The sequence below is a fragment of the Nesoenas mayeri genome (genome assembly GCF_963082525.1).
Source record: "Nesoenas mayeri genome assembly, chromosome: 8".
NCBI classification, from domain to species: Eukaryota; Metazoa; Chordata; class Aves; order Columbiformes; family Columbidae; genus Nesoenas; species Nesoenas mayeri.
In genome coordinates this window covers 8,873,227-8,987,936 of record NC_137554.1, presented here as the reverse complement: position 1 = coordinate 8,987,936, position 114,710 = coordinate 8,873,227, and the positions used below count along the sequence as shown (strand labels likewise).

The 114,710-nt window shown below is 39.0% G+C and overlaps 1 protein-coding gene across 4 annotated transcripts; it reads right to left on the bottom strand.

Moving 5' to 3' along the window:
• Window positions 1–5,799: 5,799 nt before the first annotated feature.
• PRKACB (protein kinase cAMP-activated catalytic subunit beta) lies at window positions 5,800–76,207 on the bottom strand (the record flags this gene model as incomplete). Of its 4 annotated transcripts, XM_080348463.1 has the most annotated exons (12): window positions 5,800–8,730; window positions 12,374–12,538; window positions 14,607–14,729; window positions 16,152–16,247; window positions 16,917–17,043; window positions 17,567–17,649; window positions 18,113–18,211; window positions 21,481–21,609; window positions 22,560–22,621; window positions 73,000–73,065; window positions 73,502–73,633; window positions 75,955–76,020. In XM_080348463.1, the coding sequence occupies 11 exons, from the start codon at window positions 73,554–73,556 to the stop codon at window positions 8,605–8,607; spliced, it is 1,131 nt and encodes a 376-aa protein (XP_080204589.1). In that variant the 3' UTR covers window positions 5,800–8,604. The 4 variants fall into 4 exon arrangements, 3 of the variants coding, with proteins under 3 accessions (XP_080204589.1, XP_080204590.1, XP_080204588.1); XR_013922409.1 differs by lacking the exons at window positions 73,000–73,065; window positions 73,502–73,633; window positions 75,955–76,020 and adding an exon at window positions 40,329–40,515 and having other exon boundaries at window positions 5,800–7,338; window positions 7,754–8,730; XM_080348464.1 differs by lacking the exons at window positions 73,000–73,065; window positions 73,502–73,633 and having other exon boundaries at window positions 75,955–76,207.
• Between the last annotated feature and the right edge of the window lie 38,503 nt (window positions 76,208–114,710).

The window sequence follows — 114,710 nt, the reverse complement described above, 5'->3', positions numbered from 1 at the left end:
ATCTTTTCCACAGTCTCTGGGAATTACTCTATACCCAGAAAGAGGTAAAATCCCTGTTACTGGGCCCAAGTTGCACCTTTCCAACACTTTGTTCTAAGAAAATTCTCTTTCCTCAGTTGATGTCTTTTCCACTCCAGTCCATTTTCTTTATAGTTTACTTGAATAGAATTTTGCCACTTACCTTGCTTACCTTAATACCCGTTGTCCTGCTTTCCCTTCGCTACTCAGGCATCACATAAGGGGATGAGGGACGGTTCCCAGCAAGGTGCTCCAGTCTGCCTGCAGAGCCCAGCAACAAAGCTCCTCTCTTCAACTCCTGCCTTGGCCAGGAAGGTCATCCCAAAAGCTGTTCTGTGTCTTCTTCACAGCCCGCTCCCGACCCGCTGGGGTTTTCTGCATGGCTGAGCATTGCAGAAAGCCTAAACAAAAGGCCAAAGATAGCATTGGTGTAAAGCAAGTGTGGAGGGAAAGCAGGCAAAAAACCTGACCCAAGAATACAGCAGAGAAGCTTGTACCAACCTGGCATTCATTCCTAAGGCAATTAAGTTGAGGTGTGTGTTTAAGTAATAGGGTCAGAGCACAAGACCCAGTCACCCTCTATTTATACTCCATGCGGTTTCCTGGGCACACTCTTCTAAGGTAAAAAACCCAGGGTCCAGAGATGTGCAAAAAGTTTTGTAAAAGCCCTGGGTTTCAGGATCGAGACAGGGGTTAAGAGCTCTGCAGGTGCACGGTGCCGAATCAGCAACACAGCTCCCTTGATGCACGCCCGGAGGGGAGGAGTGCTGCTCGGATCTACTGACAAGGCAAGAACTAACAGGATGGCAAAGACCTTCTGCTTTGTCCTGATAACCAGCCCCTTACATCTTTGCTTTAAGTATGCTAAGGTCCTTTTTACACAATCAGCATTATCCAGCCTTTCTTCTGTAATCATATGAATCTCCAAGAAGACGATGGGAGCTGCACCCTCTGCACACCAGGCTAAAAATGAGTGTGTACAGCAGCTGACTGCCGTGCAAGGCCAGCGGTACCTTTCTGCTTTTCCGTCCTCCGTTTTCCAAGACTGAATTGCTTAAATAAATCTTCCTGCACCTGAATTACATCCACTTCACTGAGGATTTCCTGCCCTACTTATTTTATTGTGCTCCTTCTTATTCTAGTAGTTGCTCATGTTTAATAAAGCTACTGTCCAGACTTAAACCCTTGTTATCTTAAAGCTTATACTTTATATAGAAAAATCGTTGTATAAAACACAACTCATTCTGCCCATACAAACAGTAGTACCAGCCACATATTTACCTAGCTTGTGATAATGTAGCAAGAAGCTTATAAAAAGTATTCATATGAAATACCAACACTGTAAAACAGAATCCAGCCTAATAAAAATATTTTATATCAATGTGGCTCACATCTCAGTGAAACAGCTGTTAAATCTATGGGAAACCTGAAAGGTAGTGCTTTGGTCACAGAGAGTGAGGCAAATGAAAAAGCACAACATGTTGATGCACACAAGAATGGAAAAATACAGTTATAGACAGAAAAATACCAATAAAACACAAGCAGAAATCTCAACTACTTTTCAAACACTAGATTAAGAAATCAGTGCTAGCTTTTTTTCCCACTTTGCTGGGAAGCTTTTCTCCAAGAGTGAAGAACCTGTCTGTAACTGAAAAAGCATCAAAAGCTTGATTTGGATACCTTGGTGGCCCAGTGACCCACTTGGTGACAGTGCAATTCACAGCTGCTTTTACTGCAGGAGAGGCAGGAACCCGGCCACACCAGACAGCTTTGCCCTGTGGTGCTCTTGGGGTGTGCTGCGTATGCTTCTGCTCCTCCTCCTTGTTCTTCAGGCAATATTTATAGGAGTGAGGCTGCCATCTTCTTAATAAATGGACAGTTATAGAATCCTGGACTAGTTTGAGTTGATGTTAAAGATCGTGTGGTTGCACCCCCCTGCCATGGGCAGGGACACCTTCCACTAGACCAGGTTGCTCACAGCCCTTTCCAGCCTGGCCTTGGACACTGCCAGGGATGGGGCATCCACAGCTTCTCTGGGCAGCCTGTTGCAGCACCTCACCACCCTCATGGGGAAGAATTTATTCCCTTATATCTAATCTAAAATATATATTCTACTAATACATAAACAAACACTCATGGTTGGTATTACATATATTATCTGACATATTATGTGACTGGTATAGTCCAAATTTCTCATTCCCTACTGCTCTTCAACATTTTCCAAGTCTCTTGTTATTACTATATTCTGCAGCTACCGTCTCTTCCACACACTGTTTCGTGCCATACAGATGTGCCATCTACTGGCAAATTAATGTAACAGGAGTATTTCGTTACAGAAAAGCCACATGAAGGTGGAATCATGATTCATTTTGGTTTACAGGCTTCTGTAGGAATCTGGAACATAAAAAGAGTTCAAGAAAAGTCGAAGTTGAATTCGGTTAGTCAGGTAGTTGCAGAATTAATACAAGTTTAATACTAGAAATGCCCTAAAGCATAGCTTTGGCTTGTATAAATCCTGAGTGAAAAAGCATTTCTGTTGACATTTCAGGTTTCCTTGTGTAGCTTTAAAGAGGCCAACTAATTTTTGAGACTAGGGGGGCATATTTCCCCCCCAGCATTCACTGCAACGCTTCTCTTGGCAGGAAACGTACCTTGCAGCCGGCCCAGCCCCGTTCAGAAAGTCTCTTCCAGAATGAATGAGCTCTGGGTACCCTGGCTGTGGAGGGCGGCTCTCTGGTGTGGATGTCCTCATGGAGCCACCTCCCTGGGCTACGTCCCAGACCACAGAGTGGTGACTTCTACAGGAGAAACACACTCCTGACGTGAACTCGCATCCTAACATTAAAAAACGATATCACTACTTTATACAGGTTATATCATGTAGGCCTTGGAATGATTTTGCCACCACGGTCTTGTTTCTGGAGCAACATAATGTCTTTACCAAGGCTACCTGCTCAGCTCCTCTCCTAGTTTTGCCCACCGGTAAGCAAGCTTGCCAGATGCAAACTTCCCCCCATATGCATGGTAAGGGAATAAAGGGAAATAAATGTAATGTATTTACTGGGGGCATATTGTTTTGTTTTGTTTTTAAGGTGGAAGTTTAAAGATAGATTATTTTATAAACTCTGAGCATTTATGAAATAACTAAGTATTGTTTAAAGTCAATAAACACACCTGTGAGACAAACGAATTAAGTTGTTTCACTCATCCAATGTGTTGCCTACTATTAATGGAGTCCTAGCACCTAGATCCCCACTTTTTCAAACATCAAGTGGAAAGATGACAGTAAAGATGGAAAAAAATGAATGGACATCCCAATCAAGCATTCATTTTGATGAACTATTACTTAGATAACTATATATACACATTCAAAGCAGCAATAAACATACACAGTAAAGAACAAAGCTTCCAGTAGAAAACAGTTGTTGTGATATAGCTGTGTAGACCAAAGCATTGATATGTCACTAAATGTAAATGAGGTGTGATGCTTTTTTTTTATTTAATCAAATTATCCTGATGGTGGAATAATCTCAAAAACTTAAGCAAGCCTCTCCAGCAGTCCAGTTTTCTTTTTCTTGCACAAATCACCACTATTTATTCCTGTAACCAACTGGACACATTGAAAACATTTTGCGCTACATGCCAGGCTGCTGAGACCTTGCTCCATTTGAGCCAACACACCCACACTGTGTCCTGTCCAATCCTGCACAGCATCTTGGAAGCAAAGGCAGAATTCTCTGCTCTCTACCTCCCGTCAAAGGAAAACATCTCTTACTGTGGTTGCGATGTACGGCAACAGATCACTGACCTCTGTCCTCAAAGTTCTTCCAACTGGAACAACCTCTTCATCCTAAAGAGCCTTTGTGCTGCAACCACGTCCATGTGCCGGGCAAGGTGTTTTCACGGCCTTGTCCTTAGCAAAGGTGCCTCATCCTCAGACAAGCTGCTTTTTAACAGCAACAGCAGAATTTGCAATGAGATACTAGATTGCTACTGCGCAATCAAAGTCTAAATCTTGTACTCTGGCCACTAATAAGGAATGTGCCAGTTTGTCACTGGGTCTTCTACATGCTTCACTTACCATAAATAAGTGAATACAAATGAACACCACAAATAGGTTGCTTTTAAAATTTAAAGCAAAGAGCCACATAAATACAATTTTTATAAATACATTTTTGCAATGACATTTGTATTTTGCCCTCAGAGGGAGGGAACAGGACAAGGCTGTAAGGATTCTAAAGGAATATTTACTGGCTTTGAAACAGACTATTGGGAACTCCTCCCAGTGATTTTGTGGAAACCTCAAGCTGCTGCAATCCCACTGAGCTAAGAACTTCTCACAGCAGTGAATTATAAGAATAAACTACATTTTCAATACACGCAGCCTTCAGGTGGGCATCACTTTCTGTAGTACACAACGGGAAAAAAATATAAGGCAACAACAAAAGGTCAAAATGTGACTAGACCTCAGATTTAATTCAAACTTCTACTCACATCACCAAATTCAGAAGTCAAAGGGAAGCTGAGATCCTGTGTTGCCCCGAGATATCAGTCTTATCCTTCTAAAAACCCCAACACTTCACACAATTCCTGTGCAAGATGGCAAGTATTTTCTATGTAGAGACTTTCACACATCCTTGTGGAGCTTGAACTGTTTTACTAGAAGTGATCACTGCCCAGCCTGACATTAGACAACTCGTATTTACCTCTTCTGTCTGAGATCTCAAATCAAGCTGTTAGTTAAGAGATAATTTTAAACATGTGCAAGACCCACTCTTGTAAACCTATGGTGGTCGTACAACTTTTTGGTTTTTTATGGTCAAACACACCCAGATCAGCTATATACACCCCAGCTGGAGAATGGATCACGGTTTACCAGCTTCTTATGGAACAGTTCTCAAATTCTTATCTGGGGTAAGTCTTCCTTACGTGTGGCAAATTAGAACAACAGATTAGAATGACACCTTAGAATCTGCTGCTCGACATGCTGTTTGCATGGGAGCTCTCGTAAAAACAGAAGACAATATTTCTGCAGTTTCTTAGCTTGGCTCTAGAAAAAGTACAAAGGTCTTTAAAATGTAATGTGGCATTTGTATTACAAAAGCAAGAAGAACACAAGAGCACAGGCAGCAGGCATACAGCAGAGGCACAGAGCCCGCAGCTCTGCTCAGACAGCAGGAAAGGGAGCAGTGCGGTGCCAGAGCCTCTCCAAACATGCTGCCACAAAAAGCCTCAGGGCAGACGAGGCCGAGCCCAGGAACAGTCTTTACTTCTATCAGTTGTTTCACAGCCACAACGAGACACAGCACCAGTTTGTACAGTGAGATCTGCAGACAATTTAGGAACAGGCAATTATCTTTAATAAAAAGCCTCCAGTCTGAACGTGAAAATATGAAGACAAATGCCATTTCAGGTCATGATCGCCTCGCTCGCCTTTGATTGTCCAAGAAGTGCAGCTCACCGAGTTCTCACGGTGCCCTTCACGTTCTCCACACACCCTGGGGTTAGTGTAAAGCCTAACAGGTCCCAACTAACGTGTCCAGTATCTTTCATAACCTTTTCCTCTCACTTTCAATCCCCCTTTGCAGTGTGTGGGGAGACGCAATGGCTCTCATCACACAATGTTCTGATTCACAAAGAAGCAGCACAGGTGTTGTACATAATTTAATTTGCACTTCTGTATATAAATGTTTACTATATTGCACACTATTGCAGCACTTAAAAACATCTAATTATTTGCAAAAATTAGTAAAATACTTTAAAGGATTTAAAAATAAGGGTTTTAATGCAACTGACAAGATAATAAAAAAGCAATTTACTTAATGAGATACAATCCTTTATGTTGGAAATGAAAGTTACATACAACTAGAGTACAATTAAAATATACCATGTAATTCAACACTTAATTCCTCAAATGTGTAAAATTAACAAGCTTCTACTGTCATAGATATACAATTTTTCCATATTGTGAAAAGAACTTTTCAAATTAAATACAGGTAACATAATATTCTGTAGTTATATTTTATGACTGTGTTTAAATGAGAGGGCTGTATAATACTCACATTGTCAAATGTACTCACTAATGCCTTGGAAATTGCACACTTCCCCTCCTTTTCCAAAATAGAATCTCATTTCCATACTGAAGTCTATTATGCCATATTGGAAAAGTATTTTACTTTCTAACAGGATTTTCATAAAATTAAAAAATAGCATAATATCATGGCATCAAGATGACTTTTCCACTTATGCCCACGTAGAATTTAATCTGGTTATCAGACAGACACGTCAGAACCAATTTCCTAGACTTTCGTCTTATTGTACACGCAAGATGAATGATTACAGTATTTTACAAAACAAAAATCTCTGAGCCTTGCTAGAACTGTAGATCTAATGATTAAAAATTAAAATCATAACAGAATCAAATTGTGATCTCCAACATTTATTAAAATCTTTTAAAGTTCATAAACGACAACAAAGTTACTGTAGAATTTATCGCATACAGCTAGCATACAGCAGCATGTCCTTGGTCTAAATGAAATACAAAAGATTTTAACATTTTCATACAAAGGATTTCTTTAAATTTATTAATGTGACGATATATCTTTGTTACATAAAATTTGCTACAGCAAAGTATCTTATACTTTTCTTGCACATATGTAAATATGGGTGGACAAAGACTGCATTCAGTGTCAGCCTCCTAATGACGTTGTGCAAAAATGCTCAACAACCTAAACATACAGAATGTTGGATGGTACGTTTCATACTCTTTTGTAAAATGTCTACAAAGGCTTTTCTTAAAGGAGTCCAAACAGGTTAAAAGGAAGGAACGCCAGTGGTTTATTTGCACTGACATTCAAACACATACAATGGCTATGTATCAATATAGCTCTGTTTGTTTTTTTTTTTTTTAAAACAATTCATCCTTGTATGCATGTAATTTTATCGTAAAATGTGAGTCTAGTTTAAACTGTTTAGATGTGCTGTTTTAAGACAGGTCACCGAGACAGCCAGAATCAAGTGTACAAATAAAACTACTATGAATAAGTTTAAAAGCAACCCCCAAAAAAGTGCTGAGCCACTTATTATTAACATTGAAATAAATGTGTAGAAGTGCCCAAAGCTAGCACATGGTAGCAGTATCCTTTAAGTCAGTTGGTGAGAGTATACAAAATATAATTAAGCCCAAATACTTATATCTGTGTGACCATACATTCTGTTTGATTGAAAGAAAGTAGGTTAAAAATGAAGACACAACGCAACTAAAGTAAACCCAGCTGTTGCAGTTTTTAAACTTTGTCTCTTTTCTTCATGAATGAAGTGCTGTAATTAAAAAGAACATGATTGTAGCAGTACTCCATCCTCAGTTTACGAATATAGTATACCAGAATAAAAACTTGGCAATAACCTCTTATTCTTAACAGCTAACAAAAAAGAACCGTGTTCACCCAGCGATGCATCTAGAAAATGATTTTGCATTTGCTAAACCATTTGTTTTTCGTAGCTAATGACAGAGCGCATTTTGCTTTTTGTGGTATGCCGGTTTTTATTTTAACGGATGCCTTTTTAAGCAAAAAAAGCTCAAAACAAGGAATACGTTGGGAGCCCAAACACTGGCTTTTTTTTTTTTTTTTAAGAAAAAAAAGAGTGAATCAAAATGAATCATATTCTCTACAATACTGACCAAAACTTCCTTTAAGAGTTTAGGGTTCGTGTTCTTAAAAAAGCCATTTCATACCTGCCAACTGAAATGCTGGTAAGTTGACTTGATTAAATATGGTCCAAAATCCAGACCAGGTGGATTTACTCCCTCTCACAAGACTGTAAGCTTTCCATGGTACAGTCTGGTTATGGCAATTGACCTGCTGCCAAGGTGGGAAAGACAAAGGAAGGAGGCAGTGATGAAAACTGCAGGGATGTAGAAAACCAAGGCACGGGGTCTAGCTACTGTCCCCTACTTAAGCCATCCAATTGACTCTACTGAATTTTGGTCAGTCTCCAGGAAGAAATGTTTTTAAGTTAATTTAGCAGACATTTATATGGCGATAAATACTACCTTCAAAAATGCTAAAAATGTTGGCTAGGTTCAGTCTGAGCTACTAAAAAATTATTATAAATTGTAGCATCAGACACAAGACAGACAATTATTGGCTGGCACAGACTAGAAGCAACATTTATCTTTCACTTCAGTCTAAATCACACTAGCCGCAACACCTTCCATTTCACTCACACAAATAATACATTATTCAAAATAAAATGGAGCATTCTTGGGTAAAAAACTACTTCATTTTAAAGGGGGAAAATGAACAATACACAGAAACAAAGAACGACAGAAACCAAAGTTAAGCAGGAAAGTGGTCTATTATTCTGTGTTACTGCACAAACAGTGCTTGCTTAATTGTGCCTAGTTAGAAGGGTTGGTGCAAACTGCACACATGGAAGATGGCAATAAAGACCTCAGTCAGCTTTGTGGAATGAAGTAACTAGGTAACTGTTTTGACATATGATGGTCTCAGCTCCACCTCATCTGTTAACAGAGTGCAAAGATCCCAATGTGAGCCCTGATGTCATCTTGTCCTCTTACTCCTACTAAAAATCAGCAAATTCTTTTGCACATTTTTCTGTTAGAGACGCACGAATATCTTCTTCTTCATAGTCATCAAAGTTGCTGGTATCTCCAGGGCCTCTGCACTTTGGTATGAAAGGAGCTTCTACCTGTTTTTTGGGGAACAAAAAAAAAAACCACATTAAGTATTACTGGCCTTTGATTTAACATTGTAATAATGAGCACAACAATATTACCAGGACTCCTCAAATCCTGCCGAGAAACGAGATATCACAGCTTAAAGTCATGGCACAAAACCAAACACAGCCTAAGAAGGTGAAAACCTAGATGGATGAATGTAAGTTGAGAAAGACTAATATGTCACTGACAAACATCAACTAAAAATTACTTCTACTTCAAAACAAAGTTTACTTCTCGCTCCCAACGTGGCAAGGGCTGCATGTCACCGTCGCATAGTCATGATGGAAGCGGAGTCGATTAATCACCATCAACACTGCTCAAAGATCTTAGGACCGTTTGGAACCCGTGTCCTCCTTTTTACCAACAGTCCTCTATTTTCAAATAATACCGACCTAATACAAGTTTAAAACCATTTGTTCTCTATCTCCTACCAAGCTCCTCCCAGGAACTGTGAGAAGTGAGAGACTTCTTGAAAGCAGGCCACAACTGGGAGACCAGCAATGCCTTGAAGGGGTCACTAAAAGCCTGCACAAAAAAGCCAGTGCAGTGCTAAGAAAGCCTTTGATACTGTGGGTCACAGTATTCTCCTGGACAAGATGTCCAGCACACAGCTGGGTAACCACACAGTGCAGTGGGTGAGCAATTGGCTGACAGGCTGGGCTCAAAAGGCTCTAGTAAACGGGGTAATGTTGGGTTGGTGACCAGTCACTAGTGGGGTTCTGCAGGGATTCATCTTATGAAGACATTGAGGTGCACTGGCCCTAAGTGACTTAGACTCAGGATTTGAGGGATTGCTTAGTAAGTTTGCTGATGACACAAGATGGGGGAGAGCTGTTGACACTCTTGAGAGCAAAGAGGCCCTGCAGAGGGATCGGGACAAATTGGAGAACTGACCATGAAGTTCAACATGAGCAAGTGCCAGATTTTTCACCTGGGACATGGCAACCCTGGCTGTACATACAGACTGGGAAATGAGATGCTGGAGAGCAGCTCTGCTGAGAGGCACCTGGATGTTCTGATCGATGGCAAGTTGAAGAGGGGCCAACAGTTGTGCCCTGGCAGCCAAGAGGGCCACCCGTGTCCTGGGTGCGTCAAGCACAGCATGGCCAGCCGGGCAGGGAGGTGACTGTCCCGCTCTGCTCTGCACTGGTGCCTGATTTATCCACCTTTACAGTAAGTAAAATTATAGCAAAATTATTGGGGCAGGGTGTGTGTGTGTGAATCAGTAAATTAAAGAGATGACTTTGTGTAGTAACACTATACACATGCAAGAAACACCAACTTTCCGCATTTATAGACTGTGCTACAATTGTCACATGTGTATCCTTTTGTTCCTAAAACAATATATGTATTTAGGTTATCTATCCAGAGACAATATACACTCCATGTACATGCCTAGTCTACAGAGCCACACATTTGCCATTATCTGAATTGTGTCTCTGTGTCTTCTCAAACTGATTTTCAATTACTCTCTTACAGCAAAGCTCAGAGCACAAGAAATATCTTATTTACTGCTGGAATTTTAGAACATGTTCAAATGAGATGCCTCAGACTTTTTTGCTATTATCTTCACCAAGGAAATTGTTGAAAAGAGATTGCAGCAGATAACACCGGTTTATAGAAGAAATACCTGTTTAGCCCTAAGTGCAATCATATTATCAGGCAGTACTTTAATAAACAGCACAAAGAAAACAAGACTCGATATTATCTGAAATATTAAGTAATTCACCGGTTCACTTATGACTGTAGCACAACAAATTATTCACATTATATTAGCTGCCAAGGAACGCTATATTTAATCAGGAAAATACATGCTGTGGTAACAGCAACTGTAGAAAGCTGGTAGAAACCCCAAGTTTATTGCTGTATTTCTGTGACTGCTTAAAAGGTATTACAATCTATGCTGTTGTTTCAGAGCCTTAGTATCACATTATTTATTCCTTTCAATTAGAAGCTTCAAACTTACTCAGCGTCAGCTTTCACAGTCCTTTAGGATCAGTAATAGTTATTCTGACTGTACTGTTAAGTTCACATTTTAAAATATTTCCTGTTTCTGTGAAAGTAATTCTCTACAGCAGTGCACTAGCAATGCTAAGAATATTTAGTACAGTATTAAACCAGCCAATTTAATACTATGGGGCCTGCGTGTCCCCAAACAAGATACTGTCAAATGAAACTCAGTGCATATAAATCTGCCTTACAAACAGGCATTAAGAAAGCAAAGAAAGATAATTACAATTCTGCAATGGGGAATCTGTCCTTAAAAGCATCTATACTTAATACCAAGAAAACAGAATGTGTTAATTGTACCCTGTCTTCTCGTAATTAATACATGAGTGAATACTAAAACAACTGTACTGTCAGTTTGTGTAGCCAAACAACCAGTTTCTTTTTATAAACTATTGTTAGTATTTAGGTTTGGCCTTTAAAACACTGCTGTGACAGCAGCAAGTTCATGCCTCTATAGTCAAGACTGTTAGCATCTCAACAATGTAAACCAGTTCCTTCAAACATTATTATTTAACCTTTTTACCAATATCTAGACGCAAAATTATTTCTCCACCTGAGTCTCCTGGGACAACACCAATGAAGTTATTTTAGGCTTTTATTGTGTCTATTGAAAAAAGAAGAATTCAGAGGCTGCATTTAAGAGAACAATTTCTTAGGAGTCTGTTTCTAGAAACCCATTCATCTACAGGTATTTGACTCTGCCTTCAAGGGGAGAGGGAGCTTCGGAGCTACTCAAAGACAGACCTAGACTGAACTGTCACCATCCTCATCCCCCTGCCCAGCTCCGCTTCGTTCATCCCAGCAGCCACTAACGTGCTCCCTCCTGGCCAGTATGTTACTGGCTGCTCACACTCTGAAAATATTCCCAGTTTCTCTATTGCCTTCCTTCTTATGCAGTCTGAAGTTCATAGCGCAGACTGGGCAGGGAGTTTCTAAAAACCACATTACAAGCCATGTTGGTCAGGCAGGTCTAGAAAACCACCCTAAAAATGGCAGAAAAAAAGCCTTTAGCAGCTCATGGAACTGCAGTCCACTAAAGCGTAGCGTAGGAAGACAAACTCCTCAGCAGACACTGAGGGCTGAGTAGATGCTCTCTACATCTGACCTGGTCCCAGTCACAGATAAAGTGAGAGCAAAGAGGAGGGACCGTACCTCTTCGGCAGCAAAATGAAAACTGGAGCTTTGACTAGAGCTCTTCTGCACTAAAGCAAAGTCTGACTGCTAGGAACTAGCTGGAAAGGAAAACAGATTCCTCTCTGCTGTGGAGGAGTATTTATAGATGCCACTATAGCAGGGGTTAAATAAAAAGTGAGAGAGACAGGAGATGGCTCATCCTGAGCTACTCCAGAAATAGACTAAAGCATAACATGTGTTAAGGGAACATGAATGTTACACAGAGGTCCAGGATAAAATACTAACGAGAAAAAAACCACAATTTAACCAATATATACTATTCAGAATCTTAAAGATTAAACTACTTTCACCTTTTCTCAGTTTAATTAAAACTTACAGATTTAAGGATGCAAAAAATGAAGAAAACAATTAGAAATTTTACTTCAACCCCTGAAAGACTTATAGTAGTTTTGAACAGGAAGGTCTTACCTTTCTCTGATAAATGGCAATCCAATCTGTAGTTGCAAACCACTTGTGATTCTTTATGTCATTTACACCATTCTTGAGATTTCCATATCGTTTGGTCAAATCTACCTGGAGTAAATTTCTTAGAAGATCCTTAAGGTCTGAACTGAAGTGTGACGGGAACCTTACCTAAAATTATACATCCACAACATTACGAAATAATATACACAATCTGATTCTTCCCAAAGGCAAAACAATGTTCATGCAAAAGGAAATATTTGGACCATTTTCTTCCTCTACAAGCAAATCAAGTAGGAATGCATGAAGGGAGAGATTATTATTGTTGCACATCTTTCTGTTTCACAGAGTCTTTATCAGTACCTTGTCCATTTCCCATTTTTTGAACTGAAAGTTTCTACATCTGAGTTAGGGGAAAACGTTAATTTAATATAATAATGACACAAAAGCTAAATTTAACTTGGTATCTCAACAACACAACATCAGCTCATGGCTTTCTCTATTTTCTAGGAACAAATTTTTAGATTATATTATATACACACACAAGATACGGTATAGTATAGCATAACATGTAAATATACAGATATGCTGTTAAATAACTGAAAATCCAATCTGGAACTTTATGCTGTACTATAATCTGTTTCTGATAACTGAACACATCAATATCAAAAGCCTTCAATAAATAAAAGAGCACTGCTTGAAGATAACACGAGTGACTTGCCAATACAATTCATTCAAACCTGGCTAAGAAATATTGAAAGATGATTCATGGGATATAATTACAAAAGGTTTACTAGCAAAAGATCTATAAACATCATTTGAGATGGAAGAGAGAAGGGGGAAAAAAAGATACACAGAAAATTGCATTTGTCATGCCCATAGTCTCAGCATTTGACACTGACAACATTCAACTGATCAATTATGATGTAAATGCAGAAGATGGAATTATTTAACATAAAAACATGTTGAAAAATCAAGAGGCCTGACAACGAAGGACATTGCTTCAGTTTACCTGTCAATATGGCCCTATTGTAGCACATGAGAAATTCACAGGTTTTAATGAATATAATACTTAGACAGCTGAGAAGTAAGGAAATACTAACTCAATTTTTCAAGTAGAGAACTAAGTGCTTGAGGTAAGATTAAAACAAGACTTAAGGTTATAAAAGAAACATACTGCTAGCTGAGAACTGAATGTTAGAGTTTCCAGAGTTCAAGTCCAGTGCTGTTTCTGCACCCATCCACCTATGGACTCAGTAAAAAAGGTAGATGATCAACTGTACAAATGTTGAGCATATTAGATACTACTGCAAAAAATGCCCCAAGTTTTTTTGTTTAGAAGATAAACATTTCTTTAAAAATTTATCTTCGTAACGTAATTCCTATCTATTCAAGGAGATGGTTGAGAGGTCACAGTATTAGTCTTTCAAAGAGCAACCACCTTCTTGATTTAAATAAGGTCCTAGACAGGAATCGTCTCGCTGCAGTGCACACAGGGCCTGCTGAGGCACCTCCCTTCGCTAGAATTACAGGAGTACAGGAGGTGCAGCACGGAGCGTGTTTGTGCAGGGACAAGGAAGAACAACCATAACAAATCGAGTGAGCACCACAAAACATGAAGATACAACATTGGCTGGCAGGAGAAACAACAGAATGATCACATTTGCACCCTGCCACGCTAAAAGATATTAATGAAAAATAAAAGTAAGAAGTTGGGAACACTTATTTAAAATTGTATATAACAAGGAAAGCTGAACAGAACATTGAACATGCCTTGAACTACAGGACTGCAGGAGTAAAAAGCCTACTATGAATTACAGAAACCAAGAGTAAAAAAGCCTACTATGAATTATAGAAACTCTTAGAAGCTTCTCAAAAGTTGCAAAAACATTCTAGAAGAGAATATTGCTGGGCAAATTAAGCATACAGCTAAATAGTTGTTAATAGTTGCTGGACCATTTTTATGCAAGCATATAATGATATAATACTACAAGGTCTATAAACTTAAATAACTTGCAGTTTAAATTTGAAGGCAGGAACAGATTTTTAGAAGTTTAGTTTTTAGTATTACTGTAGCAATGTCTGTACTTAACAAGTATACATTACAAACTTCTTCCATAACCTTTCCAAATGGCTCACTGTCTAGTAGCCAGCAAATTCTGCATCTACTCCACACAAAACCCAGGTTCTGCAAAGACAAACAACTGCACCTGCAAAACCAGACAGTGGATTCGCTCACCTTGCCAGACACAATCTTCTCATAAATTTGAATGGGCTGATCTGCAAAGAATGGGGGATATCCAGCTGCCATTTCATAGATTAACACTCCTAATGCCCACCAATCCACTGCCTTGTTGTAACCCTGGATAAAACAAGAAATACCACTGTTAGCACATTTCTGATATACTTCAGCATTTTCAACATGTATCTCTGAAATTCCAAGAAAGCAAACACATTGTTGCTTGTTTAATACAGAACGTACAATCTTGTTGAAACCAAACTGAGGCTCACAGATACCTAAAATCTAATACAGTGATGACAATGAAACAGAGATGAAAGTGAAACACTTTTCACATATTCCTGTGCTGAGTTTCAGTGATGCCTTTATGCTGATGTGACAGGAATCTCTGAGCAACAGAAATGGGCACAATTTATTAAAAACAAAATAATCTTGTCACAGAATGACTGAAACTTCTTTCAAAGCTTAGGGAAATTTCATGGAATACAACAAGACATCCTATATTGTATACTACCATCTTTTTGCTTGATTATCTGCGCTTCAGAATATTCGTTTTGATATTTAGTAAACTAGACTTAAGAGCCTAAAATTTTAGTTAATTAGCTGTTATAGACTAATTTATGATCTGGTCTTTAAAGTCTAAACATAAAATCATTAGTAAATCCCATTTAATATTTAAAAACACAGAAAACCCCAGGAACCACATCAGTTTTATGTGTTCACTGAGATATTTTACAGAGATCAGGGCTAAGACTCAGTTTTTCCTGAAAAATCTGCTACAGAGAGTTTGTAGTAGGCACCTTCCAATTTCTACTGCTGCTTTAACTGCATAAGGACAAAAAAGCTGCAAATAACAAACATTTTCTCCCCACAGAACAGTATTTTTAGTTTAATTAAACCACATATTAAATCGATAATTTCACATCATGCATTATGATTGTTTATATCATAAGCAGTTCCATAAACTATAAGGATATTTTTCCTTTGCAAAACAAGAAGGGCTACAGTTGAACAGCTTTATGATAAATAGTATTTCTTCTATGTTCAAAGACTCAGTACAAGACACAAACTGATCAACAGCAACCCCAGACTGCAGGTACTTTATGCGTAAAACCAGTGGTTTGTCACGTTTGATTTCATGTAAAGTGCCTTAAACCTGAAACACCCTGCAACTAGTTATTATACGTGGTTCTCTGGAGCTCCTATTCTAGTCTGCTAAACACTTTAGAATGTGGTCACTCGGATCTGTGGTTTGGATAAGGATGCTAATTAAACAACCCAGTTACGGATTCTTTAAATCCCTTTTTCCCCCACAAGTTATTATACACAGCAAGTATATGTAGAAAGTTCTGTACAATAATGTTTTGGAGTAAGTTTTAGTATACTAGAAAAATGCAACAATCACATTTTGTGTTATTCATAAACAGCTGACAAGTCAAGATTCGATTTTTGCAAGTATCAGCAATTATCTCAGAGTTTAATATAATAATTGGGTCATAAGCTATAACTGCATCAAATGCATGGCTGAAAAACAAGACAAAGTACCTTGCTGAGAATTATTTCAGGTGCCAGGTATTCTGGAGTTCCGCATAACGTCCAAGTTCTTCCTTTTACTCTTTTTGCAAAGCCAAAATCCGTGACCTGTCATCAGAAGAAACAAATTAACTGCAAGTGCATTTTTATGAATAAATTTAAAATTAAGTACTTCTGAAATATTTTGGAAAGCTATTTTGGAAAAATTTGTCTCTCAAATCACACAGTATCCTATGATTCTATGATATAGTGAGAGGTACTTTCAGTAGCCAGTCCTTCTGACATTTCAAATACAGAGAGATAGCAGGTTTCTAGTGATAAACTGAATAAATAACATATTAAGTGTGGGATTTATCTGATACTACATACTATAGCACTTGCTGACATCTAAGCTGGTTATCCTTAACTACTCATACAGACAATGCAGAGAACCAGACATTCTAGGGTACCTTTCATCTTGTTCTAGGGCAGATGTATAAAATAGGTCAGAGGAACAGAGCCACGTAATCACCTCCCTCTCACCACAGACCCCAAGAGAAACCTTGACAACTCGCTCAACTGCAGACAGCTCCATTGTGCATGCTTCATTTTAGTCAGAGGAAGAACAATCCCATGGTTTTAACCATTACTAAGCAGAGGACATTTCAGTGCTCCCTGAAAACACGTTTTCATGCCAACCAGCTTCAGACCATTTATTCTGAGCGTATTTTCCGGAATTACTTAACTCTACATGGTAAAACAAGACTCCACTTCCTAAACATATGAAGAATATCATACCTGGATGTATCCTTGCTGATCAATTAAAAGATTTTCAGGCTTTAGATCTCTGTAGATGAGGTCTAATGAATGGAGGTACTCAAATGTTAGCACTATCTGAGCTGCATAAAACCGTGCATGTGGTTCACTGTGAAGAATTAAAAGAATATTAAGTACCCCAACACTATGCTAAGATACTGAAAGAACCATGTAACTGCCAGGGATAGATAAATTAAATATCTTTTAACTGGCTCTCTTACTGTGTAACAAGGGAAAAAAAAAAAGCATACAGCAAAACATTTAGAACCGATACACTCATTTCCTAAATTTAAGTCTTGCCATTAAAATACACATGCAAATCAAGATTAACATATCCCACAATACGGAGTTTAGACTTAAAATTTTACTTTCAGAAGCTATAAATTTCGGGGACAACATGCACAGGAATTCCAAGATTCTATCATGCATAGATCACAAATGCCTGCATCAACTAACTGAAAAATAAGGCATAACTATAAGTTTTGCATTGCCTGACTAGTTTAATTCCACTAAAAAAGAAGTAAATTAAATGTGCTTACCCCTTCAGAATTGTTTTTCGATGCTAACAAATTTGATAAAACCATCTTCCCAAATTAGCCTTTTTAAAGGAATACGGTCACTAATACTCTTACCTGAACCTTCCGATTCTTCTTAGATGTGAAAACATTTCACCACCAGGAACATACTCCATTACCATGTATAAATTAGAATTGTCCTAAGGAAGCAAGTTAACACACACAAATACATAAGACTGTCATTGAGAACAGTCTCGGGTATAAACCTCAAGCAAAAAAATCTGCAGAACAACTACAAATTTACCATTCTATACATTGGTACAGAAATACATCCTTTGATTTCTCTCAAAGACAGAATGATGCCTAAAAGCTCCCTGCTGTACAAAAGTCAGTTTCCCTCCAAAACAAGGCAATTATCTAGAAGTTTAATTTCATTTTTATTTATTTATTTGGAGATATCTTTTCAATCACCACCTGGTGAACTGGGGTGTGTACAAGTGTGCACACAAGGGCAGGAACTCCTGTTCAACAGTGCCATGTGAAGCACCTTTGCAAACAAAAATACTACAACTAGTGTACTGCATGAGTTCAATGTTTTACTATCTAAATTTTGAAGACCTATTTCTCTGAAACCCAAACAACTACTTTCAAAATAGTGATTACCTTAAAAGAATACTCCAGTTTTACAAGGAAAGGAAAGTTCACTGCTTGTAATATTCTCTTCTCATTCAGTGTGTGTTCTATTTGCTTCAGTTTGACAACCTAGGAGAGAAAAAACAATCTTCAGTTTGACATTTTATAGTCGTTGATAAATTTTTCAGTGTAAAACAATTAGCCAAAAACAAGCTCGTAGCTTTACAGATAATGAAAAACCTTATGGATTACTAGATTAAAAAGTCTAACGACATTTTAAAGAGTAATAGTCATGCAATATGGTTTCCTGATAACTCCAGAAATAGTGCTTCTTTCTACATGCCAAGTATAGGAACCAGTAAGGAAAACATCTCTGCATTTTCTTAAGAATCACTTGTATTTGTAATGGAGATCCTTCTGCAGCCAATATGACAGTTCAATAAAATCCGTTTGATTTGCGGGCCCTTTGCTAAGAAAGGCAGGAAATTGTGTCAGACACATTTAATTACGAATTTTCTTATGTGTGAACAGGAGTAAACTGACTTAATTTACATAGCTCACACATTACTAAGGAGAAATCTAAGCAGAATACAAATTCAAAATTTCCATTCTTATAAACAAGAGTTACTTCTGCCAGACCTTTCAATGGGTTTTGCTTCTCTGCTCAGCAAACATATTAAAACAATTAAATGCTACCTTCTTGGAATCCATTATAATATGAAGCTGCTAACAAGGCAGCAAGTGGCAGATTTCTGCTAAGTTCTCTTTCACAGTAACTAATAATTGGTTTCCTTGTGTTAAACCCCAACATTGCATAATTGATTCTCTCCATTTTACTTAATCCCTATTACACAATTTATCTATATCTCATTTCGAGAACGGCATGATTTCCAAGTAAGGTTATGTTTTGTTTTTCATAGGAAACAAGGAAAAAATGTACAAGCGTGATAAAAACAAGTCTGATTTTGCATGCTCAGAAATCAAATCTAACTGCTGTAAGTACGAGATAAGCAAGATATTCCAACCCTGACTGGAACGGGTTAAATTTAGCTTTTAGATGCAAAAAGTAGCTCCTATGAAAAAAACACCCCAAACACTACTGTTTTGAAATAAATGTCATTCAAATTAAATAGTGAGTTTAAAATATTAGATCTCTTTTGAATAGCAGATCTCTAGAGACAAAATAAAAATTTTACTCAAATCACCTCCTTTGTGGGAAGCGTATATATATCCCTAAAAGGCCTCGGTACTGGAATTACCTTGACAATCAAAGCAAGCGAGGGTTCTGCTGTGACATTGTGACGCGTTCAGCAGCAGGGCTGGACGAGCCTTTACCATCCATCTCACCCTGTGCCATTAGGTACTGGGGAGCGGCGGCAGCAGCACCACCAGTTGAAGCTGCTCGGTGACACTGGATCAGACCAGGGCCTCTGAGAGCCCGGCTTTGCTCACACTGAAGCTCAAGCTCAGGGCAAGTCAGTCACGGCTTCTTGTACATCAAATGGTATCTGGTCATGGTAAATTCTTCAACAGCTTGTTTGTGTCTGAGCTTTTATTAACAATACTTTTTTTCCAAACACAATTACTTAAGAAAACTAGCCAAACAATGTTGTGTTAAAGCCTGCTGAAATTAAGGCAGATCAATGAAGAAATAACAATGCTACACAAAAAACTACTGCTATATCAACATCTATTAAACTTCTTTTTTCTCTCCTCATATCCTGATGAACCAAGACTGGATAACAAAGGGACACACGATATGGTCTTATTTCCAAGTCAAATGAAAATGAAAAATTATAGGCAGCCTGCATATTGTTTGATTTCAGACATCTGTATGCTTTCTATAGTGTACAAAGTGATAGAAATGTGTTCTCTCTCAACCATCTCCTATGTTATGATCAAATAATAGAAGTTACCAATATAACACTACAATATTTCTAATAGAATACATAAATATATAACTATATGCTAAGTTGTGTAGAAAAAAATGTGTATTTCATAAAGGAACTTCAGATTTCTGATTATAGACAAAATCATCTACTTCTCAATAGAAGACTGACACCTGGACACAGACATCTTTAATCCTGTGAATCTTTTACTGCAAGTCCACTACAATCATTAAAAATGAAAGCTATAGCTTTCCAATTTTAACTGAGAGGTAGCAATGAGTTTTGGTGTTTGTTTTTGTTTGTTTGTTGGCATTTGCTGGTGGGCTCTGGTGCAGCGGTGTGATGCTCATCACACCTCGTGTTCCACCAATGCTCCCTGCAGATGCCACCAGCCACCCTGGGGTAACGGCGAGGTAAAGCTCCACACAGGTGGGAATGGTCTGGGCTCTCTTCCAGTCGTGCTATGTTGGAATGTCTTTTTAATTTAATTGGGTATTTTTTTTTAAATAAAAGCTAGAAACTACTGTTACAGGAGAATGCTGAAGTTGCAAAAAAATTGAGCTTTTCCAAGTAAAAAAATAATGTCAGAATGGACACTGAAAGCTAAGTTTTAGTTTCTTCTTGTCTGACCATTATAAAGCAGTATTTAGCTAAATGACACATTATTCAAGGTCCAGGACCTCAAATCACATGTAAAGTAACTGCAACTCAGGGAAAACGGTCACTGTCACAGTTCCATTATATAAAATTACTCAGGAATGTAATAATGCTTAAGTGCAAGAACCCACACTGAGGCAACACTGACTTTCATTTTGTCAGTTGCTGATTATTAAAGTTCTCATTACCAGATTAATATTTTCTTAGTATTATTTTTATTATAGAGTAGCAATACGTAGTGCCTTACAAAGTCGGAAGAGCTCTCCTGTTGACCACCTTAAAATCTACTGAACTAATTAATGTACTTCTGAAGAACTTGTCAAAACCACTAAAATCTGACTGTATTGATAGATTTCTTAAAAATACTTATTCTGGAATTCTATTTAAAATTTAAACTTTATCAAATGACATTGCTTACTTAATCCAAGAGTAATAAACTGTTAAAATCAGGCTGGAGTAACAATACAGATTCAGACTACTGCACGTAAGTTTTCAACATAGAAAGTGTCTGTTGTGTGACAGCTGTTCTGAGAGAGATGACTGTTCTTCCTATGCAGCCACTATAGATGCAACAGGATTATTACACTATTACGCACACAAAATGTAATATTCAGATGCCACTTAGAGCCTCTTTAGCCTGCTATTAATGTCAGTGGCCACTGTACGAATTTTACACAATGCCAACAACTAAATCTGCTGGCTAAAAAAGAAAGCCAACTCTTTAAAGTATCACCAGTATTCAAGTATGATTAGTAAAAGCACATAAGTGCAGCAAAGTTTAGCCAGTTACCAGATCTTTGTCTACATAAAAATATTTAGTAAACAAAAAAAAACATTGCAAGCTACACCAACCTTCTGTTTGTCCAGTATCTTCATAGCATAATACTGTTCTGTGGCTTTATGTTTCACCATCATAACTCTCCCAAATGATCCTGTTCCAAGGGTTTTTTGCCTCTCAAAATCATCTAGGCCAGCAGTATTCTACAAGTACAAGGATATGACATTATTTACAATTTAATACTCAAAGTCAATTTTAACTGTATGGATTGAATTAATTTATGAAAGAAAATTGAGTAAAATTACATTTATCAAAGACAACTACAGCCAATTATAGTGTTGTTATAATTTCATGCCTGTCAATTTTTAATAAGAGATTTTACATTTCACTCATTAAAGCAGAAAAAGACTTAACTGAATTGTATCAACACTTCTATAATTTGTCCATACTGATAAGACATGCTTAGTAAGAAACATTTAGCAGTAAACAGATCACAAATTTAACATGCAGGTAAATAACCCCCATATGCTTCACAAACAAAAATATTAGAACACACAAAAAATCCAAGCTCTAGAGACAGTTCTACATGAGAGTTGTCCGGAGAGCCTACCACTGAGTACATTTTCCTCAGATCTTAATTACCATAGCATTTCAAATGTTGCTTTAAAAACAAAAAAGACTTTTCCCAAATAACCCAAACCCCCAGGTTCACTTTTTGAGATGTTTCCCTCTAACAAGCTCCTTAGCCTGCCCCCAAGCCCCATGCAGTAGGACTTAATACTATCAATTCCCCTTAATACCACTGGAAAATTATTAACAGGGTAAATTACAGATGTGCCGATACTTAAAGTTATAAAAAGCCAGATAAAATATGCCAATAGATTTTGACTCTTGTCATATTGATGGTGAACAACATCATCAGCGAGAGAAAGCTCTTGTTCAGTATGAGTATTTCATCAGCTCAGAGCTCGACAAGACCCAAGAGACTTTGCTGATGACCTTCAATGACAAAACTGACATTAGAAATGGAAACTTCTTTAAAAATTGCCTTAAATTGTTTTCTGCACTGCTCATAACACACTGACGACATTATAAAAAAAACAATAACAAAAAAGCAACAGAGAAAATTATTGAATGTTTAAACAACTGATACCTGAGGGGGACTTTCCCATTTTCTTAAAAAGTCTTCTTTGGCTTTGGCTAAGAACTCTTTCACTGAAAGCACAAAAAAGTACATTTTCATTAACGTAATTCATCATGGATGCAATGGAGAAGCTTTGTTAACAAAATATGTAAACTTCATTATCAACTTCTTTCTTCAACTCATAATATGCTGTTTTCACCAGGTATGAAAGCAAGTACCAATGCCTCTAGAGCTGCTACAATATCTCCAGGTGACCTCTAAGCTTTCTGGAGTAACTACATCATTCTACACAAATTACTTAAACTACATCAGCTCTAATAACTCACAATACTGTATACGCAAGCAGGCTTTAAGGTGATGCAAGACATTCTTAATTCAACTGGGAAAAAACCCCTGACATTTATAAATAGCCATTCCACATCTGTTTTTGTTAAATAAAAGTTACATCTTTCAGCTGATTGAGTGTAATGTCAATTGTATTGCTTTTTTCCCTCATCACCTTTATTTAAAGGCTGTTTGCAAGCTCATGTACCAAATGGACAGCATTACTGCAAGCACAGACAAAGCACATGGCTACAACGACACTGCACATCAGGCATGCCCACAGTCAGAGAATAGATATTTTAAATATTCATTTTCTATTGAAATTGAAGGAATGTGTAATATCAAAATTCTGGATGACTGTTTAAAATGTGCACCAACATATTTTGTTCAGATCATCTATCAGCTGTTCTATTTTTTGAATATCAATTAGCAGCCAGATCAATGGAGATTACTTAACGCAGAGTCATAAACGGGAGGTGTTTCAGACATTGCTGCGGTTCCAAAAGAGTCACAGAATCAAGAAGAAAATATCATACTGTTTTTGTGTTCTCTGAATCATTTCACATAATATAATGTTAATAACAGTGGATTTTCTGTACTGCGATGTTCTGACACAAGCAATTTCTAAAAATACTCAGTGTGCGCCAAGATTATTCTGGTCAGTATCTAGGAACGTACATTTTAACAACTGTATTCTACCTTCTGATGGTCATTAAAATATCATGTTTATAAGGGGTTGTAAACAATCACCTGATGAAACAGAACTCTTTTTGTACTTTTCAGAGAATACTAGTGTCTGCACAGAGAACTTTTCAAAATTCTCTTATCGCTCTTCTGTTACTGCTACAGATACAGCAACAGTAACAACAAAGGCAGCCCAGGGAAAGACTGGTCATGAATTTTCTTGTTTTCCTTTTTGCCCCTTCTCAAGTGCATTATGGGACTCAACTATCACAAAACTCAAGGGAGGTCTATGGGTCCCACTGTCACTGGCTCTGCTGGAGCAGCATTCTGGCAGACCTCAAGGTCTTAAAGTTGTTTAAAGCGTGATATCCACTCAGTAATTTCAAGAGAAATAAGCAATACCAAAGAGGAGGAACATACTTATTACCCTAAACTTATGGTTAAGTACAGTAAGAACAACATAGTTCACATCAAATAAACTATTTTATATTGACATTAAAACTCACTGCGAGTTAAAAATATTTTAGTGGGTAATCAGTAAAATGTTTGACATATTTTCACCACACTGGATTAATATTTCCATTGTTTTTAAATTGTTTGGGTTACTCATGTAATAACTTTAAATTATTATAATTTGAAAAAGAGAACAGGATTTCCTGTGGCATGAAATAATTTTTCAATACAAAAAAGGGAAGCTAACGATGTCCAAATTTATACCTGATGATCCTTATTCCATGAGGAGAACAGAGATGACCTGATGAAATGATAACTACTAATAAAAGCTTTTAAAATGTCAATTTATGTCAAAGCAGTACTAACATTATTTTCTCTCAATGACAAAAAAACCCCTAGGATGATCATTAAGAGTACCAAGAAGCTGAGTCTTCAAACTGAACCAGCTATAGCTTAAAACGAACATTAACTTTAGCAGTATGTACCACAACCAAAACATGAAATAATTGGTCTCATTTTTTCATGTCATTTCAGTACATATGTCTTAAAATATTAATTTTTAAGAACAATGGAGATAACATGAGAGATATTTAAGTGTTTCCATATTTTGCACTGAAATACAATTATTCAGTACTTATAAAAATATACAATGATATTTACATGTGGTCATCTTTGTTTCTCTTCTACTCATGAAATAAATGCTGTTTACGGAAAAAAATGTGATTCAGTTGGAAATATTCAAATTGCGGAAGAATGCAAAAAAAAAAATCTCTAATTTCAATAAGCCACAATCTCTCTTTCAATGAAACTTACTCTACTTTGCCTTTGCTCTCTTTTATTGGAAAGCAGCATTGAACATGTATTTGCAAAATAAAGCTACCTAATGGCACTCATTTATGTTAAAATCACTATCTTTTAAAAGCTATTTCATATTCTGTAGTGTGTTTTACTAGACTTGCATTTTTTCCTAATGGGAAAGTGGGTCAAATTGTGCCTGGTTCTCATTTTCAGAGGTCACCTGGGCTCCTGCACTACAACACAATTCAGCAGGTGATTTCAAACAGAATTTAGGCAAATTCAGTGCATACACTTCAGTCACTTCTGAAAAGAGAACTCTCAATTTGAAACAGGATTAAGTACTTCTGAAAATTACATCTCGATCACAAAACGTTAGGTCTTGCTACAGGAGAACACATTTCATTCCTACTTTTTCAAGCGCAGTATCAAAATTTACACCAACTGGATAGTAGTGGCCATTGCAATTGTTGTGATGATGCAAACAAATAGGTTGACTAGATGATGACTTGGAAGGTTTCCTCAGGTGCACATTTTTAGCCACTTTACATTATTGCGATGTGACTCTTGTTTGCTTTTTTAGTTTTTAAACTGTTCCTAGCATCTGTGACTTTGGGCACTAATGAAGGAATGAGCATACCAAAAGTCTCTATAGGTTCCCCAAGGGTTGCAGGAACATTCACCCACACAGATGAGATGATGAAGAGAGGAAAGAAAGAGAAGAAAAAAGTTTTATGCATTTCCACAACACATAGAAAACACAAATACATTCCACCCTTTCCCCTCCCCACTGAAGAAGAGCCCCTGTAATAAACCAGCCCTTTCCCACACAGACAGAATGACTCATGCTAAATCACAGAATGCTTGAGCAAAGAAAAGACAAAAAACCCAAAGGCAGCTAAATTCAGTACGAAAAAAAGATGATGCATCACAGAAATAAGCACAGCTTACAAAACTTCAGGAGATCAAGTTGGCATCTTTAACAATTAATTTATTCCAAGACACACACATCCAAGGAACTGTTGCTAACAAGTGTATCTATCTTCATTGCAGCATGCTGGATCACAATAAAACCTGTAATCGGGTGATCTTCTCACTACTTGGCACTTTGTTCCAAAAGACAGCAAGTGTGAATTGCATGGCATGTGGTGGATAGCATAGAAATGGCAAGCAGTCTCCAAAAAAAAATTCACAATCAAATTTCAGTCTCGTTACCCAACAACAGCAACAAAACTCTTTGTAAAGTCTCAACTTCAGAGCTGAAGTTGCTGTATCCAACTGGAATGCACACGGGAATCCTGTATGGTGGCCATACAAGTATGATTTAATTTGATAAGACTGTTGAAAAACAGAGCCCAGGAAAGAGACATTGATATACAGTTTCCCATAAGCACTGAAGAGCAAGGATAGCTCATATATGGCTGAGCAAAGGGAAGATGAGTATGCAGGGATGTATGCAAAGACCAGCAGACAGCCCCTGTTCGGACTGGTGTCACTGGTACAGCAGAAGTTGGAGCAAAGGAGGCTGAAACAAAAGGAAGAAAAGCTGCTGCACAAGAGAAAGGTGCTGGAAGGAGAGGATGAATCCCAAGTGATGGCACTGGCACAATGAGGGACATAGCAACAGCCAAAATAACTGGAAGCATCAGAAAGGACACCAGCTGGAACTGGGGAGGATGCACAAGTAGTCCAGTGATTAGGTTAAGCACAAACACACAGCATAAGCCTCACTCTTCGTGACCAGCAAGAGCAACAGCTGGCAGGAGAAGCAAGTTTTATGCAATGCAAACACCCAAAGCATTTAGTCAGAAATCTGGGGAGATTCAGAAATAGCAGTAAGAAATGGGGTAACAGCCAAGGAGTTAAAACTGAAAGAAATGAAGCAGTTTTGTAACTTGTGCCTGCTTCAGCTCAAACCCTGCTCAGAAGCAACGCTCCAGTGCACACACAGCTGACAGGGGAAGAGTGATCCCCTGTGTATCAGCGCCAGCAGGAGGCCAGGCCCACGGAGAGCTGTGCCCACAGCCAGGGCAAGCGGGCTGCTGGAGAGACTGTTGTGGGAAGCAGGACTCAAGAGCAAGGGGTTCCCAGGCAATACTGGCTTACAAAGAGGTATTAATGAAAAACAAACCAAGAAATGCCCAACCAGCCAACAAAACTCACAAAAAAATCCAGCCAAACAAAAGCATCCATAGACAGGTCCCCGTTCCCCTTAAAAAGAAAACACCACAAACCAACCAAAAAACACACAGCCATCAACAATATCAAATGAATAAACCCTACCACGCAGAAAACCAAAAAGCCCCTGAGCCCACCCCAAACCAGCAGATTTATCATCTAACCGTATATTCACGCTACGCACAATACGTTTATTGATTAACTTTTGTACAAAGAGTTAAACATAAACCAAATTATTAACAAATGGAATACCACTACTATAAACTGTACACTGGCCTAAAACACAGTTGAAGAGTGAGTGAATCAGAGGAAAGCTCCAGAAAGAACCTCCAAGAGTTTCAGGACATCTCTGCAGGGCACAGTGACAGCAGAGAGAAAGGCTCCATCTGTGGATGGTGCAGTCCTGAGGAGCTCCCGGCAGGTACTTTCTGCCTTTCTCCCACCTCCCACATGACTGTATTTGTTATTCTCAAGCACATCTCCCATAAGAGCCAGCAATCCAGAATTTTTCTGCGAGGGGAAGAAAAACACCCCTCCCTCCCCCCCCCAAAAGACACATACACAAAAAGAAAGCATTTGGATGGGATTCATGGCAAGAAAGCAAGAACTAAACTGATTAAGACTAAACATTGGGCATCACTACAAACCCCCATCTGCTGTGCTAAATGCCAATCTCTGCTTGGTATTTAAAGTGCCCTTTATCAAAATACAATTCAATTTCTGTTCCAAAACTGTAATATAATCACTTGAAGTCTGGAATTAAATGAGTTATTTAATTAAATCTTGTATTTCATTTAATAAAAAAAAAAAATGTATGAAGATATTCTGGTAAATTTATCTGTATATTTCATTTTTATAAAAACAATATTTATAGCCTTAAATGTTATTGAGATGTATATAGATGCGTCTGTGAATCCAGTGGTTATGGTAACCACATTTCAGAAACAAGTGAGAAGCCAACGATTCAAGTTCTCAGTCCCACTCTCACACCATTAACCTCTTGCCTTAAATATCTTTACATTTCTCTTTCGATTAGCAGGAAAAACATCACAAGACTTTCAGCAAGATTCTTCTACCCTGGCAAGCCTTTGAAAAAAAACACAACTAAGTGTTAATACACTCAAAGGAAGTAGCATGAGCACCAGTTGACGTTTTAATAGCTGGGAAACCCTTCAAAACAGAAACTAAAATAGTATCATTGAAACAGACCACCAACAAGAACAAAACGCTCTGTTTTGCACTATGTGAAAACAGTGGTGAAAGATGTCCAGTGTGATAGAGGTCTGGTCGAGGATACATCACCATTGTGGTGAGACACTTGCTGGCTCTCGTGAAAAACTGACCAGCGAGAATTGTGTCTTTTTTCTGCTCTAAGAGATGCAAAGCCAGAAAAATTAGATTAATAAACTGCATCAGTTTAATATCTTATTTATATATATATATATTTTTTACTTTGAGAGCAAAGTTTTGATCTTCCATTTCTGTTTAAACATTAATTATGTTCAAAACCGCTGCCGCAGAGCAAGCTCACTTACACAGCTACAATGGCTAAGAACCTTCAGTTACAAAACAAAACACCACCAAAAAAAAAAACCAACCTCAAACAAACAACATCCCAATAAACCAAAACACAGGGAGCAGTTCCGAAAGAGCTCATTTGCTGGAACGCAAAACCCGAATGTTCTTAGGAAATGAAGGATCACATAAGAATTATTAACTGCATAGATGTTTGCTATTAAAATGGAAGTGCCATCAATTAATCTAACCGCACACTGTAAACACTTCAGAGGAATACTGGCAGGGATGGGAAGAAGTAGGGAAGAGCATGGAAAAACCATTGAGAAAAAGGGAGAGAAGTGGGATAAGCAGTAAATGAAGAGCCATTACAGTTGCCATGCCTGAGACTAGAAGACAGAACTAGAATTTGATTTTTGGGGGAGCACATTCAGGAATTAATTTACAAGGTGCAGGAATTTTAAAATACACACCGTTCTCATCCACTACAATGCAAAATTCAGAATGCTGGCAAAATCTTATTTTAATCCTGTCCGTGATTTTGAAGTCTTGAGCCAGACAATTTCTTGTCACTCTTATAAATACAAATTTGCAACAGTTAAGAGCTCTATAAAAAGCCCAACATTTCTTCCTTTTTTTGTTTTTAATTTTCAGTGCTACAGGCTATAACTTTAAGCTGTAAATTAAACAAAGCTGAAGTCTTACTTAATTTTCATGCTCTTTCCTTGGCTGGCTAGACAGCAACAGCCTGCATAAGAGATGTGACAGATTTAGACAAACCAACAGGAGCTGGGTTTTCAGCTATCAGGGATAATGCCTTTCTCTGTTGAATTTTGAGCAGCAGATACTCACTTACTGCATACAACTGCCACAGTCAGACTGACTTTCTTCTTCCTTCTATTTTTGAGACAACAATTCCCCTACCGCGCCCCTCTCCTTCAATTTTCAGCCTTTCCTCCTTGTTCTTTTTCTTAAATGAGAAAGTACTGGTCCAAACAGAGGCAGTGAACTCTGCTAATGCCAGAAGTACAACATAACTGAGACCACTCTTGGGAGACAGGACCAAACCCAACTAACACCAGGCCACTTAAAATGCGAATCCCTGATATGTTGTTTAAAACACCTCAAGTTTATAACATAAATTAGGAAATGTATTCAGTCACAAACACAAGCAGGTCTTGTAGTAGCTCTGCTTAGAGTTGTACATGCATATATGTCCCAATTCAATAATTTCCCACAAAAAAATGTTTTAAAACTCTGGTTGCTTAATCTTGCTTAATCTTGTTTAATTCTTGCTTAAAAGAGAACCCAGACCCAGTGCTCGTAAAAAATTTAAAAATTAATATACTTCATTAAACAAAGTGACTTGTCTCTTAAGACACAGATGCTATGTTTTCAAGTTACACCAAAAGACTCTTCCTCTCTTCAAAATACCCTGAAACAGCCAACCAAAACCTATGAACCAAACTAGGATTTCTTATTCAAACCCAAAATCATTGATTACATGCAAGACTTCCTCAATGCAGACAAGCAGAATAGCTCCATCTGAACACTAAAGCATGGGACACGACCTGAACTGTCTTGCAGATTCCTGGTGGGCAAGAGCTGTTGTGTCCCTTCTGGTTTCTTGGCCCTCCAGGGTGGCACCTCCCTCTCTTGCCCAAACTTTCCTTTCAAATTAAAGCATTGTTAGCAACGTTTTTCCTATTGGAGTTGATTTTTTTTTGTCCCAGTTCTCTAAAATGACCAGTTAGAACTGGCATCCAGTTAGTTCTTGAATACGTTAAAACTAAGCTTTGGCCTAAGGAAAGGAGTCTCTCTCACACCTTCTTCCTGCCCTTTAAGCGCTCGTTGAAGGGAATAATTCCAAACTGCCGGAGACAACACATTTGTAAATCTGTGTCCTCTCTTGCAACAATCCACGTGCTTTAAGGCTTAGAAGTCCAAGAAATAGCAGCTTGGTTTGTTAGGCTGCAATCCAGTGTTCAGTATGGGCTGGTATAAATACAAAACACCCCAGTCCTGTCCTTCCACAGTCACTGCTGCTCTATCGTGACCTTCCTTGAAAGAGTAAAAGCATCTTTGTGGCTGACTGCCCAGCCAGGTCAGGGAATCAGGCCAGATTAAAAAGTAACGGAGAGAAGGCAGGCAAGGACAAGGGAAGCTAATTTTAATCCAAAACAGCTCCCAGTTCTTTTCATCACATAAATGTTTCTCCTGGGGAAGGGACAGGTGGGGTGGAAATGGGCAGATATGTGGGGTAGATAGAACTGCTCCTTTGCTAGAAGGAAACCCAGTTTGTGCTAGTGTAACAGGACCATGAAAGTATTGGTACTGAAAAGGCTTCTGAGCAATAATTCTAATTTTAAGTTATTAATCTTCAATTATTCTATTAGATAAGTTAATTCTATTTACTTAAAATTTTAATTTAGTAGTTATAAGTTGAATACAATTACTTTCAAAGGCAGTACTTAACACTCCCTACATATAAAATTAGTTCATACATAAAAGGTTATATGAAGTGTTAACACGTACAGTCCTCAATTATCATACACTGATGTGCTTTGTGAGCAATTAGGAATTAAGCTTCATCTGTCCAGTACCACTCTCCATAATTGTAGCTGAGCTTTATCCAGCAAGTAATCTAAAATGTTGCAACTACCACAGGATCTACAGTGGCAAAGAGCACTTTACAGTGTCAAATAGGTATTACTTTAGAAAGAAAATGGAAAATTCTGCTAAAATTGTGAAGACTCTAACACTTCTGTTTCTGCAATGCATCTACTTCCATGGTTACCATGTGGGAAAAAGAAAACGAAATACCAAACAAACAAAGCAAAATGAAAAGGAAAACAAAAAAACCCCACCCCAAAACCAAAACCAACACCCTCCTCTCTTCACAGTATCACAGTATCACAGTATGTTCTGGATTGGAAGGGACCTCAAAAGATCATCTAGTCCAATCCCCCTGCTGGAGCAGGAACGCCTAAGTGAGGTTGCACAGGAACATGTCCAGGTGGGTCTTGAATGTCTCCAGAGAAGGAGACTCCACACCCACCCTGGGCAGCCTGTTCCAGTGCTCTGTCACCCTTACTGAGAAGAAGTGTTTTCTCAAATTTAAGTGGAACCTCTTGTGTTCCAGCTTGACCCCATTGCCCCTTGTCCTATCATTGTTTGCCAATGAGAAGAGCCTGGCTCCATCCTCATGGCACTCACCTTTTATATATTTATAAACATTAATAAGGTCACCCCTCAGTCTCCTCTTCTCCAAACTAAAGAGACCCAGCTCCCTCAGCCTTTCCTCATAAGGGAGGTGCTCCACTCCCTTAATCATCTTGGTTGCCCTACGCTGGACCCTCTCCAGCAGTTCCTTGTCCTTCTGGAACTGAGGGGCCCAGAACTGGACACAATATTCCAGATGGGGTCTCACCAGGGCAGACTAGAGGGGAAGGAGGACCTCTCTTGATCTACTAACCACCCCCCTTCTAATACATCCCAGGATGCCATTGGCCTTCCTGGCCACAAGGGCACAGTGCTGGCTCATGGTCATCCTGTTGTCCACCAGGATCCCCAGGTCCCTTTCCCCTACACTGCTCTCTAATATGTAATTTCCCAATCGATACTGGAACCTGGGGTTGTTCCTGCCCAGATGCAGGACTCTACACTTTTCCTTGTTAAATTTCATTAGGTTATTCCCCGCCCAACTCTCCAGCCTGTCTAGGTCTCGCACAATAAAAAACAACCAAACATCTTAAGAATGAGTTCCAAGACCAAATTTTCTATAGGGCATTACTACAAAGTGTCATGTAAATGTATCACATTCATGAGGAAAGTTTGTTAGCAAATTCTAATAATTAAATGCAAATATACATAATAATCAGATTTTCCTCTTACAGTCAAAGCCACACACCAATGTTTACAGCACTTGCTGCAGTTTTCCTGTAGTTAAGCCACTCAGCCCTCTGCACTGGAACATACTGGGTACCAACTTGCCTCTCCATATTACTACCTCGCCTTCCCTCTTTGTGAAAGTCCAGCGACCAAAGAGGATAACATCTCACTGAGCAGCTATCACGGAGAGCACGTTTCATGGTTAGATTATTAGGAACAGTTAAGCATAAATCTGCAGGTAGTTGATCTGATATGCACATTGCCTATTAAGTTCCCTGCAAGCAGGCAATGCCTCTCCTAATATAAGATACACTCATGCACAAATACCCTCTTCTCTAGGAGTAACCCAAGTTTTGCTAAATTAATTTCTTCTTCATACTGAAAGCTAAAGAACTGCAGGGGCTGTTCATTGTACGGGTGCCCTTTACAAGTTACTGGAAAAGAGCAACTCTTGTGTTTGTTGGGTTTTTTTTCAAATATTTCATACAAGGTATCAAAATAATAGTAGATACACCAATCTTGGTTTAACTGCACTCATGTTTAAGGCCGCTTCTCACAAAGCTACTTGCATTAGCAAAACCACTCCAATTCTCATAAATGTGCTGAAATCAGTAAGACACATCTTCACAGCTGTCAGGGTAAATCAGCAAAACAGCTCTTCATCTCTTCGCGAGATGTGAGCTTCTGACACATCGCTACACTGACATATCTCCTGCAGAACACGCTTTCAATATTTACAGGAAAGGGCTGTCTGCGGTAACCAGCCAAGCAGGAGAAGTTCATTTATAACCTTAAATAGCAGCGAGGTTGACTTCCTGAATAAGGAAGTCTTATGTAAATAAACACATTTCACAATTCAATGCATTGATTGAACAACAAGTTTTTGTTTGCCTCAGGATTGGGGTAAGCAAAAAGTAGGTAAGAGTGTTTACTATATTCTGATAAAGAATGGGACTAGAGAGAAACTAGTTACAGTCAGTGCTTATTTGGATAAAAGGCAGGCATAAAACTTGCACAGAATTGAGTTGCAAATCCTGAAAAAAAAAATTAAATAAAAAAACTAAACCACATTAATTCTTAATGGGCCGAACTATCTGTCAGCAACTGGAATGAATAAAGGAAAACACCAAAAACATTGTTTAATTTACAAAATTGCCCCTAACAACCTCAATAATTAAAGCTGGGAACCTCCTGTTGTGAATTTTAGCCTGCAACAGCAGTACCAGCAGCAACTCTAAGAGGCACCAGGAACAAATAATTATATAAACAATTTGAGATGTAAACTAAAAACCACAGAAAGTCTTACTGGTAACAAAATACATGTAAGAAATGTAACAACAAGGACTACAGTAAGTCACAGTTCAAGATATGCAAGATTACAACATACCAAATACCCTTTCCTTTGGAAGAAAGCCCAATTCTATTAAACTCATTTTTTGCTTATACTCCAAACCAAGCACCCTGGGGGACTGTTCACTGTATGGACGCATTTTGAGAACTACGTCAATGCAGCAATGCCTGTGTTGCCTTTTCTTTTTTCAAATATTTCATACAAGAATCAGAACAAAATACGAACTGAGGCCAACACCTAAGAAATTACCCTAGTCTGCTACCAGAGGGTAACAGGTAATATTGTGGAATTTCTGAAAGAAAGGAACCATTAGTCCCACGAGACGCGTATAGGAAGACGCATACTTCTGGCACCTGGAAATTCCATGGCATCCTTCATTTTCTATAGTCTTTTCAGGTTGCTACTTATTGTCCCTTGCCCTTAAGAGATGCATGTACAATTCCCAGTGCATATAACTAAGATTTTGACCCAACCTCCCTTCCCTCTTGCTCCTTTTCTCCAGTGCACACCAAGCTGGACAGGAATTCAGCAGTCTACCAGCATTGCTCTCATTCTTCCCTCATACTGCTCTGTCCCACACATCTTTGGTAACTGCTATCTTATGAATGTAAATTTCTGTATCAGCAATTCCCTCTATTTGCAGTATTTGAAAGTACTAGCCCAGTTTTGTACTTGGTGATACTTGTGAGTATTAAGCCTGTTCCTAGTGAGACAGGAGATCTAGCAGAGCAGCACCTTTCAGAACCAAGAGTTGGGGCTGTTAGTTACCTGGTCTCCCAGTTTTGATCTGTTCAAGAATGTTCTGTTGTTCAAAACAAAAACCCTAAACCAAAGAAATCTAAAATCAGTTTCTCCTTCAAGTCTTTCCAGGAAAAAAAAAAAAAACAACAAACAAACAAACCTCCTGTAAAAAAAAAAAGCCAATTGTACTTACAATTGAAGAAGATATATCACTTTTTCATCGAGGCTTCACTTGCATCTTGGCAATCTTTCACAAGGAGAGCAACTGATTTTATCCACTGACAGGGTGTAATGTAACACCGCTGCAGCAAAGAGAGCCACAAAGGGGCACTGAAAAGCAGAAGTGGCTTAACTGGGGAGATGTTTCCAAAGACTTAATCTAATTCTCTCTTGATAGAGCAGAAGGTAGTCAACTTTCCCTTGTCAAAATTAGACTTCTCATTTATAGATCTTTTTGATGGGGAACTGACAGTTGGTAAAAGTTGCAGCTCTTTATTTCTATTTTTAATGGAACCAGGAGCCCGGATGTCAAGACGAATTAAATCTACAGATGCAAATTGTGGAACAAAGCCCCAGGGTAAGGAAAACAAAACCAAGCCACCACCACCCCCTAAAAAAACCTAAACAATAACAACCAACAAAACAAAACACCTGTAACCTCTTCTTTACCTATTTTGTAGGAAATTGATTACCTTAAAATGACTCAATCATAACAGAACACCAAAACCAAACCACACCAAAATAGCCACTCAAGCAACAAAATTCAAAATTCATAAAGCTGACTTCCACAAACCTTAATTCTCACGGAAGCTACAACCTAAGCGTGAAGGTGACGGAAAACCCAGCCTGGCAACGTGATGAGCGGAGACCCTCGGACCCAACGAGAGACCTCCCTCTCCATGGCAGACGAAGGCGCAGCCAGGCTGTGGTTTCACCAACCCCCATCTCCAGGGGGGCTGAGCAGGGACAGATGTCCGTGAGGAGGCTGGTGGGAGCCCGGCCGAGCCCAGGCTGGCCATCGTCAGCTCGGGAGGCCACCTGCGTCCTGCACAGCTGCGGGGGCACACACAGGCAGCCAGGCCACGTTTGTCAGGGACAGCCTGCACCGAGGGGCACTTGAGCAGCCCTGAGGCTGTAACGTAAATCTTCACAATGTACATACAAAGTTCTGAGACCTTATCTTATAACTGTACTGGCTTTGACATTTGTCTACTGCACCTTGTACACAAGGGAACAACAGCCACGCTGTTCATGCCGGGGGAGATGACCTCCACACATTTGTCTGAGATAAGTGCACAGAAGCTGGTATCAGCAGTGATATGACTCCTCCCACTCTTTATCTCATGACATGCACAAAAGTGAAACCTTCGTAAAAACAGCCCTTTAAATTTGTAGGATAATGCAAAACCACACAGACACAAACCCCAAATACATGATTATCTGCTTTTTCTTTCCAAGCAATCTCTAATCGTCTCAAATAATTTTCCAAAGCTCCAGACCATCTGCCTGAAACAAAAGGGCATTGTTTCATAAACTAACATATTTGGGCTTTTTGCAAACATTTTTCAAAGGATATCTCTTTCTAAGGAAATAAAGGCACAGAATTCATACATTTAGGTACAATTTTCAATAATATTCCAAGTAAGAATCTAGTACTTCATAATTCCATTAAACTCAAAGTACCTTTTAATAAGTAGTCACAATGATTTTTCGGAAAGCAAATACTAAAATAGATCTAGTAAACTTAGGAGGCAGGTATCTATTTTCAAATAAGACTCCCATCCCTGCTTCCATGAATGACCTCAACTATTCTGCTACCCCATCATTTAGAAAGAATAAAAGCCATAGATGAATAAGCTGGTTCAGAGGAAAAACAACAAAAGACAATTTAGAATTTTTAGGTGATGATTACGATGATCTCAGAAGGCCTCTCTGATTTTATCAATTCACGCAAAATAATTTATTACAAGCGGCACAGAAAATTAAGTGAACCGACATCTATATAATTGAATTATGAAATTTTCCAAATCGGATTCTGTGCCTTAATGATCTGTAACAGTTATTTCCAAATGAAAGCTTTAAAATAAAATTTCTAATGCTAAATACCAGTTATGCAAAGCAAAATTTTTAATAAAACCAGCAAATCTTTCAGACAAGTAGATTTTAATAGAAACCCACAGCGAGTTGAAAACAAAAACAAAGAAATCAGTAGTCGATGCAGCTCTGCAGACAAGAAAGGGAAACCTGGTAGATTTTTCCTGATTGTGAAGACGAAACAAAAAAATAGTGCCCAAGGTAATAGAAAAGACTTACCATCCATGCTGAAAAGCTAGTTTTCAGAAACATATTGCTCCTAATATTAATCCAACAGTTGATGAAGTATGCTCATCTCTACCGAATCTCTGCTTCAATCTTTAAACACACACACACACACACTAAATGGAAAGAGAGAGCACACAGAATCCAGAGAGCTGCTCTTCCTTACGAGCTCTTTGTGATGCAACAAACTATGAAGCACAAAATACCAGCAGTGAAACAAAAATCAATATTCAGGACACAGGTATTTGGTTTTGCTCATTAACTACTTCTGTTCTGACCAATGCTACCTATTCATGTCTAAAGCAACTCAAAATGGCAGGGGAAAAAAGCATGCAAACACCAGGAGGTTTTAAGATGTTCTCAATTATATCAAGCACTGGTTGTTTCCATGGCAACCTTAGACCAGAATTATCTGTTGACTTGCACCCAACTCGTAGTTATTCTAAAGCTTTAATCAGTTCACACAATGTACTCTGTACATTATTTCGTACCTCACATGTATATTTCTCTCCACACACGTATATAGACATTATTCAGATAAATATAAGTCATTCCATGGTATTTGAAAGCACACTGATGTTATTTTGAATCAGAGACCAAATAATATTCCTCTGACTATTCATCACCCTTTCATTTCCAATTCAGAGACTACGAAGATGACCAAGATGCACTAGTGACTCTCCTGATCATTTTAATTATCTAAGTTGTTAATGTGTTCTCTTATTATGCACAGATCTGGAAAACATTTTTATCAGTTCGAGAATAAAATATTCACACTGATCTTACTGGCTTCATGTTCAAAACACAGCAGTCTCTTTCTCCTTTCCTTTCCCATTTCAATCTTACAAAGACCAATAAGCAACTACGAAAATGAAACAAAAATCAAGACATGTTCCATATAAGCTCAAGTGGTCACAGTCAAGACATGTAAACGGAGAATGAAACGGAGCGTTGTGGTGCCTGCCATCGCAGCCCTGTCAGCCTCCGGCTGTGCCGCACAACTGCCCTGGTTACCAGTTCAGGCTGTACCATCACACGTGTGCTCAGTCAGCTTTTTCAAACCAATTCCAAGGCCCACGGTGCCCTGAGCCACCTCTGCCCTACCGGGTTCTGAGGATTTCACAAAACACATCCATTCGTTTCATGCAGCAACCAAGAATCCAAGGCACATTAGAAAAACTGCATGGTTTACATATGAAAAAGACAAAGCAAAGATGGTAAATTTCAAAACCAACCACTGAAAAACCTCTATGGACCACATGGCAAATCACTCAAACCTACGACACTAGATGAGCGACAAAACAAAGTCAGCAGCTCCTTTCTCTTCAAACCCGGAGCTTCACAGTAACTGCTTGTAAAGAGTCATACACAGGACCAGATCTGCTACAGTATTTCATTGCAGCAGCTATAAATACATAAACTTTCTTTCTACCTCAAACCTAAACCAACAAGATTTTGAGAAATCACTTCCCAAATTTTTTGAGTAATTAAAAAGAGTGCTTTTGTCTCAAACATCAGTAGTAATTCATGCTGTCTGCTGTGTAGCTTCACCCAAACCTTACACCAACGTTCCATAAGCTGCAATGATACAGGCAGAATAGTTGAGAATATTCTAATATCCTTACAAGACAAAGACCAGTATGTTTTAGAAACACTGCTTAGTCATTAAACTTTCTGTGAAATTAATCGACAACCTGAATTCAGTGATCCTACACAATTCTATGACATTGAATTCTCAGGTGAAAATCAAACAAGCAACACAGAGCACCAGCAGAAGTTTCATTTTTTACAAATAATTTTCACAGATGATGTATTTTTGTAAAGATAAAGTTAGGAGGCAGTAGTAGACAGAAATAGTCCCTCCACTGTACTCCTTATCTCCTCTATTACACATTTGGCTACAGTGGCAGTGAAATGAGAAACCTGAAATGTAGACTCAGTCCATGTGTACCTACAGTATTCTTATTTACTATTAAAAAAAAATAATATATCTACAAATTGAGAGTAAAGGTTCAGGATAAAGATGCAGAATTTCAACCCAAACCCAAAGATACATAATAAACCACCATTCAGCAACCAGCTCAGTAACTTTGGCTGAGAAAAAAATGCGTGCAACCACTGCGCTGAATTGTGACTTAAAATAGCATTCGCAGAACAGCCATTTTCACCATGTTTATCATCAAGAGACATGACAGTCCATTTCCTCATGGAGCATGTCACATGAGGAAGCCAGCCTTAAATAGAGGGCGACAAAAAATTGTAGAGACTTGTACACAAACGGGTCACAATTTGTAAGTGTCAGTAGGTCAATAGCATTTTTTTCTTCATGTTATATAAACAAAAATGCTTCAGTGTTATTTTTTTCAAATGGCTATTTACATAAAAAAGAGCTTCTACATAAACAGAAGCATGCATCTATTTTTACCAAGCTGAAAACATTTTTGAGAAGCGGAAGCTCAGAATTTATGCACTTTCATCATTTATCTTCCCAACAAAACTAGTCGATCCTTTCTCATCTCATCTGGGAGACCTAGATTGAATCTATTTTAGGTCAATGCATTAACACCTTTTTGTTCCCATGTTTAGTGCTTATCCTCTGAAAACAGATTCACTCCCTACTAATATAATATTTTAAATTGCAAGCAGGGAGCTGTATAAACACTGATTTTCTTCATGGTAACACTGATGTTAAGCACTTCCAGTAAGGCCTATTTTCAACTAATTGTGCTATCTCAAATCCATCCGTGAATCTGAAATCTGGAACGAAATAATCATCAATTATCATATTGTAACTTTAAAACAAGTATTTAACCACAGAGACAATAATTGCTTTGCAAAATAATTCACAGCTTTAAAAGAAAAAAATGAAAATCAAATGTCAATTTACTTAGATTGGGATATTCTCTTAAATCTCTCACTTTTGCTACAATCATGAAAAGTTTTCATCCCTACAATTAATATTGTAAACTGTTCACTAATGAAGAAAAGATAGTCAGCATTCCCACACTAAATTAATATGTAATAGTTAAACCAAACACAATTTTATATTGTTTACCACTGTACAGAGCATTCTGATGTATACATCCATTAAAATAAAACAATGAATGATAAAAAGTTAAATCTGTGCAGTGATGTCTGCCTATTCCAAAATTTAAATATTACAATCTTTAATGAGTTCTCTATTTCTGCTGAACTAGCTGATATAATTTGAAAATAAAGGAAGTAATTGAGAAGTAAAAATTGGGGTGGGAGTTGCCAAAACAAATCAACTGTGCTTTAAGAGAAAAGAAGGGACGAGGGATTAATTCTCCCCCCATCCACAGGTCCATGAACCAGACCCCCACTTCCCCTTGCCCGATGCCATATGCTGTTCTCCAAATTAATACCTTTAGGTAATGAATCGTAAAATTGCTGCGAAAATGTATCACAGATCAGTGCCAATTTTGATTACAAACACGCAAGTTCTTCACTTACTCTGCAAACTCAAGAATGAATCTCTTTAAAACAAGCAAAACCCCCCTACTTACTCGATTTGTCCCACAGGACAGCGAGCTCAGAGCAGCGCTGGCTCTCATGTTCCAGAGCCGCTTTCTGGTCATGGGGACCGCTCTTGGAGTGCCTATGGAAAAGCCGGTTAGCAAACCCTTCCAGTCTTTGCCGTGCCGTGGCTGTCCCTGTGCACTGGTGACAAGGAACCTCCCTCTGAGCTGCCATCTAACACACGGCAACTTTTGCAAAAGCAAGATAGAAAATATCTAAAGGGAGATGAGGAAGCCAGAGGCACGAAGAGCCGTGCATGTGTCAGGCTTCCTGTGGGCAGGGTTTGCTCAACCACCGCTCGCTTCTGCTTCCTTTTCTCAAAAGCTCCATCATGTCCTGGTTTACACTGCTAAAACTCTCTTCTAATGTCAATCGAAACGTTTGCTTTTTAAAAATATGCAATAATTGCTCCAGAAGGTCTTTTCACATTTTTTGAATGCATCACATCATACACATATACACACACATTAAAATATTATCATATATCATTAAAATATTATATCATTAAAATATTATCATATATCAACTTGTTCAGAAGATCAGAAGGTAGATAATATTTTAAATTTACCACAACCGTGTGTGAAAAAATAAGTGACTATTCTGCAGCTCTTCTCCACCATAAAGATGGAGTACTACATAGCAAACATAACCAGCTGTAATGTAATCATCAGTAATCTCATGTTTTCAATGAAGCAACTTTCTAAGCAAGGAGGTTACTTGCAAAACCTACTGAATAAACTAGTATTTTATTATTGAGGAGAAAAAAAAAAGTAATACTTTTCTCCTTCAAGAATTATCAGACTGAAGAAGTTCAATTCTAATGTACATATAAACACAACTGCATTATACTTATCAAAATTCAGTTCTCCTTACTTCAAGAAGGAAGCAAATTCATTTAACTTTTTCAGGAATAAAGTACCAGAACAACCAGTGCTGGTTGTTCAGATCCTTATCCAGCAGCACGCTAGCCCTCCCTGCCCCAAAGGCAGATGGAAGGAGAGTCACAAAGTCATGGTCACTCACCAGCTCCTGACATTGCTCATGCAAAAGCTTTGCATGCAAGTCTCCTGGAATTGCGTAAGAAAGCTTTTTAATTCACAATAAATTGAGTATTTGCAGCTTTAGAGTAAGTCTAGAAAGCATTTTTCATGGTGCATAACATAGGGAAAATAAATTGAAAGCTGCATTTAACATTAAATTATATTAATTTGCAAATTGTGTTATTTTGCATGGTTACAATGGGTAATACTAGATAGCTATTCTTGTGAAAATGGAAACACATGCATTAGGCAGGTTTCCCAGTATATCTTCTGCACATATAAGATGTGGCTTCTTAAAAATTTAGGATATTCTTAAGAAAGATTGAAATAACTTCTCCACAATCTGCCTCCTGTCTTACAGTGAACATGTGTTAAAGACATACCTCTCATTTTTCATCACCATACTTCTCACTGAATAGTTTTCAAATGTCAGCAGATATCCAGCCTTGGACATTACATAACTATTTCATAACAGCTCTGTGCTTCAGAAAAAAAATAAATTACAAACTGCCTATGATAATGATAAAACAATAAAAATGCTGAGGGACAGACTTTACAGATTTGGTTACATTCCTCCTAACGGGCACTTCTAGACTTCTTGTAATCAGCCTCAGTCAACACAGGAGTTTAAATTTCTAGACTCTATGCAAAGCACAGAAACACCCTTTGCTTTCAAGATCTGGATATACTCTGGTAATGTAAATTTTTTCTCCAGTGGCTGTTCAAAATTTGGAACCATCTAAACACTTATAATTTTATACACCAGTTTGCATATCTGGATGAGAACCTGGTAACTTGTTGGTGACAAGACTGCTCTCCCTTGTCAGAGTCCAGCGCTGCAACCTTCCCAGATGCCAACACAGGTCCTTTGCCACATTACACCTTCCACCCTTTCACCTGCTTTGTCACAAGATCGATGCTGACGTCTATGACATCCCATTGGTTCCAGGTTCTACTGGCAGAAACAAGAGCTAGTGACTACCATGGGGATCTGTTTGCATTATCAGAGGTTACAAATACGCAGAGGGGATATATTATGCACCATGTATAACCAAATACTTTGAGAGTAATGCTATGCCATCTTTCATAAAGCAGTGCAAGAAATACTTCACAACAAGATACTTATTTCCCTGCCTGGTGGACTTTCAGGAGCTGGAAGAGCCCCTCTGGAATTGTACAGCTGTGATCCCCTGCAGTTCACCGCAAGTCTCTGGGCACCCAGGGAATTCTTCCAAGAGACTATTTTTTTCTCTGACCTTGGCTATTTTCTCCAGTAGACAAAGCCACCTGGTATGATGGTACGCTCGTCTTGTCTCTCGCCTCTCTCATGCTTCTGAGCCTTTATGTTGCTGTCTTATCTTTCCTAATGTCTTCAGTGAAATCATTTTGTTTCCCTGATCTGCAAGAGAGTAATTTACAAAATTCACATCACATATGTTAGAGTCTGCTAACCTCTAGTGTCAATGGAGATGCAGGCACTGCCAGAGAGCAGCTCTGCCTACCAAAATTCAGAGCTCTAAATGCACCCAAGTGACTAACCTGGACACTTGAATTAAGTGTCAAAAATAAGAAGCAGAAATATGCATCCTCTAGGATCACAGAAGTGAACTGGTTTAAGTGAGAACAGGTTATCAAAAAGGGACTGTTAGAAGATATCCTAAGAGAAAACCTGGATTTACCAGAATTCTACAAACTACTGCCAGCAAACTCTGTTCTAGAGGTTCCTCACCACATGCAAAACTTAAAGAGAAAGTACTGGTCATATTTATACACAGATAGTAATACTCTTTCCTAATCTTAGAAATTTTTTGCATTGATTGGCACTGCCCAATGATAATACAAAACACTACCACACTGACTTTCTGTGAACCTCACATCCCATGTGGACATGGATGTCCTCAAATAAGTCCATGACTTTTCAAGGTAGAATCTCCTACTCCCTTTTACCTAATCTTTCATCTTACTGACATACTAATCTATCAAATCAACTCAACATTAAGTACACCAAGTATTTTATGTGCTATATATGAAGCACAGAATCCACAAGCTCTATCTTACTTCCCAAAAGCTCAATAATCAGCAATGGATAGTGTTTTATCAAAGGCAAAACTCTGTGGCTCTGCTTGTCTTTGGACTTCCACTTGCTAGCCAGTACTGCCAGTTTGCAAATCTTTAAATACCATTAAATGCTTATACAGACGTGCAAACAGACCTGAAGTCATCTTTCTTACGTTCTGAGCTGGAAGAAGAACCTGAGCCAGCTCTAAAGCTGTGCAGATGTTGTACGCCCTCCCAAAAGAGCAGAAGCTGGCTGTGCTCCAGGCAGACCATGAACATCCAGATGTTCTACCCACCCAATGCAAGTCATACCAGGTGTGTGTCAGACTCTGGGCACAGGTACAGCCTATATAATATCAAGCCTGATTAGGTTAATTTAACTTTCACTGTATAACTTTTACTCTACAGAGTCTGTGACCTAGGAAACCTTTCTGCTAGGAAAGATTTGCTTACTTCAGGTCAGTTGTTTACAACAATTATGTTTGAAGACCTGAAGACTAGTCAGTTGCCATCCAGGTCTCATATTAGTTTCTACAGCCAGGCAGCACTGACAATCGCCTCTTTGTCCACATTTACAGTGAAATTAACCCAAACTTCCCAGGCTACAGAGCATACACACTACCTGGTGTGTGCTCGGCAGCTCCCAGCACCGTTGGCCCAGGGCTCAGCGCTGGCGCGGGGGCCACCATGCCCGCAGAGCTCCATCTCCTCAAAGCGCTCCCAAACATGCTCAGTTCACAGCAGCTACGTGTATAATTCAAGGAAAGTGTTAGTTACACAGAAAGATGTAAAGCTGGTTTCTAAAATTTCTGTTCTAAAAGAGATAATGAAGCTCCAACTTCTCCTTGCAGCCAAAGTCAACACTGAAACATGAAGAATTTCCTTTCGGCAGAAATTCTATCTTCACTAGATTCTAGCCATGAAATCTTGGCGATATTTTAAAATACGTTAAAACACCAAGAGAGGTGGGTAACAGATTCATCTATGAATGCAAACAATATATGTGTAAGTTACAGTACTTTGATAAATAATATTTCAGTCGAAATTTTTAAGGTATTCTCCCACAAATTTATAAAAAACAACACAATTACACTAGCCATAGAAAATGGTGAACACTGCGGCCCTCTAATGTGACAAAGGCAACAGAGTTATTTATACTTTTCCTAATGACCAACCCATAGCCTTGTGTGCGTTCCCCAGCACTTAAAGCCTGGTGTCTCTCAGCCACAGATGACAACACCCAGCGCTGGAACCGGCCACTGACTCTTTCAGCTTCTGGCTGAAAAAGAATCAGGAAGCAGTGTAGCTACACAGACAACTTCTTTTTAATAATCTCTGCTAAAATATCATTTCACAGATTCTAAGAAGCAATTCTACCCTATCAGTCAAGCCTTAAAATTAAGGACTAAGAAACAGAGCACCCTCCTTTCCTTGAAGGACCTAGATGGTTGAGTAATGGCATGATTTGTATACTCCAGCTTTAACTGAACAAGGAAAAATACTTACATTATGATTTTAAAACATTTAAGATATTCCTCAAGTAAAGTTACCATTAATTCTTGAATTTTAAAGAAGTACAAACCAAAAAAACATTAAAAACTACAGCAGATCTATATATCTTTGAAATGTATTTAATTTACTCCTAGGATCTACTGCTGTACTACTTAGTTTCATACAGAGAACTGGAATTGCCTCACCCTATGTCAAAACTGGAAGCATCTTCTCTAGTGTTGAATGAAGGGTAACAATTAATATCTTGCAATCAAAAGCATGCAGGAGTTTTTGAGAATTAACTGTATTCCTTGAAAGGACATTAAAAAAAACAGATCCATAATGCAAAATAAATTTCATATCACCTGCAGCTAACTAAAATTCAGGTCTTAATTCCAAATCTTGAAACCTAGTATTTTCCTGGTTACCTACAAAGCTGAGTCTTAATCTCCCTGTTTATGCACATTCCACCTCTCTTTAAGGGCTAAATAAAAAGATTCTTTTCTACCATATTTTAAATACTTAAAATTAGCATTTCTTTTTTCTGCACTGGCCTTCATCCACAAGTCAAAAAGAGATACTGTGACTTTTTCTGCATATTTATTTTGTTTGTAATCTATTGAAAAAAATAACTTATAAATGAATAATAAAGAAGATTTTTTCTAAAGGTTAAAGAAAGTTTATTTGCTTTAAAAATTGATGGCTTGATAGAGCACATCTTTTCCTTTATGCATCAGTTATTTCAAGAATCAAAGTTCAACTTTACTATTCATTATTTATAACAAAAGGAGTGAGCAATTATTTGATACAAAGTGTTAGTGAGGGTTCCTCCATTTTTAAGAGCTGGAGGATGTTGCTGAATTTAGCAGGTCTCTTATTGACAAATAAAATATTTATAAATTGAGAGATGCAGCCAACTCATTTAAGAAAAATAAAATCATTTAATTGTCAAATTTTTAATTAGAAAATCCAAAATTCATATGCATTTAGTAAACTGAAAAATTGTGAAATAATATATACTAAGAACCAGAGTGTTCTGTGCTATAAGCCTGAGAAAATACGTAGGTATTTTTCTATGTGTAACATAAAGCTTGAGAGAAAAGAACATAAAGTATACAAATAGGCATTTCATTACTAAAAAATAAAAGAACATTTTCATAAGAAATTATGTAATTAAACAGAATCCATTTCGAGTCTTGCCAGCCATGCATATTTCAGGAAGAATTATGGGTAGAAACAGGCAGAAAAAGGCTTCTTGAAAAAGCAGATGTATTTTGCTTTTCACTATACGTCCAGCTCTATGCTACCAGCTTGCATTTCTTTTTAAATACACAGAAGAGCAGAATTTGCTAATATCCTGCAGATTTAATGGCTTTCCATTGAAAAAAATCAAAATGTAAATAATCAAAATAAACACAACCAATAACTTCACTGTTTAATAAACCACAAGAAAGTAACCGCATGCAGTCACTGTGTCTTTTTGTGTACATTTTTTGTAGAAAGGTGAACCCTTACTCGAGAGCCCCCCTGAGAGCTGCACTGGGGCTGGGACTGCAGCAGTTCTATAAATAGGACTTGCCAAGAGGAAGTTGTTGCTATGGAAATGCTGGTCGTATTTCTATTTTGACTCAGTAGACCTCTGCTGGCATCTACTGTACACAAGCTTAATTGCAGCAGACATTTAATACCTTCATCTCTCATCAGGAAGCATAAATTAAGGCTCATGTGGTCCAACAGCATCATTTATTCTTAATCCATGATGATATAAAAGGAATAAAGAAATAACTAAGAACAAAAAGAGTCAAATTTAGCATCTGATTTTTCATATGCACGCTAAAAGCATCACTCTTATCAGTCTTCTTGTCAAAATTTGACAAATTCGTTATTGAAGACTATGTGATTTTCCACGCACGCACCATGGCAGCAGATCAAGTTTCCTCATTTCTATCAACATATAAAATGGTTATTTTGAAGTAAAATAGCTTGTAGTCATAGTCCCAAATCTAGTCATAGTCCCAAATCTAGTGGTGAGAAGAACCGGGCAGAGGAGTGTTTCCGTTAGAAGCACAAAACTATCTAACATGCCAAAGAGAACAGGACTCCTCTCCTTTCTTGCTTTTGAGTTATTTGAATTAAAATCCAAGGTTAAATTTTGAAAAAATTTAGCATATGAACTCAGCAACTCTGTCTCTGAAAAAAAACAACAGTAGATACAGACAAAGGTTTTGGTCCACTTAATCTACAGCAAAATATACTGTTGATTAATAATGAGCATTAAAGTGCTACTCATCAAAACAAGTCCCACGAAGTTCTTGAATTAGAAGAAAGATGCTAAAATTTGTACGTTTTGCTCAATATCTGAGTGTGTTGAAGGAGCAGCTGCCTGCTTGAATTCTGGCCAACCTCCCATCAGAACAAGGATGCTGAAGATCTGTCTCCCTCACAGAATCAGTCCAGGCTCCTGCAGGTAAAGCAGCTGCTGCAGAGGGGACTTTGGCTACAAAAAGCTTCAGGCTGATGACCTCCACTTTTTCTAGAATCTGCAGGTTTGGTCTATCCTCCCTCAGTTTAGCTGCTTAGTTATACTAAGGAATTGCATCATAAGAAGCACATTTACGTTTGAAAACAGCTCTCAAGGGAAACTAAGCATTATGTGTCCTGAGTCAAGAGTGCCCCACTTAACAAATGATAATTAAACCTGAGAGATCTGGGCTCATGCTTAGTGCTAATTCCTGATACGGGATAATGGGAGGAAGTGAGGGGCAGGACAGCAGTAAAATGCTCATTCAAAACTAAAGTCTTGTAGATAGAAATTCTTTACTACAGTAGTAGCTGCTATCAGATTCTGTATTGTACAGTAAAAGACCAGAATGACAAACAGTACATTAACTAGAATAACTTCAGTACCTCTTTCAGGAAGCTGGTCTGCAACTGAAATCACCAGCACATTCCCTAGAGGGAAAAGCCCAAACCAAAACAAAAACAACTGACTCCACTTTGAGCTAAATATTTTAAATTAATACTGTTGTTTTCATCCAAAAGAGTGTTCCCCAATTATATGACAGTTTCAATTAGAAATAAGAAAGAAAGCAAAACCAAAGTTACTTCATTGGAAGGGATGGTGCTTCTTCAGAGAATGAAAGAGAGCACAAATCAGAACAGAGCACTGGCTTTCATATAGTATGTTCTAAAGTACAAAGCATTTGCTCATAGGGCGTGGAGATGTGCACACCTCTGCTTGTACTGGGAACAGATCCCGTACTCCTGCACCTCACCGCTGGACCACAGACTGCCCTGGGTGTCCTGGGCCCTCCACTCCTACCAGCCAGCTCAGCTTCAGATATTCTACAAAACAGGGAAACATCTGAATTAGCAGAGATCTAGCACTATCCCTCACAGCAGATGGAGCAGAAAACTAGCATTAAGTCCCTGAAAAGCAGAAAGGATGCTGCTGGCCCCAAGACAAGAGGCTGCAGGGTGTGTAAGAGGATATTTGAAAGTTTGTTAAATGCTCCTAACACACATTGTGCTAAGCAAGCAGTAACCCAGTTACAAGAACTTGCACTAATATGGAGGCATCTGCAGTACAGCTCAGACAACAGGACTTCTCTATATAACAAAGTTAATTACAGTGGGTTTACAGAATCTGCTAGTCCGCACTTAAATGGAGCAACAAATATGATCTGCTGGTTTAAGAACAAACAAAACGTGAGGTACAAAAACTGTAATACCGAACAGTAAGTTTTAAAAGTACTTGGTCGTTCATCTGTAATCTGCTGTATAAACACAATGAAATATCTCAGATTTTTTAGAGGGGAAATAATTCCCAGACCAACTTTCTAATTACTGGCTATTTTTCTCAGTGAGATATAAGCAAAGTGAACAGATCTTATTCTTTTCCCTACCCATGTGAGGTTTTATTATTATATCCAGTTTGTTTCACATAAGGTTTATTTATTAGCAGTCTGGATATGTTATTAAATAGTATTTGCATTTTGACACAACAGAAGTAATTTACCAAGTTTAAAAAAATAAAAAAAATCAATCTAAAATGAAACATTTCCCTTTTGCTGTTCATGGAATGTGTTTTCCAGCTAGCATTAAGCAAAGAGGCACTTTTCTTCTCAGTCCATAGTATCCTTTGGCATTGCCAAGCATTACTTGCAATAAAGGCCAAAACAACAAAAGCTCAGATATGTATCTTGAAATTGAAAAAAGTGTAGATTGGAAGATGCAATTCCTAGTAGGCAGAATTTGCCAAGCTGCTGTTTCACTTGTTATTTATTAATACGAGACAATTTAAAAAATAATAATTAGAATTTTGCTTTATGAATTCTCAAAGGTTGCTATGTAAATGTCTTTATTCACAACACAGAACTCTTGAGAAAAGCTTTAAAGAAAGTATGGATAAAGTACACCATTATTTGTAATTCTCTCAACAAAATAAAACAATTCACATGACATGAGAGCTCAGCATGCAGTATGAATGACAGCAAAGATACAATTCCTTAACACTGTGTCCTCAAGCAGTCACAACCTTGCAATTGCATTTTCACTCTCAAAGCAAAATGATCAAAGATGTATTTTTTTTTAAGATCAAAAGAAACTAGCGATGTCCTTCACCAGCTTACAGGGAATAAGTTACAAGCTGTGCTGAACATACAAAGCTTGCTTATTTTTAGTGCTAAAATCAGTGTTTGATAATACGTAACATCTTTATTCCAAGAAGTCTGACAATTCTGCATTTTGTTTAGAAGCCAAAGACTTTCTTTCTAACAAGCAGGTTCCCCATTATGCTGGCCAATTCTACTATAGCTCACTCTATTAGACTGCACAAAGAAAAACCTTTCCCGCAGTTCAACAGTACTGATTTTAAAATATTTTCTTAAATGTAATATAAACTTTCAACTGACATATAAACTAACAGCAAATATTCTTGAAGTTGTTTTTTAATTAGATACAAGAGCGTCCATTACTTGTATTTATCTTTAATTTGCTTTAGAGATAAATAGGAGCAAACAATAATTAAAAATGCATCGCTGTGTTTCATGCTGTGAAACGTCACTAAGAGCAGCTTCTCACAGTATGTCACCCCAAAGCACCAACACTCAACCCATATTCTTCCCAACAAGGATACCACAAGGCTCTTCTATACCACTCTTATCCAAAGAATTCCCCAAACTCATATTCAAGCAAAATCTGTCCCCACAGTGAACTTTCCCTCTGTCTGCTGAGCTAATGAACACTCCAACAGGTAAAGAAATTTTTGCAGCATAGATACAACGCTTTTGATACCGAACAATATTAACTATCAAAGTTCACTCTCTAATTTTCTTTCTATTTCTGATATTTACAGAAATGAACTGTCGATGACAATGTAAGTCATCTCAACATATATGCACCTTTAACTCCACTCTCACCTTAAGTCTCAAAAGCCAAGAGACCTACTTGGTAAGAACCGGCTGTCACAGAGGCGGGAGCGAACAGTTCCCAGGCAAAGAGCTGTGAGAGCCTTGCTGATCTTCCACAGATTAATTATAAATTGCTTAGGCTTACTACTTGATTACTGTACTTATGAAAGCAAGCCAAGAAAAACAAGTAACTGTTCAAAGACAGGGGGTTTTTAATTTGTTTTTGAGAGATGCCACTGGTATTTCTTTTGATTTGTCCTCATCAGCAGAATTCTTGCAAAGAAAACCCACCCCAAACCACACACAGGAAACCTACGCAGGTCAGAATTTGAGAATTGTGACAAATGACAAATGTCCAAATATTTTCATCCTTAAATGAGAGATCTCTGCCAAAAAGTCTGGAGTCGCAAAAATGTGCATGTCTGAAATAGCTGACAGCTTCCCTGCACACCTCCACTGCAGACACCAGCGAAAACAGAGAACGTGCCTACACAGGCTTCGCCCTTTGGGGGGATTCCTGCTAATAACTGGGAGTGTTATCCTTAATCTTGCAGTGATAGGGGCATCCGATTCATGATTACTACTAAACAAATAAGTTTTGAATAACCCTGTTTTGAATAGGTAACGCCTGCCTTATGGTAGCATCGCGTGGCCCTTGCTGATTTCTGGGAGGTGAAAAGAAACCCTCTAATTTGGCAGAGCTGGAAGACACCTTCTCTCTTGAATTTATTACCTTAATTTACCTGAACCACTTTGAGAAAAATGTCTAAAATTTTGTACCTAGCCAGGGGCTTCTTTTTTTCCTCCTGGAAGAACAAACATGTTTGTTTCACTTAGATCTGCTCTCAGATGCTCGTAACTTTTCCCAACAAGCTCAATACAGAGTTGTTATTTCTGGGAGTCAGATTGCATGTAGGATGATTCTGGTTTTCTTCCAATTCCTCTCAAGTTAAACTCTACCAAAGAAAACTGTTAAAATGAGGTACCAGTTGCAATGCATTGGGCAAATTTTTAAACTTATTACCACTATAAAGATCCACCTTCTTCCACTCTTGTAGGGGGAAGAAACACATAGCATCCCATTTATGTGAGATATCATAATAATGAACTTAGTAATTGCAATTACTGAGCCTTCTCCTCACCTTTCTTACATGATAGAAACACAACACTTAAATTACCCAGAAATGAAAGCCTAAATGAATCCTTACCTGAAGTGAAAAGGACTGTTCGTGTATTATTAGGTAACCTACTCACATTTCCATTTCTTTGCCTCTCTAAACACAACACTTTTAGAAAAGTGATTTATTAGCCAAATAAGGCAAATGATGCATCATTGTAAATTTTGAAAACACTGCTGGTGTTTTTTCTGAAAAATTGTGAAAGGTTAACAACACTAATATGCTGTCTAACGCCACTCTGCGTGGTTCCCAGGGGGTTTGCTGGGCGTTCAGGATGCCAAACATCGCCAAGTCCTGAAGATTAATGGCTTCTGAGACTCCATGTTGAAAGCAATTTTAAGTTCTACTCAGTTTGAGAGCTCTATTTGAATTACCTTTTCAGGTACACCCAAACTCTATGCAATCCCTACTATATCTGCTGAAGTAAAATACCACTTTGGCACACTGAACTAAACTTTTCAGAGGGTAGAATGGACATGTAGGTCATGGAAAACCTGTTAAAATGGAAACATATCATGTTAACCCTCAATGATTGAATTTTGAGCCTAACAATGTGCTAAGGATGTTGTGGGGCTAAAATGCACATACGGGAAGATGGGTAGAAAGAGAAAGGAGGAACTGGGTAGGAGGCGATCGAGAAGAAAACTATTTGAACTAACTCAAATTGTGCTGATCTTTCCTTAACTAAAACAAAAACAGCACTAGAAAATGCATTATTCATCTGGATTTAAGTTTATAACCTGCTCGCTTTTTGTTCTCTCTGGAGATTCACTTGTCACAATTACTACATTAACTATATCTCTGTACTCTCCTTATTATCTTCAGGTATTTGTTCATTAATACCTCTGTCCATGAGCTAATTAAGAGCAGATTAAATACAACAGTAGTACATACTGGACTAATGATGAATGCTTCAGTAACTCTAAGTTACATCCACCAGGAACTGGACTAGTCTGTGTGCAGCACCAGCCCCCATGGACAACAGCATTCCAATCCCAGTACAAATATACCATATGTTCAGCTCTGGAGGTATCTTATCTCCTCATTTTGTGTAGGGCAACCTGACTCATGAATTCTAGGAACAAAGCAGGACACCCTACTCTCGTAACGGAAAAGCTACACCACTAGTTCAGATCGAAGAACAGTTTTTACTAAAAGTGCCTTATTAATGTCCATTGCCGTCCTTCACCAATACTGTGGCATTTAAAATTGTGTATAGTTTATCAATCTGTTATTTCACAGAAATTGTTTCCACCTTCTCTTATGTTTGCTTTCCACTCATTCACTTGGATGTAGCTTATTGAGTCCCTTTCTAGCAGTCCACCCAACCTAAACAGAAATAATTTACAAATCTAACCTAAAATCCCTTTCTCTTACTCCTTAATTACAACTCCAGCTAAAAGATCAAAGCTTTATACTTTGCTGGAGAATTTGCAGCCTCGTAGCCTTTCATGTTGAAACAAAGTTTCTCTTCCTTCCTCACTCTAAGGAAAAATGGGTATGTAGATACCCACCCTAGGAAAAGAAAAGCTGATATCCTGGGTACAAATTTTGTTCTACTTAAAGCAACCAGCTCAAGGAACACAGATAAGAAAAACATACTTTCTGTAGAACTCCAAACAAAACCATAACTAACAACCCTGTCAACAAAATGCTGCCAGTCACCTAGAATAGGTATGAAATGGGGGGCAACAAACTCAGCATGAACCTTTAAGTCTTTTCCTTGTCTACAAAGACAAGTTCTTCTCAATACTAAAAAATAATGGTAAATATTTTAATTCTGAACATCATATAGGAACATAATTATATGAATATATATATATACACATATATCTGTCACGTGGCATTTTTGAAAACCAAAATCTCTCCCTCCCTCTCCTTTGGACAGTTTTACTGAAATTGTTTTACACCCTGAGAGGGGGGAATTTGCATCTAGAGCTACAAGTACAACACCCGACAGGACACAGCCACTTGGACAAGAGGCAGCCCCATGCCCACAATGTGCAGTGGGGTGGAGCTCAGATGTTCTCTCCACCTTTCTTCAAAGCATCCTTTTGCACCCTTGGTTTTGCAATCAAGTAGCTCTTTGATATAATTTTGTCCTACATAGCATGCGTTCAAATATTTTCCAGATCGGCCTGACTGCTCAACATGCCAAAATTTCTAATCATACATTCCATTTGTTTTCATTAATTTGTAAGTATAGTCTAAAAATAATTGGTAGCCAGAAATTTAATATAAAAGTAAGGCTTAAATATGGAAACAATTGCAACTAAAATTAATTGGTTTTTGTTTAAATTAAAAATAAGCCTTATTTAAGCATTTCATATGCAGTTCAAACATTGTTATTAAACTTTTTTTTGCATCAGCCAAGAACATGGATTAACATCAGACTTCTGACAATAAAAAAAATTAAGTTGGCTGAGATATTATAGATTAAGAGAATAAGAAGTATACAGAAACAAAAGCCACATTTAACACGGTCTGATTTTTGCTACAAGTAAATAAAGCCCAAATTAGAGGCTCCTAAGAAAATATATTGATTCAAAAGACTGAAATAGATCTTTTAAAGATATGACAGTAATATTTATACGAGCAACCTTGAGATGAATTATTGATGCAACAGGCTGAAATATGAAAGATAAAGGAAACCACACCATCATCTTTGCTTAGAAATAATTAGTGAGCTATTAAAATGAAGAGCAGAGCTTAAAATGAAATATTTTTCTATTCTCTGCCATTAAGTGTCCACTTCAGGATTAACTATGATGCAAACACAGGGAACATATGATACTGGAATTTACCAGAATGTCTCTGATACTCAGTAAAAAATAAACATTTCGCAACAGAACTGGAAAAGGGGGGCAGGGAGGGTGGGAAACAAAATAAAAAAGGAAATAATTAAAAAGCAGAGGAAGGGCTAACAGGCAAGGAATGGAGTCCTGATGCAAGACTGTATTAGGGAGCCGACGCAGGACAGAGGGAAACCTGAACCAAGGAGTGAAGGAAGGACGAGGGCTCTGCATTTCCAACAGCTGCTGGGATTGGAGGCGAAACCCGAGTGTGAGTGTAAGCTATAGAGCACGAAAAGGCATCTTCACCAGTGTTTTCCCAAACAATTACAATAGTTTTATTCTCTCACATTAAGGAAAAAAAAAAAGTGCCTACAATGTTCTCATTAAGAAACAGAATCAGACAAAAAAGAACGAGAGATGTTGTACAATGCAAGTGCCCAAGAGCATAGGCAAAGTTTGTCTAGATGAAAAAAGGTCTGCATATCACTGTTGAGGGAGAAGAAAAAAGCCTGCCCCCTCACTGCCCTAATTCTTCAGCCATTTCAACTTGAAAGGACAAAACTCCATGTCTGTATATAAAATTCCACATGTAATTCTGTTTTAGCCACTACTTTTCAGAAGGTCAAAGGCCAAACACTGATTCAACACAATCTATTTATCTCAACTCTTTTCATTTAACTTCTGAAACTGAAAACTGAATTTAGTTACTGACTGCCAACTGTGCATAAATGAAAGACAAAACACCCACTTTAATATTCTTCAATATCTTAGCAACTTCTGACTTAGCAATAGCTGGCTCAGGATATGAATACCAAACTACAGATATACTTTGGGCACACTGAGAAAAGAGAATGCCTCAAACGCTAGTGTTTGTTAAGTTAGTTTGCTGTCCTCCTTAATTTGTATTTGATGTTGCTACAGATACAGATTGAGATGTCTAAATTATAAAACTTAGCTGCTGCAGCATCGCTAACATGTTGATGTCTTTATAAGAAATTAAAGAAAAACTGACCTCAGGGTGCTACCTCTTCAGTGAGAGATGAGACTGCAGCATGAAGAGTGACTTCAGAACAGCCGCACTCCACTTCTGCTGCTTGGCTCACAAGCTGAGTAAAGAAACCATCCGCAGTCTATTGTGCGTTGTGCTTGTCAATGTTTGTCACCTAAGGGTACTCCCTTGGATCCCAAATTATGATGCAGTTCAGACTGCAAAGATAATTAATGTTCCTTTATCATGTTTTGCTAAATACTGACATCATCTCTGTGGTGCTGCTTGTTGTCGGTATTTGTGTCTTTGTAACTCTCAGACTGAATTACTACAAATGGCAATTACACAGATTTATGCTCACAAGCCAAACTACAATTAGCATATAACACAACGGCACTCAGATGCAACCACGGAACTAACCAGTTCAGTAACATTTCATCTGCTCTCCTTAGATTTGGCTTATTTTACAGCTGCCTTCAACCTAGAAAATAGTAAAATTCTTCACTGTCTTGGAGATTCTCTCTTTATTCATTTCCATGACTATGATATTTTGGTGAGGTGAGATCCTGCTAGAAAAGTCCTAACATTTAACTTGGACCACATGTGTTAGAAATAAACGGATCACAATTAACCACTACAGAAGAAATATTATCTTATAGATAACTTTTGAGCCACAACTCCACGATTACAGAGTAAGAAAGGTGAAGACTGTTTGCTTTCCATTAATCAATCTAGTTTCAATGACACACTTAATCTGTTTTGAAAAGCTTATAACATACACGCAGGGATAAAGTAATTATTTCTGATCTTGAATATAAGTTCACCGAGAAAACATTTACAAAACAAAATACCACAATACAATTCTGAACTTGAGACTCATACATCTTATTTTCCTTTGCAATATCAGAACATATTCAGGACTGAATTGAAAAAGACTGAGTCTCCACAGCTTGCTCATTTTGTAAAAGGATTTACACAATTTACCTGAGTTTTATTTCATTTGTTTGATTAATAAATATAAAAGCCTTGAAACATGGCCAGAAAAGATCAATGGATAATACATTAGAAGGCCCTTTACCCAGAAATACATAGGAAACCAGCTCTGCAATAGAAGCCAAAAGTTTGCAAAGTACTTTCCCAGAGTCCATTTAGATTTAAAAATAGATAAGTAGTATTATGATACAGCAGTCACATGTGGTACATTTGATCTATTTCGAGCTAAAATTAATAAGCACTTTGAGAACGTGAAGTAAATTGATATACTAATTGCCATAAAATAAGGTATAGTTTTCTCTGTGTAACAGACTTGCCAATTTAAATGCATGACTAGAGAAAAATGAAGATACACATTATTTTAGGTTACTAGAAGTGTTACTATAAGACTACGGTAATCACAAGAAGTCACTTCATTGTATTGCTGTATGCCTAATTCTTCTAAAAATTCAAATGTTTAAATATTTGCAGCAAGGTGTCAGTTTTCAGTTGTGCTTAATAGCAACAACTACTTTTAAAAAGCTATTAGTTTTCCTAAAAGCTATACATTCCCTACAAGAAACTTAGAAAGGGTTAAAAGCAATAGGACTGCTAAGCCTGATTGCACTAGTTCTGCCTTGTTTTTCTGGAACATCGCGACTGAAAAGTAAGGATTTAGACAGTCATATGACTCCCAAGTTTAACAGCCCAGATTTTCAGTGCATCAAGCCCAAGTCGGAAGGTCAACAAATACTGTGATTTGACCTCAGCTATGAGCCAAATCTTATCTACAAACAATTTTCATGCTGTGATACCACAGCCTGACACATTTCTGTTACTCTTACAGAACACAGATAGGTGGGCTTTTAATGGGGTTTTCAAGAGTACTTCTGAGCTCAGCAAAAGAACTCCCTAATGTTTCCAGTGAGCAAAGGCTTATCGCCAGTAACTATTCCTTCCACGTGATCCAAAGTTTTCTTTTCTAACTTGAGGTAATATCCATAGAAATCAATGTCTTAAAATTTTTTAAATAAATTCTTCCAACTTGAGCACAAAAACATACAAGCTACAAACTTTGTCACTGAAAAAGCTATTGTATTATCCCTTAACTTTATTGTATGTTCAATCAATAAGAAATTCAACTGACATTTGATAAAGTGAACTAATTTGCTATCAACCTATTGTCATACTAATTATGAATATTTATGAATAAAGACAATACTGACTAGTACAAGTTACTGCCTTTTTATAGGAAGCCATTTACAAATCAAACTGCGTAAGTAAGTACTTGTCTATGTGACTTATTTCAAACAGAAAACTATGTTTGAAAAACATTCAGATTTCCTATTTTGGTAATCAAAAGCATAAAAAAAGGGTCAGAATTAGCATCATTTTAGTAACCTCAGCATGGCCTTTTATATGTGCTTTGTAACAGTGTCATGTACTCATTTTTCCACAGACTGACACCTCCTGCAGCACAGCACACCGAGCTGCCCCGTCCATCATTCAGGATGAGGTGGTGAAGGAAATGTATCTATAGGGCTCCTTTGTGTAGGGTGGAAAGGTCTACACAGCGCTGGGAAGCAGCGGGACACGCTGCTGCTGAAGGCTACTGAATGTCATCCTTGGGGAGTGGACAATGTCCCTGCTCTGTGACAAGTTCCTCACCCCATGCTATTTCCAGCTGGATGTGCTGCTGCTTTCCTGTCCCCCATCTGAACAGAGTGTATTTGGGTGCCCATTTCACAAAGAAGGAACAACTGTAACTGCCACAGGAATCTATATAAACAGCACCTGAATACTTCAGGGAATTTCATGTGTTATGCGCCCCAGGAAATAAAGCCTTTATCACACCAGATGGGGCTCCCTAAATAAAGGGAAACATTTTGCCCTCACCTTTGTGTCTTAGTTCCCTGTTTGTAAGATGGGAATAAAAAAAAACCCTAATTGAGCAGGATGTTGTAAAGGTAAATTCAATGCTTGCAAACAGTCATGTACCAAGATAATGATTTCTGTAAAAAGCTCCCAAGGAAAAGAATAATGTGCAGTAAATAAGGCAGACATGCACTGAAAATAATAAAGATAATAAAAATAAAACTTTCGTTATGAGTGCTGTTCAATGTCCTGTGCACGGAAAGCAGCAAGATCTTTTAGGGGTGATGGAAACCATGCAAACGTCTCTCTTACAACACAGGTGCAAAGGAGCTAAAACACAGTCACCCAGGTAATATTAATTCTGCACTTCCTGACAATTAAAATTTGATTCTGCAATGTTACTGTTTTTTCTTTCTCATTTTGATTACAGAAACTTAAGAGTTTTTTAAAAAAGGAAACCTAGAAGCCAAGTCTCACCTTGTGGCATTACCTGGATTAAGAGGTGGTTCATCAGCTGACCCCCCCATAAACCTCTGCCACATCAGCTATGAAAGCCTCTCTCAGAAAAGTTTTCGAAAAATTGAAAATTTTGAAAATACTGGGTTCCTTTCTTATTTCTGATAACAGTTCTATTGATCTCCTTGCCTTGTTTTCAGATTCCTTCCTAATTCTCACATTTACTTTACCTGCACTATGGTTCAGCTGCAGTCACAGATACAGAATCTTACAATTCCCTAACTTATAACAAACACAGGAATAAAACAAAGTTGTAGCATAACAGCTTAAGAACTTTGTAATGTCAACATCGCTAATATTTCAAGGCTACTTGAACATTTCACTTCATAATGCAATGGAGAAAGTTGGTTCAATACTTCATTGAAGATTATTTTTTGTTCTACAAAGTGATTAGAACAGGAAGAACATAAGCGTGGAGGAAATTATGGTTTCATTTTATTCTCTATCCATTGTTTTGCTAAAGTTTTGGTAACATTAAATCAAATAACTTTCACATAAAACTTCAACAGAAAACAGTTTGAAGTGATGTGTGTGTTACTGTATAAATTCCAATCATAATGGAAATACAAAACTAATCTGGTCACAACAGACCTAGACAGAGAGCTTGAAAACAAAAGTGCAACAAAAAAAGAGGGGAGGACATGTATGCTAACTACACCTAAAAGAAGTTCAAGAATCATAGGAATAATACACAGGAATAAAGAATCAAGTTTGATGCCTTAATAAAAACCTTCCCCCCTGGCCCCATGACAATGATTTTAATTTGCCCAAGCAAGGAATCCTCCAACTGTTATCACTGCTCCATGACCATAAAAGTTCATTTTTAAGCTCTTTACTCACAAAGGTCTGACATAAATGGAAAAGTTGCAGTAGAATTTTTTTTATAGCTTATATATTTATATCAGAATTGCAGACTTTCTTGGTAGCAAGGAATCATCAGTTTCGTAAAATGAACTGACACACTGTATCTGGTGGCATGTGGCCACAGACTCCAAGAAGCAGTTTCTATAGAGAAAGTGTATATCAGTATTTAACCGTCCAGAAGGGGAAAAGGATGCATCAGTTGAAAATTCATGCTTAAGTTTGTTGATTTAAACAATAAACCATAAATCAAAAGCAAAGAAATAGTAGGTGTAACAGCAAAATAATCTTCAGGACAGTATATATAATTACAGCTGTCAGTCAGTCAAGAAAGAAAAATAACCCCTGCTGCTTTCACAAATGCACATTGCTGCCTGCGTGACCTGAGCTGCCTGCCTCTTCCCATCGGCCGCTCACCACTTGAACAAAAACAGGTGAGATGCCACTCTCTGAAGATTATCTTGAACTCAGTTTTGGGTATTTACAAAGACTATCTAAAAGCTTACCTCTAGAAAGAAGAAAAGAACCTAAGAAGACCATAATAAGGCTTCTTCAGCCATGTTCAGACAAAAATACACAAGCCACGTTCCAGTGTTTGCCCAAACTGTACCTGGGACTGACTTTCTGTGTCTTTGATTCCCCGGTGAGGAACACACGTACACACACCTGCACCAAATGACAGCCAGGTACACTCCTCAAGTGCTACAGTTCTCCCTCCTGAAATATTTCACCAGCTTGCTGCATGGGGGGTTTGGTTTGGTTGGTTTGTGGGTTTTGGTTTGTTTTATTTGAAAACACTAACTTGATTGGTTTGAGTTCTGGGGGATTTTTTTGTTTCTTATTTATCAAGAACAAAAAAGCCACATTTCCATCCTTCACTGTCACTAAAAGTTTATCCATCCCATAATATCACAAATGTGACAGCAAGAAGGAGCAGCAAAAGAAATGTAACTCCAAAGGGTTTGAATAATCCTATCAGGCAAAGAAAGATACTGAAAACCACACTGAAATAATGTAATCTTTAAGCAAAGAATATTGTAAATAATATATAGTAGCTAAACATACTAAAATGCAAAGTTTCCAACCTGAAACAGACATCAGTGCTTACTATTTTAAAAATTCCTATTATCCTGAAATAAGAGATAAAAATACTTTATTGAAATACGAAGAATTGAATTACAAAATACCCTATGACACATTGTTTCAACACAATGTAGATGTCGTCTTTTATAAAAGTGAAATATCTTCCTGATGACTGGAGTAGTGCAGGATTTGAGGGGTTAAGTTCAGTAAGTGTGACAGTCTTGGCAGCCTGCAGTAATTTCTATACTAGATTTTAGAAGACAAAAGACACTAAAGAAATAGACAGACACACAGTGTATGAACACCTGTTGGCAGGAAAGATACATCCCAAATTCAACCTATTTTATTTAGTGAGAACACTAATAATGTTTGTGATTAAAACCACTTAAAAGAAAGAACTTAACAGAAAATACTCTTCAATAAAGAAGATATTTGCATTTTTAATGTTGCCACGTGTACTAAAATAGAAACACTGAATTAAGACAAACTATCTCGATGCTCATTAAATAACTTGCTCCTAAACTAGACTCTCTGTTAATAAATTTCCAAGTAATACTGCATCATACAGCTTAAATTAATGAAATTAATGTCATCTAACAAAACACTAGAATATATGTTTCATTGTAAAAATCTTTTCAGTTTCTTAATTAAAACAACTTATTAAAAATGCTTTTGTTACGAGGCTAAAAAAATTGAGGTAAGAAAAAATGAATTGTACCATACTAGTATGAGCAAGTGCCAATAGAAGAAAAGCAGATCCCTCACTTATTAATAATTTTTAAAATTTAACTTTGAAAATAAATGTGCATTTTTTCCTACCCTGAACCAGACGCAAATTGTAAAACAGAACCACCTCATCACCACTAGACTGCCAGTGATTTATGGTCTATTTACAGGGAACTTAAGTACATAGCATTATCTTCTGATCACAATTACTGCTGTTTGGAATAGCAGTACCATCTATGCATTCTGAGGTTAACATTAAAAAAATCTGCAGGAGAAAAGAAACCTAAAATATTTTACTTCCTTTTATACAAATGAATAAAACAAATACATCTAATTAAAAAAAAAAATAACATCCTTTGAAACAGGCTTATTATTTTGGTTGCTTTGGCAAAAACAACTTTCAGATGTGAATGGAACAACAACTACCCATCACCTCCACTTTCATGCATTTACCTGAAAAAAGGTAAACTGATCTCCAATTTCCTTAGTATCTCACATAACCCTACAGAATATTAATGCATATTACAGAATTTTAAGTTACTAATACATTAATGCTTCAAGCTGTAACTGTTGATATATTAAACACCATTTCTTCTATTTTTCTAACTTCAACTCAAATGTATCACTCACCAGTATCTTATTTGTCAAAATACAATAAAATGTTTACAAACAGAGATCTTACCTAGAGCATAAATATTTGTTGTAATAAAACTGTTACCCTTCTGCTCACTCTCTCTAACCTGAAAAATCACAAAGGGGCTTGGGAAATTCCTTCTTCCCCTTGTTCAGAGATTTTTCACTAAGTGAATTCCATTTACACATACGGTATATGCATACTTCAGTATAAAGAAACCATAAATATTAGCCTACTGTCGTGACTACATTTGTTGCTTTCTTAAATTGTAACAACTTGGAAGGACCATATTTATATCTGCTTGTAGGTCATCTTTCAAAACTATCCTGATTTTGCTGTCCTTTCTTCAATACTGTCACCACTGAGGAAGTACTTGAGAAGAACCATCAGCTGGAGTACTTTTTAAACAGCAACAGTGTATAATTCTAAGCACAGTATTTTGGTACTTCACAGAGCGGTCCTCTAAGTTTACTTTGAAATTATCCAATGCTGTGACAATTAAGCTGTGTTTAGACCACAAAACCACACCGCTAAGAGTAGATATCTATAAAAATGAAGTATTGTTTTTATTTGTAGTTTCAGATTGTCTCCTATCAAAGGATACTGCAAAGTTGCTGCTGCTCCAGCAGGCAAGTAATTATGATTCAGATCATCCTCCTCCAAATACACAAAGAAACAGGAACCTCCCAAAGAGTAACAGATGTCAGCAGCATCTGCAATTTAATCTTTCATGAGAGAACACGCTCTGCCATATGATGAAACACCAGAAAAAAATTCAATACTACCTTTTATTCAATAGTTCTTGATGTAAGCATAAAGAGGGAGATTTACTGTTTTATCACATTTTTTGGAGCGCAAGTAAAAGGCTGATGGCCTCTTGTCAGTGAGGGAGCAACAGTCCCAAAGAAGAGTAACATTAAGAGATGCATGACCAGACCTTTTTTCTACCACATCAAGAAGTTAATGCTTCTTATTAACAATGAAAAACCTGGGCTTTTACATGTGCCAGCAGTTTTTAAAATGTATTTATTTCATGTAACACTAGTGTACTTCTGTATTTTGGAAAAGGAAAAATATTCTTAATGCTGTAATGTTACTGTTGCTACCTATACATTAGTAAATACTTAACAGGGACTAAAAATACTATTTCTTTACTCTCTTGCATCTTCCTTCTTCAGTATTTACTACTATGACTCTCAAGAAACTGCCAATATTATGTCTTATGACCTTAACACTGAATATATTCAGTCTTTGCAACTGCAGCATACATGTTTCTCAAACTCACTGTTTCTTTTTCTTTCACAATTAAATGTACATTCAACAAGAAGTCGAAACTGCTTCTCATATAACTCTTGCTCTCTTCATGCTACCCAACCACCACGCCACCTGAGAGAAACCCAAATTCTCACCACCGCCCTGGTTCTCATACATGTACCCAATCTCTGTGTTCTCCTCCCCAGCTTGCAGTCACTTCCTATACACCCCTCTCAAGTGCTGCATGAGTAACAACAATCTCCAGCTCTGAACAGAACTGCTTTGCTCCTCAGCTTCTCTGTAACACATCCAAAGGGACCACGTGTGAAAGGCCAGTTTTTATGGCTTTCCATACTGAACATCTACGATTCCGTTTCCCCAGCCACTGTGTTTTGGGCCAGTTCTCTTAACGACAAGGCTGGCAGCGGAACAAGTAAGTTTGTATGTATTAGTGGAAATGAATGAGTCAATTTAGTCGGTGGAGAAAATTACAATGTTCTGAATAGAGCTGTGGAAAACCAGCCAGCTACTGTTTTCTATTTGGGATTATTTTCACACAAAGAAAGGCAGAACTACAAGTTATCTTTTGAAAGAAAGGCCAATAAGGCTACAAACTTTATTTTCACTTTAAATGAAAAATATATCCTGCTGAAAAATCAGTATTTTCAACATTAAGTGAAAAATTCAATTCAGCTGTAGGAAAGGTAAATGCAAGAGATGCCTTCATTCTTCTTGTCAATACTAAATTTTCAGTGCTCATATCTCTAGCCTTAATGTATCATCCAGGCTTCTTTCCTGGTTCTTTCACATCTCTTACTGTGCTACTGCACAGATCTGCACATCTCTCTTCCTCCTCCTGTTACTCCCTACTCACACACTGTATCTAAAATGTGTATGTATGTATTAGTCATCTTCCACTTTTATTTGTCCTAACAAGTACATTCTGGAGTAATTAAAAATATAAAGCAGAAGGCTGGTGATCCCTTTGCTAACTTTGTCAAAATAAATTTTGCTCCGATGACCATGAGGGCAATCACTTTTAACAGAACTAAAACATTACAAATACTATTTTAGTCTTAGTAGTAAGCAAAAATGGAGTAACTTTTGCCAACAGTATTTGAGAATGGCAGGTTGATGCACATCGTTACAATAGTCAATCAACAGCATCTCTGGTAGAAGGGAAAGCTCCAAGGAGTCTCTCAAATTAATAATCATCTCAGGTTAACCTGTCTAAAAGCTTAGATCAACACCATGCAACATCACACTTTTTCTCTTTTCCTTCAATGAAGACCTTTTCTTCAGAGGCAAAATCCACTTAAACAACATTTCACTCTTTCTTCTCCTTTGTATCTGTTCAACACAAGGTGGGGCCATGTTTAAAGTGAGGTCCATGAAACTAATGGGTTAAAACAGGGCTGGGTGTGAGCAAGGATTTTAACCATTTCGGTGACACTTCAGAGGAGACCTCAAACAGCTGTATCAGCATAGGAGGAGCAGCAAATTGCAACTTCAACAGGGTAGCAGGTGTGATCAGGGCAGGAATTTTTCAAGTCAACTCTACTGCCAAAAAAAAACTGGTCATGTAACTACTCCATAAGCAGCAAGTTGAAGAAAGTTTCATAATTATAGTCTCCAGCTTGAGGTTTGAGGCAATACAACCATGTTTTGTTTGTTTTCAAAACCCTTCATACCAGCGAAAATCAGGTTTCACTCTGCAAACACAGCCCTTGCCAGCAGAAACTATAAAGTTGCTCCTAAAAGGGGTTCTGAAAAAACACTCCAAGTAATACCAACAAGTAATTGTAGCTATAATTGATTTAGAAATTCAACCAAATCATCATACAACACTGTCTTATGGTTGAAAACCAGAATAGTTATTTGGCCAAATTATGTTCTATATTCCTGATGTCACTTACTTAGCAAATGCTTTTCTTTAATAAATGGCATCGTTTCAAGCATCTGTTTAGAACAAACAAACACACACTAAACAAAACACAAAAGCCATCATGATAAAAAAAAAAAATCCAACTCTTCTGAAGGGAACAACTTTGTAATATCAGTTTAGCTCCTGAAAATAGAAAGCTTCTAAAGGACACTATCCATTTAAAAAAATCCTGTTTAAAAGTATTTTTATCCTGATAATTGTATATCAGATTCAGTACAGAAAACCACTCAGTACAGAAAACAACGTACTTCTTCAGTGCAATGTAAAACTGTCAGAATAGAGTAAAACATGGGCGAGGACCGCTAAGAATGCAGTTAAGTGCACAAAGAACATTAGGACTGTAGGTAAATAAGGGACTAACCATAATAGGTATCAAAGGACAATGCTAACAATGGCTGATACAACACACCAAGAATACCTGGCACCTGTGGCAGAACCAAAATTCAGAACACGGCTTTGAATATCTGGCATGAAGCCAGTCACTGAGGTTGTAACACCTCTCCAGAAACAGCGTGGCTTGTTTCAAGATTAAAGGAACTGTAACATCAGCAGAAGATTGTAGTCCCTGGGATACACATGTTTCCCCACACACTGCAGACTTCATGACACCCAGTTCATCTTCACACATCTTGGAAAATTCCACTGTGCACTCATAATGCATGTTCTCACCTTATGCCCTGCCCAAACAGCAGGAGACAGGCTCTCTTACCATCAGAAGAAGCAAGACGCCTGGGGGATCGGCTTGTAATCTGGACTAAACCAACAGGAAAAATAGTTTAAAGAGGTGGTACATCCATACTGGGTCCTGAGAGTTTGGGTCCCTTTGGGATAAGGTGGAACACACAGGTGTGCCAAGGTCCAAGTGGGACAAGCGGCAACCCCTCCTCCAGCTTCGCCAAAACCTCTAATTAAGATGCTCTTTGCTCACCTTTATATTTATACACTTTCCCTCTAAGGCTCTATGTGATGCAGGATCTCTTAATCAACTCCACTGGCTCTGGCCAAGCTGCAACTAAGAGGAAGGAGCTTCACAGAATGACCCTGACACCTGTGGCATCTACTTCTACCTCCTCAGGAAGAACATCTCCAGCCAGCGTTCAGCAGCTCCATCTTCTGGGACGAGAGAATGTGGACAAGACTCGGACCAAATTCTGCTGAGTGGTCCCTACTTTTACATTTCTTGACCCACACTCCTCCTCCTCTTATCAGCTGTTGCCTGGTTTCTCTTCATTCTCCTTTTCTGTAGTTTGTCATGCTCAAGGCCTCTAATGTTTTATTAGGAATAAATTGTTACCTGTCCCTAAGGAAAAAGCCAACAGAAACAATGACTTAAAGTGACAGCTTAAAGAAGAGCAAGAATAGGACACTTCTCCCTTTTCCAGAGTGTTCACCTTAGACACCAGATGTTTGACCTGTTTGTTGCCTACAAATGTTACTCAGCAATGAAAACAGGATTAAAAAAAAAAAAAGTGGACACATTCTTTTAAAGTTCAAGAATGTTCTACCTTGGAGTGCAATATACAAAAAATAAGTTAATATGCAAATGAAATAAATCTGCCTTTCAATATTAAACAAGCATTTGGATAATGACATTGGTGGATTCAGAAGAAAAATCTTTTGACAGAAAGCGTGCCATGATAACAGACAAAATGTGGACAGAAATTGAACTGTTCTTAGGTATTAAAGCAATTTGTGTGAAAAACTGAAGCTAATTTTGCTTTTGAGTTAGTTTTGCATCTGATCATCAGTCCTCAAGAAATTCAACAACCTGCTGATTTGCAAAAGAACTAGCAGACACCATAAGAACCATTACAAAGCAGCACACACCCTGAACCTCACAGGCAATTCCACCTCCCATTAAGCTGCTTCAGGCTCATGTTAATTGCAAAACCTATTTGTTTTGCAAGTTGATATTTATATAGGCCATTAAATTAAGCTAAATGTTTTAGCACCTTATTTCACTCTGAAGTTCAGTTAACATGAACAAGTACCACTAAAATGTAGATTTTTAAGCCAACAGAAAGAAACCTGCGTGACCACAGGCTGCACTGTTGCAATCATCTGCTTAAGGATGTTTAACCCGTAATTCCCAGAGCAGAGCCCCAGTGCAGTGCGTACAGTCCTGGGTTCCAAGGACACCTCTCCTCCTCAAGTCCTCACAAGGACCACATGTATGACCAAAGCACCGAATCTTTTAAAACTAATACAAAATGGTCCTCGCAAAGTCAATGAAACATATCTCCCTTTATCAACATGACACTAGTTGGAAGGAAATACCATGATCTTTCAAGTTGGTTTGGCATGATTTTAGCTACACAATGCTTTTTTTCCCCTCTCTCTCTCACCACCTACCCTGTTTTTCAATGAGAAACTCTGATTAAAACCTCCAAGTTCCACATTACTCTATGGATCACTTAATAAAATGCTTGAATACAGGTAATTTGCATTAAAAACTTCATCTTAATAATAGACTTTGGTGCACTTAAGTCACATTTTCTCCTGTGCAAAGTAAGGCTAGATTATCATATGCTTAACAATTAAAATTTAAATATACAATAAACCTATTACTGTTACCTGCTAGAAGACAAACAAAGAATTTCAAACTGCCTAATATCATAGTAATCAAAACTAACCTTAATTACTATTACAATGCACCTGCTGATGTATCTGAGTACATACACCCTTAATTATGTCACTTCATGAGAGGGAAGAGCAAACGGATTCTGGGCACCGGCAAAATATTTAAAGTTTCCATCTTCATGCCAGAAATGCAGTTTCCTTTGTTTCAATTTCTTGAACCACACTGAGCTGCGAAATCTCTGGGTTTACAGACGGGTGCTAACAGCAAGTGCAGCAGGTTAACAAGTACATACTTGCTGGAAGCAGCATAACCTGAATGAAGTAAAATAAACAAAAAGTTCCTGACATCCTCTGTTTAACCATTACAGGATTTTAACCGCAGGACAAAAGTTAACAAGAGGCAGAGTGATAACAAAACTAACGCTTACATTTACAAATTACCCATCAGATTAGACACTCATTCATCTAACAACATGCCAAAAAAGGATTTTCTACGCCTCTTGTTTTAACATCACAGGTAAGATATCTTACTGTCATATTTCAGTGTTAGTCTATCACACAGACACCATACCCCTCAGAAGAAATACTTAGTGCAAGGCAGAACAGTAACAGAGGTCCATTTATCTCTAATACGCAGAGTGTATTTAGATTCCTCTACGATTTTCTGAAAGATTTTCTAAAACCCTCAAAACTACAGATAGATGATATCTTAATGTAAAGGAACACTGAAAACAAACTGGTTGTTTAGTCTAAAGTCATAAAAATTGTGGCTTAAAAAAAAAACCAACTAAAAGACCAACCCAAAACCAAAAAGCACAAGGTGTTTCCCCTTCTTTACTACATGGCAAAATGGCAAATCACACACTTAGACTAACCCTTACTACATGTGTATCTAGGAATATGCACTTGTATCACAAGCTAGCTATGATTACAGATGAACACCTCTGGGCAGGGAATAGCAGAAAATAGTTCAATGAATGAAAAAAATGAATTAAAAGAAACTTTATTTCTTACCATAAATATATAATTGGCAAAAAGAGAACTGAAACTAAATACAAAATGAAAAAAAACTCTTCTAAAATAGTACTGTCTTAAAGATCCATATGATAAGTGTGGAGATGGAAAGAAGCAACATTTTGCTATATTTTTCTTCATCTTTACATAACACTAAAAGCTTGAAAAAAGCAAAGTCCAACTGCTGGTGCTAACATCTACTAAAAACTTCAAGCCTTGAAGTAATTCTTTACATGACCAACAGCAAACAGGAAAGGGGTTGTTTGGAGTAATAATTCTTCAAAGAAGTTAGCAGGGCGAGGTCCTAGGAAACTGTTGAGTTAATCTAAGAGCTCAATGCTAAGAAAAGAGACTACTTTTTCTTGCCACCTCACCATTTAATTGCCAACAGTGCTTTCATCGCTTCCTTTGTATCTGTCTGTTACCATCTGACACCTCAGTGCATTGATTTGGCATGCAAAATAATTACAGATAACCCAAAGGGATAAAAACCACATAGTTTCCTGCCTATGTAAAACAGCTTATCAATGGATGGGAAAAACACTAGAACTGTAACCCGTTAAGAGTCTAGGAATAAAAACATCTTTTTCAACAGTATAAGCCAGCAGATGGGTTCAGCTGTTTTGTGAAACCTTCCTCTTAGCAGACGTCACTCTGCTGTGACACTAAAGAAACAGCAAGCAGGACACCAAAGGAATAGACTCAACCAAGTACCGAAGAGACTTATCTACCTGTGCCGAGCCCAAATACAGCCAGGGCTACCCTCATCTGTCTGTATGCACCTTATTATTCAAAACAAAACATGTGGGTTTTGGATAAAATTCTTTTTGTGTTTGCATAAACAAAATGGGGTCCTGATTCACAACTAGCCCTCCTGAACACGAGAATAATACAAATTAAATTACACAGATGAATGTGCATAATTGTTTCCCTATCATATCATAAAGACAGAAAAAGGAATAAAAAAGCGGGTGATTTTATCTCTCAGTTTTGCAACTCCTCAGAGAACACATTTCTCACTTACCTCCTCACAGTTCCACTTCTACTTTGTCCTCTTTCACATTCCCCAGGAAGCATTTCAGCAACCTCACAGCACAGAAACTACATGGTAGGAAAACACTTGCAGTACAGCCTGAGACCACAGCAGCACAGCTCTGGGTTCCCCAGCAGCAGGTCAGGCAGCCCCTGTTTGGTGCCTGCTCTCCAGCCTCCCCCCCCGGACACCCCACCTGCACGAGTACAACTGGCAGCACAGCTGCAGTGAACTGGATCAGGAAGCCGATCCAGGTTAATTAAGTCCCTTCTGCTTTCCCTTTTCTGCAGGGTTATTTTTAACCTAGATCAATCTCAAATTCAGTTCACCTTGTTGTCTCATAAATAGCTGCTCCAGCACACTTGAGGGCACAGAGGCAGGAAAAAAGTGGCAGGGAACAGAAAAACAGAACTGCAACTGCAAGAAATGTTTACAAAATAACACCTTGCACCTGTAACAAAGACAAAGGTTACGAGCAGCACTGCAGGGCAGACTCTTTGCCAAGTTCTAGCCCTAAGTTTCACAAGTTTATAAAAAAAATCCCCACCAACTCAGGGTTCCTAACACTGAAAACTCTGCAAGCTTAAATGACCAGAAGCACTGATTGAAAATATATACTTGGATACGACCCGGAATCTACCTGGTGCATAGCAGAGACAATATCCTTTACATACTTTATTAAACAAACTACTGTAGTTTAAAAAAAACCAACAACAACCAAACAACAGAAACGCCAAACACCTTCTGGGCAAACTGACCCTTCACAATGTCTACAGTAAGGATGAAGGCGAAACACATGAAATCTGACAACCATCCAAAAGCCTTTCCACAGCTCTGTCCAAAGAAGAGATGTGTCAGTTATGGAAGATCTTAACTAACTGGAGAAGACTCCAACAGTCTGACAAGCAGCGTGGAGCACAGCTCACCACTCAGGCAGGGCAGCCCACAGCACCGTCACTTGCAGCATTGCCTCCTTACAGTTCTTCCACTTCTCTGTCCACATTCTGCTCCCTGTTAATTTTTGCAGCACAGACAGAGCCTTAATTACACTATGGAACAACGTGACTTTTGACTGTTGCCAAAAATATGAGAAACCTGATTATTTTTCAAGATATTACTTTTATTATTTCTACAAACATGGATATATGGGTAAATAGATGAAAATTAAAGAAACCTAGCAACAAGAAACATCAAGTAATCTAAAACATCCTGTCTTTAAAGCAGTCTGAGCCTGTAGTAAAGGCCTAACTATAACAGCTAAATACATAAAGTAATTTATCACTTGGGGGTCCTTCTGACCTTTTGTTATGCTACCAGGTGGCTATGATTTACTCACTGATAGCCTCTCTTTTTGCTAGTCCAAGCTGTGAATAAGCATTTTGGCTTTAACTAAAGCAGAATTTTCAGATGGTGCCTCTTTTCAGACAGTGCATAAAGGCAGTCTTACATTGCTGATTACAACAAAGGAATTTTAGATATTTCTTCAGCAAGTAATTATAACTACTCCTGATTTTCAGATGATGGAGTAACATATTGCTGAAACTTAACTGATCATTAGTGAGACAATATAAGCTCAATAATGTAAGGAAAGAAGCTTTAAAGATGTTTTCTAGAGATGTTATCCATACAGTCCATTCCAGGATCCCTGGAATATACATATTGTTAATTACTCTTTATACAATACATACCATTGCTGATGTTCTAAAATGTGTAAACAAGGCTCCAAAAGTTATCTGTTCCAAAATCAGACAGTATAAACAGAAAAAGCAAAAGAAAAAAATGCCAGTGGTTGAACGAAACTACACTCGGACTAAAAACACTCAAACAAGGGTCTCTGGAAAAGTGACAGGGAATCAGCAAGCTTGGAACAGTAATGGGCACAGAGCTTTTCACCTCTGCTTCACCAATTTTAATCTAATCAAGGTCAGCAGAGTCAGAGCTTTACCTCATCCAGTCTTTCCAAGAAACAAACCTGTGGTCTCTTTTAACCCTCAATGAGTAAATACAGCAGAATGACCCAGCACTGAATGCACATGAGAATGAGGAGGGGAAAGAAAGAAAGAAAAACAAAAAAAAAAAATCTCAGCTCTAAGAATGGCCTCTGAGGAGGTTAAAATCTACTGGCAAAGGAAAATTAAAAAGATTATATCTTCCTGTCAAGCACATTTCAAAGGAGTACTACTTACAGAACAATTATAAGCCTTAAAAAGAGAAGAACTGACTATAATATGAACTCTTGTCATGCTGAAGATACTGTAGTGGGAACACTTGGAGGAGGAGTGAATGAACATAAAACTCACATACAGAATACACACCACACACACTGTACCTGGCTATTTAAAGACCATAGAAGTCAGAGTTAGTAAAGTCATATTAGACTACTAAATTCCTCACACACTGGAAGCTGGAGATCTGGCTACTAGATAAAAAGATATGTGTACAGAAGTATGTTTTGAAAATTATGTAGAGTTTAAATATAGATTTTAAGAGCAATTTACCACCACATATTGCTACGGAAAAAGCGGAAAAGACCATCTGAATCCTGGCTAATGCAAGTCAGAAGCCAAAACTTTGTGGTTTCATGATCTTTTGGAAGATGGTAAAGTATACGAATCTTCCAGCCACCACAGAGTGTATTCCAATCACCAGGTCTCTAATCTCTTTTGGTGATTAAAAACAAAGAAACAGACAATATCACAGCTAAGTGTTCTTGAATCCAGGAAAACAAACAAACAAAACACTGTGATTGCTATTAATTTCTAAACAAATTTCTTGCTGTTATGTATGACATTACCCTGCATATCTAAAGGGGCAAATAATTCAGAGCCATATATAGTAACTGCCTCAAAAGTCTGTATTATCAAGCTATCTAAAGAAAAAAACCCCAAAACTTTCTGCAAGCTTTATAGTTTTCAGGGCTGACATTCATTCCTGCTTAGAAAACAGTCTCAGTAAAGTTAACATGTTGCTGTTTCCTATAAAACCACTAAGGATCTTGAAAGTAACAGATCTACTTACTGGATTAAAGAAAATACTATGTGACTTTTTTAAACTCTGAGAGGTGTTGTAGTTATGTTTCTTTTATGTTGCACGGTACTTTAACAAATGTTTCCAATATAATAGAATTAATAAAGGTAACATCTTTCTACATTAATTGCAACAAGGTAGCCTACCTGTGGCCTTTTTTTTTTATACATAACTTACCACATGTTGAAATTTTGAACTCATAGGTTGCAAAGTAAGTTTTCTCAACTACTGTAAATTGAGCAGCTGAAAGAAAACCAACAAGCAATTAAGTGAATAATTAAATGAATATTAGGATGAGGTATTAAACTTAGAGAAACTTTAAGATAACTGACAATTGTGTCTCTTCATAACTCCAATGAAAAATACTTATTATTCTAAAATACCCTCAGAATTCATAGGCTGCTATACCTTGTGGAAAACCATGAACCCATTTAAAACAGGTAAACAGTTTAAAATGACCACATTACCCTTATGCTTCTCAAAGGATCACTTTTAATTTTGGTGCTCCAAAGCAAAACCCAGAACAGAAGGGCTTAGAAAGAAAACCCTGACAAGACTACTTTGAAGCTTCCCGTCTTCTCTATATCCATCTACATATCTTGCCCTCCCTGCTGTGCTAGCCTCACTGACTTTTTTGGTGGCCAAACTTAAAACTTCCCAGCATTCACATTTCATTCACCTGCAACTTCTGCCTTGAAATACTCTGAACACTTGCTCCATTCTGCTGGTGGCATTCACAAACTGGCTTTATTCCTCTCGACAGCCTGAGCAAAGTATCAACTACTGAAGATACGTGAATACACATGGAAAGCTAAAACAAACAACAAGAATATAAGGGCCACAGTCAGGTGAACAGCATTTACTGTGCTGACCACAGATAGTGAAAGAGGTCTCAAATTACACTCCATGAACTAGTACGTCTAGTTATCAGTGGAAGCTGCGTTACCCTTCATTGTTCTTTCAGAGACCTTAGCATGTCCTTGATCCACACAAAACCATATGCTCCATGCTTGGATCAAGGGTATGACACCACTTTTACAAGTCAAACCTGGATATTTTCTGTTACCGCTTCATCGGTGTCCTGAAGTTTGGAATAAGTGCTACTAAGGGAAATTAACACACAAACAGGAAAACTGTCAACAATGTAAATATGTATCAGAAGTATTAAAACTCCATCACATTTTATGTTTCTTTAGTTTTTAGTTGCCATGTATTGTATTATTAGATTACACAACTTCCACTGCCAGTAAACCAAATATTGCTTCTAATAATTTATTATGAGTATAGTATTCATATACTATCGATCCTCCATAGTAAGTGAATCCTGGTCTTTCCCAGCAGTATGTCAATGATGATCAATTTCTTCTCCTAGTTACACAAGTTGCATCATTACAGAGCTTTTTTGCTAAATACACTGAGTAAATGAACATCTGAGCTTGATGTCTCTAGCAGCATTTCATTTGTAAACTCTAACAAAGGGAGAGAGAGGAATTCTGAAGTAAACTCCTTCCGCAACTTAAAAATCACTGTGTAAGGAAAGAATTAATTTAAATGGAAGTAAACACTGCGTGGTGTAGTGTTATTTAACTGCACAGACTAGCAGCAATACAGCCACTATGAAATACAAAATCCAGTGTTTTGTCATCTGAAGTACTTTAAACAATCTACCCTCTCTCTCCACATGTATCTTTATAGGTAGTCTAAAATACTTCCTATCAAAAATTGATGCAGTCCGCTAAATAAATAAAAACCAAAACCACTAAACAATAATGGTCAAATACTCATAAAACATTCGGATTGTGAAATCTATAATAATAATGTGATCAGGCGCAAGAACTGAAAGGCAAAACCACACAGCAGAACTGGGTCAGTCAAGCTGAGCCCCTGGTCCCACAGCTGGGGACATGGGTGCAGCTCCAGGACACTGGAGGAATGCTGTGTGGGCAGGCACTGGCCTGTGCACATCGGGTGACCCCAGCCTGCCCTGGACCTCACTAGTAAACACACAAAAAGTAAACAAACTGGGGAAAAAAATAAAAAGTAACTTCAATACTTAAACTTCTTTCCATTTTAATAACGCCCACGGCATTTCCAGTAACAAAAGGTATTGTTGCTGGAACACTGAGCTTGCACAACTGGCTGCTCTTTAAGTCTTGTCTTTTATCCATCACAAACATACTCAAAGTTTCCCACTGGAAGCAAAGTAGGGAAGTTAAAACTTACTAAAAATAGAGTCCGTTTTGTTTGAGGGTTTTTTTGGTTGGTGTCCCCCCCGCCCCCAACAGCTGAATTCGCTTTATATTATCTAAAGATTACGCTGAAATACTTAAGGAAAAAAAAAAGAAATCAGAAAAGAGAAATAGCAAAAAGCACCCTGTGATGGCAAGTTCAGACCAAAGCTTTTGTCTTCCATTTTACCCGGGGATCGGGAGAGCAGCGTTCGCACCGAGCGCGCTCCCGAGCGATGTAAACACGCCGCGGGGCGCGGGCTGTGCCACGGGCAGGACCCGCGCGGTCACCGGGGCTGCGCGACTCGGGCAGGCCCAGCAGTTTCTGACCTACATTCCCCGCTGCGGGACGAACCCCCCCCCCCCCCCCGCCGCAAGCGGGGCTCGGCGCGGCGAGCGGCCTCCCCCGCCGGCAAGGGTGTGTTCAGGGGTGGGGAAAGCGAGCCGGCCGGAGCGAGGATGGAGGCTGCGGCTGGCGGAGGCGCTGACACCTGCCGCCCGCCGCCGCCACCCCGGCCCCGCCAGCGGCTCCTCCTTCGCGGGGGACGGACACCTGCTGCGGGACAGCCGGACGCGCGGCCCGGCGGCGGCCTGGGCCCGGCGACCGCCGGCGGATTCATCCCGCTTGTTTCCTGAGACACTACACCCGCGGCGGGCGGGAGGGAGCGTGCCCCGGCGGCCGCAGGGGCCGCGGCGGGCTCCCCGCGGCGCCGAGCAGGCCGCGCCGAGCCGGGGGCAGGCGGGCGGCCGGGCCTGCGCGGGGCGGGGGGCTCGACGCCTCAGCCGCTAGGCCGCGGGGCCTGCGCCGGCGGCGCGGGGCGGGCGCTGCGGTCCCGGCCGGCCGGCCCCTCCTCGGGGAGGGGAGCCAGGCGCGGGGCGGAGGCCGCGGATCCCCCTCACTCACCGCTCTCGATCTCGTTGCCCTTCTTGGCGGTGGCTGCGTTCCCCATGGCCAGGCCGGGGCGGCGGGAAGGATGCCGGGCGGCTGCGGCGGGCGGGACCGGGCTCGGCTGGCGGGGCGGCGCGGCCCGCGGGCGCGGCGGCGGCTGAGCTCCCCTCGCCCCGCGCTGGGTCTCTGTGCCTCCGGCCGCCGCGGAGGAGGAGGCGAGCGCTCTGCCCCCCTCCCCCACCCCGATACACGGCGGAAATGACGGTCGGGGCGGCGCCTCCTCCCTGCTACGCCGCCTGCCGGGGGCGCGCGGGGCGCCGCTGTCCGCGGCCGCCGGGGGACGCGGGGGGTGCCGTCCCGGCCACCGGCCTGAGAGACGGCGCTGCGGGAGCCTGGGGCGGCGCCTGCCGCGGCTCACGGAGGGCAGCGGCCGCCCGGCTGCGCTCGGCCTCCGCGCCTGCCGCTGTGGCGGGGCCGCCTCCGCGTACCCCCGGCCGGCGCCCGACCTCACAGGGCGGCGGCGTGGGAGCGCCCCCGCGCCGCGCCCGCCGTCCCAGGGCCCTCCCGCCCGCGGAGCGCGGCCACCGAGGCGGGGGCGAGCCGCGCCATGCCCAAGGTGACCCCGGAGGCCGAGCGCGCCGCGGCCCTGCGGCTCCGCCCGCCCGGCGCCGGGGGCTCGGCCGCCGTCCCCTGAGCATCCCCGGGACACCCGCCCCGCGGAGCCGCCGTCCCGTCCGGGCCCGCACCCGGCAGCGTACGCGGGGAAACTCGCATTTGCCGCCTGTTCGCAAATCGTATTTACACGGCTCAACAGACTATAGAAAAAACATACAGAAAGGGAGCGAGCTGCCAGGAAAGATTTTTTTTTTCCTCCCCCTTTTTGCTGCCACTCATGTCATAAATAGCTACAGCTACCGTATTGTGACTTCCAAGTCGATGATAGCTCGCTTTAAATATATATGTTTACGGTGTGAGTGCTTTGGGTGTTTTAGCTCTGGAAGGAAATGCTAATCAAAAAGAAGGCTCTGTTTTATGTGCCTTAAAGTGGGGTGAGTGGAGAGCAGAAGTGCTAGCCTTATGGATCACAAGCTGTGTATCTGCTGCCAGGACAATTTATGTGACACCCAGCCTCTACTGGCAGCATTCTTTCCCCAAGGCTGCAGGAATTGCTCTGGCAGCAGCCATCCTGGCTACCATCTTTCACAGCGCCTGTCCAAATCCTCTCTTGACACCCTGTGCTGCCTACTGGTGCGGTACACGCTGTCAGCCTAATACTGAATTACCATGCCCGCTGTAAGACAGGATTTTGTACACATACGCTAGTGTGCACTAAAGCAGATACCTCTGGGAAATTTCCAGTCTGCTCGGGCTGTGCAGCAGAGTACATTGAGTGTGAACACAGGGCTGACCTGGCCAGCGCGTGGCTCCACCTTGACAACCTGCCTGGATTATCCAGCTGCAAAATCTGGGGAACACTTACCTGAATTATCATGATGTTTTGTAGGTTGAGGTTCTATCAATGAACAGTTAAGGGACTTTCTCTTGGTTTTCACATTTTCACTCGCATTATCCTGACCTGTGTGATACTGCTTGCTTCAGAAGAGTACCTGTGTTTTTATGGTTAAAGAAGCTGTCTATGGGGAAGCCAGACCTTTATTGCTTTGAAGATCAGAAACCAGTCTTGAACATAGTGGGGAAATAACCTGCAAGCCATTGGGGGTGGTGAAGCTGCTACTGTTGAAGGGAGCTGTCTCATTTTGCCAAAGCTGGAGTCCCTGCTTTTTTCACGCACTTAACCACAGGTTCAGTGAGTTACTGGTAATTCATTCTGCCAGGGAAGGGCATGTAGATTGTAATGGCCAGATCTGCACCAGGAGAAGTTAAGCTTGGGAAAAAATGAGGGTACTTTTGCCATCAACCACCTTGATCCCTCAGACAATGACAAAAAAATAGAAACCTGAGGTGCTGTAGCATTTGAGTAAATGTTTGAAGACACTATCACACATAGGTAAAGATGCTACCCCAGTTTTAAACATTTTCCCTACTCCAGCCGTCATCATTTTCATTTTGGCCAGATTGAATCTGAGTCAGCTGATTTTCATCCAGGTGCTGACAGGCATTTTGATATCCTTGAGAAGAGGCAGCAGCATCACTAACAAATGAGGTACGCTGCAGCATCTTTAGCATATTCTTGCCATTATAGCTCATCCCTTCACTAGCAAATAATGCAGCGTAAGCTCCGTAGGTGAGGATCCACCAAGGTCCAATAGCCATCACTGCCCTTTGGGATTTGCTAGACAAGGGCTGGCTGGTCATTGCACGTACTCCAGCAAAAACCTATATGTACACGCACAGCACTGCAGGTAGATGCGCAGCAATGCATGACAGGGCTGCTCAGATAAACACATGCTCTGAATACACATGCAGCACTGATGCATTTGCGTACACGCTTATACCCAGTCTCGTAATCAAAACCATAACAAATGTAAGTCAACAGTGCTGTGAAACATTAAATGAAGCACTTCCATGACCCCAGTGTTACATGTCTAATAGAAGATAAAAGAAACAAGGACTTAGGGCTGGACACTTGCGTTCTCATTCACACCAGTCACACAACTTATGCTGTATTAACAAGTTGATATTCATTAATTAATTGCAGAACTTACCGATGTAATATACATGATATATGCTATGTATATTTATTTATTTAACATTCAGAGCATCAGCTCTTATTTTAGCCCTATCCTCAGTCTGCCTTAACTTTCTTATGTAAAATCCTTTGATGCTGTGACACCTCACATGACTGCATACAAAGGTAATTTGTCTTCTTTTTTCAGCAAAATTGGTTAAAAAATCTAATCATGTGAATATGAAAAATGTTATGTTTGGATAGTTAGAATATTTCAGTAATGGCGCAATCTAAAAATCCAAATTTAATTTGTTTTGCTGATCTGTGTAAGATTTTTAAAAATTGCTATACTCTAAGAAAGTCAGCTCAGTGGTTTTAGAACTATATGCATTTAATGATGTCGTTTCAGTGACTCACAGTGGGATTTAATCCATTTTTCTACATATTTGTTGGGAACTATTGATTAGGAATATCCTAGCAAGACCAGCCTTTCTCTGACAAAGCCTAAAGCTCTGTAGCAGATGTGTAGTTGCCCAATGAAACTTGCATATTTCACTCTATGTAGACTCAGAACCAAAAACGAGAGGGTCATTTCAGGACAGAAAAGATAAATTTCTGTTGGATCAAAGACACTCACGTGCTTTTAATAGAAATCCCTTTTTCATATGGTAATTACTTCTGGAGCCACATATTTCACTTCATAATCATTCCAATTTCTAGATGAGATAGTGGCATTTCTGTAGCAACTACAGCAGTTGTTTTCAGTACACATTTGAAACAGGTCACTAAATTTAAATCAGGCATCTTAATTTTCTTCCCTCGCATTTAAGGTGTGTGCCTGCATTGCAACGGATTGGCAGACACAGATGGATGGCTTTGCCATCCATACTGATAATTCTTACCCTGAGCATGTAGGCTCTGCTCAGGTTATGAATATGTACCTGCTTTAGTTGTAATTCTCTTTATATGGCCAGCCTGCCTTACCACTGCAGCAGTGTCTGTAAATGGCAGGGTTTGAATACTGGATTTGACTGCTATTCCCCAAATCCCACATTCCTGCATATCTGAATACCTCTGGCAGCCTCTTTGGCTGCTCCTAAACAGACTGATATGTTTGGCATTTAACTCTTTGTTTTCCTTTCAGGTTGTTCTAGACTACTGGCACATCTCCTGCTCTCAGCTAACCCCGACTTTGCCAGCGTGGGATGTTTTTCTAGCAGGTTGCTAAAGTGCCAAGAAGCATATGTATCTCTTGGTGAATATGGAAGTTATTTTCCAAATTTTACAGCTTCTGACCCAGAAATAGGAATATTCATCACTGCAGCATAATTTCAGACCTGCCAAGAATATATCAATTATGTCATATAGATGTGCTAAGGGAACAGATGAAAGCTGGAGCATGGCAATTCCCTGCACTAGCTGTACAGAGAGTGATGAAATGCATCCTTGTGCAGTTAGGACCAGATATGCTGATGCCCAATTCATTCCTGTTAAGGACCCATCCTGACAGAGAGGAGCAAAAGGTCTTACGTTGTGTTTTCACAGTATCTGAGGTTACCAGCACCTGAGTTTGCAGTGAAACTGCAGCACCTTGGCCAACAACTTGCTCTGCCAGATCTCCCAAAAATGCTTTTTGATGTCCTCCGATTGTGAATCCAGAAGGAATCTGGAGCCCTAGGGAAGCCTGCTGCACACTGTGACTGTTATAATTCTGAGGGATGTTCTAGTTCAAAGAAGGAAGGACTCTTAAATAAGGGTAACTTGGTCTTACTTCAGTGTGACTGGGTACAACTAAAGCAAGAAGGTCCAAAGGAAGCTCACACCAGCAGCCAACACTTTACCACCACTGCCACCCTTGCTTTCCTAGCATTAGATGTTTCCCGAGATAGCCACTGGTTCAAGTAAACATGTAAACACAGAAGCAAAGGGTTTATATATTCCCTTATTGATTTTTAACTACACTTATTTCACCACAAAGCTCTCAAGAGCCATAAAGTTGCAGGGCGGGTTGTTTTGTTTTGTTTTTCTTTTCTTGTGTTTTAAACATATTTTATATAAACAGGTACCTTTGGGCCATGTTTTTGCCTGCCATCAGTATTGTCCCTTGACAAGATGGTGTTTTTCTATGGATATTTTCTATGGATACAGCTAAATATTCATTCATAGAAGGCGGCAGGTGTTGTTTAGTGATCAATGTCCTGCTGAGCAGACACGTTTTTTGCAGAGTTAAACTACAGGCTTCCTTCACGGCCAAGTCCAGCTGCTCAGTTCTTGGCCTTTATCTCCTGTGATCATTCCGGATGGGGGTGTAGTCTCCTGCTATCAGCCAAGCAGCACCTGCCTTCAGTTGCTGGTAATTGTTCTGCAGATTATTCCATATTTGTAGAGCATACTGCCTACAAATTTGTGATCCAGAAATAACTAATTGCTGTTAAGGAAAATTCTTACTTACTTGCCTCTGTAACTGACTTTGTGATCCTTTTGTGCGTATCCAGATGTCATCAGGCTCATTTTAATAGTTTCCTTATCCATATCAAAAGAAGTCTTTTGCTTTTCTACATGCGTTCCATTTGTTTTGATCTGTGCTAGATTGTTCAGTCTAAAAATAGCAAGATATTTTATATTATCTTGACTTGCAGCACTTCCAAATAGTTGATTGTGTACAAAAATCAAGTAGAGAAAAAAACAAAAAAATAATTCCAGATATTTTTATTGTCTGTTAGTAGTTCAGCAATGTATTTGGATTGCTGCACGTGAACTGTAGAAGGAATGAAACTTAAATCAAAATTGATGGTATAGTTGTTTGACATTAGATTCTAGTCTTGTCAGATTTGAATAGAAATACTAGATGTATAGTCAAAGTTATTCAAATGCATAGCGGTTTATAAAACTATATAGTAAAATGCTTTCAGGGTAGTTGACTTAATTATCTGCATGCTTACCATAACTGAGAGGTGATCAATATTATACTGATGTTTGTTTGTTCTTACTTTATATTGTGACCCTGAATCGCTTACCTTTTACCAAATAAAGAAAATTAAAACCAAAAATAGTGGTGTTTTTTATTTTTTTTTAGATTTTTTCTACAGAGATCTCCAAGTTAATTACAGCTGTTAATTTAAAGGAGACCAAGCTATATTAAGTGCATCAGCATGTATTTTTCTTCAGAATTAAAAATGACCTTAATTCAATTTAGCCTAACTCACTTTGGAAGTGAAATAGGCTCTGTTGAATGAAGGTCACTTTAATTCTACCTGAGAGAGTTCACATAAAAGAATTCACCAGGCTTTTGCACTTACTCTGCACCAAATAAATTAAGAATGATGAGGACTAATAGTCACATATATAAATCTAAGCTTCACTGTATTCTGCTCAAATCTGTGTCCTGTAAATTATGCCCCACTGTCATATATCAAGCATTTTAATGCATTATCTGCTCTCAGCTGTAATATCTTTAGTAGTGCTATCTAAAACCAGAAAAACAGCCTGGGTTTGTGTTTTGTTTTGTTTGTTTCTGGTTTATTAGTTGTATTTAGAAGCATATTTTTTAAACAGAAACAAAATCACTTTCCTAAACCTGGAATTTTATCCACTTCCCTTTCTACAACTTATTCATTTTCTCCTAGGGTTACAGCACATTTCCTAGAAATAGTAGTAGTTGTGCACATATGACTAACTGAAGGTAATTAATGTCTCATTTGCTCTCATGGTTATTATTTCTTCTGCACACATCATCTTTTTCTGCAAATATCCCAAATATCTTAAGAAAACAGTCATGCAAGGCAGGGGTGTCAGCAACATGCAGTTTGTTCATGGTTCAGACCCCTGGCACTTGCAGCCAAATTAATACAAGCTTTCGCTTAACATTCAGCTTCTCCCATCTCTTTATTTGTGTTGTTATTCCTTGCTTATGATTTCAAGCTCTGCGTGCTTTTCTGTCTGCAATATCTTTGTCCTATGCTATTTTGAGCTCTTGGTCATATCTAAGGTGTCAGAGCACTGTCCCGTCCAACACTTATTCAAGTACCCGCTTCTTGGCAGGTTCTGAATTGCCTCATCCACAGTTTGCTTCTCCCAGGGGTCTATATTATTTGCTCCCCTTTCTGTCAGAAACCTGTGGCTTTCTAAAATGGGCAGGTTTTGTTTGTGTGTTTGTGGGTTTTGTTTATTTTTTGTTTTTAATCTAAACATCTTAGATCTTAGCCTAAGGCAGGCTAATTCCATGTTTTATCATAACACTTGTAACAGATAAAGTTGCCTCCCCAGTCTTATGAGCTTCAAAGTACTTAAGAACCTTCAGGCTCAAAGCGTAGAACTTTCATATGCTTCATTTTTATTTAGAATGCAACACACCTAATTTTTTGTAACAGCTTCAAGAATATCCTCCTTTGCTGGATGGCTGAAAACTCTTAAATATGCCAAATGCACCAGCACTTGCTATTTTCAGAAGGAAAACTTTCTTCTGGTTGACTTGCTTTTAAAGAACACTTACCGCTTCCAGATGTACATTGAAGTATTCTTACTTTCTTTTCCAGCAGCTTCTGGTATTTCCAGAGTTTGAGCCTTTAAATGCTCCAATTTCTTCTTGGTCTCTTTCTTTGATTTCTTTTTATCGCTAGTGCCATGAATGAGGACTTGTTCCAGACTCAGAGGATTACAGTAGATGTTCTTTAATCATGTGTTTCTGCAGTGTCTTTTCCTCACACTTAAAAGTCAGAAAGCTAAACCTCTAAAGGAACTTTGACACCAGTAACCTCTTGTTATAAGAAATAATAAACAAAGAGAACTATAGCATCGTATTCATACATGTGTATCTATTTGAAAAAAAAAATCCATGCAAGAAACAAAGAGTAAAAGTCACTTTGCATCTGAAAAAAAAAAGCAGCCAAGAAACCAACTTAGAAAGTTTATTTAATATTTGTAGATCTATTTTTGGCTGGTTTTTGACAAAGCTAGAAGGAGAAGTATCTGTGGTGCTAGCCAAGAAGAACACATTAATCCTCAGCAACACAAAGAAGTGGCTATTTCAAGTGGTTGTAACACAAATATCAATGTCAAAGCTTTTTCTTCTCAACTCCAGAATCTGAGAAGCCACTGGCACAACATGCTTTGATATTAGTACATGTTCTGTGTATTTGATAGATGCGTGACTGATCCACCAGCTGAGGGAAACTGAATGTTTTCAAGTTTTTTTTAAATCTCATGAAACAGGGAACTTTGATTTATTGCATTTAGTCAGATTTTAAATTCACATCAGAAAAGTTGAGCTCATTTTCTAATAATCATTGAAAACAATACAGTGCTTCCAGTAAAACTTCATTTTTTAAAAAATCCATGTTAAAAGATGGTAACCATGTGAAATACAATTTTTTTTCACAGGAATGTGAAAGGCAGAGCTTTTTAATTAGCATCAGGTATTACCATTTTAATCACTACATTTACATGAAAGAACCCCATTCATTTAATTTTGTGCAAAGGGTAGACCCATTCCCGAGTAATATATTAACCAATAAATGTCTACATATGAAAATTACCCTCAAGCATTTCTCGTTTCCAATGCTGTTATTCCTTTTAAATAATTTCTGGTGAAGACAATCAATCATGGTCTCTAATAGAGGATGTATAGAAGTCTGACCTTATTACAGATAAGGTCTATGCTTTATGTTATGTCCTGGTGCAACATTTTAACTGAGAGGTAATGAGATTTTATGTGTAGATCACTAGAGACAGCTGCTTTTTTGTCCTTTGATCTCTCTCCTCAGAAATATTCCCTTCTGTTTTTATCACAATAAAAAGTATCCTCAGATTTAAACATAATTTTATTTTGTTCCTCCTAGTTTTACTTCTTTATATTGCTAATTTTATTTTTTTTTTTAAGAGTTCACAAAGCTAACGAAATTCAGCAACGCACTTGGTGGTGTTGAGCATCCCTTGCTCCATTCCAGTAACAGGGACATTAGATCTTTCATTAATAGGGTTGAACATAAAGACGTGGGCGTGTCTAAATCAACTGAGACCCTACCTGGTCATTGCTGAAAAGACAAACCACAGCTGAGATTTCTAATCCCCTGAGCCCACACTCACTGAGGCAAAGGCCATCAAAGCCATTGCTGAGGAGAGATATGATTTTGTAGAGTTTTGAATGGAATCCTGCTTTCTTCATACTCAATTGAACTTTTGCCATGGGTAGCATCAGGATATTATCTGCACACTGGGCCTGGGTCGGTTTTCTATTTTTGCAGTTGTTACTTCTCACAAACTGTCTTAAAGAAAATACTTTGCTTACATGCTGTATTTCATTTCTGCCATAACATTCCATCAGTTTATTGCAGAGATGAGTATAATTAGCCAGATATCCATTCCCTCAAGGTTAGCATAACATGGCATATTGAATGGGCACAAAAGACACGTTGGAAATGGTCCTTCCGGGTAAATAATTTATTCCTATAATTTCTTAGGAATGACAAATGCAGGTTATGTTGTTCTCCTTCAGTGTAAAGCACTTTCCCTATGGGGGACAGGGAAGGGATATTTCCTTTGTATCCACTACCTGTTTGAAGGGGCAGCTTAAGTGTTTTGTATAACGATCCTTTAACATCCAGACATTAATAATACAATCAATGCCAACATTTGTCATTTGTGCAGTGCTTTTTCATCCGTGTGTCTCAGGGTAAGACAGACAGATGAAGTCAGAAGCTTCTGAAGGTTTCAGTGGTGTTGGAGAGCAGCGGTCCCACGGCAGCTGGGATTTCAAGGGACGAGAAAGGCTGAGGAGGTGTGGGGCGAGCAGCAGAACCCCTCAGGGATGGCAGCTTCACCCGCCGTGGTGAAGAGAGCGTGGTGACTGATAACAGAATGAAATAGTGCTGGACAGAAGGGAAAAGGGTTTGAAAATGATAAACAGAGAGGAGAACAGAGCCCGAAATGGAGCATCTACACGTACAGAGAAAGGAAAACAGGTGAAGTCATTGTGGAAGAGAACTTGTTGAACTTGCCTCATTCAACAGGAAAATATGCCATATGGTCTTCTAAGACAGAAAATAGTAGGGGAGGTGACCTATTTCATTTGGAGGGAAAAAGTGCTGCTTGTGACTAGGAGAACCTGTGATTTGTTCCAATCTCAGCAGTGCACGAGCGGTCCAGGTTCCTCCCTGGCTGTGTGTCTGCTCCCTGTGCTTAGCTCTCTGCTCACTCCATGATGGCTCCGAGTCGAACGACTCTGGTCTGGACACAATCTCTTAATGTATGTTTGGACAGCTGCATCACAACGGGGTCCTAATTGTGAATGGGGTCTCTGTTTTCTGCCATAATTGAAATAATAAATCGTAAACACTGAGTAGTGTCATCACTATTGCTTCTTGGACATAAAAATCCTGTGAGATCATACGGAAATGTAAATTATGTTAATATTATCTATTATATTCAGAAAAATTACAATCCGTAGTTTGAACCAAAACAAAAAAACATCGTGTGTATGTAAAGTATAATCGCACTACTCTTTTGTTTCTTTGCTACAAAAAAGAATTGTGCTGAATTCGAAGGATCCTCTTGAACCCCAAGTTGCACATTTCTCCATAGGCAGGGTGCTTGCAAAGCTCCTCTTGTGATTTCGGAGGATGTGGCACAGACAGTACAGGCCCCTTTAAGTCCCTCTGGTTTATCTGGTTGCTTAGGACAACCCCTGTAAACATCAGTGGAACAACATGTGGCCTTCAAAAAGCTGGGGACTTGGAGGAAAAACGAGGTCGTTTTGGAAGGGACAGATCCTGCGTACCTGTACCTGCACAACGAGACTGATGCCTTTGCAGAGACCTATTTTGCACATTTCTTTGGGAATGCTTCACGCTTTTAATTTGTGATATATGGCAAAAATAAACATGTTTTCTGGCAGCAGCTTTTTTTCTTGTTTTCTGTATTGCTTTCTGTTGTGACATAAATATTTACTGATTAAGTATTTATGTATAATGAAAGAAGAATATGAGAAAGAAGACTTTGACTATACAAAAGTGACAACTGTGCTTATTTTGTTTTGATAGTGTGTTTTTATTGTGCCTTTTGAGGCAATAGCTTTAGAAAGGTGAAAAGGCCATTAGAAGGCTAATTAAAAATACTGGGGAAATTCAAATAAGAGTGAAAATACTACCCTTCGCAATATGAGCTGCCAATTACACACAATAAATAGAATAGTTAAATATTCTCTAGCTGATAAATATTTCAAAGCTTGTTCTCACTGATATGAAACAGGTTCTTATGCACAATTCCGAAGAATTTAAACACAAAAAAACCAAACAAACCCAAAAATCTAGCAGGTCTGTGTTACTTTAGAAATACTTTTTTAAAAATAGTGTTTTAGACACGAGACTAAAAGTTGATGTACTTTATCTCCTTTCCTGGCAGTGTTTCATTACAATGAGTTGCTTCAGAAAATTATTACTATTACTGCTATGTATGTTATTTTACTACTACTTTTCTGGATTTAAAATGTGATATTCTTCCTATATATTGCTCCCTTTCGTTGCTGCCTATAAAATAATTGCTATTTGTGGAAGACATATGGACAGGTGAACTTGGTCATACATGAACAAGTTCACTTTGACCTCTATTTTATGTCTGTAATATCTAAGATTTAAGTCTCCGTTTAGTTCTTGTTATCGTTGTAGCTCTGTAACTTGTACTTGACATAGAAATACACCTCTTAAACTTTAGCTATGAAAAACTTATGGCACAATGTATATTATTTAATGTGTAAAACCTGTGGTTTGTGATTAAAAGATGAAGAAAAGCCTGAAGAGGTAACTTCATTAGACTAACTGAATCTCACAAATTAACATTAAGTTATTTGGAACTTTTGTTTGAGTCCTGTAAATGTCATTCTTCTATTCATTTTTCTGAGAAAAAAAAAGGAAATTAAAGCAATTCTTGTTTATGTAATCCAAAATCATATAACCTGAAGTCTTATGCAGTCTTTTCAATGAGAGCAAAATAACCACAATATATAATTAAGCCAGAACAGAGAAACATGCAGAACCATTAAATTGAATGTGAATTTAAATCTTGTGTAACTGTGGATAAAACTTTGAAAGGTAAAATCTCATAAAGCCTTCATGGACCTGCTGATTCTGCTGCACTTCTTATAAAGTGTGAAGCTGTACCAAGTCATTTCTCTCCTACAAACTTCGTTGCAACAGACTTTTAGTCCAATATAGGCGTTGGACGGGACTTGGAGAGTAGCAAACCCATAATCTGCCACCGTCTGCTCTGGACCATCAGCTGAAAAAATCTTGTTTTGAAACAGAAGCACGATGCTCTAAAGAAATGAGAGTTATTATCAGGCTATCCTTTCTACATTTGCATCCTACTCATTAACTTAAGGAGGGATAAAACAACTTTGAAGATATGAGATATATTTTTGCATTGGAAATCCACGTGAACTCAGTGAGATCATTTCATAGTGCGCTATTCTACACATCCTCCCTTCATACTTGTCAGTTTACTTTATAATCTCTGTTAATAGTTCCTGTTGGTGAATGCTACACAATAAAGACAAATTTTCCATCTCTAAATATAACAGAACAAGAGCAAATAGACATTACTCAGCCTGTAGAAAATATTACCTATGTTGTGGTATTCTTAGTTCCCCTGTGAGTTAACCCCTATATTGTTTATCTTTTCTAGAACCCCATATTCCTGTTGTAAATAGCAAGCAAGATTTAATTGAAAGGGTTAGGCAAACAAAACTCTATTGCTGAACAGGGATGTTTCTTCTACAATTTGAATTAAACCCCATGTACCTATTCAGACAAATATTAAGTCCATATGAGATACACAGTAAAAACAGTATTTGTGAAAGATAGCACAAAATGAAAAATCCTACAATCTGTACTAGAGAACTTCAAAGGAAAAGTGCTCAAATTCCAAGTTCCTCTGAATCCTTTTGTAATCAGGGCACTGAGGGAACTAATAAGCCTTAATGTCCCTGACCAGCATCACCTGGAGCCTCCTCCACAACAGCGGCTCAGGAGCTCTATTTAAGTTCAGTCCTCAGTTCTTTTTAAGTTGTGCTGGAGAGTGCTGGTCTCCTGTGCAGTCCTAGCCTGTCCCCTGCTGGTCCTGAGCCCATGGGATGGTTTCCTAGCCTGGTATCAGCCCTCTTTCATTGCTATGGATCTGCCTGTACCTTATCCTTGACCGTGGACCTGCCCCATCACTATGATGCTGCCTGTGATATAGGCTCTCAATTGGGTCTGTGCACCACTTCCAGGTTTGTCTTGCTTGCCTTGTCTAAGCACAGCGGGGGCTGGTCCCTGTGGCTGTGGGATCTCTCTTGGCTTGTGTTCTTTTAGCAAACAGCCCTGCTCTTGCTGCCTCCTGATGTGTTGCATCTTTGTAATATAAATCTGAACTCTTAGAGGCTTATTTGTTTGCTGAATACTCAGAGAGCTGCCCATAGCCTGGATCCAATGAGAGCTTCCCTTCAGTGCTTTCTTATGTTCTGTGTGTCTTGCATGCAAAGTTATCTCATTTAAATAGATACTGATCCTGCCTTCTTCCTGTATGGTACAAACTTGGATTTCATAGTATTTACTGCATGTTGCAAAAGATGCTACTATATTTCTAGACTTAACCATTCCTATAAATGCAAATGGCTAGTCCTTGTCCCTACTGCAATAACTTCTACTGTGTCTCTGCAGAAATATCTTGCCATGCCTGTCCCTCTTATGTCTTATACTGTGACATTCTGATTTGTGTGGGTGAAGGGTGATGTGTGCTGACCTGCTGCCCACCTCACCAGGCTAACAGGCACCCCAGGACATTGAGTGTAGTGTAGAGGCACCCGAGCATCTGACTCTATGTATAAGCAAGTCAGCACTGATGGACTGGAATTCATTACATGTAATTGGATGTTTTTGCATTTTGCAGCCCAGTGCATCTTCTAGTACTGGTGCTATGAAGATTTTTCCACTATCAGTGAAATTTCTATATCTTGCTGCCCTGGAGAAGGCAGGCAGTATCGATTCTGTTGTTATTTACTATGTCAGTTTCTCTCAACACCTACCTGGTAATGACTGTGAGCATGGAAATACTTCCAGTGTGCCACATGGTACTGACAGATCTAATATGCCTTTGTAAATAAGGCTTTGAGTATTATTTCTGGTTTATAGGTGAAAAAAAATGAAGCATGTATATAGAAAAAACAAGCAAAAAAACCCCACCAAAGAGACCCAAAACAAAAAGGATTCTATAGTCCTGTCATTGTCATTAAAAAGCATTTGTCACCATTGCAAAATTAGTTTACAATTGTATAAAAGAAAAGCGTTTTCCTCAACAACTCCGAACTTGTTATCCATGCAGCTGCAAACTACTTTAAAGTACAAAGGTCCTCATATCACCTAGGATTTTTTTTTTAAATTGAAGTGTAGAAACAGTGAGCACATAATGAAATCCAAACAAATTGTAGTATTATATGCAAAAGGATTTAATTCTTTTTCTCCCAGCCCAAACTTAAATTAAGGTACATCAAGACACCCTAATAATGAAAATAAGTGCAGATGTTTCTCTGCCAATTGAATCAATATCTTCAAAAGATTTAGAGCTTCAGTAGGTCATAAAGCTTGGGTACAAATTATCTTCCTTAAAAGGGATTATGGTGATAGTAATATGATCTAATGCACAATAGTTTTCACCTTGCAATACATCAAGCTAAAGAACTGATCACTTCAGACTTATTTCAATAAACCTGTATGAAACAATTTTCAGTTCCACCTGCTAAGGTGTGGATTGAAGGGATACAGAGAACTTTTACACTGTGAAAGGACACACTAACTACATGAGAAACAGCACAACTTTGCTGGGGCGGAAATCTCTCTCATTCCCATTTTTCTTCTGGGTGATTCCTGACTATGTTGCTTAAATAATGATTCAATTTCTCCGTTTACTTGCAAAGGAGATGCTGCTCACACCCCTTTACTTGGCCTGCAGGCCAGCAATAGTGTAGGTAGTTTTTAGTAACAATGTATGATCTTGCCCCAATTTGTGAATATTTATGAAGACCTTTTATTTCCTGGATTGACCACATTAACTTAGTTGACCAGGAGCTATAAATTTCCACTTTCTTTCAACTTATGCCTCCTTTGATCTTACAGCCTTCCTACAGTGGGGAAAAAATAATATTATATATATATATATATTTCTTTTTTTACTGGTTGATGGCTGCTCAACAAAAATAAATGCCTCTTCAAACTGCTGAAGTTCTGGGACTCCCTTTTTCTTAAACAGGGCAGACAACAGATGGGAACTTGAAGAGATTATTTGTAAAAGAACCTCCAAGCTTTGATTACTAAACAGATAAAGACAGTCTGAAATGATATTTTGTGTGGTTAAAAATAGACGTGCTCATACCTTAAAGCTGTTCAAAACCATACCTGAACCTAAGGGGCTCCATCAAGTTTGAGTGTAATTGACTGTAGCCTATGGATACCCTTGGTGTTACGGTATCTGCTTACATCAGTACTGAATTTCACCCAGGGCATGTCTGGAGTGGTGAGGACTATAAAAAGTTATTGTACATTAAATGATACATTATGTCAATATCATAGTGCTACAGCTTGTAAATTCACATTGGTTGGTATGATAAAAGATGTTTACAGCAGCAATGAACTCAATCAAGCACATGTTTGCTGATATATAAAAAAAATAACAAGCCATCTTGCTGGGCAGTTGATTTCCAAGAGATAATCCCAGACAGCCCTCTGAAGATTAGAGAGAGAGGAGCTAAGAAGCTGTAGCAGGCTGGCAGTATCTGCCTGAAACACCATCCCCTGATCACAGGTGTCGGTGCTGCTGGAAGTTGTTGCATGAGGTTTGCTAACACAATGAGCAGATGGCTTATTATGAAGGAACTGGGTGTTGCTCTTTGAAGCAAAAAATATGCATGGGCTGAGAAGTCTCATAGTGAGAATCCTGAGGGAGTATAAAGTGTAGTGGGGGAGCTTGAGCTGAACCTTGTTTCTTCAGTGGTACTATTTTCTAGCCAGATGCTCAGAAATGGGTGGGTTTTGACTGCACAGACTCTGTTTGGACGTAGTTTTATAGCAAGTGGGAAAACGCACCTGTTAAAAAAAAAAGCATAAGTAACTACTTATAAATATATTCCAAGAGGAATGTCATGCAAACAGAAGAAAACACACTGGGAATAGCCAAGTTTCCTATTGTACAGCTACATGCTTCTTCTGTTTAAAAGCTTTTGAACTTCATGATTGTCACTTCTAATGCTTTGAAACTCTTTTTTTGGTGTTCTCAAATGCTAACTGTTGCATGAAGACACAACCTGTCTCAAGAGCAGAGGCAAAATGTAGCTTCAAGTTTTCTGGGCCATGTCAGACTGTCCATCCTACTGCAGATCTCTAAACTGATGCTTGGCTGGACAGGAGAAATAGGTTTGCATTTCAAAGCCTGTTGTGTGACTTTGTTCAAAGGCCAACTTTCCTTAGAGAATTTAATTATCCTCTTTGTAATTTGAAGAAATTATGTTTACTGACTTTGAGATGGATATGTACTTATATATAGCATCATAGTCCTTGTAATTATTCAGGGAGCACATTACTAATAACAGGAAAGGTAAAACAGGAACTGTCCTTGAAAAAAATCAACTTTTCTCTGAAAGATAGGATTGATCTGATTGCCCCCATTGTTCTTCTACTCCGATAACAATTCAAAGTCATAAATGTACCTGGGATCCCTGGATGGAGAAACAGGAAGAAGCCAAAATAATTCATTGAAATACGTAGGTTTCTGAGAAAGCACATTCTTCCTGTTCTCTAGTTTTCTGTTTTGTCTGTGTTTCTTTGTGACATTGATAAATTGATCTTCATGTCACAAAAGATATTCTTATTGCTAGTTCTATTTACAATCATTATCTAGGTGCATCTGTTATTTCAAAAGTTCAATATTTAAACTAGTTCAATATTAGAAATAAAGTTCTATTTAATGCTCCTAATCAAGCATGTATTTAATAACCTGGTTTGGTTTCTTAGTAAATTTTGTTAGTTCTATCACTTCAACATGCAGGTAGCAAGTAGCATCTACTTTCAGAGTGATTCAGAACATGGATCACATTAGAAAAAGGTAAATCTGATTTGCTTCTGGGAAACAAAAACTAAAAGCACATTCTGTAAGAGATCAATGTCTCCTGCCTCTCAGGGACAGAGATGAGAAAAAGCATTTGCATGGTCAGGCTCTGGTCTTTGGGAGGCTGTGCCATAGGTTGTGATTTCCCAGCTGAGACCAGCATTGTTTTCATCAGCCCTCCTTTGGGGAGGGGACACATCAGCTGCACCTTGCAGAGGATGCTGCTAGAAAAAGCCTCCCAGGAGCAGGGCTGGGAGTGGGGTACAGCTGTGTGGCCAAGCTCTGGGGTGGCCTGGGAAGTATAAAGCAACCACTGAGTACAACCTCTCATCATAAACCCTCATTTGTGATTTGCTGCCCTTCCCACTGTATAACTTGCTCAGCAGAAAGGTGCGCCTAAGACTTCGGGGTGTAGAGACCTGGTTTAGGATACAGAATGTGGCCATACAGCTAAAACGAAGCTGGCAGGGTCTGCTGTAGGCCCAAAGCAATCTTTGACCGCGAGAAAACACACAATGCACGTGAACCTTGTAAACAGTTTCATCTGCAGTCAGTGGCAGCATTCCAAATGACTAACGGAAAGAAAATCAGACCTTTCCTGATGAGCATCCTGGAACAGTTTTCTCACAGCTGTAAGAAAAATAAAGCAAGCCTATGTGGAGACAAGCTTAGATCACATTCTCTGCTTTAACATGGGATTTCTTCCATTAAAATTTATATCTGGTCCTACAAATGCTTACCTACACAAACAAGCATGTGACTTTCCATGAGATTACATATTTGTAGGCAGAAATTATACCTCTCCTGCTTCTTTTGATAAGCCTAACAAAGGTTTGAGGGGTTAATAAATGATAATTTCTATATATTGGTAAAAAACATGATGTAAACTGTAATCAAATCAAATGAAAAATACCATATCTATAAAGGGGAATTCTTCAACTTTACAAGCTGCAAGCCCATACCACACATGAGAAAACAGTCTGACATCTCTCTAGAATTCCCCAAAGGATTTTTCATGTGGCTTTTTGTCCTTAAAAATCATTCTAGTATTCACAAGAAGCCCACAATCTGTTCCTATTAAAATATCAGCTTACTTTGCAAGATGCTAAACAAAAAATATAATGCTGATCAAGTTGCAATTAAATTTGCAACCAACTTACTTCACATCGTTTAACATCATCAATTTTCTCTGTTCCAGTTCTGATCAAGAAAAAGAAAACTTTAAGCCCACTGAATATATTTGTGCCTAACTAACTTAGAGATACTCATGGCCGTCCTTGTGCAGAAAAGGTTAGACTGAAATTGACATGAAAGGTGGTGAAGAATGCATGATGTAAGAATGTAACAGTATGGATGAAGTTAATTAATTGATAACACAGAAGAAAACCCAAACATTAGCAATCAGAATAAGTCAATAGAAGATGACAACTAGTTCCATGACAAACATAAATCCAATGCTGTGGTATTCCCACTGCTTGTGAATCTGGCTCCTAACCTTGATAAACAGGCAAGATTCTACATGATTTACTGAGATAATGGATTAGACTTCAGTTGGTTCTCCAAAATATTTTTTTAAAGTTTTTTATACTTTGGATAACGTTCTTTAAAGCCTTTATTTGATAAATGTGTATGTTTTTAATCCTTAATGCGTTTATTGGGTTAGGTCACATGCCTTATGCTGGGATGCAAAGTATTTCAAGAAAAGACTGAAATGCCTCTTGCTGAGGGGTGACAGCAGCTGTGCACGTAGGAGGTTATGAGACCAGACACACTGGTCTGGGAAGGGGGGAAAATGATCTGAAACGCCTATAAATCAGCACGGACGCAGGGATTTCAGCACAGGACGACAGGCCCCCAAAGCGGCACTGTGCCGCGACCATCCGCTGGCAGCTGCGGCGCCGCAGGCCCGGCCACCTGCGCCGCCGCAACCCTCCGCTGCAGCCCGCAGCTCCCGCGGCCGCCCCCGGGTCCTGCTCCCCGCACCTCACGGCGATGCCCGCTCGGTGATCCCGGCCAAGGCGAGAGCCCCTCCCTGCCCACAGCAGCCCCCCGCAGGCGTCCTGCGGCGCTTTCCGCCAGCCGCTGCCCGCCGTGCCCCGGCCCCGCGGCCGGGCGGTGCGGCTCTGCGGGGCCCGCGGCTGCGGCCGGCCCGGAGGGGAGCGCACCCGCGCCTAACGGCGCCCGCTCGCGGGCCAGGGCCGGTGCGCCGCTGCACGCGCCGTTGCTAGGACCTGTGCTCGCGTCCTCGGGCAGGGAGACAGCGTGGGCCGCTCCCACCGCAAATGGCGGGGGGAGACCGGCAGCTCGGCGCGGCTCGCTCCAGCTCCCGGAGCCGCCTGCCCCGCTCCGCGGACACCGCCCGCCTCTCGTCAAGCGCTCTCCTCGCACGTACCTGTGTGGGAGGGCCCGTCCTCCCCGCCCCGCCTGGCCGGCACGGGCGGTGTCCCCTCGCGGGGAATGGTTTCTCCCAGCTCCCCGCCGTAACCTCCTGCTCCTCCTCCCGCTAGTGCCCGGCTCCGCAGGCGCCCGCTCGGATGCTGCCGCCCGGCAGAGCCCCGTCGCACCGCCCGTGAGGCGCAGCCCGCTTCGCACGGCCTGGCCCCGCGGGACCTCTGCGCCCTCCGGGAGGACCGAAGTGCTCGGGGGCCTCCTCTGCTTCCCGCCCCGACAGGTAACGGTGGGGGAGCAGCGGGGCGTTCGCCCTCTCTGCCCCCGCTGCGCCTCCCCCGCCGCCTTCCGCGCCTGCGGAGGACAGGCTCCCGTCCGCGGAGGGCGAGGGGGCGCCGTCCCCGGGGAGAGGCGGCGGAGCGGCTGCCCGTCGTGATTCAGCATCGCCGCCTGCCAAGGAGGGGCGAAGGGAAGGGGCAGCGCAGCCCATCCCGGGGGCTGCGGGTGCCGGGCAGCCGGGGTGCGGCCCCGCCTCGGGCCGTGCCTGGAGCGGGGTCTCTCGCCGGCTCGGGGCGATGCTGCGGCGTGGGAGCGGGGGGGAAGGGCCGCCAGCCCCCGCTGCTTCTCGGGTGTCCGGCCCGAGGGCGTGCGGGCTGCGGGGAGGCTCTGTCCGCAGCGCCAGACCCCGGTCCCGCAGCCCTCAGCTGGGGCCGGCGCGGGCAGCGCGGAGCTGCGGGCGGGACCGGCGGGCAGCGGCCCCGCGGGGAGTTCCGGGCGCAGCGGGCAGCCCCGGGCGGGCATGGCGCAGTGTGAGGAGTAAGGAACCAGGAGGCTGAATGTATTAATTTTCTCTCTCCCCGCCCCAGATTTTGCACGCGAAGTCCGTCATCTGTGCGGGTCGTATCGCATGTACGATCAGGTCTCTTTGGAGCCAGTTAAGGTTAAAATGGGATCGTCAGTCGACAGCGATACGCAGTGAAGGCTAAAATGTAGAACAAGTTAAATCTCCGGAGATTAAAGTCAAATATCTCCCTGTGCTTTCTGTGCTTGGTTGAAAGCCCATCATCGGTGGGATCTTTTTGAATTTCCGCTATTGAAACCACACACAATTGTAAGCAAAAGGGAAAAGCAATTGATGCTGGAATGTAAGCGTACTGCTGAACTCTGTGAAACTGACTAGAGGTCTCAGCATGGATCACTTTTGTGTCTTTCTTAACCATTTGCAGTTTTAGTACCACAATTAGATTTTTATTCCTTCTTAAAAAAAACCTCTTTATGTTCCACGGTGTTGGTACTTATCTAGATAATACTCAGGGAAATACTGCTGGTTGTTTTCACACTTAGAAGACTAGGAGCACTTTTCTGTGTGGGAGTTGGTTGTCCCCCAAATTCTACAGAGTATCTCAAAACATGCGGTGACTTGGCCTCAGTAGAAGCTTTTGCCCTTGTTTTAAATTCTAGGATGTAGTTTTTAATACAAATAGGATATGTGTCAATGCCACTTTGAACAAAAAATAACAGAAGCAGTTATTATGCTGGGGGTTTTCCTACATCATGAGTAAATATAATGTCTACACTGACATATGGGCGTATTACTTTTAAAGACAGATTATTTGAAGGCAAATGTTACAAAGTTTCAGAAAATTATGTGAGCTATTTCATACAGAATATGGGATGTCTTTCATAAGGAAAGAATATGTCTTTATTTATAGATATTGTCAATATTATGCAACAAAGTGTAGAACAATGATTGTGGGTTTTGTTTGTTTTTGTTTTGTTTTAGAAAAACACCCCCTTTCTATATTTCTGATGGTTTGGATACATTCCACATACTTCCAAAGGGATCTGCCCACCAATTTGGGAGTGTTAGAAGAGGCCAGGAGATCAACCCTCTCAGCAGTTATTAGGTAATTATTCCAGTAATCTAGGAATCATTTCAGTAATTTTAGGCTCAGGTTTGCAATCCAATAAAGGTTTGTTCCCATGCTTTTCCAAAGCTGGCAGAATTAAATGGACAAGCCTGAAGAACTAGGAGATGAACTGGTGAACAAGTAGTTAGATACTAAACTATCTTGCAATCTTTTGTATAGTTAGGATTTTTTCTAAGTTCTTTATAATACTGTATGGTGATAGTGAAAGCCGTAAATGTGTTTTTGAAGGTGAAATGTGGCAGACTAATGCTGACTGCCGAATGTGCTTGCTCTGAATTTTCAACATCAAGAAAGACTTGGTTTCTTGATTTAAATCTCCATCTGTGTATATTTATTATAAGTTTTTAAAATCTCTGTAGGATACATATGGCAAATGAGTCATTTCCTGAACTTCCACATTTTTATAATGTTCTGTGGGATTTTTTTCTTTCTTTTTTTCTTCCCTGTTTTAGTGTGGTATTTTTGTGGACAGATTTTGCACACAAATTGAGAACACAATATTAATGTAAGGATTGAAATCCTTAGAAAACCAAGAAAATTGAAATGAAATCTTAATGTATGGAATAGTAGAGAAATTGATAACATTGCCCAAGCTACCTTGCAACTACTTTTTAAAAGCTTTGTCTTGTCTTAAAAAATGAGGATGACAACATCTTGCATTTTTTTATTTGTGAGTCACTAATATGTTTTTGTTTTGTGCTATAATTTTATCAGTGTAAAGACAGCTTGTTGAGATCAACAATGCTTATTTTTGAGATCCTAGGCTTCTGTAAACCTTCAGAAAATGCTGAGGGTTGTTACTGCCTTGAAGTGTTATGACTTTTGGGCCAGTCCTAAATCTTAAAGACACTGAATTGTACTGCTAGGCTTTGTATAAGTCCCTGAAGAAAAAGATTAATGCTTGCCTGTCTTTTACGTTTTTGAAGAGGTATTTCCATCCTCCAGAGTTGACACACTGTCTCTATGATGATCTGAGGGAGGAGGGAGTAGTTGTATTTTCCTAAAAGAGGGCTAGAGTCTGTAGGAAGATACTGGGGATTCATTTTATTTGGAAAGATGCATACAAACTGTCAAAGTTAAGAAAATTCATTGCAAGTACCACAGCATATGTATTGGAGGGTATTAGCTGGATTTCTGTTTTCCGTTGTGAACTTTAGAATATTTAGCCTCAGATTCACTTTTATTTTCCACACACTTAGGAAGTTAATTGGAGCCATTTGACTCCCAGCAGTAGGGTTCAAATGGCCCTTATTAAGCACGAGGAAGCTCGTTAGAGCTCCATTAATGCTTACCTAAAGCCCTGCCAGAATGGTACTTTGCAAGTACTCCTTTTGCAGAAATTATGAGCTTCCTTTAAAGTTTACTGGAAGCAATGAGCCTTTTAAACATTAATATTTAAAATCCTAATGTATTTTAAATTTAGAATGGAGTTTGTTGATGCCTGCTACACTGATGGGTAAGAGAATAATCTGTAATTGAGAATGGATACAGGAGATAAGATGTTGTGACATACTGAAGCAGTCAGCCTTTGAATCTGTTTGGTATTGGAACGAATCTTCCTGTTCCACAGTAGCACCTCTCTTGGATCCAGAAGCTTTTTCAGACCAGGAGGTTCCATAGGGCTTCAGTCTACTGGATACTGTTCCTCATGGTGCTGGATGCAGGAACCTACAGGTTCTGCAGGGGTTAAAGTCTTAGTTTTTTTGCTTATTTCCAATGTTCTTCCTTGCCTTCTTTCTTAAAGCCCAAATTAACAATAATAATGAAAGTAATACAAAAGAAAGCAACATTCTGATTTAGGCCTCACTTTTCACTTTCCTTTCTGTGGAGTAAATGGCATGCCAGTGCCCACTTATGCTTATATTTGGTTTTGGAAGGATTCCAGGTTCAAGTCTAGTATGCACCACTGCTCAAATGCACCTTAGATGGCTACATTACTGTTAATGGATAGAAAACTGACTGCCTGAAAGGATGGAAGTGCTTTACACTGCTGTTTAGAAGCCCCTTCTCGCCAGCAGTAGCAGCTGAGTGCTAACAGTCACTCTTAGGAAGAAAGACTAAATCCACTTCTCCTGTATAACAAATGCTACAGAACAAATTGAGTGGGGTGTGAGCTTCACAGTTAGACACAGCGATGTGTTGATAAGCTTATTTTCATCCTTGCTTAGTAGCAAAATGCTAAATATATTCTTCTTTGGTTACAGTAAAGTATGTTTCCTTCCAAGTTTGTCCTTGGGTTGACATGTGTTTGTTTTATTTTTAGCGCTTGAAAACCAGCGCAGTAATATCCCTATAGGGTGCAGTGGAAGCATTGGAGTATAGCATGAGAAAATGAAATCAGATGCTTAATACTCAATTCATACAAGTGGAGAGGAAAAGACCAAGATTTTTTTTATGAACACAAAAAAGAGTGCACTGACAGGGCAGAAGATTGTGAGATTTAATGGGGAAATAGATCATATTTGCTTGTTCAGGATGGACTTTTCTTGAAAAATATAGAGTAGCACTCTGTGGTGGAAGTCTGCATTTTCTTTGCTTTTGTGGGTGGTTGTTGTGTGTTTAGTGTTCATTAAACATGAAGTTTCTGTGAATTTGTTATATTGTTTTATCTTTCCAAGCTTATCTTGGTTGGGTGGGGGGTGGGAGAAAAGCACTAAAGCACTTTAGATGAATTATTAATGGAAGCAATCTAAAAGATGTGCAATTTCTTTCACCCAGGAGAAACCACCCTATTTTATTACATTTCATTTCATGTCTTTTTTTTCTTAGAGGGATATAATATTATCCTAACTTTTTATCTTTATGTCAACCTGAAGTCTTAGACTACAAATTACTAGTGAGAATTAACAATTAGGCATTAATTTGAATGAAAGAATTTTTTTTTGCTTAAAAATGAACACAATGAGAACATGACTTGGGTACATTTTGTACCACTTTAAAAATGGAAGCATTTTCTGAAAATAATGTTTCTGAGGATGGAGAGGATATATTCAGTATGTGAAATAAAGTGTTACTGCATGACAAGACAGGAATCAGTGCTGATTTGAACTGTTACAAGGTCTTTAGTATAGCTGGGAATCTTCTAGGAAATTGAGCCAGAGCATCATCCATAAGTGAAGAAATAGATGAAAAGTAAGGGAACAATCCAGAGTTAGATTTGAAATTCTGGCTACCAGCCCAGAAATGATGCAGTTAATGACCCCAAGCAGTCACTAAAAAAAGCCTATATGTTACTTTCCTCTGCTGCCTCTAGGTATGAAGAGAAAATGAAAGGACATTGTGGCATTTCTGTCAAAAGCAGCGCTGAGGGATGCAAACACATATGGGCAACAAGTCTTTGATAATTTCTGAGAAAATGAATTAAAATTGATGAGAAATGAAAATAAAAAAGAAGATATATTCTTGTGAGTAGGTGTTTCAGAATGTCTGATGCAGATAGTCAGTGCACCATTTAGGTTCATTAATGAAGCAGCAACACCTTTCAATCAGTTGTGGGACATGCATGTGTAGTGGTGTTCCAGCTGTTTGAGGATAATAGTTTAATGGTCCAGTTGAGGCTGACTCCGCAACAGCTGGATGTAAGAAAATTGGAGCCAAGACAGTTTAGGAGCCATAGGGAAAAGCTGCCTGATTTTACTAACGACTCTGTGCTTCCACAGGAAACTGTGTCTCAGTTGGTTGCACTGAGTTTCCTCCTATAATTTTCCACTGTTTCGAAGTCCTTCAATTTTTCTCTTGTTTCTGGAAGATGTACCTATTCAGTCATCACCCAAGTAGAGGCCTTAATACTTGCTGGTTTTGTTGTTGTTGTTGTTTATTTAGTTGTTTGTTTGTTTGTTTTTTCATTTATTTTAAGTGAGATTTTCATGCTGAGCAATGGGGGTGGGATTCATCTACATTATATATCTACAATCCAGATACCTTCAGCTGCCCACACTGACTATACATGGGCTGTCTGTGAAGGTAGCCCAGAGAAACCAGCCCAAAGCCTACATCGTAGGAGTGTACATTTACACAGATGAACCCACTGTTTTGTCTTTATATTTGAGGAATGAATGTGGTTGCATTGTCACCTGTGGGATTTCATTGTAGTGTTTTTCCCTACTGATTTGTGTGAAAGGGGGAACCATACTTCTTATAAACTGGGGAAAATGGCAACAAACTGTGAATATTGAATTTTCAGAGCTTCATTTCTTTGTATTTATGGTGCAAATATGCACATTTGTTTGATTTTTCTATTTCACTTGAATGGGCAAGCTAGGGACAAATTTTCTGTGGTTCAGAGAGAACATCCACTCTTACAGTTCATAGACTAAGGGGGGAGGCAGTAAGAGGAAATGTATACTGTATAATGTATACTGTGGCCTTTGCACATTCGGTTCCTAGCTTCATTCTACCTGTATATGATTCCTGAAGGATGGCACCACAGCTAGTAGGACTGTAACCACTTTATGTGAAAAAATCCTCCACCTCTCTGGATCTGTCTCTCTGCTGTACGTTGTCTTCGTAGTACAGGTGTGACAGCGGCAGTGCAGTCGGTCTTGTCTGGCACATGCAATGGGCCTGACTGCTGTAAAACTGATGCAAGAAGATGGAGTGAAGTTGAGTGAAGTTGATTTCTCCAGAGTGTTCTCCATATTTTTATATTTATTTATTTGTTTGTTTGTTTGTTTGTTTGTTTATTTTTAACAAGGAGAAAGAATCCATTTGAACAAAAGAATTTTCCAAACCTTTTCTTGTCAGATAGTCTTTGTGGTCCTCAGTCTCCCCTTATTAAAATGTACTGAGTTGTCAGATCACACCAATCTTTTCTTAACAACAAAGAAAAATCATAATACCAAGAAAATTCATCTTGTGAAATGGTGTCAGCAAACAATTCCTCCTAGATAAAAATTGACATTGTAAAAGAAAACAACGAAATTTAAGAAATGTGGATGGTTTAAGAAAGAGAATGTTAACAGAAAGAGTTAATCTAGGATAGGAAGTAACGTTTCTCTTCCTATCACTTAAGATTTCGTTTGGTTTAAAAACTGCTCTGTAAAGCTGTAATCCTGGCCCCACTGAAAGCAAATAAGTGTGATTTCAAAACTGGAATCTCATTGGTCCAGACTGGAAGAGAATCATAGTAATTTTTTGAATAGCAATTTATGAACTATTCATCTTCTTTAGCTTACTTCTCTGTTACTATTTTGTGCTATTGTGGCCTTGACCTCTTAAATCTACATTTGGAGAAATCATTGTTCTGGTTACAGTACCTCATGGCTCTGATATAACTCCTTCCCAGTCACTGAGTCATTTTCTGGTTTTAGATTTTACTTCTTTTTAGCTTATTGTTATGACTAAATCCTACTGACTTCCCACGGCTCTTGTCACGCTTTAAAGTGAGAAATAATGCATTCTTTTATAAAAGGTATCATGCCTTTTTATTTTCACTCAAAACACAGGCAGAAAATATCTAGAAAGGGTTAAGAAATAAATGTAAGAAGTGCCAGGGATAGGCTAAATGGGAAGGAGCTCCCGCTGCAGCCTCTTTCCCTGGTGTACCAGCGCTGCCTGAGACTGTATCAGCTGTGTTATTGACAGAAGAACCTGTTTCCAGAGGGCTGACTTTTCAGATAGTTTCAGCAATGCAACACTAACAGTAAGTGATTTCATTTGCTACTTCTACTGCAGAATTATTTTAAATCTGTTTCCATGTCAGTGGGAGGTCCTGGTAAGACTGTTTATTCTGCAGTATGTAATCTTGTCAGTTAAATCCATGATAAATAAACATTTTGCACCCTTATCAGTAATTTGTATGCAGAAGAATTCAGTATATCAACCTGCCACAGGCTGCTGCTAAGTTGTTTTTTATGTATTTATTTTTTTGCACCATTGCTCTCTATTGTAGACTATGTTAATAAAAATACATTACCTCCAGTTTTAACGCTTATGCTTTCTGTCCACTACATACATTTTGGAATGAGTTCTTTTTCCAGGATCCTTGCTTCTTTTTCTCTGTTTTTATGCTCTTTCTCATACACCCTTGAACTCACAGTTTATCTTTTGTTATTAGTGAGAACTGGATTCAGGAGCATCTTAATACAGTGAATCTTTATCTGTTAGCTAGACAAAATATGCTTCTGGAGAACAGCAGGGAGCTTTCTGTGTGATGATATGTCTATGTATTGCCTAAACAGTAATCCTTGGTTCTGACCCTGGGCATCCTATATGAGCTATGAAATATGAAGCACTGCCTTTAGACAGCCAAGCAGTTCTGAAAGTGATACTTGAAGCGTATAATCTTGGTTGAGAAAGAGTGAAATTCTCAGGCAACTCAGTTATTTTTAGCTGTAATCTCTACTATGCTGAAGGTTTGATTTAAATGGACTGTAGTTTTGATGTGGATGAGACATGGGTTGGTCATGTTCCCAAATTAGCGTATGTCTTAATTATATTCCTGAATTGTGCCACCAGCAGGGCAGTGCTGGAACTGAAATACTATGATATAAAGTCCACAAAAGTCAATAGAAATGCCTATATTTACTTCAATAGGCTATGGAGAAGATCCTGTTACAGACGGTTTGATCTCATTAATGCTATAGACTTGAAGCAAATTTTGTACTTGGTACATGTTTCTTTTGGATGATGGAACTGGGAAATTTCCTGGAGAAAAGCTCTTTCTTCCTTCAAGCAATCAAAGGAGCATAAAAAATTGGGAAGAAGTTTTGTATTTGTGAAATAGCATTCAGAGTCCTGGATCAATAACCAACTATGAATCCCAGTTTATTACCCATTTCTTTCTGTTTGGATTATCAGGGTTTTTTTCCTTCATTAGTACTAACATTTTGCATTAAACTTTTATGGAAAGTTTTATTCTTCTGGTTAATAAGTGTCTTGTAACTTTTCCATATCTTTGTATTCATAAATGCATTTGGCTCAGTTTGCATTTCTTTTTTCCTTATCTGTGGTCATCAAGTAAATATAATACTCCTTGGCTACAAAAAATTCTTCTATAATATGCAGGGTGTGATATGTCTGAGTCAGAAGCACAAAACAAACTGTAATTTTCACCCTAAAACAATATGATGAGTACAAAAGAGAGTGTGTGGATCAGTTCTCAATCAAGTTTTACTTTGGGGGGTGGTGGTGTGTTGCTATAGCATAATAAGAAATTACTTTTTATTTGTTTCTTTTGAATATTTGAGTTAACTTTGCAGCCGGCATGTATTTGACAGTGTAAATTTATGCCTTTCTGCTTCATTAAGAATGCACCTTTAAAAATGTACGATTAACGCAATGAAAAATCAGATTGAACCCTGCTATATTAGTTGAATATCCCACTGCTCTAGCTTCTGCATGAGGACTCTTATTTCAGTATGTTTCCCAAGCATAGCTCTTAACCAAAAACAATGACAGTAAAACAACTAACAAAAAACCAAACCAAAATGAAGCAAATGCTCCAGAGCTAGTTGCTTTTAAGTGTTGCTTTTTGGGAGCTGACCAGGATGGACAAGGACAGGGCTGTGATGTTCTTCCAAACTTGGAACTGTGCTGCTGCTGTGATTAAAGGCATGGAGGCAAACAGGCATGCTCAGGGCTGTTGTCGTCTCAGATTTTGGAGTTATTTTAAATGGCATTAAAACCTATGGTGCTATTGTCAGTATGGTCCCTGTACCTTAGAGGCAATGTACAATTACTCAGTGAATAAACTGTTCAATACTACTGGGTTGCATCAGTAATGCTGTACTTCTTCACAAGATACATTATTCTCATCCTATGAGTTCAAGCAGATCTCAGAAAATTACTTTTTGGAAGGCTGTTCTTGTGTCTTGCTCTTTTAAGCAAAAATTAAAGCTAGTGTGTATGAAGTCTGATGTGCTCCATTTTTCTTGTTTTGCATACTTGAAGTATTCAATTTAGGGTCAGTATTTAAGGCATGCTATTTTTCTAGGCTTTCTGACTACATGCTATATTTCTCTACAGGTGAGCAGTATATGTACAAAATATTCCTACAGTAGGAGACTGGAGTCTCATTACTGATGAGGATACTGACTCAATTTAGATCCCCTACAGTGGATAAAAATAGCGTGGCATGGAGGGTTTGGAGCCAATCCAGCCTTTTAAGGGATTTTTTAATAAATTGGGTCAATTTCAGTTAGAGAAGCTTCTGAGGTCTCACATCCTTTTGAAACTGCTGATTTTCTCCTATTTTCATCTGTAAAAATATTTTCAAATCCATGATACCCCGCTGAGCCCCAAATACTAAGCTGTGAGGAGGAAAACATGTTTTTGCTGAAGTGTTTTGTAGCTGCTGGAGTTTCTGGCCGGCTTTATCAGCTGTTATCGGTAAAATATTACTAGCACTGAGTGCTGGTTGTAGTAGTCTTAGTGATGCTGTAAACCAACTGTGAGCCTTTCTGACTGTCATTTGTACTGTGCAGAGTAGAAGTAGATGGCACAGTTATTAAAATATTAGAGGTCTACCAGCCTTCATACGAGCATACAAGTATTGCCTGTGAAGCTGAGCAAATTGTTTGGAAGTGTCAGTATAATATGATAAACAATTAGATGATTGTGTGTAAACAAGTTCCTTGTACTCTTATGGCCAAGAAGAATTTGAATAGATGTTTCTTGTGAGTGCAGTTGATAGCTTATTCCGGGCCTCATTTTTGTTTAATGTTTTCACATCAGGTGCTGAAACTGTAGGCTGACATCTGGCAATTTATATTTCAGGGTGCTGTGGGAGTTTCATCCTTGTTGCTAAACTAGAAAACATTGTTATATTGCAGCGTGTGAATTAGGGTGATGTAATTTCAATTGGAGTCTTCGTAGGCTGTGTGTGATGACTGCAGTCTGCATTTAGAGATGCTGAACTAGGTCTAGGAAGTGTAGGCCAGTAAAATATGAGAGGTGATGGGGCAGAATTCATGTGGGTCTAATGTGTGGTTTGTGCAATTTACAGAGTCTGTAGAAATGATTTTAACCATATTTGTATCTTTGTATCATATTTGTTCTTGTATCCCTGAATTTGATGCTGTTTTCACACCAAGCCAGTGCCACCCAGCTGAAGCAAGGGAGGGAGAACTTGATGTGTGAGGGGGAACCCTCTCAAGATATCTCCCCAAGGGCTATTTATAATATAAGGAATCATTGCAAATGTATCAGCTTCATTAAAGTATTAGTGCTTTTTCTGTTATACCAAGACAACTATGCTGATATATGTAAAGTGTTAAAATGTCCGATCTTGTAGATCCCAGAGATCTCTAGCCCTTGCTAGAGAAATAAATCCTTTGAGAAGTGAATGACAAAAAAATGAAGGAATAGTTTAATTTCAGCAGTGATTAGCATGTGGGGCACAGAGTTTTAAACACCTGTGATACATGTTGGTGTATGTTGACATGCAGTAGTGAAAAGCATGGATGGCGCACTGCAAAATCAAAACCAGAGATGTTCCCACAGGTGCCACAACTCAATTCTTCTCCTAATTCCCTCTTATTTACCCTTTTCCTTACCAAAGCCACACTGTTAATGTCAGACTTCAATGTTACTGTTGCTCATAATCATTATCGCACGTTATCATCTCTGTTAGCCTCATTAGCAGCCATGGCTGTCTCACCATAAGGAGCGTTGGGCTTTAGAGTGTGGCAGTCGGACAACCAGGACATGAGGCTTCCTGTGCTCATTGTCCCCAAGACAAATCCCACAAGGGTCCTTCAGCTATTCTGACGGGACCACTTCACTTGAGGTCACAGGTGGTGGGAGCTGGGCAACTCAGCTGCTGCTCGCAGAGGGGAAGTGGCCAGTGCACTGGAACAGAGGGTGTGTTTCTAGGCTGAAAACGCCTAGGTCACGCCAACGCTATTCCAAATGAAGGCAGAATGATTGTGTTGGTGTTGCTGAGGTGGGTGGTTACAATAAATAGAGTGGACTTTCCATTCAGCAGTGTTTGGTAGAACTTACTGTGATCAGGGCCAGGAATACTTTCTGATCTGGAGTTGGTGAAATGCTGTCCTGCTGACAGATTTACTGAATTAGTCAACACTAGTACAAGACCTATGCATTGTCTGTGCTTTTAGCTGATCCAGTAGAACATTAAAGCTGATGCTTTTTTAGCAGTGAGTGATGCAGATATATATTTTCTGAAATGAATATTTTATTGTATAAACATATAGTTGTGCTTTGCTTTGTTTGGGCTATTTTTGCCAATATTTTTCTTTGCCATTATGAATGCTAAATGATGTTTGTTAAAGTTCCCTGTGTTTTATTTTTGTTATTGTTTTGTAAACCATACATGTTCTTTTCACTTGCCTGGTCAGTTAATGTGTTTCTTATGTTTTACCAAACAAGAAAAAGGTTCAAGCAGTGTCATTTTTATTGTAGTCTTCTAAGTCTATCTTGCTTTCTTTTATGTTCCTCTTTTTCCGTATTGAGAACATAAATGTGAAACTCTGTACTTCTTGTCTGAAATACGTTATCACATTAAAAAGGACTTTTGAAGGGTGAGAATGAGCTAACTGATAGTCACATTGTCTGTTCTGCTATGAAAGACACTTTGGAGGTCATTTTTTAAAGAGAAAATCAATCTTCAGCTTTGAAATGGATTTAAATTTGGCCAAGGTTCCTTTTGGAAAGTGAATGAACAAGAGAGCAAAAAGAAGCAGTATTGCTTCAAGACAACACTGAAAATTAAAAAATAGCTTCCGTGCCCATTTCTGATCTATAAATTTTGAGTATGAAGTGATTAATTCCTGTGAAACACATCATGACACTGCCACTGTCTCAACAACTTCTAATAAATTTCCCATTTTCCAAATCAGGGATATATACTTACCATTTCATTGGCCTTTTGTGATAATAAACAATGTAAAAGCCCAACCCAAAGCTGTGAACTGCAAAGTCAGGAAAGACCAAAAGAAAATCTCCCCTGAACTGCGACTGCGAAGTTCCTGAGGTGCTGTGCCGTGTGTGGGGCTGAGCTGGAGCTGGCTCTGAAGGGCTGTCTACGCACCAGCCGCTTAACATCACACACTTGTTATATTTTCCAGCAAAAGATACAGGTTCACAACTGTGGTACAGACTCTGTTTTGCATTGTGTTATGAAGGTGGACTGGAAGGGCCAGGGTAGTTTATGCTTTCAGTATTAGTAAATAACCATTGTAAAATTATGTTTATTATATAGGCTGTGTTGCAGAAGGCTGAGACTAGTTCCAGGGCCTTTACTGATTGAGGTCTTGAATGGGAAATAGCAGTTTTTAAGGTTAAGTTCACACCAAAGTAACTGGAACAGATCAGAGGTAGAGTGATGTCAACATAGCTTGACTTGATGGTTTTGGTAGTTGAGAGAAATTTTGGAAGCATTAGAGATGTTCGCTATTTGGCTGAACTAGTTCAGAGAATTGTTTTAGAGAACTGCATGATTTCCAAAAGTTCTAAGTTGTGTCAATCATGTTGTTTGTATTCTTGTGTAGCTTGCAGCTGTCTGTTTAGTAAATCAAACATCTGAGAACTCTGTACCTGTATCTAAAAGAACTGCTGAATAAACATCTCGTCTCATTTGATGGTGAGAATATCAACTGTTGAAATTAATAAATTTCCTTTTACTTCAGAATATTTTGAACCAAGCTCTAACATTTATGCATTTTTAAGCCAGTTGACAAAAACAAGCTTATCACTTTGACATGTTGAGCTTGCATCTAGAATTTCTCTGTAGGAGTGAGAACTTGCCACGGAAGTGTTCTTTTAGCATTTTACAATAAAACTGCTTGGCTATACTTGGTTGTAGCAGGAACTTTTCAACATGCATTTTGTCAAGACACATTAAAAAAAATTATAAAAGGGTATGATGCTTTTAATTCTGCTGTTTAATTGCTGCAAATGGTTATTACCTTGCTATTTGAGAGTGATAGCAAAGAAGGTATCTTTCTCTATTATAATTTCTGTTAATGTCGTAATTTCATTTTGAATTTGAGTTTTATAGCTTCATTCCAGATTCACAGTAGATTGTAGTTTTGTATAACTGGGCTAGATCTCACATACCATCTTGGGTTTTTTCACTACTATGCTATATCCAGCCTTTAACGCCCTAACATCTAAGGGAGCAAAAAACTTTATTATTTAGATCAGACTGAAAAAAACCAAACCAAAACCCCAGAAATCAGATGTTTGCTTGATCAGTGCTCCAAAGACTATTTTGAGTTCTTTGTTTTTCATGTTTCTGTGAAATGTTTGTTATTTTCCAGCTAACTGGGGAGTGGGGATTGCAGCGCTGCAATGTTGTCCTTCCCTCCCTATGGTCATCTGCCAAGTTCTGTAACTAGATCTTCAGTGTGTCTCTATTTCACAGTGAAAGCTCCTTCTGTCGGAGCTCTGTGGATTTCTTCCCAGCTTGTGGTGCCTTTCCAGACACTTTTGACAGCACTGAGTAAATTGCACTAATGGGCTCAGAGGAAAAGTCTGCTAGTTTTAAAATCTATTCTGAAATATTCCACTGTTGGTGAATGGTGACTTATCTGTACACAAAGAATGCAGGAAATTAAAATAAAACTGACAATCCAGTTTTTGTAGCATTTCACCTAAGTAAATAGGAAGGCACTTAAGAAATGTTCGTTGCCTTTGAGAAGTCTTGAACTATGCGCTATGGCCTAAATCTGAAGTCAAGTTTTATGTATATAAATATATGAAGTTAAGCACATGCATGGCCCATGGAGCTTTTCAAGCTGGACACGAGCAGTGTCACAATAGCTAGAAGGAAGGAAGAGGTTCACGTTAAAAACAGTGCATTGAGTGATACAGTGTTGTCTCTGCTTTGCAACATGGAGTATCTGGTTAGTAAATTATCGTTCTTAATGCTTTGATCTATTACATCAAATCTATTTTAAATGTACACCTGCAATCTAGTCTCTTTTTGTCAGGGTACAGAGTAGTGGTTCCATAGTTACTGGTATGATCCAGGTTTCCTGGAAGAATCTCGTTAACTTGAGTGTTCTTTGAAATAGATTCTCAAGTTGCACTGCTTTATTTTGAGTTTGAATTTGACTCCCCCTTCTCTATTTTGATCTGATTAATTCAACCTTTTTCTGGGATGCTTACTCCTTGGGGAAAAAAGGGCTCTGATGGCATGCGGCTCCTATTTAGAGATTAAAAGTAACCTTTTTAGCTCCACACTGCATCAGCATGTAAAGTGAAGGCTCATGAAAGACAGGGGTCACTTGAGAACAGCATGGAGCAAATAACTTAGGAAATAAGACAGGGATTTGTTCAAAAAAGCTTCTATATAATCAAGGGCAGAAAAATATTTTTCAGGAAATTTACTGACTTCTTATAATACACTTTATTTGTGTAGCAGCAAAAAATACTGTTTTTCATTTTCTGCAGCATATTACAACTGGTTATCAAGGAAACATGGATTATTCTGTTAACTATGAAACCGCTTCTTCCCACTGTCCCCCACCTGTCACCCAGACACTCTCATACCTTGCTCAGACGGTTCCCTCAGATCGATTCAAGCATCTGCCAGGGTCTCTGTCTGTGTGCAATGCTTCTCTTTCTAGCAAGAGTACCTGACCTCTGCTGTCCCTGCAGGCAAAAAAGCTCTTTCTTTTGTCTCTTTCTAGGACAAGATTGTGTGCAGTGTATCTCTCCTGCTGACTCTCACACCTCTTCCAGGCAATGGTAAAGATAACATCTCGTCTTTCTGCACCTCCCCCTCCAGAACACTTTGAATAAAGGTGCTTGTTTGTATAAGAATGATGAAGATGCATTAATTTCTTCTTCACAGGTCTTTCTCTATTTATAAGTTAAGTGTTTTTGTTCAGCCACCCTTGAATCAGTATGGATTCACCAGTTTGTGTGTATCACAATTTCAGGAGGGAAATGGTGTATACAGCAGGAACTGTGATGCTTTTCTGTCGGAGTGTGAATTCAGAGATGTCCAATAGCTGACTTGCCAAGGTTTAGCAAGCTCTGTCAGTCCTAGTTTGGAAACAGAATACTTTCTTCCACATTATTAAAAGCAATTTCTTAGAAACTGTATGTCACTAGAGAGAGACACCTCTACATTGTTGTAGCTGAGCACAGGTTATACACTATGCTTATTTTATAAAGAAAACCTTGTCATCATTACAGGAACCAACTTGGAGTTCGATGTATTCATAACCTGAGAATGCTGCTGTCATTACTGTTGTGTGTTCCAGTGGGCCGTGCAATAAGCTTTGCCTTGTAACTGGCAATTCAGCCAGGACAGCAGAGACTGTCGGCAGAGTGGTCTGTGCTGCAGGTCTTTGTCCTTTGTCAAGTCTGAGGCAGCTCTGCTGGGCAATCACAGAACAAGAGATGTGAGCTAGAAAAAGGTGCCTGGGGAGGACTTGGGCCAGAGAATGAAGTAACTCTGGGATGATTTCTGCTGTATAGAAGTCAAAAAGACAAAGAACGTGTGAGAGCTCCTGGCTGCTAGGGCCTGTGGCATTGCAGGGTTGTGCTGTGTGCTATGTATTCATAACCTGAGAATGCTGCTGTCATTACTGTTGTGTGATCCGGTGGGCTGTGCAATAAGCTTTGCCTTGTAACTGGCAATTCCACCAGGACAGCAGAGGCTGTCAACAGAGCTCTCATCCCAGCTGCCTTCCTCCAGCAACAACCCTTTGGTTAGTGCTCCCGGAGATGTGTTCCAGGCTCTCAAATGACTCATTCCTCCAGTTAGAGGACTGCTTGTATAAAGTGTAGTCTGAGGAGCAGTTGCATTTTACTTGGGAGGATTTCAGCTTCCTCAGTAGCCTGGTCTTAAGTTTTCTTGCTGCAGAATTGCAACTTCTCATGGCATTGCACTGGGAACACAGAAAGCATGGAGATCTAAGCAGGAGCAAGTCTACTGCTCCCATGGCTTAGCCTACAACTTGCAGACAGTGCTCTGGGTAATGCATTCTCCCAGGTGAGATGTTGCACCTCTCATCTGTGACTTGACATGGTGGGAAGAAAAGCTGACAGTATCCAGTTCATTGGACCTGTACTTGCCCATTGGAGAGGAGATGGTTCCGGTGGGAACAAAGGAAAAGACTGCATCCTGTGTAAAACACTTTGGAAAACTAATTTAGAACTGCTGGTGTTTTGGTATTCAGTGAAATGTCTGGTTGGAGATGGGCGACTTAAGAGAAGCAAAGCAATTGTAGACATTTTTGAATTACTGTATACAAGCTTAAGGCAGAATACCTTTTATCTTTATTGGTGCCTGTGAAAAATCAAAGTCCTAGAGTAAATCTGAGTAAAATCAGAGTAAAATAACAATCCCTTTTGTCTTTGAAGAACTTGTCAAATCAGGATTTGACAAATAGACTATGTGTGTCTTTGTAACAAGGTTTGACATTAGAGGAGTGCATGCTGCAGCTGTGATGATAAAAGTATGTAATCCGTAACCTTGTCCAGAAAAGAGTTACCTCAGTGATCAGTTTGCAAGATTTATGTTAGAGTCAGTCCAATTGCTTCGCTTTCCATATGGCCAAACTACTAATTGTCTGTAGGCTACTCTAGAGGTGACCATAAATCTTTACCATCAACTCATGTATGTGTGCTAAAAAGTTGACTGGTTGAAAGTCACAGGCATTGAGTGTTGGCTCTTTCTGTTTAAAGCCTAAAGAGTATTCTTCTCAAGGGAGTAGAGTAGTTTCTATATAAAGAAAAACAGTAATTCAACAATGTGGTACAGTTTGGAGCTTTATGGTCCACCTTCAGAATACAATGTGTAACTTTGGGCAGATATTTTTCTGTGATTATAAGCTGAATGAAAGCTCTGTAAGCTGCTTGGTTTTTACTACCGTATCATAGCTTGTAAATCTTGCTATATTAGTAAGGGCTGGTGTTTCTCACAGGGAAATATTAATTGTCTTGACATTCTTCCAAATTTGTTAAAAGCTCTCAGCCAGTATGGTGACAGAACAACTAGCAGGCAGTTGTGTGTGTGCATACAAGTCCTTAGCTGGCTAACAGATGAACTTCAGTATTATTCCCAGGAACTGACTGTGTCTTGTTCTCTGGTGGTATTCTTAGCTTGAGACACAGATAACGTGCAATACTCAGTGAGTCATTTTGTCCAGCTCTGCTTTTCCTTCTCAGTGGTTTTGAGGAGGATGAATGCTTTGCTTTCCCATCTCTGTGTGTAATTTTAGGATGCCAGCAGACAAGAGGACTTTCAGGGCACCTTCTCAGAGCATCCGAAACATTAAAACTTTAAAATGACCTGCCTGTTTTGGTTCAGTTTGGGGGGATTTTCTTAGCAAGTTCTGGTTCAGCAAAGTAGATTGCAAGTAGGTATGGCTGAGGGTTACCGCTATGCTGTCAAACATTTATCTGTGTATAAAACATCTGTTCTTACTTTCTGCATAAATACACAGTGTCATGTTCTAGTGTTAATTTGTGGCACTCCACTACATAAACATGATGGAGATTTGGTTGCCTTATTACAAAGCAGAGTTTTGCCCCTAGCATACTGATCACAGCTATAAAAGAACCACAATCTGCTCTTTTTATCCTTTTGTGTTAATGGATTGTTAAGGGTAAATTTCTGTCTTGAAAGGAAATAAGATCTTGCAGCTCAAGGTATCTGCTTTTCTATGTTCTTACCAAGAGGATGACTTGTCCAGAATATAAATATCTCTCTGTCTCGCTGACGTGTATACACACACATGTACAAATAAAAAATGAGGATTTGTAAGAAATGCTTTGGTAATTCTATTAATGCAAATCTTGTCCAAACTTATGACCAAATATGTTTCACATCATAAGACATAGCTGCACTTTACCATAGTTAGTGGCATTTATAGTAGAAGAAATTACTTTGTGGGGACTTGTGTCCCCCCAAACTGAACCAAAATGGGCAGGTCATTTTAAATAAGTTTTGCAATCACCACAAGTGGCAACATAAACTAATCTAAAGCTAGTGTAAGGAGCTTTTGCCACACATATAATTGCAGAAAAGAAATGAAAGAATTTAAAACTCAGTGGCTTGTATATGTTTCAAAACCTTGTGAATCTGCTTGAGGCAGCCTGCCAGAGACATTTGTTTTCTTGCAGAATTTGCCTGAAGTCATACAGCAGCGTGTTTAGCAGCCTTTGATTCCCGAGGTTTTTTTCCTAATATTTTAACCCATTGTTTTTATGTGCTTAAGATGGACTTACAAAACTTCTTAATATATGAGATTTTCATATGCGGTAATGTATCCATAGAAGAAAAACAAAAAGAAATTTTGTATTAGTGTAGACATGAAAAATAGCATTTTATGCAAATAATTACTCATTTTAGAAACTGACAATTTAGAAACTTGTCACTGAAAGCATTTTTGAAATTATGTCTGTTGTGTCATGAAGTGATCATGAAGCTACAGCCATGTATTACTAAGAAGTTATTCAACATTTTAAATATGTTGAAAAATGAAAAACTGGAAAAAGATTATTAAGGTGACTTCAGTGATTTGCCTATTAGTACCTGAAAACACGTAATACAGTGTGTCTGATTTTAAATTTTTAATTAAAGTATAGTTTAAAATTACTATAAATTCAGTGAGCTTTGTAGAGAGACAAGTTTGCAGTATTGATTGACTTCAGTGTTACCTAATTTCATGTCCAAAATCTCCCATGCACAAAAGAAAGTAAAAAGGTGAGTTAACATAATCTCAGTTTGAAAATTAGTGCAGAATGTTTTTTGTCAGAAACAAAACAATTGAATT